The 144,179-nt window shown below is 48.0% G+C and overlaps 1 long non-coding RNA gene across 2 annotated transcripts; it reads left to right on the top strand.

Moving 5' to 3' along the window:
* The first annotated feature begins 53,549 nt into the window (after positions 1 to 53,549).
* On the top strand, positions 53,550 to 123,659 carry LOC144829897 (uncharacterized). Of its 2 annotated transcripts, none has more exons than XR_013610926.1 (3): positions 53,550 to 55,608; positions 87,942 to 88,042; positions 123,541 to 123,659. It is a non-coding gene; the product is annotated as an uncharacterized LOC144829897 (long non-coding RNA). The 2 variants fall into 2 exon arrangements; XR_013610952.1 differs by lacking the exon at positions 53,550 to 55,608 and adding an exon at positions 55,767 to 55,893.
* The last annotated feature ends 20,520 nt before the right edge of the window (positions 123,660 to 144,179 follow it).

Raw genomic sequence — 144,179 nt, 5'->3', positions numbered from 1 at the left:
AGGGACAGACTGGAACTGTTGAAACCTGCATCAAGGCCCATTATCGAGGGACCTTCTACACTGGTCAATGTTGCTGATGCAATGGGTGAGAATAGATCAGGGACCAAAGTGTGCAGATTTATTTCCACATATAGCAGACAATCCAACAACATCAAGAAAATCATTAACACACAATGGCCCATAGTCCTTACTGACTTGATTCTCCAGCAAATTCTCCCCAGTAAATGGAATTTTACTTACCGCAAAGGACACTCTATGCGCAGCGATTTAGTGAAAACTAGTCCAGAACTTTCGATCAAAAGCAGTTGGCTTTCCCCCAAAAAAGGCTTCTTTAAGTGTAGCACGTTTTGGGCGTGCAAGTTTGGGGTCAATACCTCCTCATACACCATTTATTTTTCCGATGTGCCCATCAAATTGACAGGGCATTTCACTTGTTGCACTGATTACGCAGTGTATGTCCTTCAATGTGTATGCGGATTCCGATATGTAGGGAGTACTAAACACCAATTATGGTAACCAGGTTTAGAGTTGGGCGCACTACTATTAGTTCGGGCAAGTTACCATACATCGAGTCAAAAAACAGTGCTGCAAACGGGATGGAGAGGTTGGTTACCTGACAACCTCACAATACCCACTACTTGGGCACCACACAAACTCAAAAATATTCCTCCCTGTGCACTCTTAAAATAAACAAACATCAAACATCATCATACAATAATATATTTGGTTATTAGTCCATTAATTTCCAATATAGGTACAGCTGTATTTACAGTTCCACAACAAGTCCTTCTTAGCGAATCATATTTCAAATTGTAGATAAGTCCGACAGAAATTCTTCTTCCAATTGAAATATATAAGGTGTTTTCAGAAAGAAAAGTTCATCCAGTAAAGATAAATTTGGAAAATTCCAGAGTGTAGTCAAATAATCCAAAAGCGCAGCCAACAACATGTTTCGTCATGCACAAGTTAGTGCATCAATGACTTCATCAGGGCTGTTCTGGTTGATAGGAATCAAAATTTCTTTCACTGTTTATCCTACAAACACATAACCACCAGTACTCATAATCCAAAGTTCGTCCTGTCACAGCTACAATAACCTAATAGATTCCCAACCTCACGAGTACGTGATCATCTCTGACGTGTTCATCTCCTTGACAGTATCGAATTCAGCTCGCGTGAAAGGAATTTTCAATTGAGCTCTTGAGCTCTGAAAGGGCAAACAACGCTCTCCCCCACCATCCAGTTGTAATGCCTTGTTGACGCTCGCATTCCTGACTTTCATTCAATATCCACCATGTCTGACGCGTTTCAAGGCTGGTCTGCCCCTTATCCATGGACAGAGGGATATGAAAACTCACAGCTGCTTACTTTGGCTGCAAAGCTTGGCTACGGCATGGCAAGACCTCTCTGCACCATCGGTCCAACAATGGCTCGCTCGTCTAATGGCTATTTATCATAAGGAAGTGGCAGTATGTGCAAAAAAAAGACGAGGGGCTAGGAGGAAAGGGTCAAGGGTGTGGGCACCTCTGGTGGGTGGGTGGCTACACTTGAAGAGGGATAGTAGAGCATCTTTCTATTCCCTATAAGATGTGGGAATGGTGGTCAGTTGGGTACATGTTTCCGCAGGTGTCTTCTACGTGGGAAAGAGGAATATATGTATAAATGTTTGATCAGTTTATAAGACGTGACATGAATTAATCTTAAGAATGGACTGTCCACTTGGAAAGGTACGTTAAAACGTCAGCTATAACATGTGCAATAAAGGGATGTTTAAAAGGAAAACATCAAGTCATTTTCAAAGCTGTTGCAAAGGTAACCCATGAACCTTAGAAGAGGGGCTGTGAACTGTGCTTGGTAGAAACAAAGACCTATTTGAGGAATTATTAGCATCAGCTTTTTGAGATTGGAAGTAAACCAGTTTTGCTCTTAGTATAATTGATTTACAACCACTGCAATGTATATGACAAGTGCTTCTGGCAAAGGTTATATTTTTAAGGTTTTTCTCTCAGTGTGGGTTCTCTCATGTCGAAAGACATCCATTCTACAACTCAAGTGTTTCTGACATTCAGAACAGTGATATGGATTTGGCACAGGACGCGTTCCTTCATTTTAATTGAAATTAATTTATGAATAAAGCTTTTCTGGCATTCAGAACACTAATAAACACTTTTTCTTCATAACATGGATCTTCCAACTGAATCTTTACATGCCTTCATAACACTCATAAATTTATTTTAGCTAGTGTGGGCTTTTACATGTGGAGTGAGAATTATTTTATAACTAAAACGTCTCTGGAATTCAAAGAACCGAAGAGGTTCTTCCCCCATTGTGTGTTCTCTCATGAACAGTAAGGTGACTTTTCACACTGAAGCTTTTCTGGCATTCAAGGCACTGATAAGGTTTTTCCCCAGTGTGAGTTCTCTGATGTATAATAAGACTGTATTTATAACTGAACATTTTTAGGCATTCAGAGCACTGATAAGGTTTTTGCCCAGTATGTGTTTGTTCATGGTGTGTGAGATTAGCTCTTTCACTAAAGTTTTTGTGACATTCAGAGCACTTATATGGTTTCTCCCCAGTGTGAGTTCTCTCATGGAATTTAAGACCACTTTTCAGGAAATAGCTTTTCTGGCATTCAGAGCAGTGATATGGTTTTTCCCCGGTGTGGGTTCTCTCATGTTGAGTGAGAAGGTATTTACGATTAAAGTTTTTTGGGCATTCAGAGCACTGATGGGATTTCTGCCCAGTATGGGTTAACTCATGCTGGGTGAGAAATATTTTCCGACTGAAGGTTTTCTGGCATTCAGAGCACTTATGAGATTTTTGCCCAGTATGTGTTCTCTCATGTTGAGTGAGATCTGTTTTAAATCGGTAACTATTTAGGCATTCAGAGCACTGATACGGTTTCTCTCCAGTGTGAGTTCTCTCATGGCGACTGAGATCGGTTTTTTGAGTGAACCTTTTGTGACATTCAGTGCACTGATAAGGTTTCTCTCCAGTGTGAGTTCTCTCATGTTCAGTAAGTCTGAATTTATACAGGAAACCTTTGTGGCATTCAGAGCACTTATGAGGTTTTTCCCCAGTGTGAGTTCTCACATGTCGAGTCAGATAGTGTTTGCGAGTGAAGCGTTTCTGGCATTCAGAGCACTGATGACGTTTTTCCCCAGTGTGAATTTTCTCATGCTGACTGAGACTGGATCGCCAACTAAAGCTCTTCTCACATTCAGAGCATGCATGAAACTTCTTTTCGGTGCTAATATCTCCAAGTTCGGTTTTATCTTGTATACATTCCATTATGAGAAGATTTCTTTCTGAAGTTAATATCTCCAAGTTGGGATTTTTCTAGCAGATTCACCATAAGACAAGACTAAATCTTATTCAGCATGTGTTTAGCATCACTCACTCAAATGTGCTGCACTTATTCGACTTAACACTTGGACATTTATTTAGCCAAAGATCACTTCTCTGTAGAGTTCACAGTTTATAACCTCTGTAGGCAACTTAATTCACCCTACATCCTTAATATCAGCAGCCCCTGGTACTTATGGGGAAGCCTCTCATGGGATTGTTGCATCTTTATTACATCCATGTGGATTATCTAACCTTTTCCAATACATATTTTTTTATGAGTTAATGAAGCACTGATTAGGTCTTTGGTTGGTGTTCATTATTTCAAAGCTAGGTACATATTCAATAATGTATTGGCATGAACATTCAGAATACTATTGTGCATCAGTAGCAGCACATTGTTTCTGGTCACCCTTCTTATGGATGTCTTCTATGGCTGTATATAAGACTACAATGAGGATGTTAAGGATTTTGCAGGTCTTGCCCGGTAAAAAGTACCTGAGGTCACATCTAATGGGCAAGAATGATAGTGGACATGTGGATCCGGACTACAAGCAATAGGTCATTGGTCACAGAGGTGCATTTATTTTCCCTCATTCTCCTTCCCTTTGTCCCAGATTTACCCACATCACTAGTTCGTAACTAACAGGTATCTTAGTTCTAAGCAGACTACCTGTCTTTTAAGCAGCTTTGTTTACACTGTATAAGTGACGAACAGATATTTGGTTTTGATCTAAAGACAATTCACTGGATATGGTGCTCAAGTGTTCCATTTGCTGAGATCTGTAAAAAACTCTTCAAGTCCCACTTGCTCTGTGTGTTTTATCTTCTCTTGGATTGGATAGAACTTTAGACTGATGCTTGTCCTCTCTGGTTGAGACAGATGGTCTTCCTGCCCTGGGTTAGCATCTCCAGGGAATTCTTCATATACCATTAGAGCAGCAGGAAATCTATTTTGAGAAACTGCTTTCACGTTCTTTATTTTACTCTGATCCAAGTTCCTCACCACAACTTTTCATTAGATACTTTTCTCTTGTTGGAGCTCTGAAGCAACTTTACTTCTTTAGCATCGGTCCTTTAATAGTTTTCAATTATTTGCTTATTACTGACTACCATGTTGTCTTCCATGCCCATTCTTCAATCACCTGTGGATTTAAAACCAGAGATTATTAAAAAATGCAAACTTGAACAAAGGAATAACATGTATTAGCTAATACAGACATCCAGAGTCTGTATTCATTTTGAGAGAGGGATGAGAGGGCCCTAGGCATTTCGAGATAGAAAGCTTGAGAACAATGGAACACTAGGTTGAGGAGGTCTAAAGATGGAAATTCTGATGTGCAGTTTTGTGCACACCAGTAATCATCAGTAAGCTATTCAAGTGTCTGATCAAAACTTCCTCCCACTCACTGTGCGGTATACCTCTTCGCACAAGTCCCCATCCAGGCAAGCAATATCTCAAAGAATAAGCACACCCTCATTAGAGTGTCCCCTTCCCAGCACCACAAACAATGCTACTTCTCACGGGCAAGCATGTGTTAACAACTTTGAGTCGACACTAGACAAGAATTATGGAATATCATGGCCAACCTTAAGCTGGCAGTTGAAATAACTACGGCTCAGGAAATTAGGAGACCGCATAGATCTCCAACCACCACAAACACACAGTATCAAGCACACCTAGACGGGTCTCTATGCCTTTGCCAAACACATCTATACGCCTAAACAGGACAACAAACCAGATGGACATGATGACCTTTGCCAATCTTACATGCCAAAATGCAGTTCCCAAATATTTTCTAGGAGTACTATTTTTTGTCCTACTTTTGTAAATTCTTGGGAATTCACGAAAGCGGTATAGCTGCAATTAATGCAAGGACATATACCATGGGTGCACTTTTTAGACTTTCTTTAATAATTGGTTCCCTAATTTGGTCTGACGTTGACTATGACATATATTAAAATGTTATCTCTGTCTCTCTGTATCGGCTGGCTTCACTGTGAGTGACAGCATTCTGTTTTTTCACAAGGAGCATATCGGCACGCAGCAGTTTTGCTCAATGCCAGTAACTACTGTGGCAGAATATGCTATTTGAGACCAAAAACAATTGTTGATTTTGCCAAGGTTTGTTATAATGGTGAGGGCCCGGCAGTTCTCACACCAATATGGTTTTACAAAAACCATGCTAAAACAATTTGCACATTGATAAAACTAAAAAGCTGAACCACCAATTTCAGACCTACTGGCTTGTTTATTTTTGTTCCCCATAATCTTACTGAAACTGGTTACACGGATTTTCCATAATAAATAGTATTGGGAAATACAAGCGTGCATCAACACATGTTACTAAATGATGCTGCAGCTGCGAAGAAATGGTATCTGAAATGTTACAGTAATTTAGAAAAAAAAATTTTTTTTTGCTTTCATTTATTTATGAACATTTTATTTGGAAAGCAAAGACTCATCAATCTTGCTTTCGATTTTCTGCAAATATTTGCATCAAATAGGAGAGCATTCTGGGAGCAGTATACATAGCGTCAAATTGCTAAAGTTTGAAAACGTGTGTACATGTTTCTATAGTGGAACCACGGTCAGTAGTGCAGTCGGAGCTTACAAGTAAATAACAGAAGCTTAACGGTGAACCCTTCTCGTTGTCAGCACCTGACTTCCTGTCTCCCCAAAAGTTTCTCCTCCCCACAAGTTCCAATTGGGGTTTGTGTGCACACTGTCTGACACCCACCGTAACTGTGCCTGTTCCCTAGGGAACTAAATTCAACTAAACAACCGCAAAGGTGCACCACTAAATACTTCAAATAACAATATATAGCAATATGATCAATCACAAAAGAGGATGATGTTTTTCTTGTCTTTCTTTATTTTCAATAATGAACACCAACAGTCGGAGCTTACAACATTTACTCTCAGCCTAATAATACATTCTTTCAATTAATGAACCATAAATACAAGCTTGAACACCATTAAAATATAGACAAAAATATTACCTTAACTGCAGACAGTGCCCTTTCCTGTTCCATAATGTGGTACTGTAAACTGGCAGCCAAAGGGTTTGTGATGCAGGGGGTTGGGCCTACTTGTCCCAACGACAAAATACAAATGAAAACGTGTCGCACTTGGCCTCAAACAATATGTCCTGGGCGTCGGCCTATAGGAATTCCACATCCCTGCTAGACATGAAGAACCAGGTCTTTTAGAACCGGCGGCATCAGGGACACGCCCGATGTCTTCGAGTTCACCTGTCCTGGCAAACAGAGACACGGAATACTTTTAGGTGGCGTCAGAGATCAAATTTATTAGCTGCGGCTAGTAACAGTGAACCAAGCAATACAACACGGTGTACAACTCAGGAGACTGCTCAATTTTCGTAGAGCAAGACACCACTTTTTATCGAGAATTCAGACAATTACGAATGCACACCTACTGTGGCCAATTCTGACCAATAGGAACACATTTCTATACATTATCACATTCCAAAGAGCTCACTTTACATCGTACCAACCCACAAGTTAATTATTAGGACTGTCCCAAATTCGATTACCAAAAGCCGGACAAACCCATAATTGAAAGCACTACCCATGTAATGGAAAGTCGTAAAGAAAAGAGCAATTCAGATGTAGAGAAGGATAAGATATGTGCAAGAAACTAAAAGTTAACGATATCCTAAACATTGATTGGCAATTTGCAGACAAGATCGGCTAAAGAAACCAGTTTTGTGGAAGGGTCAATTTCAGGTGAAGGGGTCAGCATCTTGCAGTTCACTCGCAAGTCGAAAAGGCCCACGTTAATTCTTACATGGACAACGAGGCCCATGCAACTTCGTTCGTTCGTTTATCCCTATGGCCTACGTGAGGGCAACACAAAATGGAGTCGCAAACAACGTAAAACAAAATGGAGTCCGGTCCAAAAACCACGGAACCTCAGACCCTCCTTTTGCCATTACGTAGGCAATGACCTAAACTCACGTCAATCTGAATCCAGGTCTATATCTATTCTCATCAGATCATCAAGGTGTTGCTGTAACATCATCTTATTACCCTTCGCTTCTCTCGAGATGGGTCTTCTCACACAGATCGTAGCACAAAGGCCACAAATGGCGGGACCACACTGGATGCATAAGCAACACGAGAAAAGAATCGCTAAAGTCATTCCAAGAAACATCAGAACCTTCCATCCCCATTTGGACAGCAATTCCCAAAACCATCCCATTAACGACCAGTTACCTTCGTCTACATGTATAGATTCAGCAGACTTATGCAACTTCTGGATGGCCTGGTACACTGTCGGGGCATTATCTGGTATGAAAACACAGCAACTAGATCCGATCAATTTACATACTCCACCTCTATCTGCTAGTATAATATCTAGAACAAAGCGGTTCTGTAATGTCATAAGGCGATCCGCTTGAAGCTCAGCTGTAATATTACTCAGGGCCCCTGCAGTCTCATTTATAGTGGCCTCAACTACTCTCGTAAGCTGACGAATATTCCTGCTATTAGCCATAGGACCCCAAAAGGGCAGGAAACCCTTAAAGAAGTCTCCAACTTCTTGTACGACAGTATCTTTCACATCGATAATACCTCTACCAAATCTTGTCTTATGGTAATTGAAAGCAGCTGTATACGTAGGGGGGAGCAAAAACGCTACATAACATGTGCCCGAAAAATCAGACGGCAACCATGTATATGCTCTGTCATAACAAACAAAATACGTGCCATTGGCTGGCACGAACGGAGGAGATTTCTGGGACGTATAAACGTATGTGTGAACACACACACTCTTACCAAGCTGAGCTCTCGGATTCTGACCATTACCTTGCAGACAAAGATGACCTTGGTGGGGTACAATCCAAATAGGAGGAGACCTTCGCTGTCTCTCTTTCTCCGTCAAACTAACACTATATGTCGTCTTATTCCAACCGACATCTGGCGCAATAAATACGATGAAATAGCCAAACTTGAATACAAAACCAATATAAAAAATTATCATAAAAAGGATTAGAATAGCCAAAAGAAATTTTTTTAGTAAAAGAATTGAATCAGCTGAAAATTCTACCAAGGAACTCTTTGTAATCTACAACGAACTTAAGTCAGCTGATAGGACTATAGCTCCAGATACTCATTCTACAGCTACTTGTGAAGCGATAGCAGACTTTTTTGTCCAAAAAGTAGAAAACATCTACATAACCTTTCCGAAGGTCATGGATAACATAACTACTAACCATGTTACTGAGGGTGAACCAATTAACATCTGTCATCTAAATCAATTTTCGGTGCCTGATGACATTGAGGTGCTGAGAATTATTCGCAGCATACAATCAGGTTGCCCCAAAGACGTGGCTCGTCCTAAGATCTTTAAAAACCAGGCTGAATTACTGGTAAACCATATAAGCCATATGGCTGAATTATCATTTCAAACGAGCCGCGTCCCGCAAAACTGGAAAACAGCGCTGGTCATCCCTATTAAAAAAAAGGCCAACCTCAGTGTAACCCAACTGGACAACTATTGTCCTATATCACTCTTACCATTCTGCGCTAAGGTGGTGGAAAAGATAGTTAATGCCCAATTGATAAAGCATTTAGAAGAAGTCCACCATCTTCACCCCACGCAGTCAGGATTCAGAACATGCCATTCTACTGAATCAGCCCTTCTTTTTTCCACAGAGCTACTGAGAGGCAGAGTAGGTGAGGGGATGACAGCTGTGCTCCTCCTATTAGATCTGAGCGTGGCATTTGACACCGTCTCCCATCCCATACTGCTCTCACGCCTTAGCGAAGTTGGAATAGGTGGTCTGGCGCACAAATGGATGCGCGCATTCCTGGCTAATAGACAATTCCAAGTTAATTGTCCGCCCTTTAAATCGGAAATTCGAGCACTCAGACATGGGGTGCCGCAGGGCTCAATATTGAGCCCTACATTATTCAACCTGTACATGGTACCCCTGGCTAAGATAGCTGAGGCATATGGGGTCGAGATAGTGTCATATGCGGATGACACCCAGCTAATAGTGACACTGTCTCGACCGCCCGAGGAAGCTTCAGCTAGTTTCTCGGCATGCCTCAGTGACCTGGCCAGATGGATGAATACCAACTGCCTATGTCTAAATGCAAATAAAACTGAGCTTCTTGTGTTGGGGAAGACTCAATCCATCTGGTCGTCTGCATGGTGGCCATCTGAACTTGGCGCCATGCCTAAACCCTCCGAGCAGGTGAAAAACCTAGGGGTTAGATTGGACTCAACCCTGTCTCTCGAACACCACACCAGAGGAATTGCGGGCAAATGCTATGGAATCCTTAAGACTCTACGCAAAACCTTGGACTCCCTCCCTGCAATTAATAGGAAATCTCTAATCCACTCTCTAGTTACACCCCATCTCGATTACAGCAACTCACTGTATGTGGGATTAAGTAAAAAAGGCCTTCAGCGCCTGCAGTGCGTTCAAAACGCAGCTGCTCGTCTCGCACTCAACCTATCTAGAAGATCTTCAGGGAAGCGTGCCTTAGCCATCCTTCACTGGTTATCCATACGTGAACGCATTACATTTAAAACAATGTGTATGACTCACCGTATTGCCCAAGGAAAAGGACCAATATATCTTCAAAAACTACTGACCAAGTACCAACCCAAACGACTCTTAAGATCCCAAGGCAGTATGCTTTTTCAAGTGCCTAGAATCTACCGGACACGTATGGGCGGTAGATCTTTTAAATACTTGGCCAGTAAACAGTGGAATTCACTACCCATTGAACTTAGAATGGAACCATCAGAAAAAAAATTCCGCCAAAAACTAAAAACATACCTATTTCCGAAAACATAATCCTTTTCTTTAGGCCCCTTTCAGTTCTTCTCCCCCTAGTCTTCCCTGATCAGCTCAGTCCTTGTTCCATAAAGCGCGGGGACACACTGTTTTCTAGTGTAACCAGGCGCTATATAAAAGGCTTTTATTATTATTATTATATATACTCGTACCTCATCTTTAGTGATAGCGTTATACGCGTCGATATCTTTTATCATATCAACTATTCCCCGTATCAAGGCATTATTACTCACATTGTCTCTAACAGAACGTACAGAAGAAGCTTCATTCGCATAGATAAACATTGATTGGAGTGCCCAAACTGACCCATTAGGCGGAAAAGGCAAAACCAAATATGGCATTCCCTTATCTGTAGTATGTGGCATAAGACCACACACCCAACAATTCGTGGTATTTATGACTAGCTGGTGCTGATGCAACATCTGTATAAACGAATTGTTCACAAATTCTGATCTTCGTGTCTGTTTATGTTCAGGTAACGTATGAAACTCATGTGGAGAAACAGTAGAAAAAGAAAGAGTAGGTTGGGAAGTAGATGTAATCGGCTGTTGTGTGACATAGAAAATCCAACCCACAAAAGCTAACGTAATATTCAAAAACATAAGGAAACACATTATTAAAAAACATTTGCTACGAATCAATATACATATTCTCACTTTAGGATCAACTTTTCTAACACTCTTATCAGACTAAAAAAACTCCATCCTCTAACGTGCTGCTCACGGCTATTACCTTCTTCACTTAAGTGTGCGCCAAGATCGCACTAACGACCCTGAACCACAGACCTTGTGTCAATAGGTGGCTCACCCTTTAAGGCTGTACCGCGACCCTGCAGGTGAGTCCGGATAATGACTCAAAAAAGGAAAAAGCAAAAAAGTTTCTTGATCTGACAAGGTGTAAATTTACTACATAAAAAAATATTCTTTATTTGTCCATGAGAATAGGCTTTCTTGGCCTCAGATCGTAGCGTTCTTTATCAGACACAGTCGGATCCTTGAATAAAAGTTACGGATTGGTGGTGTCAATCTTTAGATGAGGAGGCACAGAAGCTTGCAGAACATCATCATCCTCGCGTTCTGACCGAGTCCATGTCAAATGAGCATCACTAAAGGGAACAAACCTAGGGACTCCCTCACATTCGGAGTCAGCTATACCATCCCTCACCCACTGATCATACGGTAAAGGCAAAGGAACTTTCTTACAATGGGTGGCATGCACCCAGTTCTTTTTGCCAGCTACTCTAACAGCGGTTCTAGTAACCAGAAGCACTAAATAAGGACCAGTCCATCTCGGTTCCAAATTCTTGGTGCGCTGAAAATTCTTTGTGAGGATGTACTGGCCAGGTTGGATTGTGTGTCCTGGATCTGCAGTAGCTGTCGGCAAACTGTCATAGACCTGTTGGCGGACACGTAATTTAGCAGTCAAGTCATGTAAGTAATCCACCAACATAGGGTACTCAATGCTGCTGTATTCTTTCGGACGAGGCACACCCCAAACATTCGCTGGACGACCAAAAACTATTTCATATGGGCTAAGTCCCACACGAGAATGCACTGTCGTCCTTGTTGACAAAAGAGCCAACGGCAAGGCATCCGGCCATGTAAAACCAGTGCTCGCTTGTACCTTAGCTAATTTCAGCTTCAAGGTACCATTGTAACATTCAACAAGTCCAGCAGACTGGGGGTGATTCGCTGCATGGAAATTCTGATTTATTCCCAAACCAGCACACACTTTCTTCATGATTTGACCCACGAATTCACTCCCATTGTCCGACCACACAATTCTCGGCAATCCATACCTAGGGAAATACTTTTTCAGCAAAACCTTGGCTGTAGACAAGGCAGTATTATCCTTTAGGGGGTAGGCCTCTATTCATCTGGAAAAAGCGCAAACAACCACAAGGACATACTTCAGATTATTGCATCTCTCCATGTGAATATAATCTAGCTGTATCACCTCAAACGGATACGTCGGAGGAGCAAAATGACCAGCTGGAGTTGGAGTTCCCTTACCAGGATTATACATCAGACAAATCATGCAATGTTTCACCACGTTCTCTGCACATTTCGGAATTCCAGTATTCTGCCAAACTGGAGCCAACAGCATGCATATTCCCTTCGAACTGATATGAGCCATTCCATGAGCCATCGTAAACCACTGGGAGCACATACGCATCTGGCAACAACCATCGCTGGTGTTCTGACAATTCAATCCAACAACCTATAGGATCCAACATACCCGTAGTCTCTCTCCAAACACTCACTTCCTTCTCTGTAGCTTCAGCCTGAATCATCTTCACACTTTCTATTGTGCCTTCACACATTCCACCAGCCATAACCCAATTAGCTGGGCCTGCAACATACATACGGCTCATCATATCTTTCGCCGTTTCCTTCGCAACTTCATCCGCAAACGCATTCCCTCGACCAACATCGTCCACAACTTTCTTATGCGCACTACACTTCACAATTGCAATCTGCTTTGGGAGAGTGAGGGATTCCAAAAGTTCATTCACCAACTGCCCATGCTGTATTTTCGTGCCATGGGAAGTGAGAAACCCTCGTTCTTTCCACAAGCGTCCAAAACTATGGGCAACACCAAACGCATACTGGCTATCAGTGTAAACATTCACTCGCTTTCCTTCCGACAACACACACGCTCTAGTCAGTGCAATCAACTCTGCTGCTTGCGCAGAATTCTGTGGTATGCGTGTTGTCTCAACAACTGTATGTAAAGTTGTGATAGCATACGCTGCAGTTGTTTCACCATTCGGAAGCTTAAAACACGAACCATCTACCCATAGCGTACCATCAACATGCGTAAGGGGAGTATCCCTTAAGTCAACTCTAGCTTTCGTTTCTTCCTCTGTACGAAGAAAACAATCATGCTGTTCTTGAACATCCGTCTCTGTAGAGATCGGCAACAACGTAGCTGGATTCAACACATTACATCTCTTAATGTGAACATGGCTAGCCAACAGTGTCAACTCGTAACCTGAAAGACGTGCACTAGTAAGGTGCTGTGCTTGGTCCTGTTTAATAAGGTATCCACTGCATGTGGGACCATCACAATCAACGTATTATCCAATACCAAACCAGCAGACTGTCGGATAGAAACAGCCGCTGTTGCTGTAGCTCTCAAACAGCTCGGCAACGCCTTAGCAACTGGGTCTAACGTTGATGAAAAATACACACATGGACGCTGCTTGTCCCCAAAAGGTTGTGTCAACACTGACAACGCACAACCTTCTCTCTCGTGCACGTACAACGTAAAAGGCTTACTATAGTCTGGTGTACCCAACACAGGAGCCGAACACAATGCATCGCGTAATTCAGAAAAACGTTTCTGACATTCGTCAGATCTAGAAAGAGGATACGGAGTATCTTTCAAAGTCAATGCTAACAGAGGTTTCGCTAACAAGGAAAAATTAGGGATCCACTGTCTACAATACGATATGATACCTAAAAAAGCACGCACTTCTCTCTGTGTCGATGGCACACTCATTTGCGCAATTGCTTGAATTCTTTCTGGGGTCAATCTCCTTCCCTCCTTCGACAAGAGATGACCTAAGTAGGTTACTTCTTGGCGGCAATATTGCAACTTTGAAGGTGACACTTTATGATGAAGGTCAGACAAATACTGCAACAAAGAAAGAGTAGCCTCTTTACAAATCTTTTCGTCATCAGCAGTAATCAACAAATCATCAACGTACTGAATAAGAGTAGAACCAACAGGTAACACAAAACCATCAAGCTGAGTTTTCAACGCTTGACTATAGATGGAGGGACTTTCACAATAACCTTGAGGAGCTCTCTTAAACCGGAAGCTTCGGCCTCCTAAAGAGAAGCCAAATATATCCCTACTCTCCTCAGCAATAGGAATACTGAAGAAAGCATTCTTCAAGTCGATGACAGAAAACCAGGCTGCCGAAGAGGGAATCAAAGTCAACAAAGCAGTGATATCAGGAACCACAGGAAACTGTGGCACGACAATCTTGTTGACCTCTCGAAGGTCGATCACAAACCGATACACAGGTGGCTGAGAAGCATCGGTACGTTTAAGGACAGGCAAAACAGGACTGTTACACACATTACCTCTCGTTTCCTCAACCACACCCTTCTCAACCAGATCATAGACAATCGCCAACAGAGCTCTCTCACCATCGCTCGATATTTTATATTGTGGGATACGAGGCAATATAGCATTCGACTTGAGCGTAACAACATACGGTGGTATCTGCAAAAGCCCAACATCATTTGGACCTGTAGCCCAAAGCGTATCAGGAAGCGAACGCAATTCCAGTGGCAGACAATCTTTAGACAAATACATTGGAGAAATCACTTTCTTACCAAGGGTAAGTTGTACTCCCGAAGGAGAACAATGCAATGTCGCATACAATCTTTTCAGCAAGTCCAAACCCAACATATTCTCACCACAACCAGTCGTTAAAATAAGTGGAGCTTCCAATTCACAAGGGCCAATGGAAAGGGACAAAGGTCTAGAAACCGGATTACGAACTGGGGCGCCTGAAAATCCTACTGAAACATTGGTCAAGCCAGACAAAGGTGCGCCAGGAAGTTTAGAGTGCATAATAGAACTCTTTGTCGCACCAGTATCCAAAAGAAAAGGTTCTACCACACCTGATGTAATCACTTCAACATAAGGTCCACTCTGATCTACTGGAACTGACACTACTCCCTTACTTTGTCCTTGGCTGTCCTAGTTATCATTATATTTACAACAAGGGGTGGTGAGGGACAGAGTCTCTGAATTAAGCAGAATACTCTCACCCAGTCAAAAGATCAGGGCTAGATCAAACACCGTTTTTTAGCTCACTGCACCATCCCAGTTTCAGAACCTGGCTGTATGCAAATTAGTCTGTTCCTGTCCCAGTGCATGATGGGAACAGGGCAAACCAAACTACAAAAGCCAATTCTTACACTGGGAAGGAAACAAGCTTCCGGGGACCGGTTTCTGGCATTACAGCCGTCTTCGGCCCGGCTTGCTTGAATCCTGATGGTGCAATGAGCAAGGGACTCATGTCTGAGTATACCCTTCCACGCTTAGGGTGGACAAAAATATTTACAACAAGGGGTGGTGAGGGACAGAGTCTCTGAATTAAGCAGAATACTCTCACCCAGTCAAAAGATCAGGGCTAGATCCAACACCGTTTTTTAGCTCACTGCACCATCCCAGTTTCAGAACCTGGCTGTATGCAAATTAGTCTGTTCCTGTCCCAGTGCATGATGGGAACAGGGCAAACCAAACTACAAAAGCCAATTCTTACACTGGGAAGGAAACAAGCTTCCGGGGACCGGTTTCTGGCATTACAGCCGTCTTCGGCCCGGCTTGCTTGAATCCTGATGGTGCAATGAGCAAGGGACTCATGTCTGAGTATACCCTTCCACGCTTAGGGTGGACAAAAATATTTACAACAAGGGGTGGTGAGGGACAGAGTCTCTGAATTAAGCAGAATACTCTCACCCAGTCAAAAGATCAGGGCTAGATCCAACACCGTTTTTTAGCTCACTGCACCATCCCAGTTTCAGAACCTGGCTGTATGCAAATTAGTCTGTTCCTGTCCCAGTGCATGATGGGAACAGGGCAAACCAAACTACAAAAGCCAATTCTTACACTGGGAAGGAAACAAGCTTCCGGGGACCGGTTTCTGGCGTTACAGCCGTCTTCGGCCCGGCTTGCTTGAATCCTGATGGTGCAATGAGCAAGGGACTCATGTCTGAGTATACCCTTCCACGCTTAGGGTGGACAAAAATATTTACAACAAGGGGTGGTGAGGGACAGAGTCTCTGAATTAAGCAGAATACTCTCACCCAGTCAAAAGATCAGGGCTAGATCCAACACCGTTTTTTAGCTCACTGCATCATCCCAGTTTCAGAACCTGGCTGTATGCAAATTAGTCTGTTCCTGTCCCAGTGCATGATGGGAACAGGGCAAACCAAACTACAAAAGCCAATTCTTACACTGGGAAGGAAACAAGCTTCCGGGGACCGGTTTCTGGCATTACAGCCGTCTTCGGCCCGGCTTGCTTGAATCCTGATGGTGCAATGAGCAAGGGACTCATGTCTGAGTATACCCTTCCACGCTTAGGGTGGACAAAAATATTTACAACAAGGGGTGGTGAGGGACAGAGTCTCTGAATTAAGCAGAATACTCTCACCCAGTCAAAAGATCAGGGCTAGATCCAACACCGTTTTTTAGCTCACTGCACCATCCCAGTTTCAGAACCTGGCTGTATGCAAATTAGTCTGTTCCTGTCCCAGTGCATGATGGGAACAGGGCAAACCAAACTACAAAAGCCAATTCTTACACTGGGAAGGAAACAAGCTTCCGGGGACCGGTTTCTGGCATTACAGCCATCTTCGGCCCGGCTTGCTTGAATCCTGATGGTGCAATGAGCAAGGAACTCATGTCTGAGTATACCCTTCCACGCTTAGGGTGGACAAAAATATTTACAACAAGGGGTGGTGAGGGACAGAGTTATCATTATAACCAGAACTCTCATCTTCAACATAGTATTCCTCAACATAGTACTGGGCAGACTGACCATTCGGAGCATTTTGCCTGTCAAAATAATTCGCAGAATTCTGTAGGGAAGAGGAACGCTCATTCTGGGGAATCACACCACGTCCCCTACCTCTAGGAGCTTGCTGAAAACTACCACGACCTCTCTGACCAGATGCACCATTCGCACGCTGCAACAAAACCGGGCAACTATTCTTGAAATGACCTTCCTCTCTACAATAAGCACACTGATTAGGGCCAGGAAAAAAATCGCTGAACATAAGGCTCAGGCTTCTGTAACAATCTCTGAAATTGCGGAGGTTGCTGAAACTGAGGCTAATTCTGACGAGGCAAATCAGCTTGCTGCAAAAGAACTTTCGTCTTTAAATCTTTCGTTTTCTTCTCTGCTTTATCCTTCTCATCTTTATCCCTGTTCTCGTAATATTGTGCAGTAGCCAATATCTGGGCTGACGAAGAAACAGCCCATGAACTCTCAGAGTCCTTCAACTTATTAGAAAGTTCGGGAAGCAAATTAAAGACAACTTTATCCACGAACAACCTTTGACCACCTTCCGTACTCATATCCTGACCACTATGATCGATAAACGTTTCTTCAAACCTAGTGAAGAAATCAGACACGCTCTCGTCTTTCTTCTGCTTACACGCTGCTAACTTATCCCAATTCACTCGTAAAGCAGGCATTATTGTTTTCATCAAATTAATAATTCTACCTGGTAATTCCGAAACTAAAGGTTCAGGTTTAGCACCTCCCATCTGTCTACCATCTGCAGCAATAATATTCGCCCAAGTATCACCTAATTCTCCCGCACGATTCTCATGGCGAATCTTCGCCCACAAAGGTTTCGGAACTACATTACCCATCAACATATCGATGTCATCTAAATTCATAATACACGCTTCAACTGTCTGGGACAACTCTTTGTAATAACCATCAGGATTCTTACGAGGGTCAGGTAAGGTCTGCTTAAGAGCCAAGACCTCTGCTCTCTTCCAAGGGACATGTACCCATACACGCTGAAAATGAGCCGGAGCGCCAACAATACCCTGATTTACATTAGCCTGAACTGCTTCCTTCCATACAGGAGGTACTTCTCTCATAGGATACTGCTTAACCTTCCTCCTAACGAAGGAATCAGGTTCGTACAATGTCTGAGGCGGAAGTCTAGATCTAAAAACAAGTATCGTCTCTACGGCATCTATAACATCAGATTCCACTATCGTCCCTCTAGCAAATTCGGACTGAACATCAAGTAGTTCCTGCGGAATCAAACCCAACTCATTATTTTCCCATTCTTGATGCAGAAACATACACATTACATCAAAAACATACCTTTGCTTAGGTGGTTCCCATTGAAAGAAAACATCCATAATCGCTTGCAAATTATACCTAGAGGCATTTGAAATCCATCTACGAGCCAATAAATCCAACATAGCCCGTTCCTCGGGACCAGGAAGCTAACTACGACTCTGCTTACGTTTCGAAACAGGGGTCATATTCAATGACCCAAGCAATGGAGTCAACAAATTAGAAACAGTTTCTGTCATTCGTTTTCGAACAGAAGGAGAAGAAGCAGACATAAGAAAAGGAGAATAAGGATTTTGAGGCAAAGAAGGTGTAGGAATAAGAACAGTAGGAGTCGAAGTCGAAGATGCAGAAGTAGAAGGCAAAGGAGTTTGAGGTAAAGCTGGTAGCAAAGCTGGCGACCTTGAGCGGGTTGCGCAGGAGGAGGCAAAACCATCTGTAGAGCACCGGGTGGCTGAACAACACCAGGAGGTTGAACAACAAAGGGTGGAACAACTGGGGGTAATGGAGGTGCGGTAGCACCCTGCACATAAGGAGGTGGCAATCTCAACAGATGAGAGATCAAAGGGTCTTTTTTAAGAACTTCAATCGCTTTCGGAGGAGAAGACGGCAAGGCCGGATAACATTTATCTATGGCCATGCAACGTTGCCTATCTAAAACTTCACTCGCTCGCTCTTCTCCATCATCCCTATACTGCCTAGCAGCTTGTAGTACTGACATATTCTTATCTTTCCTATCTCTCTTAGCTTGTTTAATTTCTCTCTGTTTGGCTTCCTTTCGCCAAAGGCGGAAAGAGTCAAACATCGCCGGCCGGGCTTTCTTCTTGAACAGCGCAACTTCCAGATTATCTAAAATATTTAATTCGAAACTACCATGTTGGGGCCATCGTAGAACACCATCTTTTTTAGTATAACGGACCCACACTTCATTACATTATAAGCAATAGGACCCACTCCGTGTTTCGAATAGAGCTCATAAGTTGGAGTTCCAACCGGAGGTATCGGACACGAGTCCTCCAATCGGAAATCCCTGTTGCAACCACAACTAAACCATTTTCTAAGTTTGCTAAGACCAGGCATCTTATAGCTCACTAATCTAGCTTCAAACGTCAAGGGGTTATAGACTATCGATACACTCGCAAATATACGAGCCCCTCCGAAACAGACAAAACCAAGAACCAAACAAAGTCGTGGGAGCGACCCACTTATACTTAACCAAAATATCTGTCACGCCACCAGAAGACCGTCTATCGGCTCGCTCTACAAAGCATCTATCGAGGGTCCAAGACATGGCGACAGTCAGGGCAGCAGTGCTTCGTAGCCGTCGGAAAGCGGGAAGCCTCGCAGAAAACACCTTCGGTCCACGTCGACATGCAGGGGTCGATGAAGTGGCGGCCTTCCTCCAGAATTTCCTCACGTGGCTCCTCACGATCCTCGGGCTTGGACCGGTACCGCTGAAGTCGCCCCACGTTGGGCGCCAACTGAAGAACCGGGTCATTCAGAACCGGCGGCGTCAGGGACACGCCTGATGTCTTCGAGTTCACCTGTCCTGGCAAACAGAGACACGGAATACTTCTAGGTGGCGTTAGAGATCAAATTTATTAGCTGCAGCTAGTAACAGTGAACCAAGCAATACAACCCGGTGTGCAACTCAGGAGACTGCTCAATTTTCTTAGAGCAAGACACCACTTTTTATCGAGAATTCAGACAATTACGAATGCACACCCACTGCGGCAAATTCTGACCAATAGGAACACATTTCTATACATTATCATATTCCAAAGAGCTCACTTTACATCGTACCAACCCCACAAGTTAATTAGTAGGACTGTCCCAAATTTGATTACCAAAAGCCGGACAAACCCATAATTGAAAGCACTACCCATGTAATGGAAAGTCGTAAAGAAAAGAGCAATTCAGATGTAGACTAGGATAAGATATGTGCAAGAAACTAAAAGTTAACGATATCCTAAACATTGATTGGCAAGACAAGATCGGCTAAAGAAACCAGTTTCGTGGAAGGGTCAGTTTCAGGTGAAGGGGTCAGCATCTTGCAGTTCACTCGCAAGTCGAAAAGGCCCACATTAATTCTTACATGGACAACGAGGCCCATGCAACTTCGTTCGTTCGTTTATCCCTATGGCCTACATGAGGGCAACACAAAATGGAGTCGCAAACAACGTAAAACAAAATGCAGTCCGGTCCCAAAACCACAGAACCTCAGACACAACAATCCTACCAGTGACCTGACTAAATAACTCTTCCACACCACTATTAGATATCTTAGGTCCACCTAACTACAACATCATTAGACTGAACCACACACTACAACCAAGTTGGGGGCGTGCAGGTTGCATGCATTCACAGATCAACCTTACAAATCAAACGATTTCAAATGGAGAAGATATCCTCCTGTATATATATATGGGAGTTGAAGTCCTCATGGGTTAGGGGGATTTATTCCCGGACCAAATTACATATTATCTACCACCCTCCTGGAGACAACAAGACCCTCAAGAGCAATTAACAATCACAGTACAGACCTTACGACACCCCAACACAATCTTTCTAGGTGACTTTAACCTAAATTGCAATTAAATTGAGGACCCACATGTGACTGCACTAAATCTTTCTTCAAAGACCATAATCTGGTGCAATTAGGGGAGAGGAGTTGGCCTAACGGCTAGTGCGGTCGACCTTGAATCTGGGGAACTGGGTTCGAGTCTCGGCAAGGACGATGAACATACTGTGATTCTGGGAAGATCTCCCTGTGCCTAATAAAAATGAAAAATAAAAAAATTTGTCCTCATGTAATGCAACTGGTGCTATGTAAAGCGCTCTGATACCCTATCCGGCTCAAGTTGTGATATATAAAACTCTGTAAAAAAAAACATGCACAGGTCGAACACACGGCAAAGGAACATCATTAACCCATATCTCCATGGCAGAGGCACTATGCATAGAGTCCATAAGGGCATGTGATTGGTCAGTTCATCACAGCATCTCATTCCACATCTCAGCTCCTGAAGCAAAGGCAGCGATATAAAAGGTTAGACCTAGACGGTGGGTCAGGGATACTAGAAATAAGAATAGAGATGCCCTGTATGATCTATGCAAAAGAAAATTTCAACCCCAGGAAAGCATTTCCGATGTTCACAAACTCATGGAACACTACAACAGAACTATGAATGACAAAATGGAGACAGTAGCCCCCCCCCCCCTCCTCCAACAACAAAAAAGGACCAAAAACAAATTAACACAACCGTGGTATAACGGTCACCAAAATAAAGAAAGAAGCAGACTCCGATTTGCAGAGAGACGATGGAGGCTAGCACCCTCACCACACCTACAACAGCTCAGAACTCTGAGAAATTCATATAAAAATGTTTATTTATTTATTTTTATTTATAGTTTTGTATTGCGCGAACATGACCCTAGTGGGTATTAGAACACTTTACATGACGAAAGGTAGGGTATCAGTTGGACTGGTAAAATAGACATGCATGAATGACAAACACAGCAATGAAAACAAATAGAGTAAAAAGCTTGATCTCAATAATAGTCAGCAATAAGATGGTCAAGCATCATAAAGGGTAATTAGTATGGTTACATTTTAATAAGCATAAATATATTGTCTTAGGGTAAAAATAGAGTCTGCAGAAAAGATGTTGCTTCTTTTTTGAAGGAGGTGGTAGAAGAGATTAGACAAACGTCCGGTGGTAGAGAATTCCATATCTTAGGTGGGACAAAGGAGAACGTGCTGGCGCCCATTTTCTTTTTATGGGTTCATTTGGGTTTCAGAAGCAGGGTGTGCGCACTTCGCAAAGGTCTGCAGCCCCATCATGGTTTAGCTTTTGGGCCTGATATCTGGAGGTATTGATGTGTAGCACTTTATGAGTCGTGCATGCAATTACTTGTTGAATTCTTGCTACGTACCGTAGCCAATTCAGGGATTTTAGGGGTGGGGAGATGTGTGTATTTCATTTTGTTCCGTAGACAAATCTGGCTGCTGTGTTGAGGGAGGCTCTTTGAGAGGCCAACTTGTATTGAGGTAAGCCACATAGAGTGGCACTACCATAATCCAGTCTGGGCAATACAAGAGCTTAGACCATGTGGAAATTTGGAAGAGATCGCTGTTAGCATTGAGCTGAAGCCATCTTGTTTCCGGCAGCCATCTTGTCTGACCATGTGCTCAACATGTGCTCTTTCCTTCTTCACTCTTGCTTGCCCTTGTGCTTTGCTCAAGAACTGGCTATACTTAGCCCTTGTTACTCTGCACATGCTCAGAAGGGTCTGTAGCTGCCCATGCACCTGCTCTAGTCTGTTACTGTCAGACTGTTTTAACCGAGATCAGCAACTTATCGCCCTTCCGTCTTTGTTGACTGTGCATTCTCTGTATGACCACCTATGTATGAAACTCTTCCTATGTGAACTTGTACCGCCTCCTTTTGAGCTCCTGTGTGGGTATAAAAGACCCATGGTTCTTCTACTCCTTGTGCTACTTCATACACTGCCGAAGGGTGTTGTGTGAATGTAGTTCCACCTCATGAGGTTTAATAAATTGTTTTCTTGACATTACAGTTTCCGTGCTAACTTCTAATTGCTGGTCTGAGGATTTGTGTGCAGAGAAGGGCAAACCCCTAGCACTGGTAGGCCTTGCTGAGGTCTACTTCTACAACCGCTTGTTTTAGGTCTTCATATGGAAGGTAGTTTTTAAGTTTCCGCAGAATGCTCAGCTCCTAATTGGATCCTTTGGTGACTGCGCTAATGTGATCCTGCATATTCAGATGTTTTTCTAATACCCAAGGATCTAGCAGAGTGTATGATGTGAGGAGAGCAGTTGAGGGCTATAAGAGGTTTCAACCAAAGATCGATCTTGGGGATGTTATTCGGCTGTGAGATGAGAAGGAATTCCGTTGTGGCAGAAGTGAGTTTGAGATGGTTATCCTTGAGCCAGTGATGTGTATTTTGCTAGGTGGATTTGAGGAATATAATGTCCTCTGGGAAGGTGATTTTGAGATACAGCAGAGTGTCATCAGTGTACATATTATAGTGGATGGTAGCGGATTGTAAGGGATTAGCCAGTGGTTCCAGGAATAGATTGAAGGGAATGGGTGAGAGAGTAGATCCCTGTGGAAAGCCAAGAGTGATCGCATGGGGCTTAGACAGAGATAGATTCATTTGGACGCTATGAGATCTGTTTTAGAGGAATGAGGAAAACCATTGCAATACGACCCCTAATAAGCCCATCCTTTGTTCCAATAGTTTCAGTAGTCAATCAATCAATCAAGAACATTTATAGAGCCCGCTACTCACCCGTGAGGGTCTCAAGGTGCTAGGGGGGGTGGGGGGCGCTGCTACTGCTCGAAGAGCCAGGTCTTGAGGTGCTTCCTGAAGCTGAGATGGTCCTGGGTCAGTCGTAGTGATCCATTCCAGGGCCTTTCCTTGGATTCCAGTGTTGCTGAGGCGGTGTATTAGGGTGCGGCGGTATACGGTGTCAAAGGCTGCTGAGAGGTCCAGGAGGATGAGGGCGGTTGTTTCCCCGTTGTCTATCAGGGTTCTGATGTCGTCTGTGGCTGCGATGAGGGCGGTCTCGGTGCTGTGGTTGGCTCGAAATCCGGACTGGGAAGGGTCGAGAGAGTAGTTGTCCTTGAGGAAAGCAGTCAGCTGTTTGTTGACGGTCTTCTCGATGACTTTAGCCGGGAAGGGGAGAAGAGAGATGGGTCAGGAGTTCTTGAGGTCCTTGGGGTCTGCTGTTGGTTTCTTCAGGAGGGCGTTGATCTCTGTGTGTTTCCAGCTCCCAGGGAAGGTGGCTGACGTGAAGGAGCTGTTTATGACGTTCCGCAAGTGGAGTGCGATAGTGGTGCCGGCTTTGTTGAAGATGTGAGGGGGGCATGGGTCAGAGGGGGAGCCGGAGTGGATGGTGCTCATGACGTGGATGGTGTCTTCACTGCTGATGGGGGTCCAGGAGTTGATGGTGATGCTGGGGGGGTCGCTGGTTTGGTGTCCTGAAGTGGAGTTTGGGGTCCGAAGCTGTTGAGTATGTCTGCAATTTTGCGGTGGAAGAACGCGGCGAGGGAGTTGCAGAGGTCTTGCGAAGGGGTTGTGGAAAAGTAAATTTTGCCATGTTATATGTGCCTACGTGTTCCCCATGTTCTGCTATATGTGCATGATCAATATGCATGTATTCCCTTTCTGATCGATTAAAAACGCAATTACAGTTGTGTCCATCTCTAGTATGCCAGTTTCCAGTCTTCGTGAAAGCAACGAATATTAGGCCTATGTAAACCTGCGTTGCCACATTTTACAGTGTGCACGTTAATTCATTGAATTATCCCCATTTCTAGGCCTCAAAAGGGCCCGGACTCAGATTCAGCTCCTGTCTCCTGAACCCTCTACGAGGAGCAATACAGCCCCCACCTGCATCCCTGACCCTTCACTTACTTCCTGCCTCGCAGTGCCCGGCCCGGCCTGGCTCTGCCTCCCAGTCTGCCAAGAGTATGTTATGTTTCTAGTTATCAGTCCAACCCTCCTTCTCTGCATTCCTAAGCTACTGAATCGCATCAATAGTTTCCGTCATGGTCTAGCCTTTATGTCTCCATGTAAGAGAAATACTGTATTAATATTCATAGAATATTCCTCGCACACACAATACATATAGAATTATGCATGCACCAGTCTTAATGTCTATTAGCCTTTGCCCTGATAACTTTTGGATTCTATCAACATGTACTCTAAACACCAGATACTAGATATGCCTGGGTACATGTCGCTCCGACACTCCAGACTTTAGTCTCCTCTTCTAGCGCAGAAGTCATAGCCCCCAGTTCTCCCTGGTAATACGTCATTGCCCATTTGCGCGCACCACTAGGTTAGAGGTCCCAGCTGCTCAGGTAGCCCCCTCCATGTTTCCGCCCCTTTTATGACATATTCTGTTACGTTTACATCACATGTCTATGTATACGCCCTGTACACGCCTTCTTGTTACATCATTTTACCCTTATCTTTCGCGACTGTTACGAACCACGCCTACTGCTACGCCTACTGTATTGAATGTAATGTATTTGTTTAACTATAAATATTGTGTACTGTTATTAAAAGTGATCCCCTTATGCTCCCAGATCCTGCCCCCGGCAGCTGCCATCCTATTCCCGTACAGGCTGTCCTGTTCCTGTCCTTTATGCCTGATTAAAAGCCTGTAAACTCCAGCTACCTCGAATCTTGACTCTTATTTATTGAGCTACCTGTTTATATGAGTATCCTGAAAAATAGAACCGGTAATTAATTATTTATTTACCACATAATGGTGCCCGAATAGGGACTTGCCCTTTCCCCACGCGCCGGAGAAGCCACGCAGGCCCCCTGATCCTCTGCAGCCGTGACGGAACCATACCGTGCACGTGCAGATATTTCTGCTTCAAGTATCCCTCAGGCCCACGGAGGAGACGGAGGTTGCGGTCCAGCATCCAGACGAGGCGGTGGAGGAACGCGGCGAGTCCCGACCAGAGCCCAAGCCGAGAGTCCAAGGTCCGAGGTATCCGGAGGCCCACCTGTAACTGAAGTCCGAAGTTCGTCCGTCCGTCGTCGTAGCAGTCCAGTCCAGTCCGAGGCCTTCCGTTCTTGCTGCCCGGTGAGTACCGTTGCTGGGGTAGTATCTAGACAGGGTCAATTAATTTGTCTCTGGTCCGTGTGTTTGGGTACACAGATCCAACACGAAGTGTTCACCTAGGTGGATGCGGGTCCTGACGTGTCTCTTCATGGGACCGGTAAGTTTCGTACTGTTTTAGCAGTGCATCTAGTAAATTCTAGTAAGTTCTGTTCTCGAGAAATTCATGTGTTCTGTTCTCAGTATACCAGGTAATATTCTGTTCGAACTGTTATTCTAAATGTTATTCCATGTGTTTTCAATGTCGTGGTATGAGTGATTCGTTTTTCAGTTATTATTGTGTTTATCGTGTATTGTATTGTGTCCAGACTCCAGCCTAAATTATGCCTTTGTTCTCGAAGTTACGTCAGTTAAAAACCAGAAAAGGTCTGCTAGAGGAAGCAGTTCCTGTCCCGCCTAGGGACAGTCCAGGTCATTTTATGTATCATAAGCATGGCATAAGTGCCATATTATATCTAGATTTATGGGTGGAGTACACCAAGGAATTAGAAGAGAAATATAGATGGCCCATGTCAGGTACATGGGATGCCGAGTGTATCATGCGAGTAGAAGAAGCGTTATGGAAAAAGAAATCCAGACAGTCCCAGAAAGATGCCATCGAGTTATGGCGCAAAGAATCTCATAGAAGAACAGAAAAAGAAATCAGAAAAACAGAATTAAGTAGGGAATCCTCAGAAAGAGCCCAAGAAAGGGAATTAATCGAAGTAGGTGAACGAGTTAAAGCCGAACAGTCAGACAGACAGAGAAATGCCCTTATTAAGGGTATGTATCCTCTTCTTGCCGAGGGCTTGCCGAAAGCAACCCCGGAAGCACCATGTAATTTTCCGCCGCCATTAGTTCCGATTAAGCTACGTCACAAACCGACCGCAGCTGATATTTTTCTCTCGTCCTATTTGGATGACACAGTCCCAGAATATGCAAATACTGTTCCGCCAGCTCCTGTAAATAATGTAATTCCTGTCCCTCCAGCCACCGGGGCACCTGTTACAGTACCTGTTACGGTACCCCCGGTCCAGCCCGTAGTACAAGTTCCCGCTACATCAGTCACTCTTCCAGCACGTACAATACCCGTCGACGATTCTAGTTTAGGGGCCTCGGGGGGAAGTCCTCCTGGAACCCCGCCGCAACACAGACGTGTGACATTAATCGAGTTACATGAACGTGCGTTACAGCGTACGCCCAAACCCCAGTCCGTTGCAGATATCAAGCGAGCTCTCACCGAATGCCGTTATGATCCAGTCCCAGGTGACAATGATATGGTCATATATTCATTGCGTGTAAGACGGGTGACCGAATATTTGGACACCCTACCGAATATGAAAGAAGATCTAGACAGAATATATCGTTTCATCCGTACAGGAGTAGATCCAGAAAGTATTGGCGAAGCCATGTCTCAAAGGAAAGCCGAGACTCAGCTCATGCTTTTAAAGTTTCTAATTAATTGTTTAATAAGGGAACAAGATTATCCAACTAAAGATCCGACCGAAATGAAAGTCCTGACAAGGTGGAGTGACCATATAGCCGAGGGAAGACACAAGACACAGAACTGTATAGACAGTATGTACAAGAAAATTCGTAAGGAAATAATAAAGTTACACGAGAAACGAAAAGCAGCACAAGTAAGTGAGAAAGAAGACAACTCTTCTACTGAAGAGGTAGACGACGAGAATCCCACCAGAATAGCGTATGTAGGTAGAACTAGACTTCCCGACCGACATTCACGCCTAGAACACAAGAAAGTTTTTCCTCTTCCAGCACCAGAACAAGGTTCTCTTGAGCAAGTATTTCAAGCTACCGATCACATTCTGAAATCACGAATCGGTTATAGTGAACTTAGTACCATGCATGAACAAGAATTAGCCCGATCAGCAGTCCGATGGACTACTGATTCTACCACTTTTCCAGACGAAATAGTGGCACAAATGTTTCTGAAATTGCCCCCAGCCGAGCAGCGACTGGTGGGTATGTATATGATCCAGCACCTCATTACACTGTATGAGGGACAGCATTCTGATCCAGGTCCGTTACATGATGTTCTGAACGAGCTACTCCAATATAGATGGAGAGGTTTATGTACCGATTTAATTAGTGTCATTTTAGAACAGCGCCATAAATACCGAACGTTTCTGAACCCACATTTTGTTCATGTCTCACCTCCAGAAAGTAAATCATTTTACATAGATAGACAGCATCCGTTACGTGAAGTACATCCAGTTAGGACAGCGGGTGGTGAAATGCAACGAGTATTTGTTTACACCCCTATCACCAAGATGGAACTCCTAGAGATGAAGAAATTAATTCCCTGTCACGACAAAGATCCAGCAGGGTTCCATCGAGAATTAAAAGACATGCTCCGTATGGGAGAATACACATATCCAGATATCATTAAAATGCTAAAGGTCCTGTTGCCCGCAGGGGTATATGAAAAACTCAAGGAAAAAGAATGGGAGGTGGGAGAGAAAAAGATAGATTGGACCGCTCTAGAAGCTGAAGATACTTCACGAGTACCAGGTACCGGTCTAGGGGCTAAGGTTAAAGAATTGCCCGAGTTATTGATACAAGTTTTGCCAAGGTTACTAGCCACGAAAAAGGAAGATTGGGATGCAATCTCAGCATGTAAACAGAAACAGGATGAAGACACTAGTGATTTTTATTCTAGATTTGAAAAATGTTTTATAATTAACAGTGGTCTGAAGACGAGTAGTGAGTCGTACCCTCATCTTTTTGTTACCAAACTAGTCGAGAATTCAAGTCCACAAGTTAAAAATCGAGTATTGAAAGTCGAAAGCAGTTGGCAAGCTAATACCCCGTCACAAATGCTCCAGATGCTCCAGTATCACCAGAACAGAATCAGGGAAGAGCAAGAACACGAAAGGAGACGTATGAAAGACACGAAAATGAAAGTATTAGTTGCACAATCTGTTCCACAAGACAGTCAGAAGAGGGGTCCGAATCAAGCCAGTCATCCTGCAGCTCCCGTTAAAGGGACTTGCAATTATTGTAAACAGCCAGGTCATTTTATAAACGAGTGTGCAGTTCTGAAACACAACATAGCTACTGGTAAGACTAAAGAAAGACCACGTCCGCCTAGACAAGAACAAGTTTCACAGACTTCTCAGTCACCACAGAATGCACAACAGACAGTTCCAGCACCGCAGCCTATCGCTGCAACACAGCATGTTACACAGCAGATGTACCAGTATGCCCAGACAGAGTATCCAGAGTATCAACAGTATTCATGAAACAGCCTAGAGAGGGAGGTAGGCTTGCCTCTCATCGAGATACCTGTAGATCAAGAGGGTCCCTATGTACACAGTCAAGTATTAGGGAAAGACAGAAAGTTTCTGATTGATACAGGGGCAAGTAGGACTACTATCAGTCATGACGAGGTTCCAGGGGCTCCGCTCTCAGGCTCTAAAAATGTTTCCCTTGGATTTTCAGGAAAGCCAATTGTTAACGAAATTTCGAAGCCAGTTTCCCTAGAAGTTGGTCCATTGTCCCGAACTACTGATTTGTTACTTACGAAATCATGTCCAGAAAATTTGTTAGGCATTAAGACATTGAAAGAATTAGGTGCAGTAATTTGCTGCTCCCCAGAAGGAGTCCGTTTGTTTTTGCGTGACTTTAAAGGTCACTATGTATTACGTGATTTTGATCCCAGATTATTGAATGTACCGCAGCATTTATGGGCGCAAGGTCCAACTGATGTAGGATGTATGCACATCACACCCCATCGTGTGACTCTCAAACAAGGTATAGTTTTGCCACGAATCAGAGAGTACAGATTGCCACCTGAGGCTGTAGCAGCCTTATCCAGAATTATAGACGAGCTTATTGCTCAAGGAGTGGTTGTAGAAACTGACTCCAATGTATGTAATTCTCCTATCATTCCGGTCCTGAAACGTACTGATCCAAATGCACCTCCAGTATATCGATTAGTGATTGACCTTCGAGAGCTTAATAAATGTATCATACCCCAGTATCCAGTAGTCCCAGATATTTCTTCCCTATTGACAGCCATTGATTCTGAAGCTACATTTTTTACTGTTATCGACCTCAAGAATGCATTTTTCAGTGTCCCCATTCATCCAGACAGTCAGTACCTTTTCGGTTTTTGTTTAAATGGAAGGAGCTATAAATTCACACGAGCTCCTCAAGGTTTCACAGAAAGTCCTAGTATTTACAGTCAAGCACTTAAGAGACAACTAGACAATATTCACATGCCAACTGACACTGCCCTGCTCCAGTATGTCGATGATCTACTGATCACAGCCCGTTCTGAACGTGACTGCGAGCGAGCGTCACTTACAGTTCTGTATTTCCTGGCCGAGCAGGGGCACAAGGTGTCCCCTTCCAAATTACAATTCTGTGTCCAGCAAGTGATCTACTTAGGCCACTTACTGTCCAAGTGGGGTAGGCAGTTGACACCAGACCGTATCCAGTTAATAGCGAGTCTTCCACAGCCCAAGACGCAGAAGGAGGTACGAGCTTTTGTTGGCCTTACTTCTTATTGCAGACAATGGATTCCTCAGTATGCATTTCTAGCCAAGCCACTGATACAGTTAACGACACAGGAGGCAGCCGTATCGACTGTCCTCCCTTGGACCCAGGAACATACATTTGTTTTTAATGAATTAAAGAAAGCCTTATGCCAAGCACCTGTTCTAGCAACACCGAACTACAGTAAGCCTTTTACACTTTTTGTCACAGAACGTGATGGTACTGCATTATCAGTTCTCACACAAGATCAAGCAGGACAGTACAAGCCCTGTGCTTATTTTTCAAGCACATTAGATCCAGTAGCCCAGGCGCTGCCTGCGTGCCTCAAGTCAGTTGCAGCCACAGCTCTAGCAATCAGACAAAGTGATTCCATAGTGTTAGGACATTCCCTGACAGTACAAGTTCCACACTCCGTGGAAGTTCTTTTAAACCGAACACAGACTCAGCACTTGACAATTGCACGTTTAACAGGTTATGAACTGACACTGTTCCAGCCACACATAGAAATCAGACGCTGCAACATTCTAAATCCTACTACACTGTTACCGTCAGTTACTTCAAATCCTGCCACACATGACTGTGTGGAAGTTGTTAACACTATGACAAAGCCAAGACAAGACCTGACAGACATTGCATTACCTAACCCCGACCTGACACTTTATGTGGATGGTTCATGTATGAGAACTAGTACAGGAGAACTAGTAGCCGCGTATGCAGTGACTACTGAAACCGAGGTTATTGAAACACACCGTATTGACATCCTGTCTGCTCAAGCAGCAGAGCTAGTCGCTCTGACCCAAGCCTGCATACGTGCTAAGAACCTGAAAGTAAACATATATACAGATTCACGTTACGCATTCGGAGTCGTACATGACTTTGGAGTGCTCTGGCAGGAGAGAGGTTTCATGACTTCTCATGGAACCAAGATTCAGCATGGTCTCCTCATTCAAGCTCTGTTAGATGCAATACATTTACCGACAGCTATCGCTATCATGAAGTGCAAGGCACATACGAAAGTTACTGACATCATTTCCCAAGGTAACGATCTAGCAGATCGAACAGCCAAGCTTACAGCTCAGACCCCAGACATTCCAGTTAACACGACACAGACATTCACTCCAGATCAGACTACTTGTATGACTGTCAAGGACCCTACACAAGATGTCATAGACATACAGTTACATGCTACTCCCGAAGAAATCAAGAAATGGTCCGAACAAGGAGGGGTCCAGACAGATCAAGGATGGTTGACGAAGGGAAAAGCCACATGGTTTCTCCCCGACTCTATGGTTCAAGTCATTATTAATACCGCACATAGTCCAGCACATCTAGGAGAAAAAGCTATGTTAGACAGTATTCAGAACCTTTGGTTCAACAAGCACTTACGAGCTGCAGCCAAGCAGAAAGTCCGTACCTGTATGATATGTTGTCAGTTCAATCCAGGTAAAAGTGTCCCGGTGGAACAAGGTGGATTCCAACCTCCTGACCACCCTTTTGAAGTCCTCCAGATGGATTACATTCAGATGGAGCGATGTCGAGGTTTCAAGTATGTCCTCGTAGTTGTATGCGCTTTGTCCAGGTGGACAGAAGCATATCCAGTTCCAGATTACACAGCCGCGACCACTGCCAGGCAGTTGGTTCGTGAATTCTTTCCCCGCTATGGACTCCCTAGGGTCGTGTATTCTGATAACGGCCAGCCATTCTCATCTGAGCTCATGAAACATGTTTCCCTTTTGTTAGGGTACCAGTGGAAGTTCCAATGTGTGCGCCATCCTGAAGCAGCCGGTCTCGTAGAGAGACATAATCAGACCCTGAAAATTCGCATTGCCAAAGTATGCAAAGAGAAAGGTGTGGACTGGCTAGTTGCCCTGCCAGTAGCCTTATTCTATATGCGGATGGTTGCACATTCCAGATCAGGTCTGTCCCCGTACGAGGTCGTATTCGGCCGCCCCCCAAACATGTGGGGTACACCTAGACCCCGCAGTATTACAGATGTTTCCAGTAATATGCTGACAGATTACCTAGCTTCCTTGATGTCTGCCCTACACTCTTGTCGTTCACAGGTTGCCGCCGCATTTCCAGACAACACCGAGGTGAAACCGCATGAAGTCATTCCAGGAAGCCTCGTGTTGGTGCGGAATTTTGATCGTTCAAGTCCGCTGGAGCCCCGTTGGAAGGAGCCTCGCCTAGTTTTATTGACTACAAGGACCGCCGTGAAGTTGGAGGGCAGGAAAGGATGGGTCCACCTGTCCCACGTCAAAAAATTCCATGGACTTCGTGAAAAATCTTTTCCAAAGGACTGTTCCATTTCTAAAGACTGCCTGAAACCAGACTCTGATCTGAATCCTGAACTGAAAGTTCCTCTGTTAGAGAAAACTCCGCAACAGGAGAATAAAAAGAAATTAAGGTCTAGTAAAATAAGTCAGCCAGTTTAATTGTCTAAGTCCCTCTCGGGTGAAACGGTTAGACAGGTCCCTGACATGTATGAGATAGACCCCCATAGTGAGAGAGTTAGTCAAAACTCTATACGATGTATCATCATTCTAAGTTTTTTGCTATTTGTAAGTCTAATGGTTACCTGCACAAGTTATGCTTTACATTTATGTTTTCCAATTTCACATGTAAACAAGTTTGCTAATGCTACAGTAGAGCACACATTTAGTGATCTGCCTCCTCACGAGCTATCCTATCGTCTTGCTATGAGAAATAATACATTCATCAGAATGTTACACTATTCACACCAGACCAGCAATGCCACTAATTGTTGGGTGTGTGGTCGACTCCCCCCTTTCCAGACACTGAAGGGAGTTCTGCCACTCTTTCCTTATCCATTTTCACATAATGGTTCGTGTGGAGCATGGTCCACGTTAACGTCATCCTCCAATGATATGTCCCTTCTGAATAAAACATGTTTTCCAGACAAGCAAGGTTTCCCCCATAGAACAGGGTTAGATCTAGAAAATGAAGTATATGATTTAGGTAATTATTCTTCGAATTTTATGGTCCTGAATGTTCAGTCTGAGACTACTGATGATTTGCCTGCTATTTCAGTACTACCAGTCAAAGGCGAATTATGTGTCAGAAAGAATGGTTCCGCACATGTAGGACATAGTGATTGTACTACTACTGTCGAGTATAGTGACAGTGGGAAATCTATTTTCAAAGCCTCACGTCATTCTTATTTTGTTTGTGGTCAGACCGCATATGTTCGTCTGTCCCTCGATTGGGATGGAACATGTTACATTGCCTTCCTACTGCCACCAGTTTTTCTAGCCCCATCTGATTATCACAGAAACACACATCTAGTACACGTCAGACATAGAAGGGAGATCGAGTCCCCAATTGTCGATCAAACTGAAACTACTCTAGAACAGTATCAAGACTTCAATAAAGGTTTCTTCTTCTTTATAGGACCTATCCAGAATAGTAAGTTAATACGTAGGTTAACCAGAACCCTCGAAGCAGTAGTGAATGAGACTACTTCTGCTCTAGGTAACTTAACCGAAGAGCAATCTGCTATGAGATTTGTCGTGCTCCAAAATCGTCTCGTTCTTGACGTCATACTGGCCGATAGAGGAGGAGCATGTAGAGTCATCGGATCTAGTTGTTGCATTTTCATTCCTAATAACGCGCCGTCTGTTTATTCAGCTATAACCAGACTTCACAAAATTGCCCATCAGTTACACCAGAATCCAGGCACCTGGACATGGTCCGGTTGGCTCTGGAGTATTATATCTGCCTGGGGATGGAAAGTATTGTCATTCCTAGGTATTACAGTAATGATAATATTCAGTTGCTGCCTCTGTATACAATGTGGCCCTGCGATTTGCGGCATTTGTGCTACCTCTTGTATTCCTAGTCCTAAGTCCCGTTCCAAGACAATTCGAGACGAGCAGATGATGCTATATGAAATGATAGATGGTATCATGAATATAGATGTTTCCTGATGGAAACGTAGGGCACAAGGAGGGAATGTGGAAAAGTAAATTTTGCCATGTTATATGTGCCTACGTGTTCCCCATGTTATGCTATATGTGCATGATCAATATGCATGTATTCCCTTTCTGATCGATTAAAAACGCAATTACAGTTGTGTCCATCTCTAGTATGCCAGTTTCCAGTCTTCGTGAAAGCAACGAATATTAGGCCTATGTAAACCTGCGTTGCCACATTTTACAGTGTGCACGTTAATTCATTGAATTATCCCCGTTTCTAGGCCTCAAAAGGGCCCGGACTCAGATTCAGCTCCTGTCTCCTGAACCCTCTACGAGGAGCAATACAGCCCCCACCTGCATCCCTGACCCTTCACTTACTTCCTGCCTCGCAGTGCCCGGCCCGGCCTGGCTCTGCCTCCCAGTCTGCCAAGAGTATGTTATGTTTCTAGTTATCAGTCCAACCCTCCTTCTCTGCATTCCTAAGCTACTGAATCGCATCAATAGTTTCCGTCATGGTCTAGCCTTTATGTCTCCATGTAAGAGAAATACTGTATTAATATTCATAGAATATTCCTCGCACACACAATACATATAGAATTATGCATGCACCAGTCTTAATGTCTATTAGCCTTTGCCCTGATAACTTTTGGATTCTATCAACATGTACTCTAAACACCAGATACTAGATATGCCTGGGTACATGTCGCTCCGACACTCCAGACTTTAGTCTCCTCTTCTAGCGCAGAAGTCATAGCCCCCAGTTCTCCCTGGTAATACGTCATTGCCCATTTGCGCGCACCACTAGGTTAGAGGTCCCAGCTGCTCAGGTAGCCCCCTCCATGTTTCCGCCCCTTTTATGACATATTCTGTTACGTTTACATCACATGTCTATGTATACGCCCTGTACACGCCTTCTTGTTACATCATTTTACCCTTATCTTTCGCGACTGTTACGAACCACGCCTACTGCTACGCCTACTGTATTGAATGTAATGTATTTGTTTAACTATAAATATTGTGCACTGTTATTAAAAGTGATCCCCTTATGCTCCCAGATCCTGCCCCCGGCAGCTGCCATCCTATTCCCGTACAGGCTGTCCTGTTCCTGTCCTTTATGCCTGATTAAAAGCCTGTAAACTCCAGCTACCTCGAATCTTGACTCTTATTTATTGAGCTACCTGTTTATATGAGTATCATGAAAAATAGAACCGGTAATTAATTATTTATTTACCACAGGGTGATGTCGTTGTTGCTGGCGTTGGGGTTGAGAGCTCTTTGACGATGCTGAAGAGTTCCTTGCTTTTACGGGTGTTGTTGTCCAGTCGCTCTTTGAATGATGTCTCTTGGTGGTTCGGATGGTATTCGTGGGTGGCGGCTTTGAGGGCTGTCATGTTTTCAGTCGTCCGTTCTTGGCGCCAGGTCTTTTCGAGTGTTCGGCAGGATCTCTTTGCGGCTTTGAAGGCGTCTGTGCACCATGAGGGTTTTCTGGTGGTGGTCTTGCTGTGGGGGTTTTTCAGTGGAGCGAGGTCGTCGGCGCAGTTGGTGATCCACTGTGCGAAGTTGAGGGCTGCGTCGTTGGTGTCGGGTATGTTTGTGTCAGCAGGTGGGTTCTGGCTCAGTGACGTGGTAAAGTTGGTCAGTGGTGACTTTGCTCCAGCATCTTCGGGGGATCAGATGCGTGTGGTGGTGAGATGTAGTCTTCTTGAATGTGAAATGTATGCAGCTGTGGTCGGTCCAGTGTAGTCCTGTGGAGTGGCTGAAGGCGATGTGGTTACTGGCAGAGAAGATGGCGTCGAGGGTGTGGCCAGCGAGGTGAGTGGGGTTGTCCACCAGTTGCTTGAGTCCGAGGTTGGCGAGGTTGTTGAGCAGGGTGGTGGTGGTGTTGTTGTTGTTATTCTCCAGGTGAAAGTTCAGGTCTCCTAGGAGGATGTATTCTGGTGAGGCTAGGGCGTGCGGGCTGATGAGGTCGGCGATGGTTTCGCTGAAGTGTGTGCGTGGGCCCGGGGGTCTGTAGATGAGTGTTCCTCTGAGGGTGGTCTGGGGGTCGGTGTGGATCTGGAAGTGTAGGTGTTCGGCGGAGGAGATGGTGTCTTCGGCGTTGGTCGTGACGCTAATGGTGTTCCTGTAGATGATGGTGAACCCTCCTCCTGTTTTGTTGATGCGGTCCTTCCGGGTGATTTTGTAGCCCTCTGGGATGGCTATGGCGATGTCGGGGGCTGAGGAGGCGTTCATCCAGGTTTCCGTGAGGAAGGCGCTGTCAGGTGCTGTTGTGTCAAGGAGGTCCCAGAGTTCGATGGCGTGCTTGTGAACGGAGCGGGTGTTGAGGAGGATGCACTTGGTAGTTGTTGTTGCTGTTTGCTTTGGCGGGCGGGGTACGGGGTCTGAGGCAGGTGAATTTGCAGGCTTGACAGATGAAGGGTCCGTGGGTGCGTCTAGGGGTGGCTTGATAACAGGCGGGCGGTTGTCCGGTGTTCAGTGCGTTGAGGGTGACGCTGTTGTATAGATCAGTTGGTTGGTCTGGGTCCGGCGAGGTCCAGGTGTTCTGGTGCTGGGCGCGGTCCAGGCACGGACGGGCGTAGACGGGCTTGCCTTTGGTGCGCCTTCGGTCGATAGTAGTCTATCGTGATTAACTGTCAAAGGCAGCCATAAAGTTGAGCAGTATCATGGGGGATGATTCATTTAGATCCAGCATTAATATGTCATCCACAAAATGAGTAAGTGCAGATTCAGTGCTGTGACCTTGACGGAAAACTGATTGGTGTTGGTCAAGGAGTTAAAAGTTGTCTATGTGGTTGCAGAGTTGGATCTAGACACATTTTTCTAAGAGATTCGCAAGAGTAGGGATGTTTGAGATGGGCTGAAAGTTATTAGGATCAGAGCAGTCCGTGTGGGTTTTTTTTTAAGTTGGGGTGTCCTGCTTTTAGGCAATCGGGGATAGTGTTTTGATATAGCGAGGCATTTACTATCTTAGACCATAGGGAGAATGAAGGTTTTGATCTCTTTGCATATAGATGGAGGTAGAGGGTCAGTGAAGTGATTAGATGGGTTTAATGATGAAAGGATTTTGTAAATGTCACTTTCGTTGATTGAGGAGAAGGTGTGGCAAGAGGCAATGTTTTTGGAAGAGTGCCTGGATGGATCACTACCTTCAGTATACTGGGTGGTGAGTGAAAAACTGAGTGAGGAAACCAGTATTAGAACATTGGAATGTTGGGAGCTCCATTGAAAACAATGGAGTGCTCCGGGCTTATAATGGCTGGTATAAGCCTGGAGCTCCAACATTCCAATGTTTCTTTGTTCACAGCTCTGGCTGTGAACAAAGGCTTCAGGGAGCCTGAGGGGTTTCCAATCCCCTCACGCTCCCAAAAGGCTTTGTTTTTTTTGTTAGAACATTCTGTCCTCTGCTCGGGGCCTTTAACGCTGGAGAGGGCCTCTAATAGCTGGTATAGCCCTCTACGGCGGGCTATAAGGCTATAGTAGTTCATTCACTAGTTGTAGCTCATTCTCTATCTTTGTGGTATTTTCCATGAAGAAGGCAGCCAGTTCTTCACAGTTTGGGAGGGTGCTGGTTTCCGGCGTGACTGCTGCTTGACTATTTCAAATAGTTTTTGGGCACATTTCTGGCCTGGTCAAGCTGTGCTCTAAAGAAATTAGCTTTCCCTTGCCTTACTCTTCTGTTGTATGTGTTCCTCATTGATCTTAAGCATTTTAGAAGTTCTATGGATGGAGAGGATCTCCAGGCTCTTTCTGCTAATCTTAGAATACGTCTTTCGGTGTTCAAGTTGTGGGTGAAATACAAAAACTGAATAGACAAAGAAATCCTCAGCACACCGTCATAGGTGTAGCAACAATTTGTTAAGTGCACGATGTAAGCACAAATTATACACAAGTTATTTCAATTTTTTTTTTTATTCTTTTGGTCTTGTTTCAGACAGCCAAGTATTTAATTGCTTACAAAGGGAAATCGTCCCACGACTTTCTCAAGGCTATGTCCTTTTTGATAAAGACCTTTCTTTTGTGGCGATCTATCCAACCCACAAAGGGATTCAGTATCTTGCGTGATGTCATTAAGGCAGTCCATGCATCTGAGGGATCCTATTTTGTCCCCAAATCTTGAGTTTGTGAGTGGGACGGTCTAGTCCCAAACATCGCTCTCCGTGTAGCTCAAGGACGATTTCCCTTTTCAGCGGTGGCTGCAGATTGTGCAGTTGCACATTCTTGAGCCTTCTGGAGTCAAGGAACAGTTGTCGTTGGTCCCCTGTGGCCCCCTGGACTGTGGGCGGAGAGGTGGGGCCTTGATTGCTGCCTAGCAAAGCCATGGGGGAAATCTCCTGGGGTGCTGGAGACCGAACTTCTCCTTGAGGGTGCTATGCGACGCATGGAATGCTGCACAATATCGCAGGCAATTACAACACAGTTGACATAATCATCATCATCGTTTTATTGTGTCATTAATTAAAATCATTACAATATTTACAAGAAATAAAAACAGTGCAACAACAAATACAAAAAACGTATAAAAATAAAGTGGAGTCAGAATAATCTGTTTCAGATAATGTTCTCTCTGTGGTCGTATATCTTGGAATGAAACGTACTAAGTCTGTCTGTATCTCCTTTGTCACCTTGGTAATCTGTCCCTGTTCTTCTTTTTGTTCGGGCGGCAAAATACCTTATATCTGTTCCTTATCTTGTAACAGCTTTGTTAGCTTTGCCATAAATTTGATTCCCCGACATGAAAGGGTAGGTGAAACACCACTTATCCAACATATACTGCCTGCAGGTGCGGATTTTCAGTGTTTTGAAAATTACACAGAGATATCTTCTTCTTAGGACCTGCAGCACAGGGCATACACATAATAAGTGTGACACTGTTTCGTTCTTATATCCGCATAATCTGCAGTTAGCACTTTCTAGTTGTTGTTTCCAAGAAGGCCTTAGGTCTTTTGAATAGTGCATGCTCAGCCGATACGCTATCAGCGATTTTTTTAGGTGTTGGCAGTAGTGTAAGGCTAGGTAGACCTGCGGTTTTTGGGTGGTGTATGAATTAACTACTGTCCAGGCATGTCTCCGTTTAATTAGAGTTCTTTTGTCTATGAGCAAGGAGATCCTTTTTGCTGTTCCATTTGCTATTTTGCAGAACTGCTTATGGTCGATGTTTTTCTTCCACACTTCGTGCAGGCCCAATGTTGTCAAACTCTGGCTGAGAAATGTACCCCATTGTGTGGTGTTGGGCCTGCCTACCTGAAACTTTATCTCCTTCCAGCATAGATTGTCCAGTGACTCGTTAGGGGCGGTTCGGAGCTTATGGCAGAATTTTACGAACGTGGACTTCGACCTAATTTCTTGATTTTGTAAGCCGAATTCTAATCGAACTTGGGCTGGCGATGCTGCATGTGGCAACCCAAGCACAACTTTATATATTTTGTTTTGTAGGTTGTTTAGTATCGTTGATTCGCTTCCGAGCCATGCAATTAGTCCATAAGACAAGGTTGGAATGATTTGTGCAGCCATCACTTTAAGTAAGTGCATATAGTTTGGACCTCCCACTGTCTTTTGCAGTTGCCTGTATGCATATATTAATGATTGCGCCTTCCCTCTTACAACCTGTATGTGCCTTTTTTTTGTGTTGCCCCGCTCAATGGTCATCCCCAAGTATTTATACGAGGCCTGCTCTTCAAGAACAGAGTTGTTGATTGACCATCTATATTTTAATTTCTTCCCCTCCATGATTCGGAGCACTTTTGTTTTGTCTTTGTTCAACTCCAGGTTTTCCTCTGCTAAATATGAGGCTAACATGTTTACTAGGCGTTGCAGTCCAACAGGTGTTTTGCTTAGTAAAACTAGGTCATCGGAGTACTGCATTATAGGCACGGGAACATTACCAAGTTTCGGTGAGTGACTTTCCGTTACATATAAATTATGTCCAATGTCAGCAGGATATAAGTTAAAAAGACTGGGGGCAAGGACGCAACCTTGTTTTAAACCGTCCTGTGTCTCAATTTTGTGAGTGAGGCTGCTACCGTTCCCTTGTTTAACCTTCGCCCATGTTTCACTGTATAAGCTGGTGATTGAATTTATTAAATACTCCGGCATCCCCCACTTTCTTAAATTGCTCCAGAGCCTTGGCCTGCTTACGTGGTCGAAAGCTGCTTTTATATCGACGAAACAACCATATAGTTGATGTTTTATTTTTTTGGCGTTATCAGTTAGCAGGCCCAAGGTGACCAGGTTAGTGGTAGTCCCCATCCCCAGTCTGAAACCAATTTGAAACCTGGGGATTATTTTGGTCGATGTTTCCCAATCCTGCAGCTCTTTCAACAGGCACGAAGCGTACAGCTTGGCTTCAACATCTATTAATGAAATTAGTCGGTAATTTCCTGGCTCTTTCCGGTCCCCTTTCTTGTGGATTGGATGGATGATGTTTCCTCTCCATGTTACCGGAAGAGTACCTTTTTTTATGATGTGATTGAACAGTATAGCTAAAAGTTCGGCCCAGAAGTATGTGTTTGTTTTGTAGACTGCTGTTGGGATACCGTTCGGCCCCGGTGCCCCTTCTGATTTTAATTTTTGGATTAGCCTTTTTACTTGGGCCCGTGTGATAGATAGATCTTTGGATTTGGGGTTTGTTTCCGGGGTAACACTGTCTTGCAATTTTAAACTGTAGGCTTTGATCTCCATTGATCTCCCTTGTTGTTTTTTTTCAATTCTTTGGGGTTCCTTTGTTAAGTAAAGGTTCTTCACGTATGTCTCCCATTCCTTATTGCTGATCCCGGGATCCTGTTGCAGTGCCGATCCCAAATTTAGTTCATTAATGATTGCCCAGAACTCTCTAGAAGATGCTTTTTTGCTGGAAATCAGTGACTTTGCCCATACCCGTTCTTTGTGTTGGGCTTTTGCTACCCATATTTTTTTCCGGTATGCCTCTCTCATGTTTCTGAGCTCTGTGGTGTTTGTGCATTGTCCCTTTGCAACCGATCTTTGTGCCCTGGCTAATTTTCTTTTTTCTTGTTTTTGTTCCGCGTTAAACCAGGGTGCAGGTTTTCCTATTGGATCTCTGATTGCTCTCGGCTGAGCTGAATGGTTTTCCTTTAGATCCTCCAGTAAGTTTTCCCAGTTATTTATAGGATCTCCGTTGTCTAGGCTCCCAAGTTTCAACATAAAGTTGGTGGCCGTGGTCAAGATTTTTTGTGTTTCTCCGCCCCTCCATTTTATTTTCCGCAGATTAAATTTTTCTGTTTTTTGATGTAATGAGCTCATTCTCTCTGCTCTTGGTGCTGCGATGTCCATCCTGATAATTTGTGGGAAATGGTAGCTTTCAAAGCGCTGGACTACAAGATATTCCACAATTAAGTTTATCAGGCTCGCAGTTACCAGTGTGAAATCTAGAGTCGATTTAACGTTACCGCTCACGTAGGTAGGGCACGGCTGGGACTGGTCTTTTTTTTTACTATTTAATATTGTTAGGCTCATTAAGGTTATCTTCCCCCGTTCCGTTTGAGTGGACCCGAATGCTGCCCTTTTTTCTCTGTTCGATCCGCCCCCATCAGTACTTAATAAATTAAAATTAAAATCTCCTGAAATTATCATGGAGCATTGTTTATTGGTTTTTTGTAACGTTTTAATCAGTTTAAACAGTGTTTCCAGTTTTTCCTTTTTTGCTTTGCGATCTGGGTGTATGTAAATGTTTAAAAGTAACAATTGGTGCAGGGGCTGTATTGTGATTTGTATTGCTTGAACCCAGTTTAGCCCAACATCCAGCATTTCCTGGTTCCAGTTGTATTTTTGAGAAACGAGGATTGTTAGACCACCTCGTGGATGACCATATTTTGCGTGCTTTTCTGCGAGTATGTGGTGATCCGTGAAGCCTGGAAATACTAGTTGAGTCAGGTTCCAGGTTTCTTGTAAAAGTATTATGTCCAGTTCTTCAAAAAACTTTGTGTTTCGTGGTCCTGCTCCATGGTACTAAAACCATGCACGTTCCAAGAGCATAAGTTGATTAAATCCGCAGTTGTTTTTTCCTTCTGCCAGGGATTTGGTCGTTTTCTGGTTATGGTCGTTGTATCAGTTCTAGAAACCTTTTACGCTAAGTGCTGTCGGGATCCATGACCAGTCTTGATTACTGCAATGAAGACGATATGTGATTGTCTGATTTTTTTAGATAGTTTTTGTTTCTGTTCCTTTCTCTGGAGATGTTGCTCGGGCTGCATGTAAGCATGATTTTATCTTGGACCTTTGGGACTCCGTTTCCTTATGGTAGTCTGGGCTGTTGTGGAGGGGTTGGGGGTATCTCGGTTGCTTGTGTTGTTGTAAGTTGATTCCCCAATTCGCAAATATTTCTTTGTGAGAGTAGATTTTTGCTGCGAGCTCTTTTGATTTCCAGGTGATGACTGAATTTTCTATTCCTGGCTTGGCTCTATTTTGCTGAAACTCTACTGCTTCCATGTCTTGAGAAACTATTCCTTTGAGATCCGGAATTTCCTTAAGCAGTTTTAGGATGTTTCCTCTGTTGAGGATGTCATGCCTTCCTTTTGTTTCAAATTCTGAAATAAATGTAACAACAGGTTTGATTTCATCTGAGGTTCTTGTTAGGTTGCCCACCTGTTTTATTGCATTGATTTTTGTTCTTAAAGGCCATGTTTTTGAATTGATATCTTTTACATGGGCTGATGGTATCTCCCTACTGATTTCTGACTTCTTCACAGGTCTAATTTCTGTACGTTGTACTGATTGCTCAAGTTCGGGGAGGATTCTCTTTGTTGTGACGCTCCTGCCTGTTGTGTTAGTGGTAATCTTTAAAGCTCTCTGATCGTATTTGCATAGAGAGGTTTTTTGTTCCCTTACGTTCATGCTTAAGTTTTTGCTCTGATACCTATTGTTGGATTTGCGTGATTCCTCTACTTCTTTTCTTTGAAGTGAGGACAAATTGGCCTGAGTGCTGCCAGCGTCTTTATGGATATCCAGGTCTTTGTCGCGGTCGTTTGGTCCATTGTCCACATGTTCTCTTGTTCGTGGAGTTTCCTTAATGTTACGTCTGGGAATCGTTGTGCCTTCGGTTGTTTGTTTGAGTTCCCTTGGCCCGTTAAGGGTTTTTACTTCTAGTTTTTGTGTTGATTCCACCTTTATAGAGTTCTCAAACGAAAAGCTAACCCTTTACAAATATTGTTGATCCAGTCTACTGTCTGGAGTTTTAAGCATGTCCTTGTTTGTTTCGAGACTGTGGCTTACTTTCTTTGTGAAGATTGGGAAGATGTGTTCTGGGGCGCCGGTGTGTGTCTTATTTTGTTTGGGCCGCGCCTTCCTGGCTCTTTTTCGTTGGCGTTTTGTTAGTTTATCCTGTTGTTCGGTCGGAAGGGTAGGCGAGCCTTCGTAGATTTGTTCTTCTTGGCTTTCCAACACCCCTACATCTTGACCTGTAGTTGTTTTCTTCCCAGCTTCTTTAGTGGTTTGATCCTGGGTTTGGCTTCCGGATTGGGCCTTTGGAATTTCTTCGTTCTGGGTGGCATCCGTTTGCTCCCGGTTTCCCTTTTGTTCACCAGTGGATTTCACTGCACCCAGGATGTCAATTAGAATCTCTGGGAGAATGGCTAGTTTTTCAATTATGCTACCACAGTTGCAGCGACTAGATTTTGCGTAACTTTTGATTTGTGTTCTGTTTCCTGAAGTTGTCTGGTCTGTATTTGTATTTGCATTTTTTCCCACGTTTTCCTTCTTGGTTAATAAGGTCATTATTGTGTCTACTTTAGAGCTTATGTTAGAAATGTGCTCGGCGATGATGTTTATTAAGTCTATTTGTACTTCAATATTGTCCGATTGGAAGTTTAGTGGCCTTATTGCTTAGTCCAGTATACTAATTAGGGTCTTCCCCCAGTTTGTGTTATGTTGAAGACCGACTCCGTTTTCTAAATTTACGGCGGACTGTTCAATCCTGCTTGTTGATGAAATTAGAATGGGGTCTAGCTGGACTTGCTTTATTGCCTCGCTACCGACACTACTAGTGTTGTGAATCAAAATTCTGTGGCTGCTGTCTCGATCCTCTGAGTTTCGCGGTGTTGATGCCACTAACTCATGGGTGCGCGCCTTTGTGGACGGAGGTTCAGATGTAGATTGCCCAAAGTCTAATGCTCTTTTTGTTTTTTTCTTAGAGGTTACAGTCGGCATTGGGGTATTTGTAATTGAAGGGAGCTCATCAATTTTTGCCTCCCCTTCGAGTCTCTGGCTTATTGAACCTCCTAAATCCACCCCTTCTGGTGGTTTATTGCTCTTAATGTTGTCTTTGTGGCTTGTGTTTTGTGAACTTGATTTAGCGAAAAGATTTTCGAGCGACTCTAGACTGTGTGTTGTTAACAGGTAAGATGCTGGTTTATGCGTGTCCTTTGTTTCTTGAGTGCTTGAATGAGTTGTAGTTTTGCTGTCCACTTCCTTTTTGGAATCCGTTTTCTCGGAGGGTCCAAATGTATTGTGCACTTGGGCCTGCACCGTTTCTATCTGTTTTTTCATAGTGTTGATTTTCACTGTATGACCAGATATGCCTAATAGATTTTCAGTACTCTCATGTAAACATCGATCAATTTGCTTTGTTTCCTTGTTTGAAACCCTTGGTGCAAATAACGTTTTAATTGTGTCTGGCAGTATTGGGCTCGGGAGATTTTGCGTCTCCGCTGTTGCGGCAAAAATCGCCGAGACCGGGTCTTTAAGAAAAAAAAATTGTTAATTTTTTGTTGCCCTTTTTTATACGTCGCTGAGCCGGGGTTCTCAGGTATTGCCACCAACTTTCCCGTGTCTTGCCTCTCCCTTACACCCTCAGGCTCGCCGTCTGAAAAAGACGTTGAGGGTTCTTTGGGGATTGGTTTCGGGTTAGTTTTTTTTTTTGCTTTTTGCTGGGAACTATTTGCCGTTTTGTGCCATAACTCATTCTAGGGTTTTTTATATTTTGTATAATTGGTTAGGAAAATTTAAATTTATATGTATTTCCTGGGGATAACCTGAGCCTCACCTCCTTTGATCCTTTGATCCTTTGCTCAGCTCTGCTGTCCGTCAATTGCAGCACTCGTTGCGGGGCCCACACTTGATGTCTCCCAGCTGCCACCCCCGCAGATCTACGCTGGACCTACCGCGGTCGTGGCCAGTCTGCAACGGTCGGCTTCTTTCTGGCGTGCACTACTTCGCCTAGTACCCGGCACCTGTGACTACAGTGCCCAGATTGACGAAGACACAGAAGCCTTTGGTGGCTGATGAACTGAGGTGGCTGACGCAACCCGGGTATAGAGCACGGGGGCACCTGGTGTGCACACGACAAGGACAAAACGGCCTGCTTTGCTAGGGCCAACACAATCACACAGTATACTACCCCTCGACACCACCGTAAAGAATAACAAGACAAAACGGCACTGGTAATGAGGGGGAGGATGGCGCAACTTGCAAACCATCATATGTGGAGCTCCTGGCGGCCATCCAGGGTTCCAGGAATCTCCTGAAAAGACAAATTGAGACTGTGTCTATTGATGTGAACATATTGAGAGCCGATTTACGTAAAGTAGCAGATAAAGTATCCACGGCGGAGGAAGATATGATGGACTTAAAAGGAGAGGTGGCAGCATTTAAGCAGCACGTGGCCCAGACGTCCAGTCACAAAGGCCCTTGAGTGCCGGGCCAAAGTTGCGGAGAGGCGCGCAAGGCACAGCAACATAAGAGTCCTAGGGTTCCCTAAGCAAGTTGAGGAGGACAGGGAAAAGCAATTCCTGGAGCGATGGATACGCACCCAGTTGCGTCCGTGAGGCTTAGCCTTGGTGCCTTCACCCCCACCCCCAGTACTTCCCCCCGGACTCCCTCCCAGGCAATAATTGCCAAAATATTGACCTATCAAGATAGAGACTGTATCTTCTGGGTTGCAAGAGAGACTTAGAATCTCTGCTAAGAAATCAGTAAAATAGTCATATTACGGGAGTATACCAAGCAGGTCCAGGTCCTTTCTGGCGGTAAAACGGAAGCTCCGTGATATGCAACTGCAGAACATGCTGCTACATCCAGCCAAACTGAAGGTAATTGCACAAGGCAGGGCCAATTTCTTTGAGATGCCAGAGGTGTGTGAATGGCTGGAGATCCGAGGTGATGCCCTCCCCCCGAAGAACAGCGTAACAAAAGACAGGGATGGGGCACTTGGTCAGGGGGAAGAACTCGAAATAAAAGGCACCCAGGTCAGTCCGTGGATGGGGACCCACCAGAGGAACAGAGAATTACAGTGGGCGAGGACGGCACCATGCATCTGAAAACCATCAAGCTGGGTGCCTCCTCCTCACCGAACACTGAATCTGGGCCTGACACAGAGGATACTCCGGAAATACTGAACCCGACGATGTACATAGTCCTTGGAACCATCCTGGAAGCAGCTCCAGCGACAGAAGCTAGATGGAAAAAGGGGACATTCACACAGGAACTGAACTACTGTTGGCTGCTCTGACATTTATAATAATTAAAGAATGAAGTGCATGTGGGCCACACATTTATTAATGGGCCGGTGGGGGGAGGGGCAGAATGAGTGTGAACAGCCTGGATGGGGGAAACGGAGGTGCCTGGAGTGACAAGAGGGGAAACGACAATCCAAATGTAACATTGAGAGTACTGCAACCTTATTGGGAACCCCTGCTGGACTACACTTCCCTTGACGGGCATTTTGTAGATATTGTGATGGGCGGGCTAGGTTGTGAGGCTGGTTAATTTGGGAAGTTCAGTGGCCCCTGTTGGGTTCCGAGGGAAGCTGCGCACATCCTGGAACAAGCATGGGGAGGGCATTGACGATAGTGCTGTTGCACGTTACCGGTCCGTGGGTTGTGGAGGGAGCATGGCACAGTTTGCTTTGTTTGTTAGTAGTTGTTATATGCAGCACATGTGGAATGTGGGTGGAGTGCACAGCTGGGGACTGGGACAACACCAAGCTAGATATCGCTATGGCAATGGAGGTTAAGTTCCTTAGTTGAGATGTAAGGGGATTGGGTACAAAATGTAACAGAGTACTTAGGTTTCTTAAGCGACACCACGTCTGAGTGGCCTGCTTGCAAGAAACCCACCTTGATGACGTGGGAGCCAATAGGTTGACAAAAAAATGAAGAGGCCATATATTTCACTCATCCTATTTTACTTATGCGAGAGGTGTATTGATATGGGTGACTCCTGGGACGCTGTTTGTCTTGCAGTACATGAAAGTCGACATGAACAGCCGCTATGTCCTACTCAGGGTGATACTTGACAGACGGGATATCACTATCCTAAATATCTATGCCCCAAACATAGGCAATCTGGGCTTTTATCAGTCCATACAAGACATACTGGCCCCGGACCTGGATGCTCCTCTTCTCTGGATGGGGGATTTTAATTGAGTGTTGGATTCAAACTTGAACAGGCATCCTCTGAGACAGGAAAATAAGCTGCAGATGACGAAGATGCATCGGGAGGTAATGAAGGACTTGGGAATAAGGGACATATGGAGAGATAGGCACCCAACGCAGAAATTGTATACCTGCTCATAACACACACAGCAGGTTGGACAGGTCTTGGTGTCAGGGATGGAGGCCTTCCTTAAGTTGGGGTTAGCCCTCTGGCTCCATTGCTGTCTGATCATGCCCTGATCAGTTGTGTGGCACGCTGGGTCACCCCCACTCCCTTCCCAGAACATAGCAAATGCCGGCAGACATTCTAGAAGACCTGGTTGGGAAGGAAACCACATTCCCATGTGTTGACGGACTAAATGACAATCTACTGGGAGGGTGCGACCACCACTATGGCAACGGAATGGGAGGCACTGAAAGTGGTGGTACGGGAGGCCTGTATGAGACTGACATGCGGCGTTCGCAGGCAGCTGCAACGAGTCCTCAGGGCATTAGCGGAAGCACGTGCTGCAGATCTGACCAAACCAGCTGCTGCTGCTGCTCTGGAGTGGGTCGGACGGACACGCATCACTGCACATTTAGTGTCTATTTTAAACATATGGCTGTGTCGGGGGGGGGTCACTGCATCTCAGAATGAAGCTTTTATTTCAGTTATTATACCAAAGCAGGGCACGGAACCTGGGGCCTCTGGCTCACACCGCCCCCTGACTCTCTAACCCTGGATGGAAGGCTGGATTGTAAGCCTCTCGCTGTGGCCAGTCCTGCCAAGTATCACGCAACACGTGTGACACCCACGCATTTCAGTGTGGTGTTCCGCAACACCGCACTGAAATGCTTTGTCACGCATTTTTAATGCCTTTTAAACCTAGCGCCGGCTCTGCTGCTCGAGATTGCCGCCACCACCTCTAGCAGTGTGGTTCATAGATGGTTAAATTCTTGTGCTCCTCAGCTCTGGAGTCACAGAGTGCATGCGCCGCGCGGTTGGCTACAATGTTACATTTGCGGCCTCAGCCGCCTGCCAGCCTGACTGCATTTATTCATTAATTCCCGGGACGTCCGCTATGCCGCGCGCCAGGCTGTCTTCCAGCCCACACTCTTGGGGCGGGCCTGCCCATAAATCCGGATGTGACCTCACGCAGTCCTGCAGCGCCAGAGAAGAAGCAGGGAATGTAGTAATCTGTGGCCTCGGACCAAGTAAGTGTCTATGTGTGTATGTGTTAATATAATAACACAGAAATGCCGACTGACGCCTCAACTCGTGCAGAGCCTTCTTTCAAGTGCTTCTCTCCGTCTCGCAACTAAGTCATCCCTGGTTGCACTCGCTGTCTATAATATGTAAAGGCCTGAGTTTCGGCCTCTCCTGGCAGTCCGACCTTGCCCTCGCCTCCGGTCTGAACTCTTAGTTTTTTGCAGTTCTGACCCAAACGCCTGCCTCACTTAAGCAGAGCCGGCCCGCCTAGCTCTGTGACAGAGTCGGCGCAGGCTGGCTGAGGCAGAATGATTTGTTAATTGTTTTTATTCCGTTTGCCCTGCAACAAAGGTGTTTTTCCTGCCTCAGCCAGCCTGTGCCCGGCCCCCGAAATTTTAGCTTTCCCCTGGCAATACTGGAATGAGTCTCCGACCGCCGGCAGCTCGGGCCAGCCAACACGAGGCTACATGATGCTGGCCTGGTGTGATCGCAGGTAAGGGCTCAGCTCATTAACATTGAAATCAATTCAGGTTAGTTAAAAAGTTGAAACGAAAGCTTAAACTAGCCTAGTGGTTTTGAAAATATACAGGCAGGCAGGCCTGGCTGTGAATTAATGTGTGCCTCAGTCTCCTGAGGAGTGCCCTGAAAATAAATGCCCGGTCCTGTAGTCGAGTGCGACGGCAGGTCGAGTCAGCTGAGTCATACTCATGTTTTTGTTAACTTTATTAATTTGATAAATGCATTTGCAGTTGAGAAAGGATCCATGTTTGGGGCCTATTACATTCTGTTTTGGGAGCCTCGAGTCCGCCGGTCTTGGGCCCCACATGGGACAGAGAGCGGACTGGAGTCGAAACCAATGCTCCGCAGCATGCTAATTGATTGCCAGAGCTAAGGGGCATGGGGGGGGGGAGGGGGAGTCGGTGTAAGCTGGTAGAGGCACGATGAGTTGTTAATTGGTTTTCTTACGGCCGCCTGGCAAAACAGGTGTTTTTCCTGCCTCAGCTTGTGCCCCAGCCCCGGCCTCCGGAATTGTTACTTTTTCCTGCCAACACTGGTACGAAGTTTTCACAACACAAGCATACTTTCTCTTTCACCAGCCACGAACCTTGTTTGAATTATATTCTGCATCTATATATTGTTAAAGTAATTAAAGTAGCAGCTAGTCCATTTACAGTGGCAGATTTACATATCCGATCTTAAAAAGATCTTTATTTTCAAAAAAAGTAATTGTTTTCTCTTTTGAAAGGGATCAGTACTTAGGTGACCACAATTTGACATAAATCTAAACATTGTTTCTTTGTGCAAAACCAGTATAATATAATGTCCAACTTTTTTTAGGTCTTGGTTTTACACCTTTGTGAATGTGCAATTTGTATTTACTCATTTATTTGCACTGTTGCATGTTAAGAGGAAAACACCTCCGGGTTTTGCGCTGGCACTTCCCAGCATTCTTTTTTACCTTATTGCCCTAGCAACCAATAATGCCTTAGACTGAGTGATGGTGTAACCAACCTAGTTGCACTTGCTATGCTATTAATTTTTTTTTAGGCTAGCGCAGGTCATGAATGAGCAGATCAATGATATCATCTTCTTAACAACTGCTATGCCTGACTGCCCTCTGATACTGAGAACTATAGTCACACAGTCTGTGTCTGGTTAGTGCCCTTTCATTGCTGGTGTTTTACAGAAGTTTTAAGATGATCTTAGAGTTTATCGTTGTTCAAATGGGGATAATTTCTGATATTTATATGTTTTCCTTGTCTTCATTGCTAGATTTTGCTCGCAAGAAAATGTCACTCATATTCCTCGTAATGTCACTCATAATTACTCTGAAATTATGACAATGTCACACATAGCAATCTGAAACCTTGGCAGCTATGTGTGGCTCGGCCGCCATGCGCCAGGAGTGAACGCCGCTCCCTCAGAGACTTATGGAGTCTGCCCCACCACCTTCAGTCTCCCACGTACCGGCGTCCGTCGCGTGCGTGGGGTCAGCTGGTGACGTCGGCCTCGTGCACCTCTTGTCTTTCGGGTCAGTTGGTGACGTCTGCGTCTCTGGGGTCGGCTGGTGACGTCGGCCTCGTGCACCCCTCGTCTCTGGGGTCAGCGGTTCACAGCTGACCTTCGGCGCCTCCGCGTGCTCCGATACTCCGCTCCTATAGGGTTCTTCCGTTCCCGTGACGTGACCTTGTTCTGCCGTTTCATAGGTCCCTGGGTCATGACGCGATGTCCAGGCACGCAGCTGTGAGGGTCAGCCTTCCCTCCCACGCCTCGTTTTCCTCTCCCTCCCTCTCGCTGTGCCCCCTCCTCCCCCGCACTGAAGTGTCTTCTACGCCCCCCACCCCCTTCCTCTCTGAGAGACACACCGACCGCCCAGGGTCACCAGAGGCTGTGGCGCCGAGATTCAAACTCCAGAGCGGCCGCGGGGAGCCTGCCCCCCCCCCAGCCTAACCCCCCGGCCCGAGGAGCTCGCCTGGGGTGGGGGGAGACACTGACCTGTGCGCCGAGGATCACCGCCTGACACGGCGAGCTACAGTCCCCCGCCCCCCCGCCCCCCCCCCCCCAGGCCGCATCCGACCCCCTGGTCTCTGCGCCCCCCACTGACTGCTCGGTATCCCGAGAAGTCACCCCCCCTCACGAGCGTTGCCCCCCCCCCTCGCTGCCCCCCCTCCCTCCACATCGGTGCCCCGGTGCTGTCCCTGCAGTGTCGTCCTCCTCTGCCCCCGCGCGCCGCCGCCGCACCCCCCCCCCCCCCCACCCATGGGTGGCGCTTGAATCACCGCTGTGCCCCCCAGGACACGCACCCCCAGCTCGGATTCACTGCACTGACTCCGGATCCGGCGCGGCTCTGCTTAGGGAAGCTCTCATGGCTCTCCTGCCACTCCTGTGTTTGCACCGCGATCACTCCTCTCCAGTCCCTACGAGTGTGCTCTGTCCGAGTCCCTTCACTGTACATTGAACCCCGCCCCCGCGCCCTGCTGTCAGCACCTCACTACTTAGGATTCCTACAGTCTGTCCGGATTGCAGCTCCTCGCCTTCACGTTTTGTGTTTTGTTTTCGATTTGTTCGTGGTGAGACATGACCTTTCCCCTCTATCACAGCATGAGCGTTCTCACAAACCACAATAAACTCTGTTGCTGCCTGCGTGTCCAGCCACAAACCCCCTGCAGGCTGCAGCAGCTCCTCGCCGCACCTTCTGGGCGCTTCCTGCAGCTTTCCCTGCCCACAGTGCAGGGCGCGACGGCAACAGGGCAGCTCTGCTCAGGAGCAGTAACCTATTTTAAAGCGGGCATGTAGGGGCTGAGATGCCGCCTTCGTGGTGGCATGTTGTGTCCTGTCAGTCATGGAGTTTAGATGTGAGTGCGGGCTCCTGTGGTGGCCGTGGCCTCTTTCCTTGTTGGCTGGCTCTTTTCGCCTGCTTGTGCGTGGAGCAACCACTGACTATGGTCACCACTTACTGCAGGGTTTGTCAAGGGGGTGACATTTAGACATTGGTTATTTAATGCGATTTTATAGGGCGCAAAGTACTTTACCCGAAGGTGTCGGTGCGCTTTTCAAAAAGGACTAGTTATGTTACATAGACTTCAGAGTACACAGGTTACATCTAAGCGACAAGCTCAAAAGCTCTAATGAACTTATGAATGATAGTCAACACAATATTTTAACACATATACCCATGGTTGGTTACACATTTACAAGTTGCAAATTAATTCAAGCATAAGATACTAGCATGCCATGTGTATGTATCCTCTCTGGAACGGCATTGAGGGGAGTTTTAACCGTTACTAAGTTTAGCTAGTAGACTTGTTTATATCACCCTGTTGAATACCCTCCACCTGCTGTGCGGGAATATACCCAGGGTGGATTACATTTTTGACCCATAGGCAAAGCTACAAAATTTGCCCAGCAGCAACATTCGTGCTGCCTTGGGGTTCTAATCCTGATACCTTTATAAACTCATTTGGGCAGATTGCTGCACAGTTGGTATTCGCCTTACTGTGCATAACAGTTCTGTACTTGTAATGCCTCACAAAGACCAGGATATCTAGTTTTCTGGGCTAACGAAAGGGCAGATGTTTCTCTAGCCTTCCTCAAGGTTTATTTACACGCCACCCTGGCATATTTCAGCCTTGGTGAGGACAGTGCATATGGGGGCAAGGGTAATGTTTTGCATTGGTAGGCTGGCAAGCTCATATGAAATAGATGCACCCATTGTCAGCAGACCTAGCTCGGGTAAACAGTACTCCTGTTTGGCACGCGTATGAACTCGTTTATGTGGATTGAGGCTTGTCTGAGGTTGGACCAAGGGTTTGCCCTTCAGTGAGGTATGGGATACGTTTTAAGTCATACAACTTGCAATCCCTGCAAGGGCCCCGTCTTGCTGTAGGTGCAAGGTTATGGGCACGAATTGTGAAACAGTCAGCATCATGTTTTAACCCAATGACCAAGTCAGAGAAACTGTTCAGGTCTGAATCATTAGGCCACAGGGTGGCACGACAGAATAATTCTAGACCTGTGGTATCTGGTTTTTCCCGCCCTCCACCTCTCGCTATCCTCGGAGGGGATTTGCAAGAAAACCATGTGGTAGATACAGGACGAAGAGCCTGAACGGTGTGGCACGCTATGCCAGGAAAAGTTTACAGCTTAAATGTTTTAGCTCTATGCCATGATAGGCTAATCGTCTAGGCCAGAATCATGGGGCCACCGGGTAACTCGACTAGGTATGTTTTAGCGTACAGAGGGCACATGTGGTTTGGTGCAGGGTAATTCCTCCTGCTCCACCACGTGCCAGCTAGAGGTGGGGTGAATGGTTTTAGAGGAATATACTTTATTAATCCATACTTCTTGTAATTTTGAAGGGACTTTAGCCTATTTGCTGACTTGCCCTTGTCCTTTATTTGTTCCCGCTCCCTCAGAGCCGGGTGTAACACATTGTACCCTTCCCAGATGCACTGTGCCAAGCTGTCCCTGGGGTCCCTCTTAGGACTCAGCTGGCTATCTCACTACAGAAATGGTTATATCAAACAGTTGGCATCATTGTATCCCACTCACATTTTACATCTGGCCTTTCAGACCGTGTGACAAGGGGGAGGGGTCTTTCAAACTGTGCCTATAATTTTATTGTATGTATGGTATCTTTAAAAGAGATTCTTCTATTTTGCAGTACCTCAAATGCCCAGTTTAAGGCCACTTGATTTTCTCTGTCCTGCAATCTTAGTGCTTGGTCGGGTGTTGCTTTCCCGTACCAATCGGTCTACAGATTTTCACACTAGGAACAAGAACTCTCTGTGCTACCTTAACAGCAGTATCTGTTTGACAGATGCTTTTTTAGTAAGAAGAGATCAGTGGGTTAAGGCGTGCACTGCAAGGATCGATGGGTAACAGTCAAATGTTTGCTTACAAGGTCTGTGAAGTTAATGTGATGGGTCATTTCTCCTGCAAAGCACTGGGCATAATCTATCGGTCACAGATTTGCATACTCGTACATTTCCTATGCTGTTCTTGCATTTGGCATAGAGATCGAGGTGTAATCCCAGGTCAAAGATCCTTTCCAAACAAGATAGCTAACTGGGGTATGACCTGCTGCAAACCCCATCCGTACTGTTCAGGACATAAGTAGCTAGCTCAAGCTTTCACTCTTTGAGTGTGATAAAGTTAGTACTAGTAAGTTGCATTGCAATTAACAGCTTTAGTAAATATCGTGGAAAAATTACGATTGTACTGGGTGTGATTTGCACAGTTATTATTAGTGTAATGATTCCGCTACACCTTCACTAGATAGACTGGGATGGGACTCTGGCAGCTGAGCATGACCTCTTATTCCCGATTTCTTCTGGCTCAGTGTACACTGTAGGGGCTGGGGTTCTACCTCCTGGTCCCGCCCCCCCTCAAACCTCCACTCCCGGATGGGGTTTCCCTCAGCCTGGCACCTCCCTCTTCAGCTCCAACATGCCCACAGGTTCAACCACCCGGTTCTTAGAAAAATGCCACTGGTGCTGAGAGGGCATTTGTAAATTGTCAATTCAGCCTGCCTGCACCAGTCTAGATCACTTTCCCAATCCTCCACTGTTGGAGTGGCAGCTGCCCCCCATTTCTTTGCCACGTTTTGTTTAGCTACCACTGCGGCTAGCACCAACCATTGCTTTATATCTCTTGGCCAATCCTCATTTGCCTTGGATATCAGGAGAAACCATTTGGGCTCCAATGGGACTTCCATGCCCAACACCTCTGACATTGACTAGGCAATTTTCCCCAATACTCCTGTAGAATCTGGCATTTCCAGAGTAGGTGGTAGAAAGAACACTCAGTCTTGCATCCCCTATGACATTGTTTATTCTCACTCCTACCCATATAGCACTGACTTGAAGTAATACACCCTGTGTAGCACTTTAAGCTGTATAAGTCGAACCTCATCCGGATCGCCACCTCTCTTGGGCCCTGCAGCATTCTACCCATTGCTCGTCTTCCATGGAACCCACATCTTGTTCCCATACCAACCACAGGCCACCCATGGGATCCGGGGCATTATTGATGATCTTTTTATAAAACAAGGATATAGTCTTGTCTCGTTCTTGCTCTGACAGTACCCTGCCTTTTAGTGGTGAGGCAGTCTCCATGGTCTCTCCCTCAAAAATATCCTTCTGTAATGCGTGTCTCCATTGATGATATTTAAGTCATTCTCCTTTCCCCATCTCATAATCCCTTTGTAAACCCACAAACGTGATATATGCTCCCCGTCTCCAGATGGCTCTTAACGTTTCAATTCCCAGTCACTCCCATTTGGCAAAGCCCTCTAATTTACCTACTTCCTTCAGAAAGTCACCCATCCAGAGCGGCGTCTTTGCCGAGAGTTTGCTCTCCCAACCTAAGTGCTTCGTTGCCGTCTTCCACGACCTGGCTACTGTTTTGGTATGTGCTGGGAGAAGTTTATCCATTTGTTTCGTGTATAACAATTCCTGTGGGCCACATGTTCTACCCTGTACGCTGGCTCCACTCTGTCTTCAAACATCCAGTCATTCACATTCACCAGCTGTTAGGCCCAGTAATAACTGCGAACGTCTGGCAGCGCTAGGCCCCCTTCGAAGACCCCTCTTTGGAGCTTGATCAGTGCTGTACGAGGGGACGCTCCACACCATAGTAGCACCTGTAATTCTCATTCCACCCTACGGAAGGAGAGGAGGGGTACTTCATATGGTGAGTTTTGCAACACATAAAGCAGACATGGGAGAGGCATCATTTTGAACAGTGCCGCTCCTACCATCCGCGTCAGGGGGGGAGTGTGCCAATGTTTACCATCTTTATGAACCTATCTAGCTGCCACTTGAGAAGGAAGCTTGATGGGGCTCAGAGATACTTGAGAAGGAAGCTTGATGGGGCTGAGAGACACTTGAGATGGAAGCTTGATGGGGCTGAGAGACACTTGAGATGGAAGCTTGATGGGGCTGAGAGACACAAGAGAAGGAAGCTTGATGGGGCTGAGAGACACAAGAGAAGGAAGCTTGATGGGGCTGAGAGACACAAGAGAAGGAAGCTTGATGGGGCTGAGAGACCCATGAGAAGGAAGCTTGATGGGGCTGAGAGACACAAGAGAAGGAAGCTTGATGGAGCTGAGAGACACTTGAGAAGGAAGCTTGATGGGGCTGAGAGACACTTGAGAAGGAAGCTTGATGGGGCTGAGAGACACTTGAGAAGGAAGCTTGATGGGGCTGAGAGACACTTGAGAAGGAAGCTTGATGGGGCTGAGAGACACAAGAGAAGGAAGCTTGATGGAGCTGAGAGACACTTGAGAAGGAAGCTTGATGGGGCTGAGAGACACAAGAGAAGGAAGCTTGATGGGGCTGAGAGACACAAGAGAAGGAAGCTTGATGGGGCTGAGAGACACTTGAGAAGGAAGCTTGATGGGGCTGACAAACACTTGAGAAGGAAGCTTGATGGGGTTGAGAGACACTTGAGAAGGAAGCTTGATGGGACTGAGACACAAGAGAAGGAAGCTTGATGGGGCTGAGAGACACTTGAGAAGGAAGCTTGATGGGGCTGAGAGACACTTGAGAAGGAAGCTTGATGGGGCTGACAAACACTTGAGAAGGAAGCTTGATGGGGTTGAGAGACACTTGAGAAGGAAGCTTGATGGGGCTGAGACACTTGAGACGGAAGCTTGATGGGGTTGAGAGACACTTGAGAAGGAAGCTTGATGGGGTTTAGAGACACTTGAGAAGGAAGCTTGATGGGGCTGAGAGACACTTGAGAAGGAAGCTTGATGGGGTTGAGAGACACTTGAGAAGGAAGCTTGATGGGGCTGAGAGACACTTGAGAAGGAAGCTTGATGGGGTTGAGAGACACTTGAGAAGGAAGCTTGATGGGACTGTGAGACTCTTGAGAAGGAAGCTTGATGGGGCTGAGAGACACATGACAAGGAAGCTTGATGGGGCTGAGAGACACATGAGAAGGAAGCTTGATGGGGCTGAGAGACACATGACAAGGAAGCTTGATGGGGCTGAGAGTCACTTGAGAAGGAAGCTTGATGGGGCTGAGAGACACCTGAGAAGGAAGCTTGATGGGGCTGAGAGACACTTGAGATGGAAGCTTGATGGGGCTCAGAGACACTTGAGAAGGAAGTTTGATGGGGCTGGGACACTTGAGAAGGAAGCTTGATGGGGTTGAGAGACACTTGAGAAGGAAGCTTGATGGGGCTGAGAGACACTTGAGAAGGAAGCTTGACGGGGCTGAGAGACCCATGAGAAGGAAGCTTGATGGGGCTGAGAGACACTTGAGAAGGAAGCTTGATGGGGCTGAGAGACACTTGATAAGGAAGCTTGATGGGGCTGAGAGACACTTGAGAAGGAAGCTTGATGGGGCTGAGACACTTGAGAAGGAAGCTTGATGGGGCTGAGAGACACTTGAGAAGGAAGCTTGATGGGGCTGAGACACATGAGAAGGAAGTTTGATGGGACTGAGAGAACCATGAGAAGGAAGCTTGATGGGGCTGAGAGACACTTGAGATGGAAGCTTGATGGGGCTGAGAGACACATGAGAAGGAAGCTTGATGGGGCTGAGAGACACAAGAGAAGGAAGCTTGATGGGGCTGAGAGACACTTGAGAAGGAAGCTTGATGGGGCTGAGAGACACTTGAGAAGGAAGCTTGATGGGGCTGAGAGACACAAGAGAAGGAAGCTTGATGGGGCTGAGACACTTGAGAAGGAAGTTTGATGGGGCTGAGAGACACAAGAGAAGGAAGCTTGATGGGACTGAGAGACACAAGAGAAGGAAGCTTGATGGGGCTGAGAGACACTTGAGAAGGAAGCTTGATGGGGCTGAGAGACACAAGAGAAGGAAGCTTGATGGGGCTGAGACACTTGAGAAGGAAGTTTGATTGGACTGAGACAACCATGAGAAGGAAGCTTGATGGGGCTGAGAGACACTTGACATGGAAGCTTGATGGGGCTGAGAGACACATGAGAAGGAAGCTTGATGGGGCTGAGAGACACAAGAGAAGGAAGCTTGATGGGGCTGAGAGACACTTGAGAAGGAAGCTTGATGGGGCTGAGAGACGCTTGAGAAGGAAGCTTGATGGGGCTGAGAGACACAAGAGAAGGAAGCTTGATGGGACTGAGAGACACAAGAGAAGCCAGCTTGATGGGGCTGAGAGACACAAGAGAAGGAAGCTTGATGGGACTGAGAGAACCATGAGAAGGAAGCTTGATGGGGCTGAGAGACACTTGAGAAGGAAGCTTGATAGGGCTGAGAGACACTTGAGAAGGAAGTTTGATGGGGCTGAGACACTTGAGAAGGAAGCTTGATGGGGCTGAGAGACACAAGAGAAGGAAGCTTGATGGGACTGAGAGAACCATGAGAAGGAAGCTTGATGGGGCTGAGAGACACTTGAGAAGGAAGCTTGATGGGACTGAGAGAACCATGAGAAGGAAGCTTGATGGGGCTCAGATACACTTGAGAAGGAAGCTTGATGGGGCTGAGAGACACTTGAGAAGGAAGCTTGATGGGGCTGAGAGACACTTGAGAAGGAAGCTTGATGGGGCTGAGAGACACTTGAGAAGGAAGCTTGATGGGGTTGAGAGATACTTGAGAAGGAAGCTTGATGGGGCTGAGAGACACTTGAGAAGGAAGCTTGATGGGGCTGAGAGACACTTGAGAAGGAAGCTTGATGGGGCTGAGAGACACTTGAGAAGGAAGCTTGATGGGGCTGAGACACTTGAGATGGAAGCTTGATGGGGCTGAGAGACACTTGAGAAGGAAGCTTGATGGGGCTGAGAGACACTTGAGAAGGAAGCTTGATGGGGCTGAGTGACACATGAGAAGGAAGCTTGATGGGACTGAGAGAACCATGAGAAGGAAGCTTGATGGGACTGAGAGAACCATGAGAAGGAAGCTTGATGGGGCTGAGAGACACTTGAGAAGGAAGCTACATGGGGCTGAGAGACACTTGAGAAGGAAGCTACATGGGGCTGAGAGACACATGAGAAGGAAGCTTGATGGGGCTGAGACACTTGAGAAGGAAGCTTGATGGGGCTGAGAGACACATGAGAAGGAAGCTTGATGGGGCTGAGAGACACAAGAGAAGGAAGCTTGATGGGGCCGAGAGACCCATGAGAAGGAAGCTTGATGGGGCTGAGAGACACAAGAGAAGGAAGCTTGATGGGGCCGAGAGACCCATGTGAAGGAAGCTTGATGGGGCTGAGAGACACTTGAGAAGGAAGCTACATGGGGCTGAGAGACACAAGAGAAGGAAGCTTGATGGGGCTGAGAGACACTTGAGAAGGAAGCTTGATGGGGCTGAGAGAACCATGAGAAGGAAGCTTGATGGGGCTGAGAGACACTTGAGAAGGAAGCTTGATGGGGCTGAGAGACACTTGAGAAGGAAGCTTGATGGGGCTGAGAGACACAAGAGAAGGAAGCTTGATGGGGCTGAGAGACACTTGAGAAGGAAGCTTGATGGGGCTGAGAGACACTTGAGAAGGAAGCTTGATGGGGTTGAGAGATACTTGAGAAGGAAGCTTGATGGGGCTGAGAGACACTTGAGAAGGAAGCTTGATGGGGCTGAGAGACACTTGAGAAGGAAGCTTGATGGGGCTGAGAGACACTTGAGAAGGAAGCTTGAAGGGGCTGAGAGACACTTGAGAAGGAAGCTTGATGGGGCTGAGAGACACTTGAGAAGGAAGCTTGATGGGGCTGAGAGACACTTGAGAAGGAAGCTTGATGGGGCTGAGAGACACTTGAGAAGGAAGCTTGATGGGGCTGAGAGACACTTGAGAAGGAAGCTTGAAGGGGCTGAGAGACACATGAGAAGGAAGCTTGAAGGGGCTGAGACACATGAGAAGGAAGCTTGATGGGGCTGAGAGACACTTGAGAAGGAAGCTTGATGGGGCTGAGAGACACATGAGAAGGAAGCTTGAAGGGGCTGAGACACATGAGAAGGAAGCTTGAAGGGGCTGAGACACTTGAGAAGGAAGTTTGATGGGGCTGAGAGACACAAGAGAAGGAAGCTTGAAGGGGCTGAGACACATGAGAAGGAAGCTTGATGGGGCTGAGAGACACTTGAGAAGGAAGCTTGATGGGGCTGAGAGACACAAGAGAAGGAAGCTTGATGGGACTGAGAGACACAAGAGAAGGAAGCTTGATGGGGCTGAGAGACACTTGAGAAGGAAGCTTGATGGGGCTGAGAGACACAAGAGAAGGAAGCTTGATGGGGCTGAGACACTTGAGAAGGAAGTTTGATTGGACTGAGAGAACCATGAGAAGGAAGCTTGATGGGGCTGAGAGACACTTGACATGGAAGCTTGATGGGGCTGAGAGACACATGAGAAGGAAGCTTGATGGGGCTGAGAGACACAAGAGAAGGAAGCTTGATGGGGCTGAGAGACACTTGAGAAGGAAGCTTGATGGGGCTGAGAGACGCTTGAGAAGGAAGCTTGATGGGGCTGAGAGACACAAGAGAAGGAAGCTTGATGGGACTGAGAGACACAAGAGAAGCCAGCTTGATGGGGCTGAGAGACACAAGAGAAGGAAGCTTGATGGGACTGAGAGAACCATGAGAAGGAAGCTTGATGGGGCTGAGAGACACTTGAGAAGGAAGCTTGATAGGGCTGAGAGACACTTAAGAAGGAAGTTTGATGGGGCTGAGACACTTGAGAAGGAAGCTTGATGGGGCTGAGAGACACAAGAGAAGGAAGCTTGATGGGACTGAGAGAACCATGAGAAGGAAGCTTGATGGGGCTGAGAGACACTTGAGAAGGAAGCTTGATGGGACTGAGAGAACCATGAGAAGGAAGCTTGATGGGGCTCAGATACACTTGAGAAGGAAGCTTGATGGGGCTGAGAGACACTTGAGAAGGAAGCTTGATGGGGCTGAGAGACACTTGAGAAGGAAGCTTGATGGGGCTGAGAGACACTTGAGAAGGAAGCTTGATGGGGCTGAGAGACACTTGAGAAGGAAGCTTGATGGGGTTGAGAGACACTTGAGAAGGAAGCTTGATGGGGCTGAGAGACACTTGAGAAGGAAGCTTGATGGGGCTGAGAGACACTTGAGAAGGAAGCTTGATGGGGCTGAGACACTTGAGATGGAAGCTTGATGGGGCTGAGAGACACTTGAGAAGGAAGCTTGATGGGGCTGAGAGACACTTGAGAAGGAAGCTTGATGGGGCTGAGTGACACATGAGAAGGAAGCTTGATGGGACTGAGAGAACCATGAGAAGGAAGCTTGATGGGACTGAGAGAACCATGAGAAGGAAGCTTGATGGGGCTGAGAGACACATGAGAAGGAAGCTTGATGGGGCTGAGAGACACTTGAGAAGGAAGCTACATGGGGCTGAGAGACACTTGAGAAGGAAGCTACATGGGGCTGAGAGACACATGAGAAGGAAGCTTGATGGGGCTGAGACACTTGAGAAGGAAGCTTGATGGGGCTGAGAGACACATGAGAAGGAAGCTTGATGGGGCTGAGAGACACTTGAGAAGGAAGCTTGATGGGGCTGAGTGACACTTGAGAAGGAAGCTTGATGGGGCTGAGAGACACAAGAGAAGGAAGCTTGATGGGGCCGAGAGACCCATGTGAAGGAAGCTTGATGGGGCTGAGAGACACTTGAGAAGGAAGCTACATGGGGCTGAGAGACACAAGAGAAGGAAGCTTGATGGGGCTGAGAGACACTTGAGAAGGAAGCTTGATGGGGCTGAGAGAACCATGAGAAGGAAGCTTGATGGGGCTGAGAGACACTTGAGAAGGAAGCTTGATGGGGCTGAGAGACACTTGAGAAGGAAGCTTGATGGGGCTGAGAGACACAAGAGAAGGAAGCTTGATGGGGCTGAGAGACACTTGAGAAGGAAGCTTGATGGGGCTGAGAGACACTTGAGAAGGAAGCTTGATGGGGTTGAGAGATACTTGAGAAGGAAGCTTGATGGGGCTGAGAGACACTTGAGAAGGAAGCTTGATGGGGCTGAGAGACACTTGAGAAGGAAGCTTGATGGGGCTGAGAGACACTTGAGAAGGAAGCTTGAAGGGGCTGAGAGACACTTGAGAAGGAAGCTTGATGGGGCTGAGAGACACTTGAGAAGGAAGCTTGATGGGGCTGAGAGACACTTGAGAAGGAAGCTTGATGGGGCTGAGAGACACTTGAGAATGAAGCTTGAAGGGGCTGAGAGACACATGAGAAGGAAGCTTGAAGGGGCTGAGACACATGAGAAGGAAGCTTGATGGGGCTGTGAGACACTTGAGAAGGAAGCTTGATGGGGCTGAGAGACACATGAGAAGGAAGCTTGAAGGGGCTGAGACACATGAGAAGGAAGCTTGAAGGGGCTGAGACACATGAGAAGGAAGCTTGAAGGGGCTGAGAGACACTTGAGAAGGAAGCTTGAAGGGGCTGAGAGACACATGAGAAGGAAGCTTGAAGGGGCTGAGAGACACATGAGAAGGAAGCTTGAAGGGGCTGAGACACATGAGAAGGAAGCTTGATGGGGCTGAGAGACACTTGAGAAGGAAGCTTGATGGGGCTGAGAGACACTTGAGAAGGAAGCTTGATGGGGCTGAGAGACACTTGAGATGGAAGCTTGATGGGGCTGAGAGACACTTGAGAAGGAAGCTTGATGGGGCTGAGAGACACTTGAGAAGGAAGCTTGATGGGGCTGAGAGACACTTGAGAAGGAAGTTTGATGGGGCTGAGACACTTGAGAAGGAAGCTTGATGTGGCTGAGAGACACAAGAGAAGGAAGCTTGATGGGGCTGAGAGACACTTGAGAAGGAAGCTTGATGGGACTGAGAGAACCACGAGAAGGAAGCTTGATGGGGCTGAGAGACACTTGAGAAGGAAGCTTGATGGGGCTGAGAGACACTTGAGAAGGAAGCTTGATGGGGCTGAGAGACACTTGAGAAGGAAGTTTGATGGGGCTGAGAGACACCTGAGAAGGAAGCTTGATGGGGCTGAGAGACACTTGAGAAGGAAGCTTGATGGGGCTGAGAGACACAAGAGAATGAAGCTTGATGGGGCTGAGAGACACATGAGAAGGAAGCTTAATGGGGCTGAGAGACACTTGAGAAGGAAGCTTGATGGGGTTGAGAGATACTTGAGAAGGAAGCTTGATGGGGCTGAGAGACACTTGAGAAGGAAGCTTGATGGGGCTGAGAGACACTTGAGAAGGAAGCTTGATGGGGCTGAGAGACACTTGAGAAGGAAGCTTGACGGGGCTGAGAGACCCATGAGAAGGAAGCTTGATGGGGCTGAGAGACCCATGAGAAGGAAGCTTGATGGGGCTGAGAGACACTTGAGAAGGAAGCTTGATGGGGCTGAGAGACACTTGAGAAGGAAGCTTGATGGGGCTGAGACACTTGAGAAGGAAGCTTGATGGGGCTGAGAGACACTTGAGATGGAAGCTTGATGGGGCTGAGAGACACATGAGAAGGAAGCTTGATGGGGCTGAGAGACACTTGAGAAGGAAGCTTGATGGGGCTGAGAGACACAAGAGAAGGAAGCTTGATGGGGCTGAGAGACACAAGAGAAGGAAGCTTGATGGGGCTGAGAGACACAAGAGAAGGAAGCTTGATGGGGCTGAGAGACACTTGAGAAGGAAGCTTGATGGGGCTGAGAGACACTTGAGAAGGAAGCTTGATGGGGCTGAGACACTTGAGAAGGAAGCTTGATGGGACTGAGAGACACTTGAGAAGGAAGCTTGATGGGGCTGAGAGACCCATGAGAAGGAAGCTTGATGGGGCTGAGAGACCCATGAGAAGGAAGCTTGATGGGGCTGAGAGACCCATGAGAAGGAAGCTTGATGGGGCTGAGAGACCCATGAGAAGGAAGCTTGATGGGGCTGAGAGACACTTGAGAAGGAAGCTTGATGGGACTGAGAGAACCATGAGAAGGAAGCTTGATGGGGCTGAGAGACACTTGAGAAGGAAGCTTGATGGGGCTGGGAGACCCATGAGAAGGAAGCTTGATGGGGCTGAGAGACACAAGAGAAGGAAGCTTGATAGGGCTGAGAGACACTTGAGAAGGAAGCTTGACGGGGCTGTGAGACACTTGAGAAGGAAGCTTGACGGGGCTGAGAGACACTTGAGAAGGAAGCTTGATGGGACTGAGAGAACCATGAGAAGGAAGCTTGATGGGGCTGAGAGACACTTGAGAAGGAAGCTTGATGGGGCTGAGAGACCCATGAGAAGGAAGCTTGATGGGGCTGAGAGACCCATGAGAAGGAAGCTTGATGGGGCTGAGAGACACTTGAGAAGGAAGCTTGATGGGACTGAGAGAACCATGAGAAGGAAGCTTGATGGGGCTGAGAGACACTTGAGAAGGAAGCTTGATGGGGCTGAGAGACCCATGAGAAGGAAGCTTGATGGGGCTGAGAGACCCATGAGAAGGAAGCTTGATGGGGCTGAGAGACCCATGAGAAGGAAGCTTGATGGGGCTGAGAGACACTTGAGAAGGAAGCTTGATGGGACTGAGAGAACCATGAGAAGGAAGCTTGATGGGGCTGAGAGACACTTGAGAAGGAAGCTTGATGGGGCTGAGAGACCCATGAGAAGGGAGCATGATGGGGCTGAGACACTTGAGAAGGAAGCTTGATGGGGCTGAGAGACCCATGAGAAGGAAGCTTGATGGGGCTGAGAGACACTTGAGAAGGAAGCTTGATGGGACTGAGAGAACCATGAGAAGGAAGCTTGATGGGGCTGAGAGACACTTGAGATGGAAGCTTGATGGGGCTGAGAGACACTTGAGAAGGAAGCTTGATGGGGCTGAGAGACACTTGAGATGGAAGCTTGATGGGGCTGAGACACTTGAGAAGGAAGCTTGATGGGGTTGAGAGATACTTGAGAAGGAAGCTTGATGGGGCTGAGAGACACTTAAGAAGGAAGCTTGAGGGGGCTGAGAGACACTCGAGAAGGAAGTTTGATGGTGCTGAGAGACACCTGAGAAGGAAGCTTGATGGGGCTGAGAGACACTTGAGAAGGAAGCTTGATGGGGCTGAGAGACACTTGAGAAGGAAGCTTGATGGGGCTGAGTGACACATGAGAAGGAAGCTTGATGGGACTGAGAGAACCATGAGAAGGAAGCTTGATGGGACTGAGAGAACCATGAGAAGGAAGCTTGATGGGGCTGAGAGACACATGAGAAGGAAGCTTGATGGGGCTGAGAGACACTTGAGAAGGAAGCTACATGGGGCTGAGAGACACTTGAGAAGGAAGCTACATGGGGCTGAGAGACACATGAGAAGGAAGCTTGATGGGGCTGAGACACTTGAGAAGGAAGCTTGATGGGGCTGAGAGACACATGAGAAGGAAGCTTGATGGGGCTGAGAGACACTTGAGAAGGAAGCTTGATGGGGCTGAGTGACACTTGAGAAGGAAGCTTGATGGGGCTGAGAGACACAAGAGAAGGAAGCTTGATGGGGCCGAGAGACCCATGTGAAGGAAGCTTGATGGGGCTGAGAGACACTTGAGAAGGAAGCTACATGGGGCTGAGAGACACAAGAGAAGGAAGCTTGATGGGGCTGAGAGACACTTGAGAAGGAAGCTTGATGGGGCTGAGAGAACCATGAGAAGGAAGCTTGATGGGGCTGAGAGACACTTGAGAAGGAAGCTTGATGGGGCTGAGAGACACTTGAGAAGGAAGCTTGATGGGGCTGAGAGACACAAGAGAAGGAAGCTTGATGGGGCTGAGAGACACTTGAGAAGGAAGCTTGATGGGGCTGAGAGACACTTGAGAAGGAAGCTTGATGGGGCTGAGAGACACTTGAGAAGGAAGCTTGATGGGGCTGAGAGACACTTGAGAAGGAAGCTTGATGGGGCTGAGAGACACTTGAGAAGGAAGCTTGATGGGGCTGAGAGACACTTGAGAAGGAAGCTTGAAGGGGCTGAGAGACACATGAGAAGGAAGCTTGAAGGGGCTGAGACACATGAGAAGGAAGCTTGATGGGGCTGAGAGACACTTGAGAAGGAAGCTTGATGGGGCTGAGAGACACATGAGAAGGAAGCTTGAAGGGGCTGAGACACATGAGAAGGAAGCTTGAAGGGGCTGAGACACTTGAGAAGGAAGTTTGATGGGGCTGAGAGACACAAGAGAAGGAAGCTTGAAGGGGCTGAGACACATGAGAAGGAAGCTTGATGGGGCTGAGAGACACTTGAGAAGGAAGCTTGATGGGGCTGAGAGACACAAGAGAAGGAAGCTTGATGGGACTGAGAGACACAAGAGAAGGAAGCTTGATGGGGCTGAGAGACACTTGAGAAGGAAGCTTGATGGGGCTGAGAGACACAAGAGAAGGAAGCTTGATGGGGCTGAGACACTTGAGAAGGAAGTTTGATTGGACTGAGAGAACCATGAGAAGGAAGCTTGATGGGGCTGAGAGACACTTGACATGGAAGCTTGATGGGGCTGAGAGACACATGAGAAGGAAGCTTGATGGGGCTGAGAGACACAAGAGAAGGAAGCTTGATGGGGCTGAGAGACACTTGAGAAGGAAGCTTGATGGGGCTGAGAGACGCTTGAGAAGGAAGCTTGATGGGGCTGAGAGACACAAGAGAAGGAAGCTTGATGGGACTGAGAGACACAAGAGAAGCCAGCTTGATGGGGCTGAGAGACACAAGAGAAGGAAGCTTGATGGGACTGAGAGAACCATGAGAAGGAAGCTTGATGGGGCTGAGAGACACTTGAGAAGGAAGCTTGATAGGGCTGAGAGACACTTAAGAAGGAAGTTTGATGGGGCTGAGACACTTGAGAAGGAAGCTTGATGGGGCTGAGAGACACAAGAGAAGGAAGCTTGATGGGACTGAGAGAACCATGAGAAGGAAGCTTGATGGGGCTGAGAGACACTTGAGAAGGAAGCTTGATGGGACTGAGAGAACCATGAGAAGGAAGCTTGATGGGGCTCAGATACACTTGAGAAGGAAGCTTGATGGGGCTGAGAGACACTTGAGAAGGAAGCTTGATGGGGCTGAGAGACACTTGAGAAGGAAGCTTGATGGGGCTGAGAGACACTTGAGAAGGAAGCTTGATGGGGCTGAGAGACACTTGAGAAGGAAGCTTGATGGGGTTGAGAGACACTTGAGAAGGAAGCTTGATGGGGCTGAGAGACACTTGAGAAGGAAGCTTGATGGGGCTGAGACACTTGAGATGGAAGCTTGATGGGGCTGAGAGACACTTGAGAAGGAAGCTTGATGGGGCTGAGAGACACTTGAGAAGGAAGCTTGATGGGGCTGAGTGACACATGAGAAGGAAGCTTGATGGGACTGAGAGAACCATGAGAAGGAAGCTTGATGGGACTGAGAGAACCATGAGAAGGAAGCTTGATGGGGCTGAGAGACACATGAGAAGGAAGCTTGATGGGGCTGAGAGACACTTGAGAAGGAAGCTACATGGGGCTGAGAGACACTTGAGAAGGAAGCTACATGGGGCTGAGAGACACATGAGAAGGAAGCTTGATGGGGCTGAGACACTTGAGAAGGAAGCTTGATGGGGCTGAGAGACACATGAGAAGGAAGCTTGATGGGGCTGAGAGACACTTGAGAAGGAAGCTTGATGGGGCTGAGTGACACTTGAGAAGGAAGCTTGATGGGGCTGAGAGACACAAGAGAAGGAAGCTTGATGGGGCCGAGAGACCCATGTGAAGGAAGCTTGATGGGGCTGAGAGACACTTGAGAATGAAGCTACATGGGGCTGAGAGACACAAGAGAAGGAAGCTTGATGGGGCTGAGAGACACTTGAGAAGGAAGCTTGATGGGGTTGAGAGACACTTGAGAAGGAAGCTTGATGGGGCTGAGAGAACCATGAGAAGGAAGCTTGATGGGGCTGAGAGACACTTGAGAAGGAAGCTTGATGGGGCTGAGAGACACTTGAGAAGGAAGCTTGATGGGGCTGAGAGACACAAGAGAAGGAAGCTTGATGGGGCTGAGAGACACTTGAGAAGGAAGCTTGATGGGGCTGAGAGACACTTGAGAAGGAAGCTTGATGGGGCTGAGAGACACTTGAGATGGAAGCTTGATGGGGCTGAGAGACACTTGAGAAGGAAGCTTGATGGGGCTGAGAGACACTTGAGAAGGAAGCTTGATGGGGCTGAGAGACACTTGAGAAGGAAGTTTGATGGGGCTGAGACACTTGAGAAGGAAGCTTGATGTGGCTGAGAGACACAAGAGAAGGAAGCTTGATGGGGCTGAGAGACACTTGAGAAGGAAGCTTGATGGGACTGAGAGAACCACGAGAAGGAAGCTTGATGGGGCTGAGAGACACTTGAGAAGGAAGCTTGATGGGGCTGAGAGACACTTGAGAAGGAAGCTTGATGGGGCTGAGAGACACTTGAGAAGGAAGTTTGATGGGGCTGAGAGACACCTGAGAAGGAAGCTTGATGGGGCTGAGAGACACTTGAGAAGGAAGCTTGATGGGGCTGAGAGACACAAGAGAATGAAGCTTGATGGGGCTGAGAGACACATGAGAAGGAAGCTTAATGGGGCTGAGAGACACTTGAGAAGGAAGCTTGATGGGGTTGAGAGATACTTGAGAAGGAAGCTTGATGGGGCTGAGAGACACTTGAGAAGGAAGCTTGATGGGGCTGAGAGACACTTGAGAAGGAAGCTTGATGGGGCTGAGAGACACTTGAGAAGGAAGCTTGACGGGGCTGAGAGACCCATGAGAAGGAAGCTTGACGGGGCTGAGAGACCCATGAGAAGGAAGCTTGATGGGGCTGAGAGACACTTGAGAAGGAAGCTTGATGGGGCTGAGAGACACTTGAGAAGGAAGCTTGATGGGGCTGAGACACTTGAGAAGGAAGCTTGATGGGGCTGAGAGACACTTGAGATGGAAGCTTGATGGGGCTGAGAGACACTTGAGAAGGAAGCTTGATGGGGCTGAGAGACACAAGAGAAGGAAGCTTGATGGGGCTGAGAGACACAAGAGAAGGAAGCTTGATGGGGCTGAGAGACACAAGAGAAGGAAGCTTGATGGGGCTGAGAGACACTTGAGAAGGAAGCTTGATGGGGCTGAGAGACACTTGAGAAGGAAGCTTGATGGGGCTGAGACACTTGAGAAGGAAGCTTGATGGGACTGAGAGACACTTGAGAAGGAAGCTTGATGGGGCTGAGAGACCCATGAGAAGGAAGCTTGATGGGGCTGAGAGACCCATGAGAAGGAAGCTTGATGGGGCTGAGAGACCCATGAGAAGGAAGCTTGATGGGGCTGAGAGACACTTGAGAAGGAAGCTTGATGGGACTGAGAGAACCATGAGAAGGAAGCTTGATGGGGCTGAGAGACACTTGAGAAGGAAGCTTGATGGGGCTGGGAGACCCATGAGAAGGAAGCTTGATGGGGCTGAGAGACACAAGAGAAGGAAGCTTGATAGGGCTGAGAGACACTTGAGAAGGAAGCTTGATGGGGCTGAGAGACACTTGAGATGGAAGCTTGATGGGGCTGAGAGACACTTGAGAAGGAAGCTTGATGGGGCTGAGAGACACTTGAGATGGAAGCTTGATGGGGCTGAGACACTTGAGAAGGAAGCTTGATGGGGCTGAGAGACACTTGAGAAGGAAGCTTGATGGGGCTGAGAGACACATGAGAAGGAAGCTTGATGGGGCTGAGAGACACTTGAGAAGGAAGCTTGATGGGACTGAGAGAACCATGAGAAGGAAGCTTGATGGGGCTGAGAGACACTTGAGAAGGAAGCTTGATGGGGCTGAGAGACCCATGAGAAGGAAGCTTGATGGGGCTGAGAGACCCATGAGAAGGAAGCTTGATGGGGCTGAGAGACACTTGAGAAGGAAGCTTGATGGGACTGAGAGAACCATGAGAAGGAAGCTTGATGGGGCTGAGAGACACTTGAGAAGGAAGCTTGATGGGGCTGAGAGACCCATGAGAAGGAAGCATGATGGGGCTGAGACACTTGAGAAGGAAGCTTGATGGGGCTGAGAGACCCATGAGAAGGAAGCTTGATGGGGCTGAGAGACACTTGAGAAGGAAGCTTGATGGGACTGAGAGAACCATGAGAAGGAAGCTTGATGGGGCTGAGAGACACTTGAGATGGAAGCTTGATGGGGCTGAGAGACACTTGAGAAGGAAGCTTGATGGGGCTGAGAGACACTTGAGATGGAAGCTTGATGGGGCGAGACACTTGAGAAGGAAGCTTGATGGGGTTGAGAGATACTTGAGAAGGAAGCTTGATGGGGCTGAGAGACACTTAAGAAGGAAGCTTGAGGGGGCTGAGAGACACTCGAGAAGGAAGTTTGATGGTGCTGAGAGACACCTGAGAAGGAAGCTTGATGGGGCTGAGAGACACTTGAGAAGGAAGCTTGATGGGGCTGAGAGACACTTGAGAAGGAAGCTTGATGGGGCTGAGTGACACATGAGAAGGAAGCTTGATGGGACTGAGAGAACCATGAGAAGGAAGCTTGATGGGACTGAGAGAACCATGAGAAGGAAGCTTGATGGGGCTGAGAGACACATGAGAAGGAAGCTTGATGGGGCTGAGAGACACTTGAGAAGGAAGCTACATGGGGCTGAGAGACACTTGAGAAGGAAGCTACATGGGGCTGAGAGACACATGAGAAGGAAGCTTGATGGGGCTGAGACACTTGAGAAGGAAGCTTGATGGGGCTGAGAGACACATGAGAAGGAAGCTTGATGGGGCTGAGAGACACTTGAGAAGGAAGCTTGATGGGGCTGAGTGACACTTGAGAAGGAAGCTTGATGGGGCTGAGAGACACAAGAGAAGGAAGCTTGATGGGGCCGAGAGACCCATGTGAAGGAAGCTTGATGGGGCTGAGAGACACTTGAGAAGGAAGCTACATGGGGCTGAGAGACACAAGAGAAGGAAGCTTGATGGGGCTGAGAGACACTTGAGAAGGAAGCTTGATGGGGCTGAGAGAACCATGAGAAGGAAGCTTGATGGGGCTGAGAGACACTTGAGAAGGAAGCTTGATGGGGCTGAGAGACACAAGAGAAGGAAGCTTGATGGGGCTGAGAGACACTTGAGAAGGAAGCTTGATGGGGCTGAGAGACACTTGAGAAGGAAGCTTGATGGGGTTGAGAGATACTTGAGAAGGAAGCTTGATGGGGCTGAGAGACACTTGAGAAGGAAGCTTGATGGGGCTGAGAGACACTTGAGAAGGAAGCTTGATGGGGCTGAGAGACACTTGAGAAGGAAGCTTGAAGGGGCTGAGAGACACTTGAGAAGGAAGCTTGATGGGGCTGAGAGACACTTGAGAAGGAAGCTTGATGGGGCTGAGAGACACTTGAGAAGGAAGCTTGATGGGGCTGAGAGACACTTGAGAAGGAAGCTTGATGGGGCTGAGAGACACTTGAGAATGAAGCTTGAAGGGGCTGAGAGACACATGAGAAGGAAGCTTGAAGGGGCTGAGACACATGAGAAGGAAGCTTGATGGGGCTGTGAGACACTTGAGAAGGAAGCTTGATGGGGCTGAGAGACACATGAGAAGGAAGCTTGAAGGGGCTGAGACACATGAGAAGGAAGCTTGAAGGGGCTGAGACACATGAGAAGGAAGCTTGAAGGGGCTGAGAGACACTTGAGAAGGAAGCTTGAAGGGGCTGAGAGACACATGAGAAGGAAGCTTGAAGGGGCTGAGAGACACATGAGAAGGAAGCTTGAAGGGGCTGAGACACATGAGAAGGAAGCTTGATGGGGCTGAGAGACACTTGAGAAGGAAGCTTGATGGGGCTGAGAGACACTTGAGAAGGAAGCTTGATGGGGCTGAGAGACACTTGAGATGGAAGCTTGATGGGGCTGAGAGACACTTGAGAAGGAAGCTTGATGGGGCTGAGAGACACTTGAGAAGGAAGCTTGATGGGGCTGAGAGACACTTGAGAAGGAAGTTTGATGGGGCTGAGACACTTGAGAAGGAAGCTTGATGTGGCTGAGAGACACAAGAGAAGGAAGCTTGATGGGGCTGAGAGACACTTGAGAAGGAAGCTTGATGGGACTGAGAGAACCACGAGAAGGAAGCTTGATGGGGCTGAGAGACACTTGAGAAGGAAGCTTGATGGGGCTGAGAGACACTTGAGAAGGAAGCTTGATGGGGCTGAGAGACACTTGAGAAGGAAGTTTGATGGGGCTGAGAGACACCTGAGAAGGAAGCTTGATGGGGCTGAGAGACACTTGAGAAGGAAGCTTGATGGGGCTGAGAGACACAAGAGAATGAAGCTTGATGGGGCTGAGAGACACATGAGAAGGAAGCTTGATGGGGCTGAGAGACACTTGAGAAGGAAGCTTGATGGGGTTGAGAGATACTTGAGAAGGAAGCTTGATGGGGCTGAGAGACACTTGAGAAGGAAGCTTGATGGGGCTGAGAGACACTTGAGAAGGAAGCTTGATGGAGCTGAGAGACACTTGAGAAGGAAGCTTGACGGGGCTGAGAGACCCATGAGAAGGAAGCTTGATGGGGCTGAGAGACCCATGAGAAGGAAGCTTGATGGGGCTGAGAGACACTTGAGAAGGAAGCTTGATGGGGCTGAGAGACACTTGAGAAGGAAGCTTGATGGGGCTGAGACACTTGAGAAGGAAGCTTGATGGGGCTGAGAGACACTTGAGATGGAAGCTTGATGGGGCTGAGAGACACATGAGAAGGAAGCTTGATGGGGCTGAGAGACACTTGAGAAGGAAGCTTGATGGGGCTGAGAGACACAAGAGAAGGAAGCTTGATGGGGCTGAGAGACACAAGAGAAGGAAGCTTGATGGGGCTGAGAGACACAAGAGAAGGAAGCTTGATGGGGCTGAGAGACACTTGAGAAGGAAGCTTGATGGGGCTGAGAGACACTTGAGAAGGAAGCTTGATGGGGCTGAGACACTTGAGAAGGAAGCTTGATGGGACTGAGAGACACTTGAGAAGGAAGCTTGATGGGGCTGAGAGACCCATGAGAAGGAAGCTTGATGGGGCTGAGAGACCCATGAGAAGGAAGCTTGATGGGGCTGAGAGACCCATGAGAAGGAAGCTTGATGGGGCTGAGAGACCCATGAGAAGGAAGCTTGATGGGGCTGAGAGACACTTGAGAAGGAAGCTTGATGGGACTGAGAGAACCATGAGAAGGAAGCTTGATGGGGCTGAGAGACACTTGAGAAGGAAGCTTGATGGGGCTGGGAGACCCATGAGAAGGAAGCTTGATGGGGCTGAGAGACACAAGAGAAGGAAGCTTGATAGGGCTGAGAGACACTTGAGAAGGAAGCTTGACGGGGCTGTGAGACACTTGAGAAGGAAGCTTGACGGGGCTGAGAGACACTTGAGAAGGAAGCTTGATGGGACTGAGAGAACCATGAGAAGGAAGCTTGATGGGGCTGAGAGACACTTGAGAAGGAAGCTTGATGGGGCTGAGAGACCCATGAGAAGGAAGCTTGATGGGGCTGAGAGACCCATGAGAAGGAAGCTTGATGGGGCTGAGAGACACTTGAGAAGGAAGCTTGATGGGACTGAGAGAACCATGAGAAGGAAGCTTGATGGGGCTGAGAGACACTTGAGAAGGAAGCTTGATGGGGCTGAGAGACCCATGAGAAGGAAGCTTGATGGGGCTGAGAGACCCATGAGAAGGAAGCTTGATGGGGCTGAGAGACACTTGAGAAGGAAGCTTGATGGGACTGAGAGAACCATGAGAAGGAAGCTTGATGGGGCTGAGAGACACTTGAGATGGAAGCTTGATGGGGCTGAGAGACACTTGAGATGGAAGCTTGATGGGGCTGAGAGACACTTGAGAAGGAAGCTTGATGGGGCTGAGAGACACTTGAGATGGAAGCTTGATGGGGCTGAGACACTTGAGAAGGAAGCTTGATGGGGCTGAGAGACACTTGAGAAGGAAGCTTGATGGGGCTGAGAGACACATGAGAAGGAAGCTTGATGGGGCTGAGAGACACTTGAGAAGGAAGCTTGATGGGACTGAGAGAACCATGAGAAGGAAGCTTGATGGGGCTGAGAGACACTTGAGAAGGAAGCTTGATGGGGCTGAGAGACCCATGAGAAGGAAGCTTGATGGGGCTGAGAGACCCATGAGAAGGAAGCTTGATGGGGCTGAGAGACACTTGAGAAGGAAGCTTGATGGGACTGAGAGAACCATGAGAAGGAAGCTTGATGGGGCTGAGAGACACTTGAGAAGGAAGCTTGATGGGGCTGAGAGACCCATGAGAAGGAAGCATGATGGGGCTGAGACACTTGAGAAGGAAGCTTGATGGGGCTGAGAGACCCATGAGAAGGAAGCTTGATGGGGCTGAGAGACACTTGAGAAGGAAGCTTGATGGGACTGAGAGAACCATGAGAAGGAAGCTTGATGGGGCTGAGAGACACTTGAGATGGAAGCTTGATGGGGCTGAGAGACACTTGAGAAGGAAGCTTGATGGGGCTGAGAGACACTTGAGATGGAAGCTTGATGGGGCTGAGACACTTGAGAAGGAAGCTTGATGGGGTTGAGAGATACTTGAGAAGGAAGCTTGATGGGGCTGAGAGACACTTAAGAAGGAAGCTTGAGGGGGCTGAGAGACACTCGAGAAGGAAGTTTGATGGTGCTGAGAGACACCTGAGAAGGAAGCTTGATGGGGCTGAGAGACACTTGAGAAGGAAGCTTGATGGGGCTGAGAGACACATGAGAAGGAAGCTTGATGGGGCTGAGAGACACTTGAGAAGGAAGCTTGATGGGGTTGAGAGATACTTGAGAAGGAAGCTTGATGGGGCTGAGAGACACTTGAGAAGGAAGCTTGATGGGGCTGAGAGACACTTGAGAAGGAAGCTTGATGGGGCTGAGAGACACTTGAGAAGGAAGCTTGATGGGGCTGAGAGACACTTGAGAAGGAAGCTTGATGGGGCTGAGAGACACTTGAGAAGGAAGCTTGATGGGGCTGAGACCCATGAGAAGGAAGCTTGATGGGGCTGAGAGACACATGAGAAGGAAGCTTGATGGGGCTGAGAGACACAAGAGAAGGAAGCTTGATGGAGCTGAGAGACACTTGAGAAGGAAGCTTGATGGGGCTGAGAGACACTTGAGAAGGAAGCTTGATGGGGCTGAGAGACACAAGAGAAGGAAGCTTGATGGAGCTGAGAGACACTTGAGAAGGAAGCTTGATGGGGCTGAGAGACACAAGAGAAGGAAGCTTGATGGGGCTGAGAGACACAAGAGAAGGAAGCTTGATGGAGCTGAGAGACACTTGAGAAGGAAGCTTGATGGGGCTGAGACCCATGAGAAGGAAGCTTGATGGGGCTGAGAGACACTTGAGAAGGAAGCTTGATGGGGCTGACAAACACTTGAGAAGGAAGCTTGATGGGGTTGAGAGACACTTGAGAAGGAAGCTTGATGGGACTGAGACACAAGAGAAGGAAGCTTGATGGGGCTGAGAGACACTTGAGAAGGAAGCTTGATGGGGCTGAGAGACAATTGAGAAGGAAGCTTGATGGGGCTGAGAGACACTTGAGAAGGAAGCTTGATGGGGCTGAGAGACACATGAGAAGGAAGCTTGATGGGGCTGAGAGACACTTGAGATGGAAGCTTGATGGGGCTGAGAGACACTTGAGAAGGAAGCTTGATGGGACTGAGAGACACTTGAGATGGAAGCTTGATGGGGCTGAGAGACACTTGAGAAGGAAGCTTGATGGGGCTGAGAGACACCTGAGAAGGAAGCTTGATGGGACTGAGAGACACATGAGAAGGAAGCTTGATGGGGCTGAGAGACACTTGAGAAGGAAGCTTGATGGGGCTGAGAGACACAAGAGAAGGAAGCTTGATGGGGCTGAGAGACACTTGAGAAGGAAGCTTGATGGGGCTGAGAGACACAAGAGAAGGAAGCTTGATGGGGCTGAGACACTTGAGAAGGAAGCTTGACGGGGCTGAGAGACACTTGAGAAGGAAGCTTGATGGGGCTGAGACACAAGAGAAGGAAGCTTGATGGGGCTGAGAGACACATGAGAAGGAAGCTTGATGGGGCTGAGAGACACTTGAGAAGGAAGCTTGATGGGGCTGAGACACAAGAGAAGGAAGCTTGATGGGGCTGAGAGACACATGAGAAGGAAGCTTGATGGGACTGAGAGACACTTGAGAAGGAAGCTTGATGGGGCTGAGACACAAGAGAAGGAAGCTTGATGGGGCTGAGAGACACATGAGAAGGAAGCTTGATGGGGCTGAGAGACACTTGAGAAGGAAGCTTGATGGGGCTGAGAGACACAAGAGAAGGAAGCTTGATGGGGCTGAGAGACACATGAGAAGGAAGCTTGATGGGGCTGAGAGACACTTGAGAAGGAAGCTTGATGGGGCTGAGAGACACAAGAGAAGGAAGCTTGATGGGGCTGAGAGACACTTGAGAAGGAAGCTTGATGGGGCTGAGAGACACAAGAGAAGGAAGCTTGATGGGGCTGAGACACTTGAGAAGGAAGCTTGACGGGGCTGAGAGATACTTGAGAAGGAAGCTTGATGGGGCTGAGACACAAGAGAAGGAAGCTTGATGGGGCTGAGAGACACATGAGAAGGAAGCTTGATGGGGCTGAGAGACACTTGAGAAGGAAGCTTGATGGGGCTGAGAGACACAAGAGAAGGAAGCTTGATGGGGCTGAGAGACACTTGAGAAGGAAGCTTGATGGGGCTGAGAGACACTTGAGAAGGAAGCTTGATGGGGTTGAGAGACACTTGAGAAGGAAGCTTGATGGGACTGAGACACAAGAGAAGGAAGCTTGATGGGGCTGAGAGACACTTGAGAAGGAAGCTTGATGGGGCTGAGAGACACTTGAGAAGGAAGCTTGATGGGGCTGAGAGACACTTGAGAAGGAAGCTTGATGGGGCTGAGAGACACATGAGAAGGAAGCTTGATGGGGCTGAGAGACACTTGAGATGGAAGCTTGATGGGGCTGAGAGACACTTGAGAAGGAAGCTTGATGGGACTGAGAGACACTTGAGATGGAAGCTTGATGGGGCTGAGAGACACTTGAGAAGGAAGCTTGATGCGGCTGAGAGACACCTGAGAAGGAAGCTTGATGGGACTGAGAGACACATTAGAAGGAAGCTTGATGGGGCTGAGAGACACAAGAGAAGGAAGCTTGATGGGGCTGAGAGACACTTGAGAAGGAAGCTTGATGGGGCTGAGAGACACAAGAGAAGGAAGCTTGATGGGGCTGAGACACTTGAGAAGGAAGCTTGACGGGGCTGAGAGACACTTGAGAAGGAAGCTTGATGGGGCTGAGACACAAGAGAAGGAAGCTTGATGGGGCTGAGAGACACATGAGAAGGAAGCTTGATGGGGCTGAGAGACACTTGAGAAGGAAGCTTGATGGGGCTGAGACACAAGAGAAGGAAGCTTGATGGGGCTGAGAGACACATGAGAAGGAAGCTTGATGGGGCTGAGAGACACTTGAGAAGGAAGCTTGATGGGGCTGAGAGACACAAGAGAAGGAAGCTTGATGGGGCTGAGAGACACAAGAGAAGGAAGCTTGATGGGGCTGAGAGACATAAGAGAAGGAAGCTTGATGGGGCTGAGAGACACATGAGAAGGAAGCTTGATGGGGCTGAGAGACACTTGAGAAGGAAGCTTGATGGGGCTGAGAGACACAAGAGAAGGAAGCTTGATGGGGCTGAGAGACACTTGAGAAGGAAGCTTGATGGGGCTGAGAGACACTTGAGAATGAAGCTTGATGGGGCTGAGAGACACTTGAGAAGGAAGCTTGATGGGGCTGAGAGACACTTGAGAAGGAAGCTTGATGGGGCTGAGAGACACTTGAGAAGGAAGCTTGATGGGGCTGAGAGACACTTGAGAAGGAAGCTTGATGGGGCTGAGACACTTGAGATGGAAGCTTGATGGGGCTGAGTGACCCTTGAGAAGGAAGCTAGATGGGGCTGAGAGACACAAGAGAAGGAAGCTTGATGGGGCTGAGAGACACAAGAGAAGGAAGCTTGATGGGGCTGAGAGACACTTGAGAAGGAAGTTTGATGGGGCTGAGACACTTGAGAAGGAAGCTTGATGGGGCTGAGAGACACTTGAGAAGGAAGCTTGATGGGGCTGAGAGACACTTGAGAAGGAAGCTTGATGGGGCTGAGACACTTGAGAAGGAAGCTTGATGGGGCTGAGAGACACTTGAGAAGGAAGTTTGATGGGGCTGAGAGACACTTGAGAAGGAAGCTTGATGGGGTTGAGAGACACTTGAGAAGGAAGCTTGATGGGACTGAGAGAACCATGAGAAGGAAGCTTGATGGGACTGAGAGAACCATGAGAAGGAAGCTTGATGGGGCTTAGATACACTTGAGAAGGAAGTTTGATGGGGCTGAGAGACACTTGAGAAGGAAGCTTGATGGGGCTGAGAGACACTTGAGAAGGAAGCTTGATGGGGCTGAGACACTTGAGAAGGAAGCTTGATGGGGCTGAGAGACACTTGAGAAGGAAGCTTGATGGGGCTGAGAGACCCATGAGAAGGAAGCTTGATGGGGCTGAGAGACACTTGAGAAGGAAGCTTGATGGGGCTGAGAGACACTTGAGAAGGAAGCTTGATGGGGTTGAGAGATACTTGAGAAGGAAGCTTGATGGGGCTGAGAGACACTTGAGAAGGAAGCTTGATGGGGCTGAGAGACACTTGAGAAGGAAGCTTGATGGGGCTGAGAGACACTTGAGAAGGAAACTTGATGGGACTGAGAGAACCATGAGAAGGAAGCTTGATGGGGCTGAGAGACACTTGAGAAGGAAGCTTGATGGGGCTGAGAGACCCATGAGAAGGAAGCTTGATGGGGCTGAGAGACACTTGAGAAGGAAGCTTGATGGGACTGAGAGAACCATGAGAAGGAAGCTTGATGGGGCTGAGAGACACTTGAGAAGGAAGCTTGATGGGGCTGAGAGACCCATGAGAAGGAAGCTTGATGGGGCTGAGAGACACTTGAGAAGGAAGCTTGATGGGGCTCAGATACACTTGAGAAGGAAGCTTGATGTGGCTGAGAGACACTTGAGAAGGAAGCTTGATGGGGCTGAGAGACCCATGAGAAGGAAGCTTGATGGGGCTGAGAGACCCATGAGAAGGAAGCTTGATGGGACTGAGAGACACTTGAGAAGGAAGCTTGATGGGGCTGTGAGACACTTGAGAAGGAAGCTTGATGGGGCTGAGAGACACTTGAGAAGGAAGCTTGATGGGGCTGAGAGACACTTGAGAAGGAAGCTTGATGGGGCTGAGAGACACTTGAGAAGGAAGCTTGATGGGACTGAGAGACACTTGAGAAGGAAGCTTGATGGGGCCGAGAGACACTTGAGAAGGAAGCTTGATGGGACTGAGAGACCCATGAGAAGGAAGCTTGATGGGGCTGAGAGACACAAGAGAAGGAAGCTTGATGGGGCTGAGAGACACTTGAGAAGGAAGCTTGATGGGGCTGAGAGACACAAGAGAAGGAAGCTTGATGAGGCTGAGACACTTGAGAAGGAAGCTTGACGGGGCTGAGAGACACTTGAGAAGGAAGCTTGATGGGGCTGAGACACAAGAGAAGGAAGCTTGATGGGGCTGAGAGACACATGAGAAGGAAGCTTGATGGGGCTGAGAGACACTTGAGAAGGAAGCTTGATGGGGCTGAGACACAAGAGAAGGAAGCTTGATGGGGCTGAGAGACACATGAGAAGGAAGCTTGATGGGGCTGAGAGACACTTGAGAAGGAAGCTTGATGGGGCTGAGAGACACAAGAGAAGGAAGCTTGATGGGGCTGAGAGACACAAGAGAAGGAAGCTTGATGGGGCTGAGAGACATAAGAGAAGGAAGCTTGATGGGGCTGAGAGACACATGAGAAGGAAGCTTGATGGGGCTGAGAGACACTTGAGAAGGAAGCTTGATGGGGCTGAGAGACACAAGAGAAGGAAGCTTGATGGGGCTGAGAGACACTTGAGAAGGAAGCTTGATGGGGCTGAGAGACACTTGAGAATGAAGCTTGATGGGGCTGAGAGACACTTGAGAAGGAAGCTTGATGGGGCTGAGAGACACTTGAGAAGGAAGCTTGATGGGGCTGAGAGACACTTGAGAAGGAAGCTTGATGGGGCTGAGAGACACTTGAGAAGGAAGCTTGATGGGGCTGAGACACTTGAGATGGAAGCTTGATGGGGCTGAGAGACCCATGAGAAGGAAGCTAGATGGGGCTGAGAGACACAAGAGAAGGAAGCTTGATGGGGCTGAGAGACACAAGAGAAGGAAGCTTGATGGGGCTGAGAGACACTTGAGAAGGAAGTTTGATGGGGCTGAGACACTTGAGAAGGAAGCTTGATGGGGCTGAGAGACACTTGAGAAGGAAGCTTGATGGGGCTGAGAGACACTTGAGAAGGAAGCTTGATGGGGCTGAGAGACACTTGAGAAGGAAGTTTGATGGGGCTGAGAGACACTTGAGAAGGAAGCTTGATGGGGTTGAGAGACACTTGAGAAGGAAGCTTGATGGGACTGAGAGAACCATGAGAAGGAAGCTTGATGGGACTGAGAGAACCATGAGAAGGAAGCTTGATGGGGCTTAGATACACTTGAGAAGGAAGTTTGATGGGGCTGAGAGACACTTGAGAAGGAAGCTTGATGGGGCTGAGAGACACTTGAGAAGGAAGCTTGATGTGGCTGAGACACTTGAGAAGGAAGCTTGATGGGGCTGAGAGACACTTGAGAAGGAAGCTTGATGGGGCTGAGAGACCCATGAGAAGGAAGCTTGATGGGGCTGAGAGACACTTGAGAAGGAAGCTTGATGGGGCTGAGAGACACTTGAGAAGGAAGCTTGATGGGGCTGAGAGACACTTGAGAAGGAAGCTTGATGGGGTTGAGAGATACTTGAGAAGGAAGCTTGATGGGGCTGAGAGACACTTGAGAAGGAAGCTTGATGGGGCTGAGAGACACTTGAGAAGGAAGCTTGATGGGGCTGAGAGACACTTGAGAAGGAAGCTTGATGGGACTGAGAGAACCATGAGAAGGAAGCTTGATGGGGCTGAGAGACACTTGAGAAGGAAGCTTGATGGGGCTGAGAGACCCATGAGAAGGAAGCTTGATGGGGCTGAGAGACACTTGAGAAGGAAGCTTGATGGGACTGAGAGAACCATGAGAAGGAAGCTTGATGGGGCTGAGAGACACTTGAGAAGGAAGCTTGATGGGGCTGAGAGACCCTTGAGAAGGAAGCTTGATGGGGCTGAGAGACACTTGAGAAGGAAGCTTGATGGGGCTCAGATACACTTGAGAAGGAAGCTTGATATGGCTGAGAGACACTTGAGAAGGAAGCTTGATGGGGCTGAGAGACCCATGAGAAGGAAGCTTGATGGGGCTGAGAGACCCATGAGAAGGAAGCTTGATGGGACTGAGAGACACTTGAGAAGGAAGCTTGATGGGGCTGTGAGACACTTGAGAAGGAAGCTTGATGGGGCTGAGAGACACTTGAGAAGGAAGCTTGATGGGGCTGAGAGACACTTGAGAAGGAAGCTTGATGGGGCTGAGAGACACTTGAGAAGGAAGCTTGATGGGACTGAGAGACACTTGAGAAGGAAGCTTGATGGGGCCGAGAGACACTTGAGAAGGAAGCTTGATGGGACTGAGAGACCCATGAGAAGGAAGCTTGATGGGGCTGAGAGACACTTGAGAATGAAGCTTGATGGGGCTGAGAGACACTTGAGAAGGAAGCTTGATGGGACTGAGAGAACCATGAGAAGGAAGCTTGATGGGGCTGAGAGACACTTGAGATGGAAGCTTGATGGGGCTGAGAGACACTTGAGAAGGAAGCTTGATGGGGCTGAGAGACACAAGAGAAGGAAGCTTGATGGGGCTGAGAGACTCAAGAGAAGGAAGCTTGATGGGGCTGAGAGACCCATGAGAAGGAAGCTTGATGGGGCTGAGAGACATTTGAGAAGGAAGTTTGATGGGGCTGAGAGACACTTGAGAAGGAAGCTTGATGGGACTGAGAGAACCATGAGAAGGAAGCTTGATGGGACTGAGAGAACCATGAGAAGGAAGCTTGATGGGGCTCAGATACACTTGAGAAGGATGTTTGATGGGGCTGAGAGACACTTGAGAAGGAAGCTTGATGGGGCTGAGAGACCCATGAGAAGGAAGCTTGATGGGGCTGAAAGACACTTGAGAAGGAAGCTTGATGGGGCTGAGAGACACATGAGAAGGAAGCTTGATGGGGCTGAGAGACACTTGAGAAGGAAGCTTGACGGGGCTGAGAGACCCATGAGAAGGAAGCTTGATGGGGCTGAGAGACACTTGAGAAGGAATCTTGATGGGGCTGAGAGACACTTGAGAAGGAAGCTTGACGGGGCTGAGAGACACTTGAGAAGGAAGCTTGACGGGGCTGAGAGACACTTGAGAAGGAAGCTTGACGGGGCTGAGAGACCCATGAGAAGGAAGCTTGACGGGGCTGTGAGACACTTGAGAAGGAAGCTTGATGGGGCTGAGAGACACTTGCTTAGCTTGACAAGACCTCACTCATGGATCAACACTGTGCAACAGACAAAAACGAAGTTTTAGAGGCCTGTGCGTCAAGAAATATAGACGCGCCAGTTAGTCTGAATCACTTTTGCAAATGTGCGCTCTGTACAATTATACACATCTCAATTTCAGCTGCACAGAGAGTGTTAATATTGGTGCAGAAAAGAATGATGCTGCATTTCAACCACACTATTCTAAAACACACTCTTATTTCCTCTGAAAACTACGTAATAATTAATTGCCCGTCAATTGTCAAGGTACGAAATTGTGGCTAACATGAGGCGTTACCAAAAATGACATTGCCATGAAGTATCGGCTAAGTAAGGAATTTTTGCACATAGGTCAGGTGGGCTGAGGGATTTCCTGACGGTTTAAATCACAGACGGGTAAAGTTAGTTAATGCGATTATTATTTACGAGTGGGTGGCCGGGGGGGGGGGAGGGGGGGTTGGAAGCACCTCTGCTGTATGACTGTGTGTAAGTGTCTAAGTAGAGGAGGGAGTGTGCTGGATGCGGAGGGCCAGGTGGCAGCGTTTAAACAGCAATTAGGTAAGTGCCTCCAGATGCTATTGTTTGTGAAATTATTTCTTCTGTTGATGATCAGACAGAGTTGTGCAGCTCCGCAGCTGTACTGACACAAACGTACAATAATAATCTGTACAGTGCTTAGTCAGTCACGGCTCTGCCTGACGCGCAGCACTTTGCCCGTTGGGCTGATGTAACTTAAGTAACACTTACTTGGACTAGACGAGTACAGACTGCTGTCTCTTCCCGGTCCATGACCGTCCGGTCAGCAGTGCACCCAGACTAGTTATGCCACATGATGCACATGATGGATAAATTGCCGATGATGCCCACGGCGAAGACGATCAATGAGAGCAGCATCATGTCCTAAGCGCTATACGAGTTCTCCGTCATGGGGTAGAGTGGGTTCTGGACTTGCGGGCACTTCTGGTCGGTCGTGGTTGGTTCCCCTCTGCTCTCAGCCCTGTCCCTCTCCGAGGCCCCATCATGCCTGACTCTGGACGGGTCTGTGATTGACGTGAGCAGTGGCCTGGTAGGCCTCAGGTGGTCCGTGTCAATGAGACCTGGGTACTCGGCTATCACCCTCGGCTCATACATCTGCACGGCCTTGGCATCATCATCCTCTGCACCTTTCCGCATGCGCAACAAGATCCCAGAGGTGTCTGGAGCACCCCGCCGCTGCCACCTGTTCATTCGAAGGCGGATGCCAGTATTGCCCAGTGGTGGTTCCACTGACTGACTCCCCGCACCTCGGTTATCCAGAAACATCTCTTCCTTAGTCTGTGCACCCGGCCTCCACGGTCGGGACGTCAGCCTGCCTCATAAACGAAGCAACTTCGGATGCCTCGTCCCCCAACGAAGTCCGGGCTCTCTAACGGTCACATCCAGAATATAATCCCCCATGGTGTGCCACCTGAGCCGGTAGCAGCAACCACTCACTGCAGAGAGCAGGCCCCCTTCGCCCCCGTCGGTAATTGTGAGAGCAGTGTGTCAAAGCCACGCGGCGCTGCCGCAATTAATCATGTAGCCTGGAGCCAGGCACAACAGGGCAGGCAGATTAATTGATACATTGTAAAACTCTCAGCCACTCCAGAGCTGCGAGCAGACCATTTTTAACTATTTAGGAACTACTGAGCCCAGCAAGCAGCATCTGGCACCATGTTTCAGAGCAGCAGAGCCGGCGCACAGGTTCTCAGGCACCACAGGTGGCGCGCGCTGGCAAGTGGCATTAAATACGTGACAATGCATTTCAGTGCGGTGATGCGGAACACCGCACTGAAATGCGTGAGCGTCACACCTGATGCGTGATACTTGACAGGCATGGATGGTGACAGGTGCACTGCACCATGCAGAGGGTGACAGGTGCGCTGTACCGTGCAGAGTGCCTGGTGCACCGTGCAGAGTGTGACTGGTGCACTGCACCGTGCAGAGGGTGACAGTTGCACTGCACCGTGCAGTCTGGCTGGTGCACTGTGCAGATTGTGACTGGTGCACTGCACCATGCAGGTGGTGACAGGTGCACTGCACCGTGCAGTGTGGCTGGTGCACCTTGCAGAGTGTGACTGGTGCACTGCACCGTGCAGAGGGTGACTGGTGCACTGCACCGTGCAGAGGGTGACAGGTGCACTGCACCTTGCAGTGTGGCTGGTGCAGAGTGTGACTGGTGCACTGCACCGTGCAGAGTGTGACTGGTGCACTGCACCGTGCAGAGTGTGACTGGTGCACTGCACCGTGCAGAGTGTGACTGGTGCACTGCACCGTGCAGAGGGTGACAGGTGCACTGCACCGCGCAGTCTGGCTGGTGCACTGTGCAGAGTGTGACTGGTGCACTGCACCATGCAGGTGGCGACAGGTGCACTGCACCGTGCAGTGTGGCTGGTGCACCTTGCAGAGTGTGACTGGTGCACTGCACCGTGCAGAGGGTGACAGGTGCACTGCACCTTGCAGTGTGGCTGGTGCAGAGTGGGACTGATACATGCACCGTGCAGAGTGTGACTGGTGCGCTGCACCATGCAGTGTGTGACTGGCGCACTGCAGTGTGTAGAGTGTGACTGGTGAACTGCACTGTGCAGAGTGTGACTGGTGCACTGCTCTGTGCTGTGTGACTGGTGCACTGTGCAGAATGTGACTGGTGCATGCACCATGCAGAGTTTGACCGGTGCACTGCAATGTGCAGGGTGTGACTGGTGCACTGCACCTTGCAGGGTGTGACTGGTTCACTGCACTGTGCAGTGTGGCTGGTGCACTGTGCAGAGTGTGACTGGTGCATGCACCGTGCAGAGTGTGACTGGTGCGCTGCACCGTGCAGAGTGTGACTGGTGCACTGCACCGTGCAGTGTGACCGGTGCACCGTGCAGAGTGTGCGTTTTTATATGTGCAGATTTGATTTTGTATGATAACGCACAGCCAGGTCTCTTGCCCTCTCCTTAACATCGGCCGTGTATTTACGCAAGACATATTTTATCTTGTCGTCTGCAAACTCCTGATATTTGTCTATTAGTCGTCTGATTTCGGCCATTGTGGCATTATTTTGTGTTGAAATGTATTCCTCCTCCAGCCTTTAAATGTCTGCTTCCGTCATCCTTAAGGTAGTTCATCCTTATTTGTCGGACGCTTGCCCATTACCGAATTAACCATAACGGAGTTGAGTCACACCACCAGTCCCCGCAGATTACACAACAACCCCTGGTGGAGCTGCCTGATAAGCATGGGGCACGAACTGTATAACATCTCTATGTACACGAATTAAGGAAGTATGCAACACCCGCAATTGATCGAGAAAAGCGTTTGTTAACCCACGTGGGTGTAGAGAATACCCAGCTAAGACTGGCCCTGAGGCTCCTTCAATTGATAAATGACCTAAACGGACAGGTGTATATGTGTGAGGAAGAGTGCCGTTAAACCAAATACGGTGTTGCCAAGCTGATAGCGGAACCTCTAGGGTCTGATATGGACATTACGCGCCCGGAACTGCAGAGGCGGTATAATCAAACAGATTATCATCCGCTTTAACTGCCGGAAAGGTGACCCAAGAATAAAAGACTTTGAACGGATACGTAGGATCTATTCCAAATACAAAAATTAAATTGACCCCTGTATCAGGGACTGCAAAATTCCTTAAGTAGTCCCTTAGCGGAATGCGACTGTGTGCGGCAATCTCATGCCCCATCACAAAAGTAGGATGTACAACTTAACGTAGGCAGCACAGAAAGGGCTAATAATAGAGAGTAACCTTTTTGACGTAACTTCAAGCTTGAAAGAACCTATAAAAACTTAAATATAGGACGTATTGCCATCACAGCCGCCTCCGGAGGTGGACGTGAGGGTATCGTGGACAAGCACAAGCACTACTCGAGCGTCTTTCAGATAAGAACCAAACGTTGGTGGCGCCATGTTGCAGGTATTCTGCACAAACACAGAACTATGCACAGGAAAACAGGGCCTCAGTGAATAGGTGGCGTACCAACCTACCACATCCGTACCCAAAATCCCTTACTGACTAGCTATAGTGTCTCTTCGTTCTTCGTCTACAGCAAAGCTACCAATGATTAGACAATTCAGAACACGTAACTCTATCTTGGGAATTGCGAGAGCAAGACACACTTTCTCTTAGCCACTCATACTTGTCCACAATGCGAGTAATCAGAGACGCAGTATAGTTTAAAATGTTTATTTCAGCTAACGCGCTCTATGGTGCAGTACACAAGCCAATACTAGCAGCAGAATGCATAAACACAATATAGTCAGCATTGTTACAATTCCATAGAATAGAATACAAACGGGGATGTCATGTTATAAAAAACAATGGAAAAGGAATGAACAACTTAACCACCCTCCCTGTGACAAGAGATAGTGACAAGAGATAGTTTATTATAAAATAAAAGACCGCTGGGCTTTTTCAGCAGACCCCATACCTCAAGGCCAAGATTCAATGTTCACATCGCAGGACAAACACGGGTCTTCTCTCTGGAAAGGTGTCTCTCCGTGTGTGTGAAAACATCTTGTGTTTGCAATATTAAAGTACATGATTTCCAGAGGTGCAGCTGTGTGAAGCCTGTTATGTCTAGGTGCGAGGGACAGATCAGAACAAAATAACAAGGGGCATTGTTGTTTAACCTTAAACATCATGTGCAGACTAAACCTCAGAGCACAGCAAAGAACGTGCAAAGCAGACAGTTCTCATGCCTGAGTTATTATCTTGTATTACTGCGTCCCATACAAATGGGTCCTCCTCCATATCAATATCTTCAGATGAACTCCTGAACATATTTGAATTGAAGTCCCTGGTAATGATCAGGCTGTTGGTATGCTCTTCCGTTATAATTTTCTCGAGCTCCTCCTTCAGTTGCTGGGTGCTTTTAGTTCTGTCACGCGGATGTAAATAGAGATTTATGAGGATTATCTGGTCATTTTTATCCTCCCCCTGTAAAATGATTCTGAGCACTTGCATGGCGTTTGGAGGTGCTAAGCTGTGCATCATTGGCTCCATATCATAAATGCTCTTTATAGAGCTGTATGTTGCACGGCCTCCCTTGCTGTGGCCGAATTTGGCGCATTTAATAGCAGGTATGGAAAGCAGATTTAATCCGTGTAATGCTGGTGGCAATCAGCACCAAGTTTCCTGGAATGAAATAGAACACTAGGACTTTAGAGACCACCCTTTTATTAAGAAAAGCAAAACTACAAGTCCCATAAGCAATAGTGATGGAAGGTGTCTAGCATGCTCTGGGGCGACAGCCGATTCAGTATATCCTGTTTTATTTTTTCAGTATTTGACACAATATTGAATTTTTAACCTTTGTTTTTATGGTTATGATTCACCAGAATACGAAAAACATGTTGTTTCTTTTATTTTCAAGGGTCGAGTATGTAATAGTCACCACCTGTTCATTCTTCATTGATCTCCAGCGTGTGGCTAGTTTGGGTCAGCCCCCTGCATCGATCCTGATAACTCGCACAGGTAAGGACCTTGTAGCAGCAAAATTATATCCCGACAGTTGTCTTTAAGAAGTGCGCTCTGAGGAAGGTATCCTGAAACAAAGTATTTGTGTGCTCTCTCTCAAACTTCAAGAACCTAGAAACTTCCCAAGTCTGTGAGAAAATTGAGTGATTTCAAGAATAAAATCAAATTGTCATTTTTGTGAAAAGCCTGCCCCTGTCTGCTATGTACATTTGTGAAAATAAAACACAACACATCCATAGCTGCCAAGGTTTCTGATTGCTATGTGTGACATTTTCAGAATTTCAGTGTAATCCTGAGTGACATTTCAACGAGTATGAATGACACTTTCTCTCGTGCGAAATCAAGCAATGAAGTTGAGGGACCATATAAGTATTAGAACTTACGCCCATTTGAGCAATGGGAAACTAACGTTTTAAAACTGCTGCAAAGCAGCAAAAATGTTAGAGCTTGACATCATGATTTTAAGTGGGATGAAAAAAGTTGGGTCTCTAAAAGGGGCATGCATGGCCTATGTGATTAGGCGTATGGCTTAAACACAAAATAAATTTCTCCACTAGCAGCACTTTGCTGGAAGAATTACTTCAAAAACTATTTTATTGCCAGCTTATATCTCACTCCACACCTGGGGCGGAAACATACATGGTGCAATCACAACAGAAAGCCCATCTTCAAGCAATGCTTACAAATTCCTGCAGTGTTACGGTGGTAAAAAGATTCCCTCTTAACTACTATAACCTGAAACTCTTCTCACGAAAATGAAAGAATGAATGAACATGTCAAGCTCACAGGACTTTAGGGACACTCCTATTCACCATTGAATTCAGCTGGGAGACGTACGAATGCCACCAACTGGAAACGATAGCGCTCTAGCAAATCCCCTTGACATAAAAGAACAATTTACTGCTAAAACCGAAAACCGTGGGGTGGGTAATCAAAAGGGGGAAATAGTCTTTTTTTTACGTATTTGTAAAAGGCAATTGGGCTCAGTCTATTGGAATACTAGCTAACAAAAAGTTATCAATCATTGGAGTCAAGTGGCATTTATCTCACTTGCTCAAGGTGTTTAAAATATGTGCTAATGTAGAGGTGCTGAATTGAAATAATAAAACTGTGTGCCTTAAAAAAACCATGAACTATCCAGGGTTTAGCCTGGAAAAGATACGCATTGTCTTTTATGTCTTGTTTTATGCACTTGACTATTGCGGTAATATTGGCCTCATTCATAACCCCAAAAAAGAGTAATTTAAATAAAAGACTGTCAAACCTCGGTCCGAGAGTGTGGCGAGTTCATATCAGAAAGGCTTGAATGCTATTGTCACTCAGTCTAGTGACTTAAACGTCTGGTAATATGCAACGTGTAACAGCATCACCTCAAGAAAACCAGGAGGGCTGCAGCAGAAGCGAGTGTGTGTCTGTTATGCTGGTGAAAGACAAGCGGAGTGTGAAAGCAGTTCTGGATAAAAAATGCTTTCATTTGTCGAACCGCTCATTAGGTAGCAGATTATAAAGCTTTTTATTTTCTAAATGCCAGTCTTTTCCGTAAACGGAGAGGACCACTGGGTGGTGTGCTGATATGCTGCAAAGGTCATGCAGCTTTTCAAGAGTTATTGCTAAAAAATGAACTATGGGAAGTATTTCCAGTACTGATTTACAGCCGAAAATTCAAAAAGTCATTTTAGGATAAACAATGTTTGTCACGCAATAACAATCTGTACGATAATGCTCCTCAAAAGGTAATAATTTAAAATTAATCTGCAGAGCCTTCGCTGGGGATTGTATCAGTGATGTTTCCGACTGAAACACAGGAGCATTACCTCAGAGCCTCTCTCCCACGCCGCGGCCGCTGCAACAGGGACAATCCATTACGTCTCTCTCAGCAATAATTTATTTGGGCACGGCCCGGGGGTCAGAAACTTTTAACATAACTGCTGACAGCACACAGAGGCCCGGGCCGGTGTGAGCAGGAGACAGCGCTGAAGCTCTCCTTTGCGGGCCAAGCACCATGTTTGCAGCGCCACCGCAAACCATAGCCAGCCACCGTAATCCTCCCACAACAACTTCAGCAGAACGTGACATCCCCCGCGGCGCCAATGTGTATCACAAAACTGGACTGCACCATCCCGGATGCCTAGGTAGTAAAGCCATGGTTAGCAATAACTCAGCGTGATACCCCAAAACCGGTCCAAGGGTGTTTGCTTCTGGTCCAGGGAGGACCTGGCTTGGCAGTTCGAGATCGACTGTTCCCATGAGGAGCAGGGTCAAGACGGATTTGCATATGGCTGGGTCCAAACTGGGATGGCATGATGAGCAAAAGAACGATGGATTTAAATCAGATCTCCTGACTGGGGTGAATCTTTGAGTTGTTCTGCATTCCGTCCATCATTTGTGCATCTTCTGTAGACTCCCTGCTGACATCACAAAGTATCTTGATAGTGTAGGGGAACAATCTCATTCTTTACAGCAGTCAAATACTATAAATCCAAATAATTTTTTGTTTTATTACATATCCAAAAACATACCATTTTATTACCATGTAAAATCTAGTAATTATTATGTACATTTTATAGTGTTATGATTAGTTCCAACTATATTATAGTATGGTGCGATCAATCTCTTTTTTCACTTTCTTTGTAGAACAATCATTTTAAAATGCAGCTCCATCAGCCATCTACAACTGTCACCCACAAATGTACAATGGTGATTTTGTTCACTTTGTGCTCGGCCTTGCTATCGGACATTGGGAGGCTCTGTGACTTTTGTTAATGATCCATCATTCTTCTGCAGAGAAGCCCTGAGCTCAGCCCAGCAATCACATAGCATGTGGGTCGGAAACTTCGTTAATAATTCATCTATGGTGAACAGACGTCTGCCTGGCTATCACACTGCTACAGCAGCCCTGTGACCTTCATTATTGATCCTGCACTCTGCTGAAGTGTGCTCCGCCTGGCTATCACTCAGCTGCAGCTCTGTGACCTTCATTATTGATCCTGCACTCTTCTGAAGTGTGCTCGGCCTGGCTATCACACAGCTGCAGCTCTGTGACCTTCATTATTGATCCTGCTCTCTTCTGAAGTGAAGTACTCGGCCTGGCTATCAGACAGCTGCAGCTCTGTGACCTTCATTATTGATCCTACACTCTTCTGAAGTGTGCTTGGCCTGGCTATCACACAGCTGCAGCTCTGTGACCTTCATTATTGATCCTACCCTCTTCTGAAGTGTGCCCGGTCTGGCTATCACACAGCTGCAGCTCTGTGACCTTCATTATTGATCCTGCTCTCTTCTGAAGTGAAGTACTCGGCCTGGCTATCAGACAGCTGCAGCTCTGTGACCTTCATTATTGATCCTGCACTCTCCTGAAGTGTGCTCGGCCTGGCTATCACACAGCTGCAGCTCTGTGACCTTCATTATTGATCCTGCTCTCTTCTGAAGTGAAGTACTCGGCCTGGCTATCAGACAGCTGCAGTTCTGCGACCTTCATTATTGATCCTGCTCACTTCTGAAGTGTGCTCCGCCTGGCTACCAGACAGCTGCAGCTCTGTGACCTTCATTATTGATCCTGCACTCTTCTGAAGTGTGCTCGGCCTGGCTATCACACAGCTGCAGCTCTGCGACCTTCATTATTGATCCTGCTCTCTTCTGAAGTGAAGTACTCGGCCTGGCTATCACACAGCTGCAGCTCTGTGACGTTCATTATTGATCCTGCACTCTTCTTAAGTGAAGCCGCATGCTCGACCTGGCTATCACACAGCTGCAGCTCCGTGACCCTCATTATTGTTCCTGCAATCTTCTGAAGTGAGGACTCGTGCTTGACCTGGCTATCACACAGCTGCAGCTCTGTGACCTTCATTATTGATCCTGCACTCTTTGAAGTGAAGCCTTGTGCTCGGCCTGGCTATCACACAGCTGCAGCTCTGCGACCTTCATTATTGATCCTGCACTCTTCTAAAGTGAAGTACTCAGCCTAGCTATCACTCACCTGCAGCTCTGCGACCTTCATTATTGATCCTGCTCTCTTCTGAAGTGAAGTACTCGGCCTGGCTATCAGACAGCTGCAGCTCTGTGACCTTCATTATTGATCCTGCTTTCTCCTGAAGTGTGCTCGGCCTGGCTATCACACAGCTGCAGCTCTGTGACCTTCATTATTGATCCTGCCCTCTTCTGAAGTGTGCCCGGTCTGGCTATCACACAGCTGCAGCTCTGTGACCTTCATTATTGATCCTGCTCTCTTCTGAAGTGAAGTACTCGGCCTGGCTATCAGACAGCTGCAGCTCTGTGACCTTCATTATTGATCCTGCTTTCTCCTGAAGTGTGCTCGGCCTGGCTATCACACAGCTGCAGCTCTGTGACCTTCATTATTGATCCTGCACTCTTCTGAAGTGTGCTCGGCCTGGCTATCACACAGCTGCAGCTCTGCGACCTTCATTATTGATCCTGCTCTCTTCTGAAGTGAAGTACTCGGCCTGGCTATCACACAGCTGCAGCTCTGTGACGTTCATTATTGATCCTGCACTCTTCTTAAGTGAAGCCGCATGCTCGACCTGGCTATCACACAGCTGCAGCTCCGTGACCCTCATTATTGTTCCTGCAATCTTCTGAAGTGAGGACTCGTGCTTGACCTGGCTATCACACAGCTGCAGCTCTGTGACCTTCATTATTGATCCTGCACTCTTTGAAGTGAAGCCTTGTGCTCGGCCTGGCTATCACACAGCTGCAGCTCTGCGACCTTCATTATTGATCCTGCACTCTTCTAAAGTGAAGTACTCAGCCTAGCTATCACTCACCTGCAGCTCTGCGACCTTCATTATTGATCCTGCTCTCTTCTGAAGTGAAGTACTCGGCCTGGCTATCAGACAGCTGCAGCTCTGTGACCTTCATTATTGATCCTGCTTTCTCCTGAAGTGTGCTCGGCCTGGCTATCACACAGCTGCAGCTCTGTGACCTTCATTATTGATCCTGCTCTCTTCTGAAGTGTGCCCGGTCTGGCTATCACACAGCTGCAGCTCTGTGACCTTCATTATTGATCCTGCTCTCTTCTGAAGTGAAGTACTCGGCCTGGCTATCAGACAGCTGCAGCTCTGTGACCTTCATTATTGATCCTGCTTTCTCCTGAAGTGTGCTCGGCCTGGCTATCACACAGCTGCAGCTCTGTGACCTTCATTATTGATCCTGCTCTCTTCTGAAGTGTGCCCGGTCTGGCTATCACACAGCTGCAGCTCTGCGACCTTCATTATTGATCCTGCACTCTTCTGAAATGTGCTCAGCCTGGCTATCAGACAGCTGCAGCTCTGTGACCTTCATTATTGATCCTGCACTCTTCTGAAGTGTGCTTGGCCTGGCTATCACACAGCTGCAGCTCTGTGACCTTCATTATTGATCCTGCCCTCTTCTGAAGTGTGCCCGGTCTGGCTATCACACAGCTGCAGCTCTGTGACCTTCATTATTGATCCTGCTCTCTTCTGAAGTGAAGTACTCGGCCTGGCTATCAGACAGCTGCAGCTCTGTGACCTTCGTTATTGATCCTGCACTCTCCTGAAGTGTGCTCGGCCTGGCTATCACACAGCTGCAGCTCTGTGACCTTCATTATTGATCCTGCTCTCTTCTGAAGTGAAGTACTCGGCCTGGCTATCAGACAGCTGCAGTTCTGCGACCTTCATTATTGATCCTGCTCACTTCTGAAGTGTGCTCCGCCTGGCTACCAGACAGCTGCAGCTCTGTGACCTTCATTATTGATCCTGCACTCTTCTGAAGTGTGCTCGGCCTGGCTATCACACAGCTGCAGCTCTGCGACCTTCATTATTGATCCTGCTCTCTTCTGAAGTGAAGTACTCGGCCTGGCTATCACACAGCTGCAGCTCTGTGACGTTCATTATTGATCCTGCACTCTTCTTAAGTGAAGCCGCATGCTCGACCTGGCTATCACACAGCTGCAGCTCCGTGACCCTCATTATTGTTCCTGCAATCTTCTGAAGTGAGGACTCGTGCTTGACCTGGCTATCACACAGCTGCAGCTCTGTGACCTTCATTATTGATCCTGCACTCTTTGAAGTGAAGCCTTGTGCTCGGCCTGGCTATCACACAGCTGCAGCTCTGCGACCTTCATTATTGATCCTGCACTCTTCTAAAGTGAAGTACTCAGCCTAGCTATCACTCACCTGCAGCTCTGCGACCTTCATTATTGATCCTGCTCTCTTCTGAAGTGAAGTACTCGGCCTGGCTATCAGACAGCTGCAGCTCTGTGACCTTCATTATTGATCCTGCTTTCTCCTGAAGTGTGCTCGGCCTGGCTATCACACAGCTGCAGCTCTGTGACCTTCATTATTGATCCTGCCCTCTTCTGAAGTGTGCCCGGTCTGGCTATCACACAGCTGCAGCTCTGTGACCTTCATTATTGATCCTGCTCTCTTCTGAAGTGAAGTACTCAGCCTGGCTATCAGACAGCTGCAGCTCTGTGACCTTCATTATTGATCCTGCTTTCTCCTGAAGTGTGCTCGGCCTGGCTATCACACAGCTGCAGCTCTGTGACCTTCATTATTGATCCTGCTCTCTTCTGAAGTGTGCCCGGTCTGGCTATCACACAGCTGCAGCTCTGCGACCTTCAATATTGATCCTGCACTCTTCTGAAATGTGCTCAGCCTGGCTATCAGACAGCTGCAGCTCTGTGACCTTCATTATTGATCCTGCTCTCTTCTGAAGTGAAGCTGCATGCTCGGCCAGGATATCACTCAGCTTGAGCTCTGTGACCTTCATTATTGATCCTGCACTCTTCTGAAGTGTGCTCGGCCTGGCTATCACACAGCTGCAGTTCTGCGACCTTCATTATTGATCCTGCTCACTTCTGAAGTGTGCTCGGCCTGGCTATCAGACAGCTGCAGCTCTGTGACCTTCATTATTGATCCTGCACTCTTCTGAAGTGTGCTCGGCCTGGCTATCACACAGCTGCAGCTCTGCGACCTTCATTATTGATCCTGCACTCTTCTTAAGTGAAGCCGCATGCTCGACCTGGCTATCACACAGCTGCAGCTCCGTGACCCTCATTATTGTTCCTGCACTCTTCTGAAGTGAGGACTCGTGCTTGACCTGGCTATCACACAGCTGCAGCTCTGTGACCTTCATTATTGATCCTGCACTCTTTGAAGTGAAGCCTTGTCCTCGGCCTAGCTATCACACAGCTGCAGCTCTGCGATCTTCATTATTGATCCTGCACTCTTCTAAAGTGTGCTCGGCCTGGCTATCACACAGCTGCAGCAGCTCTGCGACCTTCATTATTGATCCTGCACTCTTCTAAAGTGAAGTACTCAGCCTAGCTATCACTCACCTGCAGCTCTGCGACCTTCATTATTATTTTTTTTTATTTTTATTTTTTTTGAAAACCTTTATTGATATCAAAAGAAGACACATCGAGGCCCACAACCAAGCTGGCCGGCCGCAGTGTACAAAACAGTCAGGAGTCATCAGGCAAACAGTACATAATCAATCAATACAAAGCAGAGGCCGTATAATCGCAATAGGGGAAAAGAAATACAGAAACTAAAGGGCTAAAACACAGGAGTAAAGAAGGCTTAATTTTACTATAAGGGGAGAGGACATATGACAAGCACAATTGCAATATGGAGGCATCCGATATCCCATGATCAACCTCAACATTAAGAAGGGGGCGTGAAGCAAAATATCAGGGGGACAACACAATGCATTCAAAAAATCAGGATATGTGAGATACAGTCAACCCCTGAGCGTTATCCTCGTAACACGCCCGCCACCCGGGACACTACCAAGCCAGAACAGTGGGATCGGAAGACAATGCATAAAAACCCGCCCGTCACAGCACCCTCTGGGACGCAGGAAGGGAAAAAGGGAAGGGGGACTAGGTAGGGGGGGGGGAAAGAGGAAGGGAAAGGAAAATGGAGGGAAGAAAAACCAAACAATAAAAGGGGGAATAGGGAAATATGAAAAAAGAAAGATAAAAGACACGCCGACACGGCACCCCACGGTGAGAGGACAGGAGACAAAAGGATTAACGGCCCAAGTGGGGCATGGCAATCGGATGAAAGACAGCCAAAATGTAGCAGGAGGAGTAACGACGCCATACCCACACCCGAAACACACCATAGGAGGTCAGGACAGACGCGGCCTCACGAAAAAGATATACAAAAGGGCCATAGAACCAGAAAACAAACAAAAAATAGGACCCAACCCACCCATCCCACCCTGCACCCCTGTAGAAGGCTACGGCCTACCCTTCAAACAGCGTGCCTGTCGCCCTAAACCAGAACCCGAAATATAGCAAGAAGAAAGAATGAAAAACGAGACAAAAAGACCACAAAAGCGGAGAAAGAAAACGGGAGGGAGGAGCAGAAGAGCTATAATACAGACGATAGGCCACAGCCCTCCGCCCAACCGGACAAGTACAATCAAAAAAACAGACCAGGATGACACCCCATCACGCGCAACAAAATATTAGGAGAAGGGGACCTCCCACCCCTCTACAATCAGAGACACTTGTGCAACGAAATCGCATACCGGGAATCAAGCAGAAGTCGTACATTTCACCCCCAACCTTTCCGAGCGACAAACCCCACCCACCACATGGCAATGCACAGCCACATACTAAATACAAAATCAGCATATAATCGAGTGGAATGGAGACTAGCATAGCTACGTGGGGAGTAAATAGATCGACAAGTGAGCAATAGTACAAACTGAAAGTATCGATGCATCAACAATCGAAGCACGAGCCATGAGAAACAGGAGTTCAGTTGCGCCACTGGAGCGGGCGAGGTGGTCCCATTTTTAAACACAGGCAAAGTCATCGAAGCAGGCACAGGAGGAAGTCCACCCATAATTCCAGGCAACAATGTCGAACTGGGTCGCAATACAGCATCCGAGTCTCCGGGGTCCGAACCTTGAAAAGCAGGGCGCCCCAAAGTCACCAGCACATTACACGATCTTCGATCAGCGGTGGAGACACTCAGGTCAATCAAGGGGGGTGAGGCAATGGAGGCATCGAAACACGAGGGCGACAAGAAGAAACGGCCGCCCAAAATGGCGGCGGATCGTGGCGGACCCACCGAGACGCCCAGGGCCAGGGAAGCGTACAGGGATCTGAGGGCTTCCAGGATATCTCTGACTGTCGGCTCACGCCCATCAGATCCGCTCCCCACACAATCAGGCAACTCGGGCCCGCCGCCACAAGGTGACTCTCGAGCCAGAGGGCTGGCCGCCATTTCGTGAATCAGCCCAATCGCCGCCCACGAGGACCCCCGGAAATAACAGTTCTCAAATGTAGGACTTTACAAGCGCCGGGGGTCCCAGCAAGGGCGGCCTCGATGCCAAAAGGATGTCCGCCCAAAACGGGTCTCCGCCCGTACCAGCACCGGTGCCCCAAACAAGCGGAGTCCGGGCCTCGAGGACCAGGGCTGCCGGACAAAGCAGCGGCGGGCGGGGGATCCCCTCTCAGAATCAGGTCCCGGGGCGTCTCACCCACGTCCGCCACGCGACCAGCAGGGCAGGGCCGGGTCAGGATCGCCGGGATCTTCGCACATCGGCTCCCAACACTGGTTCTCGCTCTCGGCCGGGGCCGAGAGCCGTCGGATCCCACCGGCCAGGTCCCGGTCCAAGTCTCGCAGAGGCCCCGATCTCTTGGAGGCCGGAACTCTGGAGCCACTGCACGTCAAGACCCCGGGGTCAGATGGTAAGTACAAACAAGCCGTAATGTTTCCAATTCCCCAAAAATGTGTCGTCCCGGGACAGGATAAAAGACAGGATAGGCAGTCAGGATGGAGGGCTGCGGGAGCCGAGCTAAAAGGCGACCATCATGGCCGCGAGCTAGGCTCCTCCCTCCTGCGACCTTCATTATTGATCCTGCTCTCTTCTGAAGTGAAGTACTCGGCCTGGCTATCAGACAGCTGCAGCTCTGTGACCTTCATTATTGATCCTGCACTCTTCTGAAGTGTGCTCGGCCTGGCTATCACACAGCTGCAGCTCTGCGACCTTCATTATTGATCCTGCACTCTTCTAAAGTGTGCTCGGCCTGGCTATCACACAGCTGCGTTATTAGACTATGTATCCTGTGAACACAAGATGCATTCCGTCCATGCACTCCTTTTCAAACTTTCATAAATTTTCATGCAAATCTTATCATATTGAATAGTTCATTTATTTTTCATTAACAAAATGAACTATGAAAAATGAATGAACTATTCAATATGATAAGATTTGCATGAAAATTTATGAAAGTTTGAAAAGGAGTGCATGGACGGAATGCATCTTGTGTTCACAGGATACATAGTCTAATAACGTTATATCCCGATCTTGGAAGCCCAGCAAGATCACCATCCATTGCACCAACGACAGTATTACACACATCAAACAACCTCTTAAAATAACTACCTAGGAGTGCGGGACCCACAACAAATCATTTGCACATATCACACAGCTGCAGCAGCTCTGCGACCTTCATTATTGATCCTGCACTCTTCTAAAGTGAAGTACTCAGCCTAGCTATCACTCACCTGCAGCTCTGAGACCTTTATTGTTGATCCTGCACTCTTCTGAAGTGAAGCTGCGTGCTGGCCTGGCTATCACAGGGCTGCACCTCTGTGACATTCATTATTTTTTGGGGGGATAAATCTTTTTTATTTAGAGAAACCACGAAAAACAAAACAATATAAAAAGAATACAAAAACATAAAAAGAGAGCAGTTGTCAAGATCCACGAATCACATGAAATAAACACAGGGTACCTATAATCAATATAATAGAAAGAAGCGTCACTGATAATATGGTAATAAACCTTAAAGTGTCTCATTATCAACATTAAATGGGGAACCATCGCTAAAGGGAGTGCGCAGACGACCTGCTTTCGTTCCAGGGGCCCCATATTTTTGTCCATTTACCTGGGCATCCCGTGCTCTCATTTACCACTCTTTAAGCCTGCATGCTCCAGTCCATGTCGGCCGCCCAGTCCCTGTGTTGGGGCACAGGGACTGGGCAAAGTCGAGGAGAGGTTTCTATAGGTTTATGGCATATTTGGGACATGATGGACAAAATATCATTCCAGTTCTGTTAAAGAACAGGACAGCCCCACCACTGGTGTAAGAAGGTGCCTGTGGAACCGCAGCCTTGGAGACAGAGTGGGGAATGAGAGAGACCCATTTTTTTTAAAACAAATTTTATTGGTCAAGCGGCACATGTACAGCAGGGCCCTGTAACCCAGAGGCGTCCACACAATCAAGGCATATAAGATTGACTTTGACATTTCTCGTAGCAATACCCAATAAAAACCTTAAAGGAAATACAATATAAATCTAACTCCTCCCCTGCCCCCCGATAGCACTACTCATCCACTCTAGACAGATCCATTTGAATATTTACAGTTGAACTACCCACCAGGATTCCACCACCCACCCCGCTCCTGGGATCCCCACAACAAGCCCAAAGTTTATAATCCCCTGTCCCGATCTGCAGTAACCGGGTCTAGGAGCAACCCCCATAGTCTGCCCACCTTTTCCATATTTTGAAATGTTTTAGGGGCATCCCCTGGCAATGAAAATAGGTTTCTTGAGGCCCATACAAAAGTCCAGGCCATTCTTCCATGCAGCCACTGCAGGGGGCCTTGGAGCCTTCCCTTCCCTCGCTATGTCACTTTTTGCTAATGTAAGACCCAACAATAAATGGCGTTTATAGACGTGGCCGCCTATCCCTTCCAGTACATGTAACAGAGCTAGTTTTGGTGAGCGGGGAAGATTCCAGCCCAAAACCTCCGATAAGTAAGTGTAGACCCCCTCCAAAACCGATCCAGTGAGAGACACCACCAGACGGTGTGCATCAATGTATCATCTTCCCTGTTACATCAGAGACACACAGGGGAGGCAACCAAACCCACCCTCTGCGACTGCATTTGTGTGTAATAGACCCTATGAAGATATTTAAACTGAACCAGGCGCAGACGCACCGCTATGGCCACGTCGTGCGGAGCAGCTAGGGCCTCCACCCAGTCCTCCTCTTCCAAGGGTCCCAAATTCCCCTCCCAATCCTCATGGAGTTTCCGTAGTGTGGAGGAGCAGTGGATAACTAGGGTTTGATACATCCTGGATATCTTACGGTCCTGGAGTTCTCCCATAAAAACTTTCGCCTCCATAGGGCTGAACTCAGCTACAGATTTCAAACCTACCAGACTGGGGAACAAAGCATGCCGGAACTGGAGATACTTGAAGAATTGGGACCTTGGCATATGGAATTCCGCCTGAAGGTCTTGGAATGATTTCAGTGCTGGACCCTTAATAACATCCTCCAGGACCAAAATCCCTATATGATCCCACCCTTTGCAAAGCAGCTAATTGCGGCAAGTGCCCGTTATCCCAAAGGGGGGTATCCTGTGTCAGCTTATTCCACCACCCCATCCTACGCAATGCCTGCCTCCAAACCTGGAACACGACTTTTGTTGCCGGAGGCAGTGATCCCCGCAGCGGTGCCGAGTATAGTACCATATGCAGCGAATGATCTCCTATAATTTGCCGTTCTACCGCATATGCGAGTAGGTGAGATGCTTGAGAATATGACAGGATATCTGACGACGCTAGTCCCCCACAGTAGGTAGATAAAAGCACGTCCGCAGGGCCACACGCACCCTGCCCCCCTCCCACAAGATCTGCCCAGGAGCCGCATTTACTTGCCGGAACCAATGGGGGGGATCGGATACGGGTGATCCTGCAGCTGATAAAGAAGACGGGGCAGCACAACCATCTTGAATATGGCTGATCTGCCATAGATGGTCAGTGGCATACGGGACCAAGTCTTAATATCGTCGCATACTCGCTCCCAGACCGGACCTAGATAACGCTCCCAGGCGACTGCGGGCATATGTGTTATAAATACACCCAAATATTTCAGTCCTCCCGCCAGCTAGATCGACGATGCCCAGTCACCCAGATCACTCTGACCTCCATGCATCCACAGCATAGATTTGCAGGGATTCATATATAAACCAGAGGTTTCCTCAAAGATCTGCAGCATAGGCAGGAGCGTGGTCCCATTCTATCCACGTCTGTTAGGAAGAAGAGGACATCCTCTGTGTGCAAGGCAATCCTATCTGACAACCCCTGAGCCCATTCAAAGCCATGAACCTGCGCGTCCACTCGCACCCACGCGGCCAGCGGCTCCATTGAGAGTGCAAATAGATAGACAGGGGGCAAACCTGTCTCATTCCCTCACGTATAGAGAACACGGAGGAGGCAGTACCCACTACCCGCACCGAAGCAGTGAGATCGGTATATAGAAGGGTCAAATAAGATAGGAACCGCGGTCCGAAATTCAACCAACGTAATAGTGCAAATAGGTACACCCAGCTAAGGGAGTTGAATGTCCTATCCATGTCTGCTAGCAGCAGTGCCGCTGGTGCGCTCAATCGTTGGATGGCCGCCACTGCAATATTTGCTCGTCTAATGTTGTGTCTAGTTGCCCTCTGAGGCATAAAACCGGCCTGATCCGGATGGACCAGTGTCGCAATATGAGGTAACAGGCAGTTTGCTAGGGCCTTCGCCAAGATTTTGGCCTCTACGTTCAAAAGGGAAATTAGTCTTTAAGATGCGTGTTGATTCGGTGGCCTACCGGGTTTATGATAAACAACCACCTCTGCATGCCTCCAGTCCGGGGAAGAGAGCCGCGATCCTGCGCCTCCTCCACCACCGCGCGGTAATGAGAACCCAGCTGCAAAAAGTATCGCTTAAAAAATTCCTTAGGAAACCCATTGAGCCCTGGAGCCTTCCTAGAGTTCAGTTCCCCTAATGCAGCTTCCAGCTCCTCATCAGTCAGTGGGAGCTCTAGCTCCTCTCTTACTGCATCCAATAGGGCCCTTGACGGGAGGTAGGCCAGAAACTGATCAATCATGTCGGCTGACAACCAATCTTTAGGTGCATATAAGTGTGCAAAAATTGTAGCGAAGCTCTCTGCCAGGGCCCGTGGATCCGTGAGTGACTCACCCGCCACGCCCAATATGCCCGAGAGGGTCTGCGGATGATATACCCCTCGGCAGAGACTGTGGAGCATCTTACTGGATTTGGCTCCCCATTGCGCGTCGCAAGCCATGCCTGCCGGGTCTCGTCCAATAGGAGCACAGCGTAATTTTGTTGGACAAACAGCAATTGCCGCCTAGCCTGCCCGCCTCCGGCTGCCTGACCCCGACGCTCAAGATCTTCAATGTCCGCCTCTGCCTGAAGTACCGCCTCCCCACGCACTCACCAAGATATGTCTTTTCCCCTCGCCTCCCACACTGTATCGTTCCCTATAATCATCATTTTACAAATGCCACACCGACAAACGCCAGCAGAACGGCTGTCTCCTCCGTCCCTTCTGTATGGTGAGGGCTATTGGGAAATGGTCCAACAAACCTCTCGGTAGAATCTACGCTGCCTCTACCCTGCCCACATGTATTCGAGGGACAAAAATGTTATCAAGCCTGGTGTAATAAGCATGAACCGACGAGAGGTACGTGAACTCCCGATGGTCTTGATGCTGGTGTTGCCATGCATCTTTCCAGTTGAGTCCCGTCGTTAAGGAATGTAGTTTTGTGGTGCCACCAGAGCCCACCTCTCCCTCCAACGATCTGCGGCCATGTCCATCACGTCATTCCAGTCCCCTCCTACTACAGATATCCCGTCACTGTAATGGAGGGGGGGGGGGCATATACGCTGCCTAGTACGAGGGATCCCTCCCCAACCTTTCCCTGTAGGAATATGTATCGCCCCTGGGTGTTGGTCCATTGCTTAATATGCATGAAATGAACCCTACAATGTATCAATACAGCCACTACTCGCGATCCCCTCACAAAGCCGGAGTGAAACATCTGATGGTACCCGTATTGCTGGAAGCAAAGGGTCTTTGTCCCCAAAAGGTGTGTCACCTTTAGCATGAGGATGTCCGCCCAAGCTCGCTTGGCTTGTTGAAGTATGGCCCCACGTTTAATTTTATCAAGGGCACCCCTCACATTCCAACTGATGAAACGAAGCGAGCCCAGGGTCCTACTCTCACCACAGGAGAATTCTGCCATGTGGTATTGCGTCCGCCATTGCCGGGATGTGGAAGGGAGCCTGGCAGGAATATGTAAGCCTACTGTTAGTGTGATGAAGTGCAATCAACCAACCCAACAACCCCCACCCAACAAACCCCCCACCCTATACTTCAAAAATGATGAAGCATCTGTCGCGGTGGGAACGTCCCGTGCCCCCCAACGGGAGGGCCCGACCCACCCCGACCAATGGGCGGATGGATGAATGGGTTTTTATATAGCGCAATATCACCGCCAGGTCTCAAAGCGCTTTGCATTGGGAACCCGTCCTGGTTTTTCCCTGTGAGATAGCCCCTACTGGGTATCCCCAAGGTGAAAGCCAGGCATTCCGCCGCGGGGGGCCGTAGTGGAGATTAAGCAAGCTATTGCCCAGAGTTGCAGAGTGTGAACCTGTGATTCGAGTAGGCACCAAAGCGAGAATTACCGAGTCCGTGGACATTTTGGGCTCAAGACCCTGCCGCGTCGGTAATTGAACCCTGGTCCCGGGTCTGATCTCAGCGGCCGGGTCTGCCTCCTCTAACCAGTGAGCCACACTTGCTCCACATGGAGTAATGGATCCCCAACTCACAACCCATCTATCCTTAGCACTCTCTCTGTCAACACAGGTCCACTAATTGAACCCGGCCCATTGTTGAGTCTCTCCGATCTGAACAACTTGAACTGCTTCACTACTACCCCTCATTGGTGTGCCGGTCAGGGTGTAGGAGTCTGTCGGCCCGAAGCCGAGCCAGACATGGATAGGCATCTGGTGCATGATCTTCTGGTGCTCTTCAGTTTCAGCGGGGGCCCCCGCCAAGCCACCGCTGGCAATGAGGAATCAGACTCCCTTCGTGGTGGTGTATGGGCTCGCACCCTTACCATTTCATCAATCCATTTAAACTCCTCTTCTGGCGAGTCAAAAAAAATGGAAAATGGGTGCGGGAGCGGTAAACTACTCGCAGGCGAGCAGGGTATAACAGGGCGTAGGGGAGCTTAAGATCTCGCAGGCGGGCCTTAGCTGACAGGAATGACTGTTGATGCTGCTGGACTAGCTACGTGTAATCAGGGCAAAAGAGGATACGAGCATTACCATACTGTAAGGGTTCTTTGAGCCGTGCTTGCTTCAGGATAGCATCGCGGTCGGGATAGTTCAAAAGCTTTGCGACAACTGGCCTATGGGTGGGCACCAGGCGGGGGCTTCTGTAGAAGCGCTCGATGGGGTTGCTCGATCACAAAGCAACAGGACATAGATTCTGGTGGGAGCCAACTCTCCAGCCATTGTGTGAGGAACTGTTCAATATTTCCCCCTTCGCAGCCTTCCGGAAAGCCTTCAAAGTGGAGTTTATTACGTCGTGCCCTCCCTTCCGCATCCTCCACCTGCAGCGCAAGGCCCTGCTGGGTGGTCTCCATGGCTGCCACCTTTTTCTTCAGTGTGGTGAGATCATCCTACACGCCAGAGACACGAGTCTCGGGCTCTGTGATACAGGATATGGGGTTCCGTAGATCCTGCCGCAACAGCATTACATCAGAGCCGACCTCCCCTATCTTAGCATCCAGCATGTCCCTGAACTGTGTGATGGTGTTCATAAGTGCTGCATTGTCCGGCATGGCTCCCTGTGGTCCCCCAGAGGACCCCACAGCGGCACCCGGACCTGTAAATTTATCAATGAGGCCCTGTTTAGATGGTCCACTCCCACCCTTGTCCTGCATCATGGCAGTCCACGGACTGTTCCCAGCGCCGTCTTAACTGATAGCGAACAATCCAAATATCAAGCCAAAGGAGAGGGACCAGCAAATAGGGAGACTCCCTCACTTAACTCCTGCGGCCCGACTTGACCGTCGACCGGGAGCCGATGGCAGCTGGCAGATCGATGAGGAGAAAGACAGGCACGCAGTTCAACCAATACTGTTCTCCTATCACCTCCCCCACACCAAAAGGTCCCCACAGGATGTCTGAAGCCCAGTGACAGCACTATAATCTAGGGCCACGGCACGGGGCCCCCACAAGGATCACATACACTGAAAGGCCCTCAATGTACGTTATTCTAAAACAGGAGAGCAGGTTCGCTCCTTTCTGGGCAAGAGCTCGCGACAAAGGTCCCATTCAATAGCCCCCGGGTCGATCCACGTGCTGCTATACATTGCTGAAGGACACCTGCCTACGGCCCAACAAGACCGTCAGGCACTTCACCCAAGGGGGGAGAAGGATATGAGGGGAGCCCAGTGCAACTGTATTGATCATCTCAATAGGTGGGCCGCACCCCAGCGGCCGACATTTGCCCATTCAGAAAACACCTGCGTGGCCCGACACCACTGCCGATGCGGGAGTGCCGCCTGAGCCCAACTGGGACCCCCAATTCAGTCCGACCGACCGTCGAATACACCCTCTTAGAGATCTGCGCCACTGCCACTTCCTGGAACCCAAGTAAACCACTGATGTAATGGGTCTCACCCCGTGTGCAGTCCACTGCTGCGCCGCTACCCCGTACTCCCCTGCAGTCCGATTTACCCGCCGACACCTCCCGGATGCATGTTCGGGGGGGGGGGGGGGGGGGGGGGGGGGAGATGCCCTGAAGTCCTCGGGCCACAGTCTCCATGCCTGTCGCTAGTTGGCTCCCACTCCTGAAGAGCCGTGTTGGGGAGCCTGGCCCACCACCAAACCAAGGGGGCGCAGGGGATAGAAAGAAGGGTGCACCCCCATCCTTACCGGCCACTGCTGCAGAAATGGCGGCAGCCACAACCAAGTTACGGCACAGCACCTACAGGAGTCCTTCGTTGAGACCATTGATCCGGGGGCTGTCGCCGACTCCGACGATGCCTCGGCCCCGCTATAAGTGGTCCTCGCTGCCGAGGCTACACCACCTCCAGTCGGCGAGAGATTCAGGCAACGCCCCCTGCGTCACCCGAGGCCGCTACGTCTGCAGGCCCCAAGGCTTCACCTGTGCACCCTTGTCTCCCGCTGCACCCACAAAGCCAAAATTCACTCAGGTAGGGGCCGCCAATGTTCGTCAGCTATGGGGTATCGCTGAGTTACAAGATGTCATCAGAGAGACAGGATAATTGAGGATGATTAGTTGGGCTGGACGGAGCTCTCCCATGTCCGACCTGCCGGCTTGCCAAGCCACGCCCCCAGAGAGACCCATTTTAAAAAGTGCTGTGCTGTGATTAATAGGCCCTGTCAAGTATTTTAAGCTGCATGAGCTTGAAGTGGGAACGGACAGCCACCTCCCAGGGAGAAGCCAGGGCTTCCCTCCAATCTTCGTCAGATAAGTCTCCTATGTCATCGCACCATTTTGTGCGTAGTTTGTCTAGAGTCTCCAGTAAATTATTAAGTATTTTAAGGTAGGTCAGGGAGGTGCCTTATCTGGGAGATAATCGTCTAGGAGCCTATCTTCCAGAGGCGAGGAGATGGGTAGATCGGAGCCCTTGGGAATTGCCTTACACAATGCACTATGTGCCTGAAGATAACAAAATGTTTCCCCCTAATGCAGTTGGTATTTTTCTTGCAGTTCACCAAATGGAACCACTGCACCATTCGCCCACAGGTCCCCAACCATGGAGAGACCAATCAAATCCCACGTTTTAAACCCTGGATAACCCAAGAGCATACCCAATTGGCACGATTCCAGCAATGGAGTAACCTGCGTAATTTTACCCTTCTAACCCAGCGGGCGGTTGTTGCATGCCAGATCGAAACTGTGGTAGAGGTCGGAGTATAGTTGGGTAGATGACTGAGCCCTCCTTTTCATGCCCGTAGTTAATTGCCCGCAGTCATATTAAGCCTGTCCATCCTGTATGCTGGATCCATAAGAGGACGGTGGGCCCAGTGATTGAGGACCACTAATTGTGAGACCCAGTAATATGCTTTAATCGCCAGGAGAGCAATTCCCCCGTCATACCAACTTTGTGTAAGTTTGATCGGGGCAATTAAGGGCGTGCCGCCATTCCATAGTAGCGAGCGGACCTCGGAATCAACCGTCTGGAAGTAGAGGGCAGGGACGGGATATGACGTGTTCTTCAGGGCATAAAAGAAACGGGGGAGTGCCATCATTTTAAAAAGGGCAGCGCTACCGGCCACTGCTGCAGAAATGGCGGCGGCCACAACCAAGTTACGGCACAGCACCTACAGGAGTCCTTTGTTGAGACCATTGATCCGGGGGCTGTCGCCGACTCCGACGATGCCTCGGCCCCGCTATAAGTGGTCCTCGCTGCCGAGGCTGCACCACCTCCAGTCGGCGAGAGATTCAGGCAACGCCCCCTGCGTCACCCGAGGCCGCTACGTCTGCAGGCCCCAAGGCTTCACCTGTGCACCCTTGTCTCCCGCTGCACCCACAAAGCCAAAATTCACTCAGGTAGGGGCCGCCAATGTTCGCCAGCTATGGGGTATCGCTGGGTTACAAGATGTCATCAGAGAGACAGGATAATTGAGGATGATTAGCTGGGCTGGACGGAGCGCTCCCATGTCCGACCTGCCGGCTTGCCAAGCCACGCCCCCAGAGAGACCCATTTTAAAAAGTGCTGCGCTGTGATTAATAGGCCCTGTCAAGTGTTTTAAGCTGCATGAGCTTGAAGTGGGAACGGACAGCCACCTCCCAGGGAGAAGCCAGGGCCTCCCTCCAATCTTCGTCAGATAAGTCTCCTATGTCATCGCACCATTTTGTGCGTAGTTTGTCTAGAGTCTCCAGTAAATTATTAAGTATTTTACGGTAGGTCAGGGAGGTGCCTTATCTGGGAGATAATCGTCTAGAAGCCTATCTTCCAGAGGCGAGGAGATGGGTAGATCGGAGCCCTTGGGAATTGCCTTACACAATGCACTACGTGCCTGAAGATAACAAAATGTTTCCCCCTAATGCAGTTGGTATTTTTCTTGCAGATCACCAAATGGAACCACTGCACCATTCGCCCACAGGTCCCCAACCATGGAGAGACCAATCAAATCCCACGTTTCAAACCCTGGATAACCCAAGAGCATACCCAATTGGCACGATTCCAGCAATGGAGTAACCTGCATAATTTTACCCTTCTAACCCAGCGGGCGGTTGTTGCATGCCAGATCGAAACTGTGGTAGAGGTCGGAGTATAGTTGGGTAGATGCCTGAGCCCTCCATTCCATGCCCGTAGTTAATTGCCCGCAGTCATATTAAGCCTGTCCATCCTGTATGCTGGATCCATAAGAGGACGGTGGGCCCAGTGATTGAGGACCACTAATTGTGAGGCCCAGTAATATGCTTTAATCGCCGGGAGAGAAATTCCCCCGTCATACCAACTTTGTGTAAGTTTGATCGGGGCAATTCGGGGCGTGCCGCCATTCCATAGTAGCGAGCGGACCTCGGAATCAACCGTCTGGAAGTAGAGGGCAGGGACGGGATATGACGAGTTCTTCAGGGCATAAAGGAAACGGGGGAGTGCCATCATTTTAAAAAGGGCAGCGCTACCCAATGGAGTAAGAGGCAGTGTCTTCCAGTCTGCACGTCAGCCCAGAGGCGATGCAGGGGAGGCAGGAGATTCATTTGATAGAAAACGTCCTCGTTCCTCGTGACATAAATTCCCAGATAGCTGAAACCGCCCATGGCTATATCGGTGCTGCAGCCCGGGTGAAGACATGGGGGCTCTCCATTGAGGACATAAATGAATGACTTGCCCCAGTTAATGATATAACCTGAGTACTGTCGAAAGAGGGCAAGAATATGCAATAACCTGTGAATTGAGGATTGAGGGTTGGCCAGGTACAGGAGAATATCAGCGGTGTATAGGAGATCCTATCCGACCAGTCCAGAGACCAGTTCAGTCCTCGAATAAGGGTATCACCTCTAATCCAGAACGCCAAGGGCTCCAGGGCAAATAGCAACGGTGACAGAGTGCAGCCCTGCCTCGTACCCTTCCCCAACTCAAAAATCATCAATCTGCCAACATTCAACGAAATGCGGGCCAGGGGTTTAGCATCGAGCAGACGCACCCAGGACAGAAATCGCTGGCCAAAACCATACCTTTCCAGAGATGCCAACAGAAACGACCATTCTATCATGTCGAACGCCATTTTGACGTCCAAGGACACAATTACTGCATCTTCCTGTATGGTGGGGGCTCTGCCCAGCACTCCGAAGAGGCGACGGAGATTGAGCGCAGTATTTCTAGCCGGTATAAAGCCGAATTGGTCCGGGTGAATTAATTTGTGGAGGTGGGGTGAGAGACGGAGGGCCAGAATCTTGGCCAGGATCTTGACCTCTGGGTCGAGGAGGGAGATCGGTTGATATAAACCACATTGGTCTGTGGGTTTCCCTTTTTTATGTATGACCGGAATGTCAGCTAGTCTTTGCATTTCAGGTAGGATTCCATAGTCCACACTCTCATCATACATCCGTATGAGAAACAGGGCTAGCACCGAAGAGACAGCTTTGTAGAACTCAATTGGGAGGCACTAGGACCTATGGCCTTCCCGGACTTCAATGCTCCAATCGCCTTATGGACCTCCTCAGGGGTCAAAGCGTTGTCAAGGTCAGTGACATCCTGGGGATCCAACCTTGCTAAGGGAAAAGTGGAAAGCAGCTTGGCCCCCTCCTCCTATGTGGAAGTGGACGTGGGGACATAGAGCCGCTCTAAATGGCTAGCAAAACCCTCAGCAATCCCATCTCAGTCGTATCTCCTCACACATCTGGGGCCACAATATCAGCCACCCACCTATTGGCCAACTCCATTTGGCCAACCATGCCAACAGTTTACTGGCCTTATCCCCAATCTCAAACACACGATACAGAGTTGCCCGGTGGTGCGCTCGGGCCGCCTCTTTAGCTACATCACTGTATTCTTATATGCCTCCCAAAATGTCGCATCCGATTCAACTGATCCCTCATTTTCTACTAAATAATCAGTAGTGGTCATTACCAACGTGTCCTGTATCTCCAGTACCTTGAGATACCATGGGTTAAAAACCATTTTGGGGCACGAGCGAGAAGGCACACCACCGTAGTGGGCCAGGGTAGGGGAATGGTCGGAGATACCCCTGGGCAAAAAGGAGATTTCACCAAACATGGAGAGTTGAGTAGCTTGGCAGAAAAGGTAGTCAAAAAGAGGCATACTATCATGGACCCCAGAATGGAAAGTATATTATTTGGTGGGTGGTGTGTTTGCCATGCATCCACCAATCCCATGGCTGCTAGGAAGTCTGCCAGGAGTTTCCCCTGTGGTTCACTGCGTCGGGTGGTAAACGATCCAGTTCACCCTCCGGGACAGCATTACAGTTTCCCCCCAGCAAGTTGTCCCCCTCAGGTAAATTCAGCATGTGGGGGTCTAAGTCCATCAGGGTGGAGGAGTGTAGCCTGGGAGGTATGTACAGTGAGGTCACATTCATTGTAATACTATCCCCCTCTTAATTCGGTCACCCAACCCATTCACATTCCAGGAGATGATTTTGAGTCAACCAAGCGCTGTATAAGTGGTGGGGTCATCACTCATTCGGCTCGGAGATCATGAGCCCACCCTCCCACAGGGACAAAAGTTTAACCGGCATAACGAGACATATCCCCACAGCATAACAGGAGAATAAGCAGATCCCAGTGTCGCCCGTGAGGAATTCATCAGAGCCACCTGGGGTGACAAGAGGACCACAAAGGTAGCAACGTAAGCGGAACTGCACCAGAAACATAGCAGAAATGCATAGTGTAAGAAAACATGTGTGCCAGTAACCCCGTTGAGTTTGCATGTGACCCCTGAAGACAACTTGCTCAAAAAACACAATAAAAGATTAAACAAATACCCTGGAAAACACCCTGCAACCCCCCCACCCTGCCACCGTGCAACGTGGACTCAGAACTGCCCACTACCCCAATTTGCAGAGCGCTTCTGTAACCATAACTAGAACCATGTAGAGGGAAATGCTACACAACCAAACTACCCCAGTGTACGACCGTCCCCCCCTAAAGAACAGTTACATTTGCCCATGATGAATCCTGAAGGGCCTCGTAGCCCCAAGTTTGATTTATGTATCTCCGACCGCCCTGAGCGGAATATCTCTCCACCCCCTTCTCCAAAATCTAGTCCCAAAGAAACCCTTAACAGAATCCTAAGGCGTTCGGTCGGGGCACAAGATGATAGACAACATTTCGAAGCAAGTAACACCTCCCTCCCACTGAACCAGGAACCCTGTCCAGAGGCCACCCTATTGTCGGTGGCTCAACTGAACATTAACATAGGGGCAGAACCCGAGTTCGTAGCAACATCCAATGACACCTGAATCCGGTTCTCTCAGTCAACCTTTGCCAGACGGTCGAATCTATGAGGTTGATCTGGGGATGGGCGACCCTGTCCCTCAGAGGAACGCTACCTCTCCAGCCAATCCCAGGCATCCTCCGGGGACAGGAAAAACAACGACTTATCGTCCAATTGCACACACAGTTTTGCTGGGAAAAGCATGGCATACTTCAAATTGTGGCCCCTGAGTGCGCATTTCACTTCTAGGAAGGAGCTGCATTTCTGTTGCACCTTATAGGTAAAGTCTGGAAAAAAGGTTATGCTTGAGTTCTCAAATTTGAGAGGCGGTCCAACTCTTGCAGCTTGAAGAATAACGTCCCGGTCACGAAAGTTGAAGAGCCGTGCCATGATGAGACGCAGCGGAGCACCAGGCTTCGGAGAGCCTCCAGGCACCCTGTGGGCACGCTCGACAGAGAAGTAGTTGTAGAGGGAGTGAGGCTGCAGATGGTTTTGAATCGGGTCTTCAACGAATAGGTCTGTGGCCTGTCCCTCCGCCCGTTTGGGAACTCTCAGGATGCGCATGTTGTTTCTTCTCGCGTGCCCTTCATAATCTTCTAGCCGAGCCTCAAGGTCCGATGTCTGGGTCCGAAGTTGCTTAACTGTCGTCTCCAGCTGCGTCGTGGAGTGTTTAAGTGTTGCGACAGAGTCTTTATTTGGCTTGACTCTCTCCGCCATGTTTCTCAGATCGGTGCGTATGAGGTTGACGTCGATGGAAACAGTGTCAATCTTATGTTCCAGTGCTGTGCGGACTCCCCTTATAGCCTCCATGATATCCACAATGTCGGAGCTCCGTCTTCAGTTTGCTGCATCGCCTCCGCACCAGCCTGCTTCCCCTCTGCTTCATCTGATGTGGAATGGGCAAATTTGGACAGTTTTTGCAATGAGGATTGCCTGGGGCCCCTTGCAGTGGCCATTGCGTCTCGCTCTCTGCCTCCGGCAGGAGACTACCAGACCAGGGGAACAGCAAGACTAGGATCTGTGGGACTGCAGACAGAGGCTGATTCAGCAGCATAGGGGCCCCGGCTGGAGGACCAAAGCAAGGCAGGGGGAGTCAGGACCCTCGGGGCAGGAGTCAAATATTGCCGCTGTAGGGGGCGTGGCTTGGCGGCGACCAAGATGGCCGCATAGTTTTGCGGCGTTCCGGTGGTGATCCAGTCGACCCCTGAAATCCGCCACTGATCCGCCCGACATACGACGTCGGGCGCCGGAATTGAGGAGGCCCCTTCCTCCGACGCCTGTTGTTGCCTCCTCGGTGCGAATCCGATCCCGGGTGACGGAGATACGGGAGTCGGCGTCTGGGGGCCAGCCGCGGCCTTTGCTGTAGAGGCCCAGCGTTGGAGCACTGGCCTCGAGTGACGAAAGGGCCGGGGCGGGGACGCAGGACGGCGACTGAGGGCGGCGCTTGGCACTGAGGAGCCCTGGATCGTAGCCCGGAGCGACCCTTTCCTCCCGGCCCTGCACCAAGGCGGTGACTGGTCAGCGACAGGTGGTGGACCGGGGGACGCCCTGCCTGGGTCCCCGGCGGCCGGACCGGACTACCAGCGACATCGTGGGCACATGCGGCGGCCAGGTGGCGGACTTTACGGCCAATACCTCCCAGCGGAGCCCCTAGAGGACCCGAGACGGCCCCCTCCCGAGGCCGCTCCGTGAGCCACTACAGTGAGTGATGCTGAAAGTGGCGCGGGGACCGGGAACATTGCTGGGAGGCTTCCATACGCCGGGGGACTGCCTGGGGCTCAAAGCGGGGCCCCCCTCCGGAGGAGCGAGGAGATTTACGGCCTTGCACCGCGGCACCAGCTACGAGGCCCTAGGATAGGCTGGGCACTTTAAACTTGGGCCAGAAGCGGCCTGCATCTGCACGTGCGCCGGGCCCTGCTGATAGGCCCCAGTGGAGAGCAGGACGGAGGCCTAGAGGGACACAGGTGGCGGCGGCCTCCATTGACACTGTGTGACCTGGCAGACGGGGCTCGCTACGACGGTGGGGATCGGTCACGACGCTGGACACCTGAGGGCAGAATCCCTGTACATGAGGCTGGCCACGCAGAAATAGGGGGCATACTACCCTGCTTGGCTGCCGGAGGGGGCCCGTCCCACAACTGGACTCCTTAACTGAGGCCCACTGCATCAAATAGACTGCACGTTTCAATATTCTGGCTTCCCGGCGGCAGGGCCTAATCCACGGGTGAGAGGGCCCCTACATACCTCAGAGACTGGAAGTTGGTGATTGGAGCACAAGAGCTGCTTCGGCTCCTCTTAGTGACAACCTTGTGGAGGGCCTGGGAGTGGCCGCCCGACATCTTATGCGGAGCAAGGAGACCACGGCGACTCAATCCAACACTATGGATAACTACATGGCGGGCCCGGGCGGTGATGATCTGCCCCACCCCGGGCCATCTGAAGAGCCCCGTGAACCGTCTCTCTCCTCCATTATGCAGGCAATTCAATCCCTGGGCACCACATTGGAGTCTAAAATAGACAAAATGTCCATTGAGTTGACGCTACAGCGGGCCGATTTGAACAAAACATCTAAGAAGGCTGCACAAAACGCTGCTGCCATTACAGACTTACAGGGGGCCACCAAGTCGCTGCAACAGCAGGTCCAACAGCTCACGCAACAGCAAAGGCAGATGGCGGCACGGCTGGAGGATCAGGAGGGTAGGGCCCGAAGGAACAACCTCAGGGTGGTAGGCGTGCCAGAAAAAATGGAAGGGGCCAGTGTGGAACTGTTCCTGGAAGACCTCATCTTGAACACCCTGAAACCCAAGAGACTGTCTAAGTTTTTCGTTATAGAGCGAGCGCACAGGGCGCCAGTCCCACCGCAGTGCACGGGGGTCCCGCCGAGAACCATTATCGCGTGGGTACTCAACTATCGCGACCGGGATGCAATCCTGCAGGCGGCACGACAGCATGGAGACTTGCGTGTGGAAGACGCCACGATACGCTTTTTCCCTGACTTTACGCTCAAGGTCCAGCAGGAGCGCAGATCGTTTGACGCAGTCAAGAGGAAACTTCGGGAGTGTGACCTCCGCTAACATGATGTTCTTCCCGGCGCGGCGCAAGTTTTTGGCGGAGGGAAAATCCTTCTTCTTCACCACCCCGGAGGAGGCACATACCTGGCTGGAGGAGCGCAGACAGCGGCGGAGGGGCCCGGACCGTGAGGGTAGCTGGAGGAGCGTGCCCCCCAGTCTCTGGCCTCATCTGTGGAGTTGTCGGGGGGGGTGCGGCGGCACCGGGAGAGTCCAACAGGTGCAGAGAAGGGCCCGCAGCCTCTCGGCTTCACTGGATCTGGAGTGAGGGGGTGGACTATGTCAACTCGGACTGGCAGGATCTTACGGACATGTAATGTATGAAGACACTGTAATGTTTGTTGAGACTGTGAATGCTCCTCTTGCTGATATACTGACTAGGGGGGGAGGCATTGATCTGAGCAAGGGTCTTGTAGAGATAGGTTCCGAATGGACCAGTACATCTGCGATTGCTGCTCTTTCCCGCCTTGGCGGGAGGGCACTGTTTATGTTGAGGTGGGGTTGATTACCCATTTTGGGCCTTTGGTTTTGAATGTGACGTTCGTTGAACTTCTTATTGTATTGTACGGGGGGTCAGGGGGAGAGCCCCGGAGGTTGGACTTGGCTGCACCACTTACCCTTAAGGTTATCGTTTTCAAGGGCTACAGGCGCTCTGCTTATTGGGGATGTCTGGCGCGGTTGGCCGGAGTGGCAGTGTAGCAGGGTCGGGGGCTGTTGAAGGGTGGAACGGGGGGTTCAGTTCTGTTATTTATTCTTGGTTTCTGTATTGCATCATTGTTCTGATTCCATCGACACACTCACGGGGCGGATGGGAGGGGGGTGGAGGGAGGGGACGGCTCTTCCCCTTTAAGCTTAAGGCGGAGGAAATGGCAGGCTCACACTCACCTAAGACGCAACACATAGACATCTTATCCTGGAATGTGAATGGCCTGCAGAATAAAATCAAGCGGACGGCCGTTTTGCAATACCTTCGTAGGCATGCTCCAGATGTCGTCCTCCTACAGGAGACACATCTGCTAGGGAATCACTGTAGGGCACTGGATAGATTTGGGTACACCCTACGCGCACACTCTGGCTTTACGACAGGCTCACGGGGTGTGGGTATACTTATTAAAAATTCACTGCCATTGGTTCTGGGACGAAGCTGGTCTGATCCCCTGGGTCGCTATGCGGTGCTATCTGCACAGTGGGAGGGTCGCCCTTTGAATTTCTGCTCGCTATACATACCTCCGAAGCTACACGCTTCCACCCTTCCGGATGTGGGGAAGTTGTTGCTGGAATTGCCTCAGGGGACGTTAGTGCTGGGCGGGGACATGAATGATGTGATGGCCAGAGATTTGGATAGATCGTCGCCCTCACTGGGTAGGGGGGTACACCACCTCAGGGACTTTACGCAAGCAATGGGCTTAACCGATTTATGGAGGGCACACAACCCGCACCTGAGACAGTACACACATCTTTCAGCAGCCCATGGGTCCTCCTCTACGATTGACTACATTCTCACACGCACAGGATGCATGACTCGAGATGTGCACCTTAAGGCTAGAGGAATCTCTGACCACGCACCGGTGGGGGTCCAGTTGTTAGGTCCCAGCAGGGATTGGAGCATCCCACCCCTGCTTGACTCCTTTCTCTTTAAGGATAAGGACTTTCAGGAGCGATTCAGGGAGAGAGTGGGTCAATACTTCGATGATAACGTAGATTCAGTGGATTCCCCCGGGATAGTGTGGGAGGCGTATAAAACGGTGGCCAGGGATTTTGTACAAGCGGAGGTAGGGCGGAGGCGTAAGGATAAGCATGCACAGGTGGAGCGATTGGAGTCAGAGCTTCTAGCTCTGGACAGTGAGACGGGGCTTATCCCAGAACAGGACCGGGTTCGACTGCATAAAGCGCGCCTTCTCAGCAAAGAAATAAGAGATGTCCAGACGAAACAAGCACGGGCGCATGCACTGGCCATTCAGCGTAGAGTCTATGACCTTGATGATAAGGCGAACAAAATGATCGCCTGGTTGGAGAAGAGAGATCGGGCCCGCAGTTGGGTACCGAGAATAGAGCACCCAGATGGGTCAGTGAGTACCACGAGCGGGGCCATAGCAGAGGACTTTGCGCGATATTATGAGTGAGTCTACCGGTCGCATACGTCTAGAGATGACCAGGAATGTCGTGACTTCCTGGCCCCCCTGCAGCTCCCGGTGCTAGAGTCGGCAGATAGGGATGTGCTGGAGGCTGACATTACGGTCAAGGAAGTGGAGGAAGCCATGGGGGACATGCAGACAGGGAAAGCACCGGGCCCAATGGGTTTCCATGGGAAGCATTCGGTTGTGTGGCTAGTCACACCGCACCGCATATGTGCAATATGTTCCTTGAGGCGCGGGAAGCGGGGCAACTTCCGAGAGACCTGTGATTGGCCACGATCGTGGTGATCCATAAAGCTGGGAAGCCACAGGGCGAATGTAGCTCGTACAGGCCTATCTCCCTCCTTAACTATGAGACAAAGGTCCTGGGGAAGATCCTTGCTACACGCCTGGGAGCGGTGATCCAATCACTGGTCCACCCGGACCAGTCGGGCTTTATGCCTCACCGGAGCACGAGACTTAATCTGCGCCGCTTATTCAGGGTTCTACAGACAGCTGCCGCACTCAGGGTGGTTTCAGCGTCTTTGCTCTCCCTGGAAGCCCATATAGCCTTTGACAGTATCGAATGGCGCTACATCTATGCCGTACTGGAGAAACTGGGTTTTGGGGACAACTTCTGCTCCTGGGTGAAACTGTTGTACATGGGGCTGCTGGCGCAGGTCCGAGTTAATGGGGCCATGTCACGTGAGTTCCGATTGGGGCGCGGCACGAGACAAGGCTGCCCGCTGTCCCCGACCCTCTTTGCCTTGGCATTAGAGCCGCTGGCGCACTGGGTGAGGACGGACCCTGGGGTGTGGGGGATAGAAATGAGGGGCGGATGGGAAGAACGCATATCGCTCTATGCCGACGACATACTGCTATACACCCAGAGACCGGCAGAATCTATACAACGTCTAATGGCTATGTTATGTACTTTTGGGGAATACTCCGGGTACCGTGTCAATTGGAGCAAATCCCTGGGCTATGTTTTGATTGGACCCCAACCGCCTACAGTGGTCGGATGCGAGGGCCTGGTTTGGCGAGAGACGTTTCGCTATCTAGGGATATGGATTACGCCGTCTGACTCGGAGTTTCTCCGCCTCAATGTGTAGACACAACTTGACCGCCTGCACAGTGATGTGCAACACTGGCGGACCCTCCCGGTCTCCCTCATGGGCAGAGCTGTATTATTGAAAATGATGGCCCTGCCACGTTTGCTGTATGTGTTACAGAGCTCCCCCTTTCCGATCCCAGACCATGTTTTTAAAACGGTGGAGGCGGAGCAGCGCTCCCTTTTGTGGAGCGGGGGGTGTTCGCAGATTGCCCATCGCAAACTACAGCGCGGTCCCTATGAGGGGGGACTGGCGGTACCCGACATCCGCCTATATTATTGGGCGGAGCAGCTGATTATTGTTAACGGGTGGGTATTTTCCCCACAGGAAGAACCGGCATATCAGATGGATCGTATGGCCCTAGACGCGGACACTTATTTAGCGGCTCTCTACTCTAAGGCTCGGTGTAGTCAGCCTTTGCCCCCCCCAGACCGCGGTGGTGGTCGAGATATGGAAACGGGCAACGAAATTGCTTGGTTGGGAGAGGAGGCTCACGGCTCAGACGCCCTAATGGAAGGGCGACTTCCTTAGGGAAGTCGTACAACTCCGCGACCTACGCCAGTGGAGCCTGATAGGCATAGATCTACTGGGAGATGTCTGGAAGAGGGGGCAATTCAAACATGCTATATATTCACATTTATCACAGGGGGATCAGATACCTGAAGACGCCCCACTTGAAGACAGGCTGCTGTTGGACCCAATGATTGATAAGGCTATATCGCTCACATATAAAAAGCTAATTAACAATATTCCAGATACACTCGGACCATTGCGAGAAAAGTGGGAATCCGACTTGGGCTTGTTAGAGGACGGCGATTGGAATGAGGCCCTGCAGTGCCCTAGAGAAGTGGCGATTCAAGCACGATTCCGATTGGTGCAGCTCCGCATCCTTCACAGGTCCTACACCCCACGCACAGTGCAATTTAAAATGGGATATGCAACATCACACTTTTGCTTGAGAGGGTGTAGGGAGGAGGGCACATTATTTCACATCCTTTGGGACTGCCCTAAAATTCGTCCATATTGGGTTAGACTGAAGGGCATAATGGAGGAAGTGGTAGGGGTGGAGGTGCCGCTGGAGGCTAGATGGCATATTCTAGAGGTCACGGGAGAGGTAACATGGCCCAAGGGAGATAAGGTGTGGTTGGCCTTCGCAAGCATGGTGGCAAAGAGGAATATCGCACGTCTCTGGGGAAATGACTTGGTACCGACGATAGAGGAATGGGAGCGGGACATGGATTGGTGCCAGAGGGTGGAGAAGGTCATCTACAATAGTCAGGGTTGTCCCAAAAAATGGGAAAAGATCTGGCAGGCCTGGAGGAGGTACAGAGGGGAGTGGCTGGACACCCCGGAGGATGCGTGGTGGGAACTTCCCTTGCTAGACACCGCCCATGACATGCATATGACACTTCCTTTCCAGGGAGGCAATGGACCTTGGCTCTGATACCTTTTTGCACATCTGGTGGGGGGCAGGGGATGAGAGGAGGGCAAGAGGGAGGATGGCTCGGGGGGCAGGGGAAGGGCCGAAGGTTGGGGTCGGGGTAGAGGACGCACTGGCTTGGAGGTAGACTGTCGCTGTACCCGCCAACGACTGAACTGATGTGATTTTCTATAATGTAAGTACTACTGCACTTTCACTGCTCCATGATGTGTCTTATGATGGAACTGTTTCTTTCAATAAAAAGATGTTTAAAAAATATATATATATTGCCGCTGTAGTGTCCAATCTGTGCTCACTTTTGGTTGTTATCAGCTCCTCGTAAATCAAAATGGCAGCGGCTGGCTCCCAGTCAGCATCTACACAGTCACAGGGCCCCCAAAGCCCTAGTGGGGTCACTGAGCCTGGATCAGGCATCGAATGACGTGGCGCGAAGAGGCATGCTGGATCGTTGGCTGGGAGGCCGAGTCTGCCGCCACGAAGATCAGTTGGTCGCCCATTGAGCACGAAGAGGAGGAAAGCGTCCACAGAGGTATAATCCAGACAATGGGTTCCAGCGTCGCGTGGAGTTGCAGCGGGCGTAACCACCAATGGGTGCCTCTAATTGTGACCCACGAGGGCAGCCGATGGGAAAGCACTTCAGGCTGCCGCACATCGCAGGCACTCTGGATGGGTTGATCCGAGCGCCGCAGTTCTCATTAAATTGCTGGCAGTTTGCGGAAGCCGGTACAGACCTCCGTCCTCGGAAAGCTTAAAGCGAAAACAGCTGCAATCAGGGCCACCTCTCACCGGGTGCCCTCCAGGTCCGACGGGATTGCCCCCTATGCGCCGGGCTGGCAGTGGGAGAAGCCGTGTGTCATCACAGCCGGATCCTCGCTCCCCGCCCGGCCATCAAGGTCGAAGGCAATTGCGCTGGTTTACGGGGTCGGATTCACACCAGTGGCAGAACGGAAAGATCCCACGACCTTCATTATTGATCCTGCACTCTTCTGAAGTGAAATACTCGGCTGGGCTTTCACACAGCTGCAGCTCTATTTGCTAAGAGGGCAGAATTCACCAGCTGGGTTTATATAAAACAAGGGATTCTTTTTGCTTGTAAACACAAATCCAGAATATTATTTCTGTCAACAATGAATTTAATTTATTTTCCTTGTCTTCTGAATACAGATTTATTTTCCAGGATAAGGGTCCAGAACTGTAAAGCAGAGTTCTGAATTAAAAATGTTAAACGCTGGAATTCTTTACTGTTCAAGATTCAAAATTAGCTAAAAATACCCTTGTTAGTCCGAGCATTCTTCATGGTGTTGATTTTACAGGTAGCATGCTCAGGTGTGCTTGGATTTCTTTCGTTACAACTCTCTCCCAGAATAAAAACCAACAATGTTTCTTTACTTTTAGTCCACTTTGTGCTAGTCTCCCAATGGGGTTCCTGATATTTCATGTTTTCCAAGCTGTAGGGAAATAAACAATAGCACACAATAGACACTTTCATTGATGGTGGTGGTGGAGTGCTCGCTGATTTCTTTTTAGGTTTGAAGATTGACAAAAGCTTTTTGCACTTTCACTGCCATGATATGTCTTTTCTCCTGTGTGTCTTCGCTGATGAATCCTTAATGTTGAAGAATCACGAAAGCTACTTTCACATTCACTGCAATGGTATGGTTTTTTTTCAGTGTGTGTGTGTGCTGACGTCTATGTAGGACTGATAAGCGACAACATCTCTTCCCACATTCATTGCACTGGAATGTTTTTTCTCCTGTGTGTGTTTGTTGATGATACATTAATCCTGAAGAGGAACTAAAACTAATTCCACATTCACTTCACTTGAAAGGTTTTTGTTATAGAGATTCTGCACATACAGGACTATGCACAAGAAAATAGGCCGTTAGTGCAAGATTGGTTGTACTGCACTTACATCTAAGAACCCACAATTCCTAGACTGACTAGCTATAGTGTCTCATTAGCTCCCCAGACCATCCGAAGATACCTAATGCTTAGACAAACCCAGAACACAGAACTCCCGACCTCTCAGAGTCGCTGTAGCAATGCACACCCTTTTGCTTACTCACCCCGTGTTTGTCCACACCAAATAATGCAGAGTCTATGTCAAGTTTAAAGTGTTTATTTTTCAACTAACAAACTCTGTGCGTAGTTCTATAATGCAGTAAATGAGCTAGCACCAGCAGAATAATACATCAGATAAAAACAATGATCAAAGTTACAATACCATAAAATAAGAAGGGAGAGATCATTCTGAATGACCAGTGGATATTACGGCTATAATGTCTAGATCACCCTCCCCTGGTAGAATTATGCATATTATATTAAAGAAGATCTCTGGGCCAATTCTGGGCCACCCCTCGCCTTAGAATGTAGGAGTAAGGTTACATCATAGGCTCAGCAAGGCTCTAGTCTTCCATCTGTCTTGAGAAGGCTGCTGTGTGTTAGTATAATGCAAGAATTTCTCAATCGTGCCAAGAAGTGCCAAATGTTATGTCTAGATAGTACGGACTGACCAGAACTAGAAAGCACAGTGGCTTGTTTTTCGACCTTGTACGCAGTGAGCAAACTATAACAATATGAGCTCATGTGGGCACAAAGGCGTCTTGCACAAGAAGATACAGAGAGTTGTGCGCAAAAATAAAAAGACACGCAGCTAAAATGGTTGCTAACTCAGGCTAACTAAAGTTAAAGAATAGTGTGACCCTAGGGGCCATACTACAGTTTTTCCCCAGTGTGTGCTCCCTGATGCCGTTTTAGGTTTGATAATTGAAAAAAGCTATTCCCACATTCATTGCACTTTAATGGTTTTTCCCCAGTGTGTGTTTTCTGATGCTGTTTTAGGCTTGATTAGTAGCAAAATGTCTTCCGACATTCATTGCCCTTTTTTTGGTTTTTCCCCAGTGTGTGTTTCTGATGCAGTTTTAGGTTTGATAAGCTACAAAATCTCTTCCCACATTCACTGCAATGGTATGGTTTTTCTCCAGTGTTTGTTCGCTGATAAATCCTCAATGTTGAAGAATCACTAAAACGACTTCCACATTCACTGCAATGGTATGGTTTTACCCCAGTGTGTGTTTTCTGATGCTGCTTTAGGGGCGATAATTTATAAAAACTCTTCAGACATTCACTGCAATGATATGGTTTTTCCCGGTGTGTGTTTGTTGAATATACATTATTCCTGAAGAGGAACTAAAACTACTTCCACATTCACTGCAATGATATGGTTTTTCCCCTGTTTGTGTTTGTTGATGATACATTATTCCTGAAGAGGAACTAAAACTACTTCCACATTCACTGCAATGGTATGGTTTTTATCCAATGTGTGTTCGTTGATGAACCTTTAATGTTGTTGATGAGTAAGTAAAACTACTTCCACATTCACTGCAATGGTATGGTTTTTATCCAATGTGTGTTCGTTGATGAACCTTTAATGTTGATGAGTAAGTAAAACTACTTCCACATTCACTGCAATTGTATGGTTTTTCTCCAGTGTGTGTTCGTTGATGAACCTTTAATGTTGATGAGTAACTAAAACTACTTCCACATTCACTGCAATGATATGGTTTTTCCCCTGAGTGTGTTTGTTGATGACACATTAAGCCTGAAGAGGAACTAAAACTACTTCCACATTCACTGCAATGGTATGGTTTTTCCCCAGTGTGTGTTCTCTGATGCCGTTTCAGGTCTAATAATAGACTAAAACTCTTCAGACATTCACTGCAAGGATATGGTTTTTCACCTGTGTGTGTTCGCAGATGTTTCCTTAATGCTGATGAATTACTAAAACTTCTTCCACACTCACTGCACTGGAATGGTTTTTCCCCTGTGTGTGTTCGCAGATGTCTCCTTAATGCTGATGAATCACTAAAACTACTTCCACATTCACTGCAATGGTATGGTTTTTCTCCAGTGTGTGTTCTCTGATCACGTTTTAGGTGTGATAAACATGTAAAGCTCTTCCCACATTCATTGCACTTGAATGGTTTTTCTCCAGTGTGTGTTCTCTGATGCTGTTTTAGGTGTGATAATAGACTAAAGCTCTTCAGACATTCACTGCAAGGATATGGTTTTTCGCCTGTGTGTGTTTTCTGATGCCGTTTTAGGTGTGATAAATGTATAAAGCTCTTCAAACATTCATTGCACTTGAATGGTTTTTCCCCAGTGTGTGTCCGCTGATGACTCATGAGTTTGGATGATTCCATAAAACTACTTCCACATTCACTGCAATGATAGGGTTTTTCCCCTGTGTGTTTTCTCTGATGCCGTTTTAGGCTTGGTAAATGTACTCTGTGTTTAATAAAGCAGAACCCCCATTTCTTTTCACTTCCATTTAACTGTGCTTTTCGCCGGTTGCTGTGGAATGGCCTGAAAGAGTTTACAATACACCTCTAGCACTGAATGGTGGTCTGATATCACTTTAGGAAGCAGAGTACTGTTGTAACCACCTCATGATCAGAGCTGGTATTGGACATGTTTACACAAGAAGCGTTTGAGCACTGTTTCCTTAATTTTCTAGAGGTCATTTCTTCATCTTGAGACACGGAGGTGCACAGCTGAGACTCCTAGAACCACCGAATTGCCCTTGACGGTACTTCAAAGATCTGTCAGTTTATGTTCAGGTTCGGCTGCCTCTGTTGGCACTTATGTTTTCCTGAATACTGGAACTCAATGTTTCGGACTTTGCTTTTGCAGATTTACAGTATTATCTTCATTGTTCTGAAACATTGTGTGCAATCAAGGATTGTTTTCTGCTGGATGTAAAGAGACTTCAATTACTAAAATGGAAAATACCAGAATGTGCATATACAATTTTTAATTGATTGTAAAAGCATCTCATTTATTACTATTGTTGAAACTTATGAAGACATATTTAAGACAAATTTAACCATACAGAGATATTTGCATAAAAGTTCCTTTGAACAAGCCACAATCTTATTTATTTCAGCAAAGGTGTTCATAGAGTAACAGCAAAAAAAGGGCGCTCGCATAGCACTCATATACTAGTTATAGCTTTGGGTAGATGCATATGGTCAAGGTTTTGTTAAAACAAGAACAGCTCTTAGTGTAAGAGAAGGATCAGGAAGACTCAAGACAGCAAGGTGGACATCAGAATGTTGTGCCATACATCACATCTTATTGTTCTTGGAGGTGCCTGGCTTAATTTACTACTAACTACTAACTCTTTTTTCAGGAGGGTTCCCCTCGCTGTTGGCTCAAGGATTGATTACGGGGGCCTTTTTTTGCGCTGATTGTGTTTGGGGCTTTTGTGGCGTAAAGGGGCTCAATCTGAGCTTTGTAGGGCCTGCATCATGTATCGACCCTCTCCCCATATAAAGTCCCTGCCCAATCTAAAATGGCTCAAAAGGGGGTGGTGATGGACAGAGTATCTGAATTAATCAGAACACTCCTACCCAGTCAAGAGATACTCAGATGTGAGTCCCTTGCTCATTGCACCATCAGGATTCAAGCAAGCCGGGCCGACGACGCCTGAAATGGCAGAAACCGGTCCCCGGAAGCTTGTTTCCTTCCCAGTATAAGAATTGGCTTGGTAGTTTGGTTTGCCCTGTTCCCATCATGCACTGGGACAGGAACAGACTAATTTGCATATAGCCAAGTTCTGAGCTGGGATGGTGCAGTGAGCTAAAAAACGGTGATGGATCAAGCCCTGATCTTTGGACTGGGTAAGAGTGGTCTGCTTAATTCAGGCACTCTGTTCATCACCACCCCCTTTTCTGAATCAATCTAAAATGGCGGCGCCTCTAAGACTCTAGGAATCTAGGTATTGACATAGGACTTAGCATGTCCTACTTGTGGACATGAAAGAAGGACCATTATGTTCTGTAGCTTCAAAGTATTTCCACGGTGGAGGCCATCTTAGAATGATGTTGTTTACTAATTCCGCTTAGATTTTCAGATTGGCTCTGTCTATTGAATTTCCAAGTGCATCCAAGATCACTGTTCATCCTATCCCCCTATCACTCTAATCTGGATTCTATCTACCTAATTGCATAATCTAGTTTGACCTAATGTATTTCAACTTCCCTTTTTATATTTGCAGCTGGGCCCTCTCTTCAGGATTTGCTGTTTTCCACCTAGTAATCGCATGCATATAACGGTGGGAAGCCCAAAACAGAAAGAACACCTTCTTCTCTCTTGACATCTTCTGTCATTATGCTGCCATTTAATGGGCTGCCTTTGTAGAATGGAGTCATGGAACTTTCTACCAGCCACCCCATGATTTGCTCCATCCCTTCCTTCCTTCCTTCATCTGACCATACCCCCTTCTCCCCAACTCCCCTAAGCTTCCCCCCATGTGAGCATGTAGTCCTCCGGTCCCTCCCCTCTTTCCACTCTGTAAATTTGATGCCCTTAGCCATGGATTACCTTTCTCGAAGATCACTGGACTCCAAACTTGTTCCAGACAGCTGAAATTCCTACACTATCATATACCCCATAAACTATCTAAAAGCGTGTTTAAGAACTTCTAACACAGACTTCACAAATTTCTCCCATAAATCCTTATATCCACCCCCTATGTCTTCATGAATGAAGGCGCTACCATAAGTGACCTTATCTTTTGCATTCAAACACCAGCACAATGAAGAAAAGCCCTTTGCTCTCTGCAGCCACTAAAGCCCCTACGGTCTCAGACTCTTGATAACTCCCTCTATTGTTGGCGGAGCAGAGGCAACCATCTCCCTTTATAATAATGGGATTATCCTCATCCAAGCATCTGAATGCAGCCTAGAATTACTTGATGAAAATTTCAACTCATCAAACTCTCTGTGATGAATAAGTTTCCTCCCTGACCCAAGCTCAACCTAGCCCTTTAGTCATCCCAAGGGTACCTCGTTCTGTATCCTCCCCTCTCCCCACTAGTTGTATTGCTCCACCCCGTTCCCCTCCTCCCTATCCACCTTCATCAGATTACCCAACAGCATTCATTTACCATTACCCTTGCAGTATGTATCAACCAACATTTTTCGTCATAATAGCCTGAGTCCTCATCACCCCCCAGAGCAGCGACCACTGAAATACACTGACTCAATACTAACACCTTCGCCTTACCTCTGAACATTTACTTTTTTTAAAAAAGTTTTATATAGCACGAAAATGACCCACAAGGGTATTAGAGCACTTTACAATAGTAGATAGTAGTATATGTATAGCATAGGTGATTAGTAGTCAACCAAGAATGATCCACAAGGGAATCAGAATGCTTCACAATATTTATTTTATTTATTTTAGGTATTTATAGAGCACGCAGCTAACCCAACGGGGTGTCCTGGCGCTGGTAGACAGACAACACTTGGCGCAGGTCAAGGGCACACCTAATCCTGGCGGCAGAATGGCCAGGTCTTAACGACTTACGAAACTCAAGTTCCGACTGGATCAGGCAGAGGTGAAGAGGAAGTTTGTTCCATCGGTGGGTGGCACCCACCTCGAAAGATTTGCCTCCTGATCTAGTTTTTGCTTGGAATTAGATCGTAGAGCTCTGGAATGATTGTATGGGTGGAGTCTCTTCATAAGGTAGGCTGGTCCTAGACCTTTAGCTGCCCAGAAGGCCAGTGTCAGTGCTTTGAACTAAATTCTTTTGGTTATGGGGAGCCAGTGCAGCTTCCGCAGAAAGGGGGATATATGTTGTCTGAGCGAGACGCCGCAGACCAGGCGGGCTGCAGCATTTTAGACCGTCTGGAGTCTGTGGCGCAGGCCCTCTGACAGACCCAGGTAAAGTCCATTCGCATAGTCTAGGTGCAACGTAATAGGTGCATGGACCACAGTTTTGGTGTATCACTGGGCACGTAGTCAATGATTTTTTTTATCATTTTGATTTTACTAAAGCAGGTGGCAGAGACTGTCTCAACCTGAGTGGCAAAGGATAGACATTTTTCCCACCTGACGCACAAGTTTCTGACCAACTCTTTGGGAAGAGGGGCAACGCTCAATTCTTCCGGCCACCATAGGTTGGAGGCAAGGGGATATGGTTGGTTGAAGAATAAGACCTCGGTCTTATCCGCTTTGAGTTTTAGGAAATTGCGGTCCATCCAGGCCGCAATATTCCGGAGACATTTTTTGAGGTGGTCAAAGGTGGCAGCGGATACATCATTATAGGTGAATAAAAGCTGTGTATCATCAGCGTAGGATGTTATTTTGATTCCCGATTTCGCGGTCATTTCGGCCAATGGGGTGAGGTATATATTAAAAAGAAGCGGACTTAATGCTGAGCCCTGCGGGACACCCCATTTAAGGGGTCTTACAGTGGACATGTAGGGATGGGTTCGAACCTGCTGTTTGCGGTCTGAGAGGAAGGAAGATAACCAAGTCAATACTGTGCCCTGGATTACTATGGACTTCAGGCGGTTCAGGAGGATGGGATGGGAGACGGTGTCGAATGCTGCAGACAATTCTAACAGCACTAACACCGCTTTAGAGCCAACATCTAAAGCCCATCGTATTGAGTCAGCCATTTCAATAAGGGCTGACTCCGTACTGTACCCGGAGCAAAACCCAGATTGAGAGTCATGAAGGAGATCTCTGGACTCAATGAAACTGGCCAGTTGTTGATGGACCAGCTTCTCCAAAATCTTGGCCGGCGCAGGTAGTAGGGAAATGGGCCTATAGTTACAAGGGGCCTCTGGGTCTGCGTTAGCTTTTTTTAGGATGGGTACTAGGAATGCGTGCTTCCACGCTGCCGGGTAGATACCCGACCTCAGCGATGAGTTCCAAATAGGATTTAGATGGGGATTAAGAAGTCCTGCCAGGGCCTTATATTGTTTAGCTGGCCAGGGGTCACCAGGTGAGCCAGACTTGCACTTTTGTAATTCCTGAAGACAGGTTTCCTCTGAAATTTCAGTGAATTTTGCGAGTACCGATAAAGGGGTCTGTTCCATTATTTGTCCTTCAAATGTCTGGGGGTCGTCATGCAATTTGGAAAAGGAGGTATAACTCAGTGCAATTTTATCTTCAAAAAATTCAGAGAGTTTGTTACATAGAATCTGTGAAGTAGGATGAGTGTGAGTCAGCGCCTGTAGATCGATAAAGGATTTGACAATCTTAAAAATCTCTCTGGAAGAGTTCCTAGCATTGTTAATACTATCAGATAAAAAGGCTCTTTTGTTCTCTATGAGTAGTTTGCGGTATTCTTTGAGAGCTGCACGATAGTCAGCCTTGCTTTCAACAGAATATGTAAGTCTCCAGCTGCGTTCAAGAACCTTACAGGCGGACTTTTTTTGTCTAAGCTCCTCAGAGTACCAAGGTGCTGAGGGTGAGGATCTGGGGGATTTTACCAATTTCTGAGGTGCTAGGGAGTCGAGAGCTGTGCCCACCCACTCATTTAAATTCGAGATGCTAGACTCAAGATCGTGTTCCGGGGCCAGTTTAGAATCCTTCACGTAATTGGATAATGATTCTGGGGAGATTTTGCTCCAGTTCCTCCCAAACTCCTTAGGGATCGAGGTGGTTTTATCAGTAGGAGTCAGCTGAAAATGGAAGGGGATAAGAAAATGATCGGACCAAATTACTGGCCAAGGAGCCTGGACCGTAATGTCAGGAAGGTTAGAGCATATCAGATCCAGCATGTGGCCTGCTTTATGTATGGGGAGGGAAAGTAATTCCGTAAGGTTGCATCCTGCTAGGGTGGCAATAAAGTTTGAACTGTGTGGGCAGGATGCGTCATCCACATGTAAGTTCAGATCCCTCAGTATTGTGAAGTTAGCGTACCGTTTGCATGCTTGAATGATATAATCGGCCAAGGCAGGCAAATGGGTCGGACTAGAGTCAGGAGGTCGATAGAGCAGGAGGCCGGAGCAGGAAATGGACGCTCAAAGCTTGATGCAGAAAGAAAGGCTTTCTATACAATCAGTCTGCCGAAAGTGAGGTGATGTGATCCTCCATTTAGTTTTGCAGACGATAGCCACACCTCCACCCTGTTTCCCGTTTTGTCTATTGGCACACAGAATACCGTAGTCTCCGGGAATAGCCAACGTCAAAGTTGGATTAGTGTCATCACGAAGCCAGGTTTCTGTCAGGACAATACACAGTTATTAAACATTAGGTGGTTGAAGTAGTAAACACATTTAGTATGCGCCTTCAATACAAAAGATGTAGGCAATAATATAATATATGGATCGCATAGGTGGGTAGAGGTCAACATAGAATTAAAGTCTTAGAATGTATATTTGTTCATTAGAAGCATTTTTACTTCTTTTTTGAAGGAGGTAAAGGAAGAGATTCCACGTACCACTGGAGGTAGGGAGTTCCAAATCTTCGGTGCAATCCCTGAGAATGCTCTGCAACCAGTTCTCTTTTTATGGAAGGATTGTGGTTTCAGTAGAAGTGAACTCGCACTTCGCAGTCGTCTGCATCCTCCCGATCGCTCAAGCTTTAGAGCTAAGTAACTGGGGGTATTGCTTTGCAGGGCTTTATGGGTCATGCAAGCGATCTTTAGGTGCATTCTTGCCTCGTAGGGCAGCCAGTTCAGAACTTTCAAGGTCGGAGAGATGTAGTTATTTCTTTTAGTTCCTAATACCAGTTTGGCCGCAGCGTTAAGCGATGCCCTCAGTGGGGCAGGCTAGTATTTAGGGAAACCGCATAGAGTGGTGCTTCCATAATCTAATCTTGGTAGCACTAGGGCTTGTACTGCCATTTTTTAAAATCTGTTTTTATTGTTTTCATTCAAAACATCGGCAGAAACAACAAAAGTCAAATAGGCAAAAGGTTCAGCTAATTCACAAGACCTTTAACACATTTAACTATTGTATTCTGCAACAATCTGTCTATCTTCAGTTATATCCTTCAGCAGTTCATCTAGTACAGGACCCTCACCCATCCCCAAACTCTTCATCTGAACTATCTTCCTCGTCTCTGGTATCGGTTCACAAATGTCTCCCAGGTACGTATTCCACGCCGCCCATATTTTGGTCCATTTCTGGGGGCATTTCCGATTTTTGTAGACTGTACTTTCAGTCATCATGATGAGATTCATATCTCTGCACCAGACCGTCGACGAAGGCAGTTCCACTGCTCCCCATTTCTGCACTATGTTGCGTTTTGCTACCATGAGGCCCAGCGTAACCCATGTTTGCCCAGGAGGTGTAAGATCATAGGGTTCCCACATGTTGAGTAAACATCTGCGGGGTTCCGGCAGAAGTGACATTCCCATTGCTTGTGATATTGTTCGCAGCACCGTCCGCCAATAGTTCGCTATTGCCGAACATTCCCATAATGTGTGGAAAAAGGATCCCTCCTCCCCGCACCCTCTGAGACAATATGGATGTTGTGTCCTACCCATCTTGTGTAGAGTGGTTCTAGTATATGTGCGGTGTAAGATCTTAAGCTGTACTAATCTAAGTCTTGCGGGGATTCCTACCTCCTTGGGCGAGGCCAGGGCTTCCTGCCATTCTGTATCATCCATGTCTCCCACGTCTGTCACCCATCTATTTCGTAGTGAAACTGTAGGGTCCGACAGGTTATTGATTAGTTTGCGGTATGTAAAGGACGTGGCGCCTTTTAGCATGTGGTCTGTAAGCAACCGATCTTCCAGTGGAGAAGCCTCAGGGACTTCAGTGTCCTGCGGCAATACCGCCAGTAATGCGTGACGTATTTGTGTGTATCTGAAAGCTTCCGTCTGGCCTAGTTCGTATTGTTGCCTGAGCTGATCAAATGATAGTATATTCCCTCTGTCCCACAGATCCCCCACCGTGGAAATACCTATGCTGTCCCATTGCTCGAATCCCTTGCCATTTCTCAGGTGTCCTAACTGTCTAGTGTCCCAGAGAGGTGTTAGTTTAGTGATGACCCCTTTCCATCCCAACCGTGTCTGCGCTGCGTGCCAAAGCGTGGCTGTGTGTTTTGTCGGGCCCACCAGTTTTACCGCTTGCCCTTGGTTGTACAGGACTGCGGGCATAGTACCTGTTCCTAGCTGAGCCCTATCCTCCTTGTAAGCTGGGTCGGTCTGCAGAGCGTGTATCCACTGGTTAATAACCTTGAGGTGCGCCGCCCAGTAGTATAGCAGGATGTTGGGAAGTCCTATTCCTCCATCATACCATCTCCTGTACAATTTTGTTTGTGCTATACGCGCCGGTCTGTTGCCTCAGAGGAGTGTGGTAGCCTGCACAACTATTTGTTTAAAATATTTTAACGGTACCGGATACGGTGTGTTTTCTAGGGCATACAAAAACCGGGACAAGGCCATCATCTTATGCAATGCCGGACTCCCAATGTACCACATCCCTTTTTAAGCGCTCAAGGGGGGGCGCTAGGTTCCTGGAAAAAAAGTCTGCTGCATCGGCCGTGATGTGTATGTCTAGATATTTGAATGAGTCCTGCGCGAATACAAGTGGGCAATTATCCGGGAGCTGCGGTGCGGGGCCCTTCTGTACATATAATACCGACTTGGACCGGTTTATAGTGTATCCTGATATCTTACCAAAGCTGTCACATGTCTCAAGGAGCACCGGTATGTAATTCCCTGGGTCCGTAAGGTACACCAGAATGTCATCAGCATATAGGGAAAGACGGTCTTCCCACGCTTCCTCTCATCTGACTGCTTTCAATAATGGAGCACCTCTAATCCTCATCGCAAGGGGTTCTAATACTAACGCGAATAGGAGCGGCGACAGGGGGCATCCCTGGCGCGTCCCTCTCCCCAGCGGTATGGCGTCTGATAGGTGCCCATTAGCAGTGACATATGCCAGGGGCCCTGTATAGAGGAGGCGGATCCACTCACAAAATTTAGGGCCAAATCCCAAATGTGGAAGGACCGCAAAAAGGTAACTCCACTCCACCATATCAAAGGCCATTCTCGCATCCAAGGATACGAGAACTGCCGGTTCCATCAGGGATGGTGCCTTAGCCAGTGCTCCATGGAAGCGCCTGAGGTTTAATGCGGTGTTTCTATTTGGCATGAAGCCGGATTGGTCCGGGTGAATTAGGTGTGGGAGTAGCGCCATCAGTCTGTTTGCTAGACGTTTAGCCAAAATTTTAGCCTCTGCATTAAGCAGAGGTATTGGGCGGTAAGAGGTGCACTCGGACGGGGGGCTTACCGGGCTTTGCGATAGCCACTATTGTGGCCAGCCGTTGGTCCAGCGGTAGTTCACCTTTCTCGAGGCTGTCGGTGTACATCTTCAGTAGATGTGGACTAGTGGATTTTGCCAACTGTTTGTATAATTCTATCGAGATCCCGTTGGGTCCCAGTGCCTTGCCTGACTGCAATGAACGGATTGCTTCTTGCAACTCGTCCTCTGTAAGATCCGCCTCCAGTTCCAGAGAGGCCTCCTGCGTTAGTTTGGCCATTTCTATATTGGCTATGAATGCTGAGGCCTCAGCCTCTGATATCTCCGAAGTCGATGCAAAGACTTCCCGGAAATGCCCTGCTAATGTATTTACTATGGTCCGGGGGTCTGTCGTGAGTTGTCCCTCTGTAGTCCGTATTTGGACAATACCTCAGGTACCCCTCTCACGACGGTCCAGCCAAACTAGTAGCCACCCCGGCATTACCCTCAACATCATATATCTTATGCTTGGTCACTGTGAGGTTAGTCACTGTTTCATTCCGCAGATAGTCCCTGTACTGCTGTTGTCTGAGGTGCAAAACGTGTGCCGTGTCAGGTGTAGGATCCGCCGAGTGCTCTATTTTGGCCGCGTGTACAGCTAGCTCCAAGTCTGCTAGCTCTTTCTGTTTTTCTCGCTTTATGCCCTGTGATGGATACTATAGCTTGCCCCCTGATGACAGTCTTATAAGCTTCCCATACTGTGGACGGGGAGATGACAGATGCAGCCTTTTCCTCAAAGAAGTATTTTGTGGTTTTACGGAGTTCTTTTCGAATTTTTGGGACTTGTAAGTACCCGGGGTAAATAGGGTAAACTCTTCAGGGGGGCTCATGGTGGTAAGTGAAGGTCAACACAACTGGCGAGTAGTCAGAAATGCTCCTGGGTTTAATCACAATGCCCTCAACGTTCTGCAAGCAGGTGTCTAATGTCATAAAATAGTCTATTCCAGACAGACTGTTGTGTGCATTGGAGTGAAACGTATATTGGCGTGTTGTGGGATGGGAATGCCTCCAGACGTCAATGAGCCCCAGCGCCCCCGTGAAGCTCTGCAAGCGGGAGACTCCGGGTGTCTGTGTCCTAACTGGATATCTGTCTAGGTTGGCGTCCATTGTGGCATTGAAGTCCCCCCCAATAATGGGGTTCCCTTCCAGCAATGCAAGTATAAAGTCACTCAGTGCTGGGAGCGCCACCGCATGGAGTGCTGGGGGGATGTATATTGATACCACGTTAATAAGCTTGCCTTCCCATTGACCCTGTATTGCTGAAAATCTTCCCTGGTCATCTCTGCTGGTTTGGAGTACTATGAAGGAAGAGTTCCTCCGCACCAGGATGCCCGTTCCACTGGAGCCTGACGAGAACTCGGAGTGTATCACCATCTTGTACCCCCATCTGTCTAGTGCAAGAGCGCTAATGTGGGAGCTTGACGTTTCAGGGCCTGCAACACTAGCCCCTTCTTAATTTTGTCTCCTGGCCCATGGACATTCCAAGTTAACAGCCTGAGGGGGGTAATTTGAGCTTCAGGGGCCATGCCCTGGGCATGGTCAGCTGGAGTGTGTATCGCCATGGATGCAGTGGACGAGGAGCCCAGTCCATTTTCTAATCGAGCTGCGTGGAGACCTGCTAGTCAGAAGGTAATTTGCCTTGTTATCAGTGCTGCTGCAAACTAGAACAAAGAAAAACAAAACCCAAACTTCCCAACCCCTTATCCCACTCTCCCACCCTTCCTCCCTGCCTGACGGACTCGGAACCGCCCGCCACCCCAACTCAGCAGAGCGCTTCATCCCAAACCTGAACAGTGTCCTTGCTTGATGGGGGTAAGAAGTCCAAGGGGAAGCGCAGGCCCTCCCTTCTCTCCCGAGCCTGCGTCAGTCCAGTGTCCAAGGGCGGCATGCCCGTGATCTGTCCCTGCATGGGTGTTAGCTACCTGGTTGTTGTTTCGCCAGTAGTTTCAGCCCTGGCTAGGATCGTCTGTTTCCGACCGTTGCAAGCTGTCCGGATCTGACTGCCGTGGGTCTTGGCTACCTGTATCCACATTCTCGTCCCTTTGAGGTTGGCTTCTGTTACCACGGCGTGGCCTGTCCACTCGTCGCCATCCTTCAAGCCAGTCGTGCGCCTCGTCTGGCGTTTCAAAAAACCACGTCTTGCCCTCCGTCACCACTCTAAGTTTTGCAGGGAATAACATGGAGTAGGGCAGCTCCGGAGCCCTCAACGATTTTTTTACCTCCAGGAAACTTCGTCTGCGCCATGAGACCGCTGCTCTGTAGTCCGGAAAGAAGGAGACAGCTGAGTTTTGGATTCGAATTGAAGGAGAGACTCTCGCAGTCTGCAATATGGCATCCCTGTCGCGGAAGTTGAACAGGCGAGCGAGCACCGGTCTGGGGGGTGCCCCCGGTATGGGTCTGCCACCCAGGACTCTATGGGCCCTCTCCACAGATAAAAAATTGGAAAGTCCTTTGGGCTGCAACCTGGTCTTGATCAGGTCAAGGACACATAAATCCATTGCCGGAATGCCATCACTTTCTGGAATACCAAGAATTCGGACGTTGTTTCTGCGAGAGCGTCCGTCCTGGTCGTCTAGCCTCTCCGCCATTAATTTATTCTGAGTTTCAGGCTGAGCCAGCCCTTTCTGCAGTGCAGCTGTGTCCGTTACTAAGGTTTTGGTGACTTGTTCGACTTCCGTGACTCTGGCCGTCATTTTCTGGAAGTCCGCCCGTAGTAGGGATACATCCGTGGAAATCGACCCCACTGTAGCCTGGACATTCGTGAGGGCCGCCATTATGTCCTCTAGCATAACCTTTTGGGGACCGTTGCCTTCTATAGTTTTCCCTGAGGAGTTTCGTCCCTCAGACAGTGGTGGAAAGTCTTTGCCATAAGCATATTTGGCTAATCTGGACTGCGTGTTTTGATTCCGAGGACCCCTGCCCGCCATGATGTCACCTGAGACTGTCAGGGTATACCGCCACTCAATGCCGTCGCCTTTCTTGAGTTTATGGGCCTCGTGGTCCGCAGAGTATTTAGAGCTCTTCACTCAGTATGGCCAGTTCTCAAATAGGTCATCGGATTGTTGTATAGCAGGGGGTGGGTCGGTTGCTGACCGTATTCTACAGAGTCCGATTCCGCTCACCACCACGAGCCCGAGCTATGAGGCTGCTTGTAGACAAGGTGTGTCGCGCCCGCTGTGTAGTGTCAGGCCGTGTGGGTTCTTAGGGTCTCCCACAGTGCCGGGGTTCACAGTATTGAATGACACTCAGGGGGGGGGGGCATGCTCCGTGGGCGTCCTCTCTGTGCCCCTTAGGTCATGCGCCTACGCTCTCCTGGGCTCCCAGTTATTGCGGTCCTTGACTAATCTAGTCCCCGGCTCTGCCCCAGTCTCCAGGCCCCACCGCATCCTGGCTGCTCCACTTGCCGTTTTTCAGTTGCTGCAGGCAATTTCACAGACTCTGGTGTATGCGCGGATCGCGCCTCCTCCCGTTGTCGCCAGGGGTGTCTCCAGCGCCCTTACCACTGCCTGCCCTGGGCTACTGCCTCCGCGTCTTACACCGGGATAATCCAGCAATTGAGGCCCCGGTCGCTGCGTGGGAGGTAGGCCGCTGTAGTTCGCCGTCGGCTGGCACTGGAACCCGGTGTCGGATGTCGACCGGAGTTGCGCCTACAGCCGCCGCTCGGTCCTGGGCCTCAGCACAGACCCTTGGGATGCAGTATTGTCGCGGATAATTTGCCGGATTGACTTGGAGGGCTACGTCCTCCTTGGAGCTCCTTCACTAAGCAGCCATCTTGCTCGGCTGCTAGCCACGCCCCCCTGTACTGCCATTTTTAAGTCAGTCAGTGGAAGAAAGGGTTTAAGTTTCCTTAGCATACTCATCTGGTGATCAGCTCCCTTGGTGGCATTAGTGATTTGTGCCTGCATGTTCAGGTGTTTGTCTATGGTGACTCCCAGGGATTTCGCAGAGTCAATGATGTGTGGAGCACAATCAAAGGAAGTTAGGTGTTTCAACCATAAGTCTATTTTGGGTGTGTGATTGGGTTGGGCGATGAGGAGGAATTCTTTTTTGGTGTTAAGCATGAGGTGGTTGCCAGTGAGCCAACTTTGAGTATTCTGTAGAATAGCGTTGAGGGAGATGAAGTCTTCTGGTGAGGAGATTTTCATATACAGTTGGGTGTCGTCCGCATATAGGAGATATAGAATGTTCGCTGAGTTCAATGCGTTTGCCAGGGGCTCCATGAGTATATTAAAAAGAATGGGTGAAAGTGCTGCACCCCCGCTGTCAGCATTGATGCATCTGTGACACCCTTTCTGGCAAACCCTGACACTTGCTATCTAGCAACCCCCTAACATGACTGATAACATGGCACCTATCTACTCATCGATCAGTTTATGAGTCCCACACCCACACTCCTCAATCATGACTCCATCTCTATTCCCCCCTCCCCTGGTTCTCCCAACTCAGTTTCTCCCAAACACCATAAACCGGAGCAGTCTCACCTGGCCTCCTGGCCCACATCACGACCTCCTGTTTCCACATTACTAATGAAGCCAAACTCACTGAGATCTCTCAAGAGCTTCATAAACTTACGGCTGAGGTTTAAAGCCTAATATCCCTCACCTCTGAGCTCGCTAATTGTTGGTGTCCCACCAGGCCACTGGGCAAGAATAGACACTCCCTTTAGCAATCCAATAGTCAAGTCAAGTCAAACCAGCTTTATTCGGTGTAAAATATACAACCATAAAGCATACTAGACAGAAGGTACTATATACACATAAATAAAAACAGTTCTCAAATATTTACATCTTTAAAAAAACAGTATTTCATAACAGGCATTCCATCTTTATTCAATAGATAGTACTCTGATAATTATCAGTGCAAAAATCGCATATATACAAAACAAGCGTTTTTGTGCAAAACCCTAACATATAACAAAAGGGGAGGAAAAACAATGATTCATAAACATATTTGAGATTAGGATAGATTATATCAACATTACGGAATAATGACACAAATAAAGGCAGTCATCAGGTTTTTCAGATGTTAATGCATCCAGATGTGACAAATCCTTTCTTTTCCTAATCGCCCTTTGTATAAAATTAATAACAGAATAAACAGTTTTTATATTATCCATAGTACATAAAAAGTTAAAAGTGTGTTTATAATGGAAAAGCCTATTGATTAAAAAAGTGGTTTTATAACAATTCTCTGGATATCTTTATAAAAGGTACACAACAGTAAGAAGTGCATAGTGGACTGGGGGGTCTTTCCATCACACGGGAAGTTTGGTGATATTTAGGACCATTTTTCCTTACTTGAGAATGCTGTTATATAATGTAGTGTGCCAAATCTTAGCCTTGTTAAGTAGAATCTATGCGAAGTGTTTCTTACCAGAGTTAAATATGTTTGTAATCCCACCACAGAGGGGATCCAATAACAATCACGTTAGACGGATGTCACCCCCCACATCCAATGGGATCTCAGCAATCACAACGTCTCCTCATTTGACCTGGAAGACAATTCCCTGCCCCCACGCCTCCACTCGACACATCAGGTTGAAAGATACTCAATCTGACAACAATATTTACTCCCTCCTCCTTCAGTCGAATCCACATAGAGATGCTAGGCTCAATCTCAGAGCAGGTAACAATTCCAACTTCAACCAAATTCCCATCACTCAGGCTGCCTCCGCTGTCGCCATGTGAAATGCCTCCGCTGTCGCCACCTGAAATGTACGCTACTCAATTGCAGATCGGCATCTAAACACGCAGTGGATATTGCTGACCTTATCCTTACTTATGATCTTGACCATATAGTCCTGACTGAAACTTGGCTAAATTACTCCTTCATACCAACGCTCGACATTCTAGTACCGCCCAGCTACGACATCTTCAGTATAGATCAACCAAACAGACCTGGTGGAGGTAACCCCTGTACTAACGGCAATAATCTCTCTGAAGCAAGCACAAAACATTACTCTCATCTCGTGTGAATATCTAGGCATCGATATCCTGAGTAAAGATTGGCCTTGATACAAACTGCATGCGTTTTCCCACCCTCCAGGAGATAACCTCCCATCCATTGAACAAATTATGGAAATCATATCAACCAACTCCAGTGTATACTGCGCCCAAATCTTCCTTGGTGACTTCAACCTCTACTGGAATGACCTGATGACCAATCAGTGATTAGCCTAAAAACCTTCCTAGCTGATCTAAACTTGATCCAAATATGCGAAAGTCCTACCCAGAACCTGGAAGCGACATTGGATCTAATTATCTCTGTTATGTTATGTTATGTTATGTTATTTATTATTTGTTAAGCGCACATACGCCCAAGGGCTTCTTGGCGCTGGTGAGAGAATCAAACATAACAGTACATAAAAGACATATAATCACTATTTACAATAAGCCTGAGAAAAAAGAAAAGTTTTAAATGCCTTCCTAAAGGCAAGGAGGTCCTTGCTGTGTCGCAGAGACAAAGGGAGGGAGTTCCACAATGAAGCTAAAAATTGAAAACTGCTACCTCCCTGTCGTTTCTTTTTGAAACGAGGGACCTCAAGTAGGTCTTTGTGGGTTGATCTCAAGCTGCGTAAGGGTTTATATTTGCGCAGCAATTGTCTAAGAAACATGGGACCCTTACCCTCCAAAGCCTTGAACACAATACAGCCCACCTTGAATGTCGCTCTCTGTTCCACAGGCAGCCAGTGCAAAGTCTCTAGTCCATGTCTAATCGATTCCCACTTCGGGACTTTGCAAATAAGTCTCGCAGCTTGATTTTGCAAGTATTGCAATCTTTTAAGTTGGCCAATAGGCGCCCCCAGATAGAGGCCATTTGAGAAATCGATATGAGACAGGACTAGAGCACTAACTGTCTGAATCTCTAAAGCTAATTCCATTGAACTTGAATCTATCATTCTATGTGATTGGACAGACCACCACTGCATCACTTTGCTCATCACTGAATCACTGTCCTCAAAAAAGGTTCACATAAAACAAAAACACTGGAAAAGGAATTCTCGAAACATAAACCTGAATGAACTAATATCTATTAGCAATTATATCCTTCCCCCTCCCGAAGACATGTCAAATGCCTAGGACCTTACTGATCATTACACTAATTCAATGACAAACATTCTAGACTCTATGGCACCCCTCCAACTAAAAAGAGTGTCCACCAAAGACTCCGAGCCTTGGTACAATGGTAGTCTAAACACTGAAAGATGCAATCTAAGATTCTACTCCTCGCTTGAACACCTCCAGCAAGTGAGATCTCTAAGAATCATCTACAACAAACACATACATAGATCAAAAGCAAACATCTTTAGGAAATAGCTAAACAATGCCAGGAATAGACCTAAAAAACTGTTTGAACTCGTTAAATTGCAATCTAACAGGCAGCCCCAACCTGCTTTCTGGGTTTAATCTGCAGCCTAACTGCGAAGAACTTGCCGCCTTCTTCCTGGGAAAGACAAAAAAAATTGAAAGTGACTTAAAGACTTCATTGGATCTCCTCCCGACGCCTTCACACGTCAGCCCCCACCCACCCATGTGGCCTGAGCATCCTGCACACCCCCCAAAAAATATTGCCACGTGGTGTTCATTCAAATCCTTTGATGAAATGACCATACTACAAATTCTGTCAACTTAGCCCATGTGCTTCAAGGTGCTGCGGATCGGGATCATGATCAGGGGTGTCCATAGATAGAGGACTCACAGATTCGTATTTGTAAAGCGCCAGGTCTTCAAGGCGCTGCGGATAGGGATCATGATCAGGAGTGTCCATAGATAGAGGACTCACAGATTCGTTTTGGTAAAGCGCCAGGTCTTCAAGGCCTTACGGAATGAGGAATGAGTTCCCAGAATCGAAATTGAAAGAGGAAGGGAGTTCAACAAATTGGCCGCAGCCAGCGAAAAAAGGACCCCCCCATCTAGATTTTCTGAATCTAGGCAAAGTCACCGAATTCTTGCTGGAAGATCTTAACTGCTTACGAGGGATATATCTCCGAAACAGTTTTTAATGCTTTCTGACCCCATATTATAAAAGGTCTTGTGCACCAAACACAGGGCTTTAAACTCAATTCTCCGACCCAAAGAAAGCCAAGAAAGGCTCTTGATGGTAGCCGCAACAGAGTGGAATTTAGGAAGGTCCATCACCAGCCTGGCAGCAGCATTCTGCACAAGTTGGAGTCAGTGTAGGAGACCCTTATTGATCCCTACATAAAGGGCATTGCAGGAATCCAATCTGGACAGCACAAGGGCCACCACTGCCTGTTTCCGCGTGGAGGGGGAGAGAAATTGACATATCTTTCTGAGAGTTCTTATCATTCCGAGGCAGGTGGAGACTTCTATTTATTTGGGTTCCCAAGGAGAGGGAGGTATTAACCATGATGCCTAGATTTTTGGCACTGAGGCCAGGGCGAGGGCAAGATCCAAGCGTATCTGGCCACCAGGCCCTGGACCAAATCTCCTGATTGTCTCCGAAAATGTAAATCTGAGTTTTATCCCCATTGAGTCTTAGATAGTTCTCTGCCATCCATGCTGCTACGGCCTGCATTCAGCTTTAAAAATTTGCTGCTGAAGCTTCAACACTCTCAGTGATGCTAATCATGATTTGAGTGTCATCAGCATAGGATAACACTTCTAGGACAAAAGATCTTACAACCCTGGCAAGCGGGGCTACATAAAGGTTAAAAGGGTGGGACTCAATGAGGATCCCTGGGGAACTCCGCAGAACAGCCGTTTAGGAGCAGAAAGGAATTGACCCATCGTAACTCTTTGAGCCCGTTCCGTAAGGAAAGATATGAGCAAATTAAGGGTGAAGCACTCAATCCCTATTTCCCGGAGCCTCCCAGCCAATCTAAGGGGCGAGATGGTATCGAAGGCTGCCATTAGGTCCAGAAGGGTCAGTAAGGTGGTGTAACCTTCGTCGACCTGTTGTCGAATGTTGTTAAAAACAACGGTTAACGCCGTCTCGGTACTGTGCTCACTTCTGAGCCCATGTTGCGAGCCATCGAGCAATTGATGGTCCTCCAGATAGGTGCTAAGATGGAAATTCAGGTGTTTCTCCAAGATTTTAGCTGGGACGGGCAACAGGAAATTGAACTGTAGTTCTTTAGTTCCCCCGGATCCAGAGAGGGCTTCTTTAAGAGAGGTTTAACCACAGCCGTTTTCCAGGCAGTGGGATACTGGCCAGAAGTAATAATGGCATTAAGAACTACGGTCAAAGTAGGAACAATAGCCTCCATTCCTAGTTTCAGGATCTTCAGGGGACAGGGCTCCATAGGGGAGCCAGATATAATTCCCCTTACCATCCGCTCCATGTCTTCTTGAAGTATAGGGGGAAAGGCGCTCAAGCGGCAATCCTTTGCAGGAGCTATCAGAGCATCCGGAGGACGATCGGCCTTTGACCCTCCGACATTGGATATCTCCAGGGAGGAATATACGTCCTTGATTTTGTTAGTATAAAAGCATGCCCTTTTATCACATAGTTCCTGGGAGACCTCGGTGTTGGCAGAGGCCGAGGGGGCTAGGAGGGAATTAATCACAGTGAAGAGTTCCCTCTGGGATTTGATGGATTCCGTCATCTTGGGATAGTAGATGACCTTTTCCTCATTAATAGCTAGCCCGTATTCCTTCAATTTGAGTTTATGCATGTCCCTTTCGGCTGGGATAAGCTCACAGCGCCATATTCTTTCCTGCTGCCGCCATACCTGCCTAAGGTTTCTCAACCTTTCAGTTAATCAGGGCGCCGAAGGGCGTTTTCTAGCCACATAATGCTCCTTAAGAGGGGCAAGAGAGTCTAGAGCTGCCAAGAGCCAGTTGGGGGAGACAGCAATAATTAGAAGACCCTCCTTATTTATGCGGCTATGGTTTCTCTTCATCTCCACCCTGTTCTTAAAATTGGGATCTGGGTGGGATTCTGCAATTCGCATAAAAAATGGAATGGCGTTTGATCAGTCCAAGAGAGTGGGATGGGATCTTTCACCTCCATCCTCGGATCGTTAGAGAAGATCCCGTCCAGAATGTGTCCCGCCATATGAGAGGGGGTTCTCACCAGCCGAGGAAGGCCACAGGAGTCCATAGTTTCCAGGAAAACCTGCGTTTCAGAGCACAGAGTTTTCTCCAAATGGAAGTTAAAATCACCCAAAAGAGTGACATTGGATCTACCCAAATAAGGCTCAATCCTGATTATACATTCCACTGGGTCCGGGAGGCCGGTAGCTGACAACTCCCACAAAACTATCCTCTTCAAGGAGAAATATAGGTCCTGATAGGGATCTGAGGGAGTGGTGAGGGCCTCAGTGAAGCACGAGAAGGTGTCTTTATAAAGGACTCCCAAACCCCCCCTATCAAGTCTGGACAGAGCATATCCTGAGGGGATGGCCTCCACCAGGCCAGGCCCTGGGCAATCTCTAGCCCAGGTTTCAGTAATAAATACCCAATCTGGCCTACGGGAGGAGACAAAATCATTAAATTCTGCTCTATGTTTAATCAGAGATCTGGCATTCAGGAAATGCCCCGAAAAGGACTGTTTCATGGGTAAGGGTAGGGCTGACACGTTTCCCCTTGTTTTTTTTAGCTACCCCCAATGGAATGACTGTCTTACAGTTAACACACTCATATAGCCCAATGCTCACAGTTCATTGACCTGCAGTGCACATCCTTCTATCCTTCTCTCCTTGAAGCTCCAAGAGCTATCCTCTCGGGTAAACAAGGGGCGTACCATGGTCTACAACAAAAAGTACAGCGTCCCTGGCACAAGGCATAAACTTGACAAAGACAGGCGTGCCTGCTGCGTGTGTTCACTGCGCGTCAGGCCCGACATTCACATTAAATAGCTGGGCCAGTCAGGAACAACTAGAGCGCTGCCCATCGATCTGGGACAGGAAGTGGAATAGAGCAGCAAGAGTGAAAAACTCACTTCCCTCCATACAATTGGCGAGCCGTGGTGAACCGGGGAAGGAAAAAAAGACCCCCACAAGCCCCCCCCGCCGCCCCCCTCCCGAGATGAAGAAAAAAGCAGAAGAGTGCCTGGAAAGAATGCAGTAACCCCACACAAGTAAGCAATTATAATAGTTTTTAAAACATTCCCCCAATTAGAACGCACACAATGAATCAATAAAATTTTAAAATTACAGTCACTTTCTAAACCCAGTAGCAACGCAACAGCGTGGCACCTCTAATCAGGGTGAACCACCATCACGTGGTGTAGAGGAGACAAATGTGATAATAGTTAAGGAACTGCTGCGCAAAACTGACCTAAAAAGGAACTGGGCCTGCAGTGCAGCCCCCAACATGTTCCAAGAGTGGAATGTGGCTCCATCATATTATTATCAGAAGTTTGATAACAACAAGAATAGTGCACAGAGAGAGTCAAAAGTTGAAGTAAAGAGACAAAAAAAAACAGAGATCAAGAAAGAGAAGAGAGAAAGAAGGAACATGGGAAAAGGAAACATAGAGTTATAGGAATCCTTACCTGACAATTATGTTTTTTGTTCCCCCAAGGGTGGCAGCCACGCTGCACTGCCTGTCATCCCAGAATACCTTGAAAGTAAGTAAAGAAATAATTTTGCATCAGACGACAATCCCACCTCATCACATTTTACAAATAACCGTCCTGGATTTACAAAACAACCGAGCCCAGGGAGAACCAGGGGCTGACTTCAGCCTCCTTTAACAGCTATTGCTGTGAATGTTCCACAATTAACCACCGTGGTCTCACATGCGGCTGTTAACTGTTCAAGTTTTACAGCAACAGCTTTGAAACAAAGGTTCCGGAGTACCGGAGGTGTTTCAACCCCCTCGGGGCAAACAGTGTAATGACCTTATAGTCAGCAATAGCAGGCAATACTGCCCTTTAAAGGACCGCTCCCTTGGTAAAGGCCCTTGCCTTTGGAGCTACAACAAGATTCAAAGCTATATTACAGGTTTCAAATAATTACTGAAGGCATAAACATGGTTACTCAGTCAGAGAAATAATTATCATAATATTTGCAAGAGAATCACATAAAGGGAACCTCTAAAGTATATCAAAAGCCAGAATCAGAAATAACTCTAGCTGTAAAGTCAATAGACAGACCACACACAACAAATGTGTGCTAAGATATAAGATTTTTTTT

This window comes from Lissotriton helveticus, chromosome 1_1 (assembly GCF_964261635.1).
Source record: "Lissotriton helveticus chromosome 1_1, aLisHel1.1, whole genome shotgun sequence".
Classification (NCBI taxonomy): Eukaryota; Metazoa; Chordata; class Amphibia; order Caudata; family Salamandridae; genus Lissotriton; species Lissotriton helveticus.
This window is presented reverse-complemented; position numbering and strand designations above follow the sequence as displayed.